The 122,798-nt window shown below is 38.3% G+C and overlaps 4 protein-coding genes across 5 annotated transcripts; 2 read left to right on the forward strand and 2 right to left on the reverse strand.

Moving 5' to 3' along the window:
* Positions 1–203: 203 nt before the first annotated feature.
* Positions 204–7,392, reverse strand: zc4h2 (zinc finger, C4H2 domain containing). The gene is made up of 5 exons (XM_007256404.4): positions 7,214–7,392; positions 4,546–4,717; positions 3,890–4,062; positions 2,732–2,894; positions 204–1,528 (listed from the first exon to the last, which is right to left on the reverse strand). The coding sequence occupies exons 1-5, from the start codon at positions 7,267–7,269 to the stop codon at positions 1,415–1,417; spliced, it is 678 nt and encodes a 225-aa protein (XP_007256466.1). The 5' UTR covers positions 7,270–7,392; the 3' UTR covers positions 204–1,414.
* A 1,900-nt stretch (positions 7,393–9,292) lies between these two features.
* Positions 9,293–37,424, forward strand: zc3h12b (zinc finger CCCH-type containing 12B). 2 transcript variants are annotated; one of them, XM_007256402.3, is made up of 6 exons: positions 9,293–9,992; positions 25,128–26,008; positions 27,792–27,931; positions 28,472–28,706; positions 28,896–29,017; positions 29,140–37,424. In XM_007256402.3, the coding sequence occupies exons 1-6, from the start codon at positions 9,813–9,815 to the stop codon at positions 30,618–30,620; spliced, it is 3,039 nt and encodes a 1,012-aa protein (XP_007256464.2). In that variant the 5' UTR covers positions 9,293–9,812; the 3' UTR covers positions 30,621–37,424. The 2 variants fall into 2 exon arrangements, with proteins under 2 accessions (XP_007256464.2, XP_007256465.2); XM_007256403.3 differs by having other exon boundaries at positions 28,896–29,002.
* A 2,412-nt stretch (positions 37,425–39,836) lies between these two features.
* On the reverse strand, positions 39,837–56,003 carry las1l (LAS1 like ribosome biogenesis factor). Its single transcript, XM_007256405.4, has 13 exons — positions 55,720–56,003; positions 54,591–54,716; positions 54,207–54,276; positions 52,786–52,867; positions 52,159–52,329; positions 50,921–50,967; positions 45,391–45,500; positions 44,987–45,072; positions 44,197–44,400; positions 43,030–43,153; positions 41,882–42,198; positions 40,141–40,291; positions 39,837–40,054 (listed from the first exon to the last, which is right to left on the reverse strand). Exons 1-13 carry the CDS (start codon positions 55,857–55,859, stop codon positions 39,964–39,966), a joined length of 1,719 nt encoding a protein of 572 aa, XP_007256467.2. The 5' UTR covers positions 55,860–56,003; the 3' UTR covers positions 39,837–39,963.
* A 2,436-nt stretch (positions 56,004–58,439) lies between these two features.
* On the forward strand, positions 58,440–105,131 carry msna (moesin a). The gene is made up of 14 exons (XM_049466826.1): positions 58,440–58,737; positions 75,338–75,421; positions 83,521–83,616; positions 85,744–85,866; positions 86,339–86,490; positions 86,608–86,691; positions 88,584–88,730; positions 89,452–89,548; positions 90,261–90,424; positions 91,563–91,693; positions 92,728–92,888; positions 93,954–94,046; positions 99,867–100,097; positions 101,851–105,131. The coding sequence occupies exons 1-14, from the start codon at positions 58,726–58,728 to the stop codon at positions 102,013–102,015; spliced, it is 1,740 nt and encodes a 579-aa protein (XP_049322783.1). The 5' UTR covers positions 58,440–58,725; the 3' UTR covers positions 102,016–105,131.
* The last annotated feature ends 17,667 nt before the right edge of the window (positions 105,132–122,798 follow it).

The following is a 122,798-nucleotide window of genomic DNA, read 5'->3' on the forward strand; positions in this document are numbered from 1 at the left end:
ATATGGAAATAGCCAAATAAATAATCCATTCCATTCTGTTAATTTAGATTTTGTGATTTAAAGGCTAGGCGTCGGACGAAATATGTAATATATTTTTCCATTAATGCAAGAAATTAAACCTTGTATAGACAAACTGTCCCAATTGCCCTTCATTTACCCTATTTAGAAATCAGACAGAAAAAAACCACAACTTGAGACAAGAAGATGTTTAGTGATCATTCTTGATTTAATAATAAAAAACATCCAGTCATATCGCACAAATAATAATAATACTTGACATACAGCTTACTGAATAAAAATACAGACAGTGCAGAATGTGCTGTATGTAGACCTTCTGCAATCCATCGAAGTTACTACAGGAACTGGACCTGTTCTAGAATTCACACTAGATCTGACTGTCTTCAACAAGCAGCTTTGGAACCATGTGTAGATTATCCCTGGAACTGAAAGTGTGTAAAGACTGGTTCTACAACCTGTTCCAGACCTGAATGCACTCTAGAAGCAGCTTTGAAACTGATGGCTTTCTAGCATACAAGGTGGAACTGGCTATGGAACGAAGTGCATTCTAGAACTGGTTCTGGAATCTGCTTTCTAGAACTGGCCACGGAACAATACATCCCAAAACCGGTTCTGGAGTCATCTAGATCTGCGTTCTAGAACTGGCTCTGTAACTGAGTGTATACCAAAACTAGTTCTGCACTCTGCAGAACTCTAGAATCAGCTCTGGAACTGCTGGCCTTTTAGCATTTGGTTTGAAGCTGGCTTTAGAATTGAATCTGTCCCAGAATTGATCCTACAACCTGCTCTGGATCTGAGCGCATTCTAGATTTGGCTTTGGAACTCAATCAAACCGCACTGAGGGGTACAAATGAACCAGAGTCCGTTTTAACCGGACCAAATAGTGTTGGTGTGAAAACGGCCTTAGGAACTGTGTCCTAGGCCCCAGCGTTCACCTTGGAAATGTGAGTGGGGGTTCCAGAACTTGATTCTACTTTATTCTATTTGAAAGTGTGTCGAAGAAACTTTTGAACTGTGTTTTTGAAATGACTGTGGAACTGCATTTTATTATAGAAACTGGCTTACTGTTTTTGGAAATGGAAATTCAGTTCATTATAATTTCTCTGGCACTATTCTGTTTCTATTCTAGACCACAAGACAAATGTAAACGTAATGGAAAGATACAGACGTCACAGCAATACAAAAATAAACCAATGCTAACATTTCTTATTAGTATACACCTGAAGTTTAGTACACAACATGTCGCCATGTAAAACAATTAAAATGAAGAACTTATTAAAAATGAAAAAGAGAACAGAGAGAACAAAGAGATTTTGGAAGCTAGGCTGTTCAGCACAGGAGAGTGTATGGAAGTACATGATGTGAGAGTGTGTGTGTGTGTTTCTGTCTGTGTGTGTTACTCGTCAGGTTTTCTCTTTGGTTTTTTGGGGTTGCGGGAGCGACTTTTGGCTTTGCAGAGTGGACAGATCGGGGCATTCCGGTGGATCTGCTGATGGCATGACAGACACGCCTGGATAGAAACAACCAAATAAACCATACATTTAAAGTCTGGACACAAACAAACAAACATGCAAGTACACAAACAAACCAACAAACCAGGCAACAAAATCAGCCCTGAACCAAGAGCCCTTAAAACATGCTTTGCCCAATTTATGTCTTAAAACATGCAATGTTGGTAGTGCTCCACAATTCACTAACAGAATGATAGTCACATTTAGCAACAAGCTAATACACAGTCAAGTCAGCTCCACTAATTGTCCCTCTTATTAGCACCACTGATCATATGAGCCTTTTGGAATTATTTAGTTACAGACCATTGTTAATCAGTAGTCCAAATACTAACACCACAGAGCAGCTATTATTTGGGTGGTGAATCATTCCTAACACAGCAGTGGCACTGACATTGTGGTACTGTGTTTGTGTGTGTGTGGTTGTTATTAGTGGATCAGCAACAGCAGTGCTGCTGGAGTTTTTAAACACTGTATTCACTCACTGTCCACGAAACAAGTATCTCCATTTTTGTAAATTTTTAGTTTACTACATAATTTAAACACAAAAAATGTCCCTTACACTGTGCCAACATTTTTTGATGAACATACTAATATAAATACTTAAAAATGACCTAAAATTAATAATAAATAAAACATTTTTATTCACTTCCACTGAAACTTTTTTCTCTCTTCTTTAAAGTTGCTATTTTGGAGGTACTTGTTTTTCATTGGACAGCGACAAAATGTGTTTATGTGTTTAAAAACAACAGCAGCACTGCTGTGTCTGACCCACTCGTACCAGCACATACACTAACACACTAAGAATGACCCGCCACCCAAAAATAAACTCCTCTGTGGTGGTCCTGTGGTGCCCTGGCCATAAAAGAACAGTAAAAAAGAGGACGACAGTCTGTAGTTATAGAACTACAAAGTGCTCCTATATTCAGTGGAGCTAAATAATTGATAAAGGCGGTAGAAATAATAATGAAATGTTTCATAAATGTTGTGCTTAATATATATATATATATATATATATATATATATATATATATATATATATATATATATATATATATATATATATAGTAAAAATGGATATTTCAGCAGGCTTGAGTGCGATGATATATATAGTATGGGTGGACAGTGTTTGGACAGTGCATGTAGATAAGGATATATAGTAGGTGTGTCCACGTGCGTGTGTGTGGGCATGCACATGTGTTTACCTTCATAGGTGGTGGCTGTTGTCTAAAAGTAGCTGGTTGTCTTGTGTCCTGTTTTCTTGCTGCTTGAAGCTGCTGGGCTGCGGCTGCTGCTGCTGCTAAGGATTCTGGGATTGGCGGTTCTTGAGGCTCAGTTTGCCATTCAGCCTTCTGCTTCTCAAAGTAACTGCAGACCCACAATATACATACAAATACAGGGTTATACTTAACAAATATTGGTCCCATTGACCTTATATATTTAAATATTTATTTATAATTTATGTAAATTAAGTCAGAGGTGTATATTTTGTTGATTGTTAATACATACATTGTACTTACTTACTCGTAATCATCAAAATTATGTACTAACATGTTAACTAACTACATATAAAATATACTAACATGTGGCTACAAATGCTACAAGTGGCTATATGTAATATATGATAAATTTATACATTACCGGTCCAAAGTTTTAGAACAGCCCCTATTTTTACCTGTCCAGTAGAAGTGCTGTATGGCCCAGACAAGTTGCTTTTTTATTTTCTATCTTAGAAATAACTATATTACTGCATTTCATCTGTCAGACCTCTAATTCTTCTATTCACTGCTGAAACTGAGACTTAGAACAGTGTTAAACTGAGCTAAAGGCACTGTTGCCATGTTGGTCAACTAAACATTTTTTCTCTACCAGTTTTCTCCAGTTTCCATTAGTCTTTTGAAGGTGTAGAAAACAGCAATCACTGCTCTATAGCATAATTTGTAATTTCTCTAAAGGAAAGACTTTTAGAGTTACCTGTGTTCATGTGTCTTTTTCTAGATATGATAAAAGTCTGAATGTGCTGCGTGTTGTGTAAATGCTGCTGTAACACAATAAGTTCAATACTGCTTTACTACACATATAGGAATGGTAAATTAGCATTTTTTAAATCAATTCCAAAGCTCAGTTTATCTCAATTGCTGTTTACCAGCTGTAAGCTGTTAACCGATGAATTGTTTGCTAAAAATCACCCCTCTTGTACATGGATTTTTTACCATTCCTGGTTATTGACATGTTCTGAAGAGCTTTAATGGCAAAATGAAGGGGGAAAAGGGTAAATCCTTTTGACCAGTAATGTATATAGTAGTAATAATGTAATAATGGCCCTTATTTTAAAATATATATCTATTATTTATGTTACTAACTCCAGGGACAATCTTTCCTCCTCTTGACTGAGGTCTGGCAGTCTGTGGAGACCAAGGGTCACTCTGAGGGCATCCACGTGATCCTTCAGTGGCTTATACTCATCATGCAGCCGGCGTGTGGACTCCAGCAGCTTATTCAGATCACTCTCAGACTGCTTTATAGTGTTCTCCATCTAACACACACACACGCACAGTGAGAAAGTTAACCCAAGCCACATATGTTTTGATTAGTTATCTTGTTCTCCTGCAGAGACAGACTATGCACATACTGAATATGCCAAGACAAACATGTATACCTACCAAGGTGTGTCTAGTGTATATATACTATACTGATATCAGCATGTAGTACAGTAGCTCCTTTGGGTGAATTTAAGTGTATATGTAATTCGGAGTTGTATATATTCTTGGAATTGCTGCAACAATCCTCTAGGCAAAAAACTTCATCTTAAATTAGCGTGTTTAACTTCTGCTTTATTTTGAGCTTATTATTATTTGTCTTTACTTAATTATTATTCACCCACTGTACCTTTTCTTACTTATATTGTTGTTATACTGTGTTGTGATTATTTTATGCACAAATTTGTACAAAGTCAGTATTGCTTGTATGCACGTCATTGTTAAAGTCATAGTGTGTTTCTGTGCTTGTGTGTACATACCACATTAATATCAGCGTGTATAAGGCGTAGTTCTTCCACATGGGCCATCTTCTCCTGCAGCAGTAGGTCCATTTCCTGTTTATATTCTCTCAAGTGTTTTTCCTCACCCTCCAAAGCCTGAAACTCAGTCCGCAGACGAGCCTTCAGCTTTTCCATTTGAACTGTCTTATTCCTAAATAACAAACAATAATCAAAACCTTCATCTGAACCATCTTATAAACTGTATAGCACAATGTAACAAAGATTTCTGATAAAATAAATATCTTTTTTGGTGTCTGTAATAGAGTACAGTAGTACCGCAGACCAACAACTGACAGTGAGAGACACTCAGACTAAAGTACTTTAAACACGGTGAAGGTAGTTTCACACACTGTCACTGTAAACAAAGCACTGAAATACATTCAGCTCATTGTTTGGACAAAGGTTGATCAACTACATTCTGTAGAGTGGAATAAAATCAAGTTGAGGTTATTGGGGCTAATATTTTCTGTTCTACTTTTTGATGTAAAATAAATCTGATAACTGCGTTCGACACAGCAGCTTTTATTTATTGATCAGATTTATGTGGATGATTTGTTTAGGCGGGAAAGCTTGTCTGCTGTAAACAATACAGAATTTTATTAAATTAATAGAGTTTACCAGATTAACTTTTACAGCTCAACCCTGCCTATGGGGGAATGTCACAATTGCACTGGCTCTGCTTTTGGTGTTTGAAAATTAGAATTTCAACAAATAAGACAAAAATATTATACTTGGTAATTTATTTATTGAGGAAAATGATCCAATATTACATATCTGTGAGTGAAAAAGGTATGAGGTATGCAACAAAATGTTTCTGGTAACTGCTGATTAGTCCTGCAGACCGGCGTGAAGGAAATTTAGCCCATTCTTCTGTACAAAACAGCTTAAACTCTAGATTGTTGGTGGGTTTCCTTACATTAACTGCTCACTTCAGGTCCATCCACAACATTTCGATTGGATTAAGGTTAGGACTTTGACTTGGCCATTTAAAAACATTAACCTTATTCTTCTTAAAAAAAGCCTTTGGTAGAATGGCTTCCGTGCTTAGGGTCGTTGTGTTGCTGCGTGACCCACATTTTCTTAAGATTCAATTTACGAACAGATGTTCTGGAGTTTGGAGTCCAAACTGTTTAGAGATGGTTTTGTAACCTTTCTAGCCTGATGAGCATCAATATTTTTTTTCTTTCTGAGGTCCTCAACTTCTTTGATCATGCCATGATGCACTTCCACAAACATGTGTTTGTTTTTAAGAGCAGATTTACATAGATTCCTGTTCCTAAATAAAACAGGGTGCCCACCTGCTATTCCTAGAGGTTCACATACTTTTCCATCTACAAATACGTAATATTGGATCATTTTCCTCAATAAATAATGGCAAAGTATCATATTTTAGTTTCATTTTTTAGTTAGGTTCTCTTAATCTACGTTTAGGACATCTGATGATGTTTTAGGTTATATATATACAGAAATATGGAAAATTCTAAACAATACACAATATTACACACATACACATTAAATACATACATAAAAACACACACAGCTCTGGAAAAACATAAGAGACCAAATTATTTTACCAAATTAAAAAACCTCTGGAATATAATCAATAGGAAGATGGATGATTACAAGCAAGCTGAACTGCTTGAATTTGTGCACCAGGAGTGGCATAAAGTTATCCAAAAGCAGTGTGTAAGACTGGTGGAGGAGAACATGCCAAGAAGAAATCTGTGATTAAAAAAACAGCGATATTCTACCAAATATTAATTTCTGAACTCTTAAAATTTACTCTCTAAAAACTCTTTATGAATATGAACTTGTTTTCTTTACCTTATTTGAGGTTTAAAGCTCGGCATCTTTTTCGTTAATTTGACCATTTTCATTTTCTGCAAATAAATGCTCTAAATGACAATATTTTTATTTTATTTGGAATTTGGGAGAAATGTTATCTGTATCTATCTATAGTTTATAGAATAGAACAACATTGTTGTTCTGTGTATTAGGAACATTTATTATTCCTAATAAATGTATAACCATCCTTCTCATTTATATATTTATATTTAGTAGGCATTGTTTTATGTTGCCCCACATTAGGAGGGTAAGGGATCAGGTGTAACTTTAGGACAACCGTTTTAGAAGAGCATCCTTCCTGACAGTTTATTTAATGCCACATTAACACGGTCACACCTGCAGTCCTTTCAACACTTAAACAGCTTCTGAAGTTATTTGAACATTTACCCATAGCGCAGTTAGCAAGATACGCTAGGTTAGCTAACGTTAATTAACGCTTTATAATTAGTTTACTAACCTAAGCTCGGTAACTAGCTAGCCATCTAACTAGACAGCTAAACACCCATAGTAAACAGTTCAGCTCGTTGGCTTTAGCTTAGCCTATTGTGGCTTGTGTAGGTTAGTTAAGGCTAGCTAAGAGAGTCGGGCAAACTAGCTAACATACACTTGTTTAAAAAAAACAGGAGTTTATTCACTAACACAACAGCCAGCCTAGGTTTATCTTTATCAGTCAGTGTGATTAGCTCGATTAGTGATAAAATCTCCAGATGTTGAGGAGGACAATAGCCTAGCGTTAGCTGCTGCCTCTCGCTCACTACACTCATCTGCTCCGCGCTGTTTGGTTTAAAATGAATCCGCTCACCTTATTTCTTTAATATTCTCCAGTTTACACATGATCTCCTGCTCGTCTGTCATCATGAGGCGTTATCGAGCTGCCCGGATTAATGAGGGAGAAGCACTGATTTCGGCTGCCAAGTCATAAGCGGCGCTAACCAGCTGTGCACAACGGTACCAGCTGCTAAACACAAGCTAAAGACTACACCTCCCATGAACCTTTGCGGGGTCCTTTAAAAGAGACAGTGGCCAGCAAAACAACAGAAATGGAGCGCCGGTATAGTAAAAAAAATCCAAAATTTTCAGCATCTCATTATAATAATAATAATAATAATAATAATAATAATAATAATAATAATAATAAAAAGATATAATAATAATTATAGATTATTATAATGAGATATAATGTCGCAAAAATTATATTTTATATTGTAATAATAACATACAGCCCTGAAAGAAAATAAGAGACAACTTAAAAGGATGAGTTTCTTTGATTTCTCCAAATTGAAAAGCTCTGGAATATAATCAAATGTGAGATGGATGATCACAAGCCATCAAAACAAACTGAACTGCTTAATTTTTTGAACCAGGAGTAGCATAAAAATATGCAAAAGCAGTGTGTAAGACTGGTGGAGAAGAACATTCAAATATGCATGAAAACTGTGATTATAAACCAGGGATATTCTACCAAATATTGATTTCTGAACTCTTAAAACTGTAGAATATGAACTTGTTTTCTTAGCATTATTTGAGGTCTGAACGCTATACATCTTTTTTTGTTACTTCAGCCATTTCTTATTTTCTGCAAATAAATGCTCTAAATAACTATATTTTTATTTGGAATTTGGGAGAAATGTTGTAAGTAGTTTAAAGAATAAAACAACAATTTTCATTTTACTCAAACATATACTTATAAATAGTAAAATCAGATAAACTGATTCAGAAACTGAAGATCTGTACATTATAAATGGTAACATAGTTACAACATAATATGTTGTTTTTATGATATCTCATAAAAGGTGACTTTCTCATAACTGCAAGGGCTTTATTTTATCATTACATCCGATAAACACAAGATACTTTCTCATAATTACGAAGTCTTTATTTCAAGATAGGGGTTGCAGGTGGGTTACCCACTATATTAACTGCACACCACTGATACACAGAAACAGCAAATGTAACTTTGTCACAATTTCCTGTGTTACTTAATTGTTGGAATGCACGTAAAATTGATCTTACTAGACATTCATTCTCTCAAACATTCAATTAGCTGAACGCATCTTTGATACAATTACCACTGAATCGAACCTTTGAATCACTGAATCGTGTGAGTAAAGTTGATCTGATTACATCCTAATTTAATTTAATTATAATCTGAAAAAATCCTCATTCAGCCAAAGACTGTACATCACTGAATCTAACCTTCAAATTACTGAATCATTTAAGTATATTTAGCAGAATGGCAGCATTGTTGTGAGGACAGCAATAAGTTGATCTGCCTAATCAATCCTCCTCCATAGAATCACTGAATCGAACTTTCGAATCACTGAATCGTTTAAGTAAACTTAGTAGAATGGCAGAATTGTTGTGAGAACAGCAGTACGGTGCCCAGACTAATCAGCCCTGCTCCATAGAATCATTTAATCGAAACTTTGAAGTACTGAATCGTTTAAGTATATCTAGCAGAATGTCAGAATTGTTGTGTGGACAGCAGTGAAGTTGACCAGACTAATCAATTCACCTCCAACCCACGACTGCGATTCTTTGAACTAAATATTTGATTTACTGAATTGAAAAATATGAACGAGGTGGTTCGGTAATCAAATCGATAGTATTTGTACATTTGTTCAGATCTGTCTAATTAAATCATCCTGTCTTTAACACTACTACTTTAACGACTCAAACAGATAATACTAGACTGTTGCTCTTGTTAATCATAATGGATCAAATTGGTGCATATTCACACAGACTTATTTAGATATGCACTTTTTTCTATTTTTACTCCTGCTTTTTAATCAGTTAGTGGTTTATATATTTGCTTTATGTTAATTTGTGATTTTTATTCTTGGTTTGCTCACGTGTTTTTGTGTGGTTGTTTTATTTGCCGTAGACCTTTTTTTACTGGGGCTAAAAAAATAAAATAAATAGCTAAATTGATTTTTGATTCATTTGAATCGGGCGCTTGGAAAGAATCGGTTCAGTGAACCGAGTCGATCTCTCCCTTTACTGTACGCCTGCCACCCGAGCGTGGCGACAGGGGGCGTCCGACTTGTTGCTGCTGCTGCTGGGCAGGCGGTGGGAGGCAGCCAGGCTGCTGCTGCTGGTGCTGGTGATGATGGTGATGATCCACTCGGTCGACAAGCTGAACCGGGATTCATCCAACCTCCGAGACCCTGAGCTCCACCTTTAAGTGAGCCGTCCCCCTCCCTCTCTTCTCTCTCTCTATCCCTCTCTCTCTCTCTCTCTCTCTCTATCCCTCTCTCTCTATCCTTCTCTCCCTCTCTCTCTCTCTATCCTTCTCTCTCTCTCTATCTCCCTCCCTCCCTCCTCACACCGTCCTTCCCCCCATGAAGCAGCAAGGCTGGAGAAGGTGGCCGTAATCGACCCCCCCTGACCCGCTATAATAAATGGTTTTGGAGCTGGCAGCGCCCGCCAGCGCAGGCCCGTCGCTGCAGCGCTGCATCCCGCACATCGAGCGCGTTTTCCGGGTGAAGGTGAGCTGCAGAGCCGCGGACCCCCACCAAGGAGCCTGCGGCGTGCTGGTCAACATCGACGATGGCACGGAGGAAGACTGCACCAAGGCGAAGGTAGGCAGGAGTGCGTGTGCGTGTCTGCGCGCGCGTGTGTGTGCGTGAGTGCGTGTGCATGTGTGTATGCACGCGCGTGTATGCATGCACGAGCGTGTCGGCGGCTGGCTATCGAGCCCATCTGAAGCTCGCGCCAGCTCGTGCAGCTTCTCGGCTGAAGTCTGACTCCCTCGCGCCGGGGTGCTGGCTAGCATTTAGCCACATTTCCAGCGCTTGCTCTTATTTATATACCATATAAAGCCGTATAAAACTTACAAACATGATCACCAGGGGCAGGGAAACGCACACGCGCGCGTCTGAGCTGCACTATGGTGGGGGTTAGCTAGCTAAAGTGATGCTCACGACTCGCCTTCCCCTCTCCCTGCTCACTCCAATGCACCTGACAACCTTTTTTCAAAGCTAGGCTGCTAGCTTTAGCTATGTTCCCTGCTTTCAGCACTTTGATAAGTAGCTAATATTTCTGCTGTGCTTCTCTCAGGCAACGGCGCCCACACGTTGGAGAGTGCACATTGCAGTGCACTCTCTCTCTCTCTCTCTCTCTCTCTCTCTTTCCCTCACACACACTCAAGGCACTGCATCAGGTGTTTTCTGTGCAGAGCAGCTCTTATCATTTGCTCCACTGTGCATGTGCAGCCTCCTCCATTCAGTGCATTTTTGGCACAAACATTAACCACTAGCCTGCCAGAATAGCAAAAACAGAGCTGTCGGCCACACAGAGGCTCTTGTAAAGGTAAATGAATGAAAAACGTGACAGGTCATGCTGCAAAGTCAAAGCAGGTTGATACAGGGTTAAGTGGGAGCTACAGAATCCCAATGCAGAAAACCACATGCTTTAGCATTCTGGCTGCACCTTGCATTAAGGATCATGGTTAAAGGGAGAGTCCAGGAATTAAAACAATGCAGATGTAGCTAGTTAGTGCAATTTGCAGAATATACTACTGTACTACTAGCTGGGACCTGTTTCTTGTTAGCTAACTAACCTAGCTGTGTAACTAAGTGTTCAAAATATGGTGTAGGACACAAAACCTTCCAGACACATTAAAAACTCATGTAAGAATCTAGAATTACCGCAGTTAAAAGTATAGTTTGGCATAGAATACGAAAAATCGAATTAACATGATTTGTCCCTTCCCCAGATCAGCCAAAACATGTTCAGTATCCTTCCTTAGTTTAAAACAGGACATGGTAGGATAGAGCTGCTAACAAACTCTGGAATTACGCTGTCAAATATCACATCTCTGTGAACACACAATCAGATTTGGTATTTATTGGCTATACAGCTCTGTGGAAAAACTATGTAAACAAAGAACCTTAGAGTACAACAGCATAGACAGACCTTATTTATTATCATTAAAAATAAACATCCACATTGTAGAACTAGAATGCCACGGCTTCTACCACACAGCTGAGCCTCAGTAGAAAACAGTTGACTGGACTACAGGTGCTTTCAAACCTACCTTGTGTGAAATCACCTAAATTTGCCTAAATTTCCTTCGGGATAAATAAAGTATCTATCTATCTATCTATCTATCTATCTATCTATCTATCTATCTATCTATCTATCTATCTATCTATCTATCTATCTATCTATCTATCTATCTATCTATCTATCTATCTATCTATCTATCTTGTTTGGCTTAAACTAAAACAGTGGTTGTAAAAGATGCAGCAAACCAAAGTCTGGACCAATTGTGGACCAAAATGTGGTTTAACTAAAACAATTTCTGTCCAGATCAACTGATCCTTGGTCTGGATCATCTAAATTATAGTCCAGTTCATCTGCAGTGTGGAATCACTTTTCTGAATGGTCTACATTCGGACCAGTTACAGGAAGTTGAGGCAGGCTGTCATCACCCATTCAGTAACAGAAGAGAACAAGAACTGGTGTTGTGTTGTGCCAAAATCTGACTCCCCATCATGTGCATGTGCATCACACAACAGTATGGGTACAACAGATTACACAGAGATAATGGGAGGCAGAATTCGGCACAACGCCTGGAAAGGCATCTCACAAAACAACATTCTACAAACCATTCGTTGTAAGGTGTACGCAGACAACCCACATAGATGATGACGACAAGAAATACAAAAGTTACTTAGTCAGCTTACTAAACTACAGTGTGAAAACAAATCTAACCAGACTAAATGTTTACAATGTAACAAACATATGAAACCTGGCTCAGATTCTGCTCCGGACTTTCAGGTGTGAGAACACCAATTTAAAAAAATCTATAGGCAAATGCAAGCTTTCTGCAAATCCTTTAAACGACTTACTTTAGCAGTTATATATTTTGGACAGTTTCACTAGTTTTCTAATGTTTCTAGTGCCTGTTTTTTTTGTCTGAAACTTTATAGCTATAGCTGTGTGGGGCTCTGATTTGCACTTGTATCCTGTGGCCAACAACTAACTGATAGCATTATCTGTGGTGTGTTGGGTCATACCACATTCTGTGCTGAGGTGAAAGGGGTTCTGATTACTCCGCCGTTGAGCTCTTTAAATAAGTATAGTATTGTGTTTATAGACTACAATAAGTCATACTGTGTTATAGTCCTGGACGATATGACTTTAGATCAATATCACAATTAAATGTATATTTTACAGAGTTTAGTTTTTTTTGGTACAAGCTGTTTAAGTTGCTGAGTTGGCTTAGTGTTGTTCACTTGACTACATGCAGAGTAGTATGCTTTTGAGGTGACAGTACATTGTACAGACAGTACAGTGGGGCAAAAAAGTATTTAGTCATCCAGTCAGTTCTCCTACTTCAACTTTAACTATGAGACAAAATGTGAACAAAATCCAGGAAAATTCACTGTAGGAATTTTAAACATTTATTTGTAAATTATGGTGGAAAATAAGTATTTGGTTACCCACAAATAAGCAAGATTTATGGTTCTCACAGACCTGTAAAAACGTCTTAAAGAAGCTCCTCTGTCCTGCTCTCGTTACCTGTATTAATGGCACCTGTTTGACCTTGCTATCTGTATAAGACACCTGTTCACAGCCTCAAACAGTCAGACTCCAAACTCAACCATGGCCAAGACCAAAGAGCTGTGGAAGGACACCAGGAAGAAAATTGTAGACCTGCACCAGGCTGGGAAGAGTAAATCCACAACAGGCAAGCATGTTGGTGTGAATAAATCTACTATTGGAGCAATTGTAAGAAAATAGAAGACATACATTGATAATCTCCTTTGATCTGGGGCCCCACGCAAGATCTCATCCCGTGGGGACAAAATGTTCATTCCTCCTTCAATCAGTGAGAGAATTGAGGATGGAACATGGCTGAGTTTTCCAGCATGACAATGATCCCAAACACAAGGAGTGGCACCATAAAAAGGATTTCAAAGTCCAGGAGTGGCCTAGCCAGTCTCCAGACCTTAACCCCAAAGAAAATTTGTGGATTGAATTGAAAGTCTGTGTCGTCCAGCGACAGTGCCAAAACATCACTGCTCTAAAGGAGATCTGCCTGGATAAATGGGCCAAACCTTGTGAAGACTTACAGGAAATGTTTGACCTCTGTTATTGCCAACAAAGGTTGTTACAAAGCATTGAGTTGAGCTTTAGTTATTGACAAAATACTTATTTTCTGGATTTATTTTCTTATTTGTCTCTCCTAGTTGAAGTGGACCTATGATGAAAATTACTCTTTCAACTTTCTAATTAGGAGAACTTGCACAATCAGTGGCTGACTAAATATGTTTTTTTTAGAGAATTTATATTAATAAATGAAAAACAGAGCTAACAAAGCTGTAAAAGACATACACGTCATCTAGAATGAATTTGGGAAAGTTCTGGAGCACAAATGGAGAGTGGCTGACATAACATAAATTAGCTGGGTGGTCTCTGTTTGTTGTTAGCCACATTAGCTTGAGCTTGTCCTGTAATAGAAGCCAGGGCTGTTTGCTAAACGAAGCTAGATTGTATCTCTAGCATTCCATTGCTAATGGCATTATTATTGACAGTGTACAATTACCTAAATCTTTAAAAAGATATTAGCCATAGCATTGGAATGTTATGTAAGAGAGGATTTGTGTGTGTGTGTGCCTTTATCTTTTGCTAACTATAGAAAAATGACCAGAACCACTGACTGTAACTCAGTGCAGAGAACCATAGGAAGAAACAGCCAATATTCTTTGCACATATGGATAGCTCTTACTTGGAGCCTCATCGTGGGCCTCAAATAGGCCTAGCTTTTGCTCTGCTGCTTCACGGCTAACTCACTCCACTTGTTGCTATGAGACGGGCCGGCATAAACGTGTGTGTGTGTGTTGCTCAAGTGCATGGTGGCCTTGCTGCTTCCCAGCCTGTGTTATGGAGGAGGTGAGGACAGAGAGCAGGAAAACAAGAGACGAGAGAAAGGGGTAGAAGCGAGAGAGAGAAATGAAAGAGTGGGGGAGGCTACTAGTGAAGGAGAGAGAGAGAGTGCTGCACTAAGTGTTCCACATTCGCTTCTGTAGAACTGGTCCATAAAGCTGTACTTTCCTCATAGCAGCATGACTCACAGCTGTTCATCAGCCATATTGTGAAACTTTCTGCTGATGGGTATAATATTGTGTAAATACGACCTTTATGGTGACAAACAGCAGCATGCTGGCTCACCAGTTTTACTTCCCACCAGGTTAATGTACGGTAGGTCTCAGAATTGGGTTTAACTAATGAGTAATAACTTTTATTCATGACTAAGAAGACTCATCTTCATTGTAAACATTCAGAAGAAGTTGAAGCATCATTCAGTTTCCAACACAGTGGAACAGTGGAGGAATTCTAATTTTAAAGGTGCAATTTCTCCAAAAGCATATAGTACTTGGCTTTTTTTTTTAAATACAGTAGGTCACTCCAGGTTGCATATACATGCCGTATGTGAAAATGTTTTTCAACCCATATTGCCTGTATTAACCAATACAATAAAATAAACAAAATTAATTAATCAGAAAAAGCCTCTGGACTGACATCAATCCGTTAATTAGGATTCTTTACCTCACCCCCTTGGCTTGTGATCGCCCACTGCAGAGGGAGCATCACAGTGCTGTAAGCCAAAATCTTGTCATTATTCCTGCCCACTCCTCCACAACCTAAACAGGAGCATCAGAGCATTTTTTTACCAAAAAATCTTCAACCTCTCTGGGCACCCATTCATACTAGAGACCACTGGAAAATTAACGAAGCAACAATGAAATTAGACCATTAAATAAAAGTCTTAAATGCAAAATCTGATTAGACCTGTGAAACACTCACAGGCGTGCATGTTATCCAGATGCAAAGTTCTAAATCATACTAAACATATTCCAAGACCAATTTAAGGATCCTTTAATTTTTGTTTTCAAATGAAATACAAGCGTTTTGATTAAACAATGGAGGGTTTATTCAAAGAGTACAACTTGTTGATTCAGAGTTCTAAATCACATTCTAGTTCAGCTTGGTTTTAGAAACAAAAATAAACCAATGTTTAAAATATTAACCCTAAATTAAATATGAGAATTCAAAATTTACTTTATGTCCAACAGAAGCGAAGTTTCAGAATTGTGTTATCAGAGGCATCCTGTGTGTATCTGACATAACGTTGATGTAATCATACAACACTCATGCAGACTTTGAAAGACTTTTGAGGACTTTTAGTCTTTCATCCTTTTCTTCACTCCATTATGACATGGTCTCTTTGTACAGTTGATTGTGTCCCACTCCTTGCCTTTCTCTTTCTCATTACAGAGGAGTTGGCTCAAACCTTTTACCCTAAGAACAATATCTGCTCTCTTTAACACAACACTACAGTTAATCTTAGTTATTAAGATCTTGTCAGTTACAGCTCGCTGCACACTCACTCACACACATACTCACTCACTCACACACACACACAAACACAGTGTACAAATGATCATGGAAATTGCATTTTATAGGCAGAAAAAATGAAAATAAAAGTGGTTCAAGTTATATGTGAGCCATGCTTACTCAACTAGACCAATAACCAGCCAGTATATTCTCTAATCGTAGCACCTAATACTTAACTGGATAGTATGAAGCTTGATTTAAAAAAAACTACCTAGCTATAATTTACTCTAATAAACCACCAGGCTTGGTAATATGCAGCTTGGTAAACACTTGACTAAGTTGCATGTAGCTTAAGCCCCTGTATATATAGCAGAAAGCTTAAGGAACACTTGATTATATAGCATTTAGCTTGTGTAGCATGTAGTTTGATAAACACTTGACTAAGTAGCATGTAGTTTGATAAACACTTGACTATGTAGCATGTAGTTTGATAAACACTTGTCTGTATAGCAGATAGCTTGAGGAACACTTTACTATATAGCATTCAGCTTGTGTAGCACATAGCTTTATAAACACTTGACTGTGTAGCATGTAGCTTGTGTAGCACATAGCTTTAAAAACACTTGACTATATAGCATGTAGCTTGTGCAGCATGTAGCTTGATAAACACTTGACTGTGTATAATGTAACTTGTACCATGTAACTTTATAAATGCTTGGCTTTTTAGCATGCACCTTGTGTAGCATGTAGCTTGATAAGCACTTGACTGTGTAGCATGTAGCTTGATAAAAACATGTATATGTTGCACGCAACATGATAATTATTTGTCTATTTAGCATGTGGCTTGATAAATACTTTACTATATAGCTAGCAGGTAGCTTGATACACAATTGACTATGTGGCATGTAGCTTGTGTAGCATGTAGCTTGATAAACACTTGACTATGTAGCATGTAGCTTAATAACCTCTAGACTAAATTGCAGGTAGCTTGATAAACCCTAGTCTATTTAGCACGTGGCTTGATAACGAAGGTTTCTGTTTACCTTGCAGTTAAACAATCAGATATCATCTATTCTTGTTAGCATTGCCCCAGGTTAGCAATACTATCAATGCCAGTTAACTACAAGGCACTAAGTAGCATGTCGCTTGATAAACACTTGACTACGTAGCATGTAGCTTAAACATTTGACTGTATAGCAGATAGCTTGAGGAACACTTGATTATATAGCAGGTAGCCTGTGTAGCATGTAGCTTAAGATTATGTAGCTTGTGTAGGACATAGCTTTAAAAACACTTGACTGTGTAGCATGTAGCTTGTGTAGCATGTACCTTGATAAACACTTGACTGTGTAGAATGTACCTTGATAAACATTTGACTGTGTAGAATGTAGCTTGATAAACACTTGACTGTGTAGAATGTAGCTTGATAAACACTTGACTATGTACGATGTAACTTTGTAAATGCTTGGGTATTTAGCATGTAACTTGTGTAGCATGTAGCTTGACAAACACTTGACTGTGTAGCATACAACTTAATAAACACTTGTCTATGTAGCATGTAGCATGTAGCTTGATAAATACTTTAGTATATGGCTAGCAGGTAGCTTGATAAACACCTGACTATGTAGCATGTAGTTTGTGTAGCATGTAGCTTGATAATCTCTATACTATATTGCAGGTAGCTTTATAAAACCTTGTCAACATATGGCTTGATAACCACGGTTTCTGCTTTCCATTTACCTTGGATGTCATACTGGAGTTTAATTTGCATACCTTAAATATAAGATATCATATATTGTTGTTAGCATTGCCCTAGGTTAGCATTGCTAGCAATCCCAGGTATCTACAATGCATTAAACAGTATTTTTATGCATCTAAACATCATGGGAACATGTCCATAGATAGACATTGGACAGTACTCTTAACTTGTTCTTAACTTGGGGTTGGCGAGGCTCTCCCCACTTTCAGAGTAGGAAATCCAACCTGTAAGAGAATTCCAGTTAAATGTCCTACTCAAAATCAGGAATTTCGTGCTTCACAGTTTAAATGGAATACACCATTAGTTGCATGTAGCTTGAACACTTAGCTATGTAGCATGTAACTTTATAAACATTTGACTATGTAGCAAGTTGCTTAATAAACAATTGAGTGTGTAGCATGTAGCTTGATAAACATTAGGCTATATCGCATGTGGCTTTATTTACATGTGGCTATTTGTAGCATTGTAGCATTATGTACCTTGATAAACACTTGTCTCTGTAGCATGTATCTTGATAACTCATGACTATGTAGCATGTAGCTAAGTATACACTTGGCTATGTAGGTTGTAAAACACTTTGACTTGATATCGTATAGTTTAATAAACATTTGACCGTGTAGCATGCAGCTTGGTAAACACTTGGCTATATAGCATGTAGCTTGATAAACACTTGGCTATATAGCATGTAGCTTGATAAACACTTAGCTATATAGCATGTAGCTTGATAAACACTTAGCTATATAGCATGTAGCTTGATAAACACTTGGCTATATAGCATGTAGCTTGATAAACACTTGGCTATATAGCATATAGCTTGATGAACACTTGGCTAGATGTTACATAGATTGATTAAAACCTGTCTAGTATGTAGCTTGATAAACACTTGGTTATATAGCATGTAGCTTGATAAACAATTGGCTTTATGTCACTTAGTTTGATAAACACCTGACTAGTATACAGCTTGATAAACACTTAGAAATATAGCATGTGGCTTGTTAAACACTTGGTTATATAGCATGTAACTTGATAAACACTTGCTATATAGCATGTAGCCTGATAAACACATGGCTATATAGCATGTAGCTTGATAAACACTTGACTATATAGCTTGTAGCCTAATAAACACTTGGTTATATAGCATGTAGCTTGATAAACACTTTCTATAAAGCATGTAGCTTGATAAACACTTGGCTAGATGTCACAGTTTATTAAACACCCGACTAGTATGTAGCTTGATAAACACTGGTCTGTGTAGCATTTAACTTGATAACACATGACTATGTAGCATGTAGCTTGTAAAACACTTGCCAATGTAGCAAGTAACTTGACAAACATTTGACTTGATATTGTATAGTTTTATAAACATTCAACTTGATATCATATAGTTTAATAAACATTTGACAATGAACCATATATCTTGATAAACACTTGGCTATATAGCATGTAGCTTGATAAACACTTGGCTATATAGCATGTAGCTTGATAAACACTTGGCTATATAGCATGTAGCTTGATAAACACTTGGCTATATAGCATGTAGCCTGATAACACTTGGCTATATAGCATGTAGCCTGATAAACACTTGGCTATATAGCATGTCGCTTGATAAACACTTGGCTAGATGTCACGTAGTTTAATAAACACCTGACTTGTTTGTAGCTCGATAAACACTTGACTGTGTATTATGGAGTTTAATAAACTACATAATATACTTGTATATATTTTATCTAAATGAACACTTGACGCTGTAGCCAGTAATTTGATTAGCTAGATGTTGTTGAGTATGATCAATGCAGATGATGCACTGTGTGCCAGTCAGAGTGTAACTGGTGAGATTCCAGTATCTATGTCCATCTCTGGGTACAGTCAGTATGGTGTAGATTTGTGGGCGGAGCGTCTGAGGCGGAGACTCATGTACTGCAGGCTGATGTGAGATCAGCGCTGCGACTGTGTATCGGCGGGAGTGTGTGTTGGTGCGGAGTGTGTATCAGCAGTTACTGAGTGTGTGTTAGTGCTGAGTGTGTGTGAGGGCCCTGGGGGACACAGAGCTGGAAACCCAGCGTCACGACTCAGAGCAGCAGTGTCACACACGCGCGCATCTGCAGAGAGAGAGGGAGAGAGAGCAAAAGAAAAGAACGGAGAGTGTAGAGAGAGATATAGAGAGGGGGGAAGAGATAAGGGAGAGAGAAAGAGAGTGAAAAGGAGATAACGAGAGAGAGAGAGTGCAAGAGAGAGCAAGAGAGGGAGTAAGGTAGAGTGGGTAAGAAAGACAGAGAGAAAGACAGGGAGGGAGAGAACGAAAGAGGTGGGGGAGAGAGTGTGAGATAGATGAGAGAAAGTGAGATTAAGGAAAAGCGAAGGAGAAGGAGAGAGACATGGGAGTGTGGGAGAAAGAGTAATAGAAGAGAGAGAAAAAGAGGGAGAGAGAGTACGTAAAAAGAAAGAAACAAGGAGGGAAGGAGTGGTGGGGATGATTCAGAGAAAGGGAGAGATAGAGAGACCTAGAGAGAGACAGAGATAGATAGAGAAAGCCCCAAATGTCGTAAGCTTGTAATTTCCAGTGATGTGTTATTTTGACTCTTTGCGTCTTGTGCAAGCACCACAGACACACACACACAAACATACACAGAGACAAATGTATGAACACACATGCACACACACACAGGCATGCACACAGACACAGATGATCTTCATGATGGCTGTGTTTACCTGTGCATGGCTCCATGTGATGTAAGCGTGTGTGTGTGTGTGTGTGTGTGTTCCAGGCTTGCCCAGAGAACATTGTGCAGTGTTTTGTGTTAGTCGTGACTGCTAAAAAGCAGTTAGCTGATGACAGGACTGCGTTGCTAGGCAACCGGTGTCATGAGCACGGAGAAGCCTCTCATAGCTGGATAGTGATATCGGCTTACACACATACACACACGCACACAAACGTGTGCAAGCACACACTTCAAACTACAGCCTACACTACAGCACCGTGCACACAAACAAGTGCAGCAAAATACGCAGATGCACACACACACACTCACATATATATATATATATATATATATATATATATATATATATATATATATATATATATATATATATATATATATATATATGCACACACCTGAGAAGTTCCTGTACATTAAACTGTGCGATTTTTTGGGGGGTTTAAATAATTAATTACGGTTACACCATTTATTAAAATTACGTTTTATTCTGGCTAGACAGAAAAACCACTTGAGTCGCATGTAGCTTAATCAATGCTGACTAGCTAGCATTTGTTCAGGAGGCATTTTCCTTAATAAACACTTGATTAGAGACTGTGTTGTTTGATAAACACTTTACTGGTTAATGTTCATCAACACAAGACTAGCATAACTCAATATAACTTGACTACGTAGCATAAACACTAACTTTGTTTATCTTCATAAACAGTAACCTAATTTATATATAGCATAATAAACACTTGCCTATCTAGCAAAAACATGTACCTAGTTTAGCTTGATAAACACTTGACTATGTAGCATAGACATACCTAGTTTAGCTTGATGAACATATGACTATGTAGCAATAACACTTACCTAGTTTAGCTTGATAAACACTTGACTATGTAGCATTAGCATGTACCTAGTTTAGCTTGATGAACACTTGACTATGTAGCAATAACACTTACCTAGTTTAGCTTGATAAACACTTGACTATGTAGCATAAACACTTACCTAGTTTAGCTTGATGAACACTTGACTATGTAGCAATAACACTTACCTAGTTTAGCTTGATAAACACTTGACTATGTAGCATAAACACTTACCTAGTTTAGCTTGATGAACACTTGACAATGTACCATTAGCATGTACCTAGTTTAGCTTGATAACACTTGACTATGTAGCATAGACACATACCTAGTTTAGCTTGATGAACACTTGACTGTGTAGCGTAGACACCAAGTTTATCTTGATAAACACTTACCTAGTTTAGCTTGATAACACTTGACTGTGTAGCATTAGCATGTACCTAGTTTAGCTTGATAAACACTTGACTATGTAGCATAGACACATACCTAGTTTAACTTGATAAACACTTGACTATGTAGCATAAACACCAAGTTTATCTTGATAAACACTTACCTAGTTTAGCTTGATAAACACTTGACTATGTAGCATAAACACCTACATAGTTTAACTTGATAAACACTTGACTATGTAGCTTAAACACCAAGTTTATCTTGATAAACACTTGATGAACACGTTTAATTTAATAAACATGTAAATAAGTCATTGACAGTCCATTGATAAACCTTTGAGCATAGCTGGATAAACACTTGAACAGGTAGTGTGTGGCTTTAAAAGCATTTAACTAGGTAGAGTGAAGGCTTACCTTTTCTAACTAATGAACATTTATTATGTGTTTCACTGCATATGTATCAGATGGTTAAATAAAATCGTAAATACAACTTAACACAATTTGGTTGCTTGTTTACATAAGAAATATCAAATGGAATGAATTTATATTAGTCAGCTAAGAGTTGGAATTTAAGTATGTTAAAAAAAATCACATCTTTTAAAATCATTTAGTGTAAATATGACTGTTCGATTGCAATTTACAAGTAGTACAAACCGTATTTCCCAGTTTTCAACACCACACACAGCTGGATAAACAAGTGACTAATATACACTTGACTAACTTTTGTTGATGAAAATTGAATATGTAGTGTTATCTTGACAAAAACACTTGACTAGGTAATAAACATGTGACTAAAGTGGCATAGTGTAGTTTACCCTAATGAACACTTAGCTTAGCAAAAATCTGTCTCTACATAGCTTACCTTACATAGCTTACTTGAGCAGAGCTTGTATCCTAGTATGACACATGACAGTTATGTTTAAAACCTAAATATGAATGCCTAGTGTTTTTAACCAGAATAATTATGCATTTTGCAAAAAAGTCTTGTGTACACTATGTAATTTGTTTTTGCGAAAATGGCTGTGCCTAGTGAATTTTCCGTTCAGCTCCTGTCAAGATTTTATAGGCATACTGAGCAAATACTTTCCCCATCCCTCACCATCAGTTTTTTACCAAATTTTCACTGGGTTGAGGGCCAATAGAGGACATGTAATCCTATGCATCAGATGACCAGGCAGTTTGACCACTTTAGTAAAATTGGTAATACTATTAGATCGGTCTTTTGGCTTTATGAACAATTATGGCAATTGTGGGCGTTGCCTAAGCAACTTTGCCCAAAAATTGCTTATTTGTTAGGGATTAAGCATTTGTCAAAATTCATATTTTGTTACAATAATTTAAAAAATAATGTATGCTGTATCTGGCTGTTATAATATTATGGTAATGTATGCTAGTATTTTGAGTTAGTTTGGTATCAATCACTTTTTTTTTACTTGAGATTTCGAGAATGATAACATTGTAAACAGTTGCTTAATGTAACATTAGGTATGTAATTATAATGTTGTTATGCATGTATGATAGTATTCTCCAACAGTCATTCAGTCATTTCAGTCATTCTTTTACCTCAAATGACTCCTCCTTAACTTCAGTTAAATATAACTGTTAGCCATATCCACTAACCTACAGCTAAGCCTTCAGGTTTTTGTTGGTTTAGCTTTTATTACGGCCTTGCTTCTTCTTTTGTTCCTGTCCCTGTTCTAGTACAGATATATAGAGTACCATGTAGCTCAGTAAAGCTATTTTTTGTGACAAACTAACTGAATACTGATGACAAAAACTTGTGTTGAAAAAATTAAGTCTTGGTTAGTTAGCTAGGTAATGTTAGCTAACAGGCTAAGGGCTAACACCACAGCACAGATTGTGTTTCAGTCACATGAAGCTTAAATCACACAAGTTTAGAAAATAAAGCTTCAACCCCCATCACACTAGTGGCATTACCTTTGATTTGAACAGAGGACACTGCTAAACATACAACTGTTGATGACCTGTGTTTTGTCCCATCTGTTTTCAGGGTGCCATGTCAAATTTGTCAGAGAGCGCCCCCATTCTGTGGCCATCCTAAATGTACATGAGTGCATGAGCTATTTTGACCTGTATTAGCTAGACACAGAGCAGAATTTTGTCTAGTAGTCGAGGCTCGGATGCTCCTGTATCTTCTGCCGGACGGCATCAGAGCGAAGTGTCCGTGTGAGGGATGGGTGGGGTCGTCCACAATGCAGGTGGCTTTGCGGATGCAGCGTGTGGTGTAGAAGTCAGTGATGGAGTGTAGGAAGGCTCCGATGATCTTCTTAGCTGTTCTCACTATCAGCTGTAGGGTCTTGCGGTCTAAAGTGTTGCAGTTCCCAAACCAGACGGTGATGCAGGTTTAGGATGCTTTTTACAGTCCCTCTGTAGAACATGGTGAGGATTGGAGGTAGAAGATGTGCTTTTCTCAGTCTCCGCAGGAAGTAAGTATGTAAAGACACGTGACCTGGCCAGAAAAATACTTCTTCTTTCTGTTTAGAAACAAAATAATACGGACTTTAACCACTTTTTGCCATTTTAACTGCAAATCTCAAAAATTATACATGTTAAATAATTTTAAAGTAACAATTCTGAAGTGAGTGAAGGTTTAAGGTACTTTATCCACCTCTAGCGCCTAACAGCACTTCATCCCTACGAAGTGAGAAAAGCTTCTGTATAATCTCCAGCCCCTGTTTCTGGTTTTCTTCTCTTGTCATTTTAGTTACACGTTTTACTTCCCCCCAGGTTATGGACTGCTTATTTGCTGCATTTGGTCAGGTCTATCTATCTATCGACCGACCGACCGACCGACCGACCGACCGACCGTCCGACCGTCCGTCAGTCAGTCTCTACCATCATCAATGCAAGATCTTGGTGAAAACTTTATGCAACATTGATTCAAATAAATCTTGTGACATTCCAAAAGCTTATTGAAACAATGCCACAGTGAACCCCTTGCCACAATCAAAGCTAAAGGCGGTCCAATGAAATATTAGAGTGTGTGACCTTTTGTTTTTGATGGCATCTTTTTTTTTGGCCAGGCAGTGTACAGCCTGTGTATGACAGCAACGGGGGCACCTTAGTAGAAGGACTGTCCACAAACCTTTGGACAACAGGTGAAAAGCAGTGGCATTAGTGTGAAAGCAGCGTAACAGATAGTCATTTAGTGATGTCATAAAGTACACCTTGTTTCCTGTTTTTTCCATTAAACGTTTCCATAAAAAGATGTTTTACTGTATTAGGGAATAATTGGAGTGTGCCAGTGAAAATCTTCCAGACTGTCCTGTTCAGGCAGTTACACACAAGAAGATGGGGTCACTCCCAGCATGCTGTGTTGCATTTGAGGAGAAATGCAGCCTTATTATTTCCCTGTGTGTGTGAGACGAGACTGTATGTGAGTGTGTGTGTGTGTGTGGGTGTTCACAAGGTGTGTTTGAACTTTTTTGTCCCCGTGATTTTTATCGCTCTTTGACACCCACGTTCAGAGAGAGAGAGAGAGAGAGAGAGAGCGGAGGGATAGAGAGAGATATATAGACAGAAAGACATAGTGAAACACTTACATATACACAGATTTTAAAACACAATTCTAGATTACACTGAATCTTAACTGAATTATTGATTTCTATCCTTTTCTCTGTCTCGCCCCCTGCAGGACTATATTGTGTCTCTGATATCGCCTGTCCAGCGGCACCGCGAGCGCCTGACCCTGTGGCTGCAGCGGCGCCTGCACTCCCTCCGTGCCGCCATTGAGTACGAGAGCTGTGCGGTGCTGCAGGTGAGAGACCATGCTCTGGAGCTGCAGGGCGGCCCCGCCCAGGTGACAGCTGCATGTGCCATGCTGCAGCGTCTCAAGATGGAGCACCGTGGACGGTGCCGTGACCCACAGCCTGCGCCCTCGCCCACAAGGCAAGGCTCGCCTGAGGAGGAAGAGGAGGAGGACGAAGGAGAGGAAGAGGGGAGCAGCTCAGAGAGTGAAGGGGAGGCGAGGTCACGGAGTGGGAGCTCGGGAGGCGGAGCTGCTGAAGCCGGAGGAGGTCGTAAACGGGAGCCGCTAATGGCTACGAAACCACACCGCCAACTTTGCCGATCACCATGTCTGGACCGTCCCAGTTTTAGCCAGAGCAGTACGCTACAGGAACTACGTGCAGAAGATGCACGCTCGGACTCCGCCCACAAAATGTTTCCTACCTCTGCAGGCCACGCCCCCTTCCAACAGACAAGCAGCGAGAGCAGAGACTACCAGACCAAAATGGACTTTGCGCTAAAGCTGGGTTACTCAGGGGAGCAGGTAGAGTCTGTCTTGAGCAAGTTAGGCCCCAGTGCTCTTATCAATGATGTCCTGGCCGAACTCGTCAGGCTTGGTAATAAGGGTGAACTGGAAGCCCAGGCACCGGTCAATTTGGCCAGTCTGGCCCCCCGAGGCCCCGGGGCCAAAGAAGCAGTCAGTCCAGAGGTCTCGCTTGAGGAGGAGACAACGGACACGTATGATAACCTACGACCCATCGTTATAGACGGATCCAATGTAGCCATGAGGTACGCTAAATTGTCATGCCATAATTTAGTATATAGTTTTTTTCTCATTTTTAAGCATTTCTGTTGGTTCATTCATCGTGAATATTTTTAGTATAAAGTAAAGAACAACCTTCAGTAAGATTCACCCAATGTCAAAAAGTCAAATATAGCAAAATTAGAGATAATGGGTATCTTGGAAACATTTTTTCTATAAATAGTTTTACTTTTAAAATAAAAACTGGTGGATTCTTACAAATAATCTAAATGTTTTAGAATAGTTTTTTTAATAAAGATTTCTGTTAACTAATTTCAAACATTTACACTATTTTGATAAATAATAGATTATTCCATTAGATTTACTGATGGTGCATTGTTGTAAAAAGATGCATAAATGAGCCCAAAATAAGAGTGTATGGCCAACTTTATCAGCCAACTGCTGATGCTGATTTTTTTATTAATATCCTTGGTGTGAGCCATATGCAACTCTGGTGCAATACTGCCCCCAGTCGGTTGGATGGGGATAGGCAAGTGGGATAAAAAGGAAATATTTTATTATGAAAATTCTGAACTACTTTAGAGAATTAGGAAACATAGGGAAGCATTTTATTTTACTACGCACAATATTGCTAGTAAAACCTGCTGTTCAAATTATCGGTAATCTCTAGTATCTGCGGTGTGTGTCAGTCCTAATCATACAGGACCACTCCACTGCAGTGCAGTTTTCCCTGCTCCCACCTGAGTCAGCTCATCAAGGGTTTAATAACTGTGTAACATGCTGTGCAGAGAGTGTTGGAGAAGGGAAAATATTAAACCACAGTACAGAGGTCCTCTGGGACCCCTCTAAAGGACACTTACACGTCACTGACCCTGCTCATTTTACGCAGGTATGAGTAAACACCCTGGAGCTTTCGCATCAACACCTCATACACCAGCTGCCTTTTAAATTATGCACTGTGACTTTCATGTACATTAGAACGTTCCTTCTTCTGTAAATTCTGCAGTTTGTATGGATCGAGACACAGCTGAGCATAGTTGAGATACTTTCCTGCTCTATTACAGCAGGTTCACCTCAGCAGTAAACTGGTAACTGTAAAAAAATTGTTTGGCTAGTGAAAAACCTCTTCTTTATTATCCCATTTTGAAATTAGCATCAAAACAGTCATTTAAATGAACTAAATCTATTGTGAAAATGACTATGCATGTAAAAATAGCAATATAATGATCTTTATTGTTATTGCAATAAGTCACAGCACAATATAACACACTTTTCTTTTATGACTGTATTTTGTTTATTTTAGATACTGTCAGTACCTCCAGAAAACCATGACCATGAGAAAAAAAGATTAAATAAAAATATTATTAGATTTAGATATAATATGTGTGACTTATCAATCAGCCCTGTTTGTCTTCTTTTAGAAATTTTTATGTGAGAAACGCTAGTTTCTCACTTAAAAAAAAAGTCCGAAACTTATGACTAGTTTCGGACTACACAGCAGTTTTTAAGTGGAGTTTTTTGTTCAGAAGAATATAAAATCTATGACTAGACCTAATCCTTCTGTACCCCAAAATGTTTTCTCAAAATGCTCATTATTTCTCCAGAAGCTAATTTAGACTAGATTCTTTTGACATTTATGGTTACAATAGCTTACAGTCAATTAACAATAATAAGTAAATAAGTTGTAAAAGAGCATCTTGATTGGGTTGTCGGGAAGGTGAACTGATGCATTGACACGTGCGTAGCAGCATGTGGGGGCGTGTGGACTTGTGCGTGTGTGAGTAACTTGGTATCCGTGATGCTTTGTAGCCATGGAAACAAAGAGGTTTTCTCGTGCCTGGGCATCCAGCTGGCGGTTGATTGGTTCCTGGAGAAGGGACACAAAGACATCACCGTGTTCGTACCGGCGTGGAGAAAAGAGCAGTCCAGACCAGATGCTCCCATAACAGGTTTGTGATGGTTTACTGGCACATTTTTTCCATGTTTATTGGGCAGGATAATAATTTAATAAAGTGCTCGTGTAATAAAGAAAGATTAAAGAGCTCCGAGTGGTCCAGCGGACTAAGGCACTGTCACTACGATCCAAGGATCTCTGGTTTAAATCCTGGATCATGCTGCATTTCTCCATCAGCAGCCAGAGTCTGAGAGAGCAAAACTGGGTGGGCACATGTCGCTTTCTCCTCACACCACTCCTGGTGTGATGCTGTCCAGCACAGGCATCTGTTAGCTAATGTACGTATTGACATGTTCCATGCAAAACTAGTAAAAGCAAAAGGAAATTTTATGAGAAAATTGAGGACATTTATTTTTGTTGTTCTTTTGTTGTGCCTAGTAGTCTACATTAATATTCTATTTGTTAGGAAAATCTTACTAAAGTAAAATTAAGTCAAATAATTTATTTGGGACCCCATCTAAATAAATGAAAAAAACTGCAGCTGTGATCTGCTGTTAAAAATAGACCTAATGTGGACTTGCACCTCTGTTTGCAGATCAGGAGATCCTGAGAAAGCTGGAGAAAGAGAAGATCCTGGTCTTCACCCCGTCTCGTCGTGTCCAGGGCCGGCGGGTCGTGTGCTACGATGACCGATTCATTGTCAAGCTGGCCTGTGATTCTGACGGCATTATCGTCTCCAACGACAACTATCGGGACCTGCAGAACGAGAAGCCGGAGTGGAAGAAGTTCATCGAGGAGAGGCTCCTCATGTACAGCTTTGTCAATGACAAGTAAGCTCACACCGTTGCTATGGTGACAGGGTTCTCTCTCCCTTGTTTTGTTTCTGCCTCTGCACACTTGCTCTCGCACTCTCCAGCCTAAAATAATGCGGTTTAAAGGCCTTTGACGTGCACAAGACGTAAATGCATCCAGGACTGTAGCATTACACGCAGTCTTTACACTGTTTTTTTTGTTTGTAGGTTTATGCCCCCTGATGACCCACTAGGGAGACATGGTCCAAGCCTGGAGAATTTCCTACGCAAGCGGCCGGTGGTACCTGAGCACAAGAAGCAACCGTGTCCTTACGGTCAGTACAGCAAAAGTAGGAAATGACGTTATATGTTACTCTACTCTTCAAATATACCCACAAAGTTTCATTCCTATATCCGACACCACTGCATTCAAGTATGCTTTGCTGTCCCCTTTGTTCTTGTTTCATCTCAGGTAAGAAGTGCACGTATGGTCACAAGTGTAAGTACTATCACCCGGAGAGAGCTGCTCAGCCAATGCGTTCTGTAGCAGATGAACTCAGAGCTTTCGCCAAACTCTCTGCTGTTAAGACCATGAGCGAGGGTGCTCTTGCCAAGTGTGGCACCTCTGGTGGCACTGCAAGAGGGGACACTTCAGAGGCCAAACGAGTGGCGCCAAAGCGGCAATCAGACCCGAGTATCCGCTCGGTAGCATGTGAACAGGAAGAGCGGCTTTGTCCAGCCCGGAAAGCAGAAGCAAATTCCGTCCCATCCTTAGTGACTGCTCTTAGCGTTCCCACCATGCCACCTACAAAAAGTCATGCGGCCGGTGCCTTGAATACCCGGTCCGCAAGTAGCCCTGTGCCGGGGTCACTTCACTTCACCCACAGCTCGCTAGAACACACCAGCAGTATCCAGTACCCTCCTATCCTTGTCACAAACAGCCAGGGAGCATCAGTGGCATACAGTGAACCTTTCCCCAAATACGATTCTGTGGTCAGTGACCACGGCTATTACTCGATGCTTAGTGATTTCTCCACCATGAGCTTGGGTAGCATGCAGGACAGCTTCTGTAGCCTGGAACAGCCTGATCCAGCAGGGGTAGGGGGAGGGTATCCCGGACGGGGCTCCAGCATGTGTCCAGAACCTGGGCGCAGTCATTCTTCTGATTCCTTCTCTTCCTACAGTGGAGAGATGTACTCCATGGAGGGCAGTATGGACGACAGCATGAAAGGCCCATCTGCACAATCCCAAGTGCAGTCATCCGCCCAGACTCGCTTGCAAGCATTTGCACACGGTTTCCACCACGAGGCTTTGACAAGGGTCCAAAGCTACGGCACAGATGAGCCCAAACCTGGACCGCGCAAGCAATCTTCAGCTCACCTTGTGCCCCATGCGCAGCATGCTGTTGTAGGAGCTCGCTCCAGCTGTCCTGGAGACTACCCCCCTCTTTCCCAGAACGTGCTGCCTTCGTCTGGCCCCACACAGCAAGGGAGATCCCTGGGAATGACCCGCATGGACAGCATCTCGGACTCCCGGCTATACGAAAGTAACCCGCTGAGGCAGCGCCGACCACCTTTGTGCCGGGAGCAGCACGCAAGCTGGGATCCACTGCCTTGTGGGAATGAGCCTTATGGGTATGGTGGTTACGGACTGGCGGGAGGACTCATGCCATGCTGTGAGCGTGTCATGGTGCGCAGTATGCCGGAGAAGATGGAGCAGATTTGGAGGTCTCCCTGGGATACCCCACCGGGCCCACCCCCAGGACCTCTCGGGCCGGCAGTTGAACCTCAAGAACGCCACCCGATCCCGGAACAACAGTACCAGACTTACCGAAACCTCTGCAATATCTTTCCAGCATACGTAGTCCACTCGGTCATGGAGAAGAATCCTCACATGACTGATCCCCAGCAACTAGCAGCAGTCATCGTAACAAGACTGCGGTCCTGTCATTGAATATGCGGGAAGAAGGGAATGGAAGGAAGAAGAAAAAGGACTGTTGTGAATACTTGAGCACGGCATTTCAGTCCTGGAAGTCAACAGCCAATCACTTGAAGATAATAGTCATATTTATTTCCACACCATCAAGGGTTTTTTGGTATTATTACCATGATTAGCATTATCAGTGCTACACCAGTTAGCATGTTCTGTTCAAGCCATACTTAATGATAGACATTTTACCCCAATAGAGATTCACCGGTACCATCTACTAAAGAGCAAGAAGCCTAATCAGGCTTTGATTAAAGAAGGTTTTAATGTTGTTTAAGCATTTTTTACATTTCTTTATGTTTGTACCATTTTTCTTTGCATATTGGCCTGCAGAAAATGCACTTATGCAGAAGGAATGCCAGTGGCAACATGTTTCAGCAAGTGAAAGTGAAGATCTGGGATCAGGTCCTCTTTACTAATATAGTAGTCTAATAGTAATACTAATTACTAGTATTAGACTGAAACCCTATGTGATGCTACCCTGCAAGTCCTTTTATGAAAGCCTGAAGTGATGATAGTGGTTCTACAATGAGTAGGCAAACTTTATCCACAAGGAGAGGAGTGAATTGAGTGAGATAACTCTGTATGGGGAATTAATTTTACACAGAATGAGTACAATTGTGTATTCACTTGCACCAGTGTAAATATTGTGACATTTAATTTGCCTTTTGTGTGAATAGGTGGAATTTCAGAATGGAGCGCAAACTCTCAAGTACCTCAAAGCATGAACATTGAACTTTTGAACTTTTATGGCCTTATCTCGGTGACCTCCCCACAGGTATTGATGTGATTGTTTTCGGGTGGTTGTGGAGGTCACAGTTTGTGTTTAGTATTTGCCAATGAGCACTAGCAGTATTTAGAGCAATTATGTTTTATCAATGCTACATGTTTGAGGCTACCCTCCGATGGGGGGTGGTATTTCGAGTAGAACACCACTGACCTGCCAAAATGTTGTGCTGTTGTCCCTCCTTACTCACAAAGCCATTTTTAAAAGAGTATTTGACGCTGCTTAACTAAGGCCAAAAAGATCATCATCAAAGTGTAAATGACTTAGAGATCTAGAAATATTAACGTTTCATGACAGCTAGCTACAGTAGCAGCTAGCAGGTTGAGTGCTACAACCATGTTAGCTGTGTTTATTTTGATGTGTCATGCTAACAGCAAGTATTGTGCAGTAACATTACTGATGCTAAAAGAAGAATTCCCCAAGTGGTTTTTGAGATGTTTACATGGTTTTAAAGCTACAGGCAGGTCATGCATTTTGGTAATGCATTCATTTGGAGCTGTTCTAGATGCAGCGTTTTTCCAAGGCTGTTCTAGTAAATTGGATGAAAATGTAAAATATGCTATACCAATGGCAAATGTTCATCCAGGAGATGATTTGGAATGCAATATTTTTACGAGCCTTTTTTCAGGAATTGAGTGGGGTAACATCTGCCAATTTACATGTAAATTTAGCATTTACAAAACATAGTCATTATAGCTTTAAACAGCTCTGAATCCATGCATGTGATGCTGAAGTGAGAGCGTGACACTTAACTGGCTTATTAGCCAATTAAGGCTCGTAATGACGTAATTGTAACTTAATTATAACTTAATGAAATGTGTGCGTTAAGTAAGGGCAGAGGGAAATGCGTCTCATCAGCAAAATGCTTCTGAAGAGCATCTATTTTCTGATTTGTGCTGGGAGACAACACCTCTGCCCTTCTTTGTATATTAGCACATCCTAGGAGAATCTTTGAATGTTGCAAACCCAGAGAAGTCTGGGTGGAAACTTTATCTCTCTTTTTTGGGTTCTTTTGTTTTGTTTTCATGAGCGCAGGTGGGGCCCTGAGGGGTTCTGTTACTGCTCGTGGGAAGGTGTGACACACTGCCTACCTGTTTCTCCCTGTGCGATACACACACACACGGAACACCAGGCTGTCGTTGGGTTGTTTCTTGCATTTGACTGACAGGTCGCTTGCTGCCCTTCCCCTTACGCCCTGTTTTTCCTTGCAGCTTTTAAACTCTCCAACATCTTTAACGCAAGACTGAGAGATTGTGGATTCAATTTCTATTGATTAATAAGAAGATACTCTGAAGCAGGCACTTCATGCCATTCCAAAACCTGACTGAGCTGTGCTTGGTTAGTTTGGATAATTAATGCTAGTTTGTAGCATAGATCAATACACTGACATGTCATGGGACAGGAGCTAGTATATGTGTGGGGCATTCTGCATTAAATGTGGAGGTGATTTCTGCCAGAATTGTCTGTTGTCTGTTGGCATGGACAGTTCTAGCCAGACGTCTAGCTGACCTCGCTCAAGCTCGAACAGTAATTTACGTCGCCTTGCCATGTTGCACACTGGCCTGTAAGATAAGATATAAGATAGCACCTTACAACTTATAACTATATAGGTGTAGGTGTTTCTAAACCATCCCTTAAGGCAACACTTCAACATCAGTTTACATACTGCTATCCCATGACTTTTGGCATGCCAGGTATGAAAAAGATATAATTTAATGTAAAATAAAATGTACACAGTTTACTCCCTTAGACTGAATGTTGGTAAACAGACAAAACAAGATAAGCATGCCAAGTTTGCTTTGATAGTTCGTACTAGGGCTATGAGGCTAATGTAGCTAGCACATGAAGCTAAAAAAAAAAGGACAGCAAAAATATAATATAGGGCTGCAACTAACAATGGTTTTGATAATATATCATTTTAAAAAATGTTGATTGTTTATTAGACCAAAAGAAAAAAAAATCTAAAGTTGATTTCCAGCATTTATTTAATAAATCAAACTGTTTTTGTACTAATGCTGTAATTGTATAAGGAACACAAACCTACTGTTATTAAAAATATTAGTGTTTGCAGTACAAGAATTAACCTGACAGTTATATAATTATTTAGTTAAATTATTATTGTTTATTGACACAATAACAGTGTATGTAATGTAAATATACAATTAGCTGTGATTCTCAAACATTTCCATATAACATCAGAAAATACTTAAAATGTATTATTTAAAAACTGTTTGAAATAATTTTCTTTTACTCTGAACGGAACTGCCTTCATATTAAGGTAAAATAAAAACTCGCTAAACGTGAGATATAAATTTACTACAAAATGAGATGTCTTGTTTAACTGTTCTAGTAGGCTCTGGGAACATAGACAATATAAATAATATAAATAATATAATTACAAAAACATATAGTAAAAACTACGGCTTGTTTTGGAAATAAAAGTCTAGCTTTCCCATTCAAGGTGGAACTTAAGGTGGAAGGAAATACTCGGTGGGGGGATGCTAAGACTAACTTGATAGCTAAATGTAAGTGAGATAAAAAATGTACTTAAGGTGAGACATCTTGTTTAACTACTGTTCCAGACTGTATGAACACTGAGTGAGGGAAACTGTTAATGCTAACATTAGCTTCACAAAAGCTACAGCTTGGTCGACTTGCCACATTCAAGGTGGAAGTGAAAACTCAGGGGAAATGCTAATGACTTGTTTGCTAAATGTGAGTGAGGGAAATTTGTTAAGAATGATTACTTTAACTATTTCAGGCTCTAGTAACACTGAGTGAGAGTAAAAACAGAACTAACCCATGTCTCCAAAATGGGGTAGCAACTGTACTTTTGTCTATAATAACAGACCAAAATAATCGGTTAATAAATTAGTAAATAAGTTGTAATAAATTAGTAATTAATATACTGTATTTTTTGCACTATAAGGCACACTGTCAATAAAATTTTCTGGTCTATTTTCATTCACAAGGCGCACCAGATTATAAAACATTATTTTTAAAGTCAAACAAGTGTTGGATGTTAATCTACACAAATATCTCTTTTAAAGTGCTCCTGTTTATTTACAATAAGCTTACATTTACAGATTTCCACTAAGGCTAGCCAGACAGAGCTACACTGAGGAACCCTGAGTGTTCCGGTAAGCCGGGGCGATATTAGCTAGCGGTTTGTCCCACATAGCTTGATTTAACATGGTAAACGGGAAGGCTACAGCCCCATAATACTGACCTTTGAACGTCGAAAGAGTTAACTAGCGCTTAGCACGGTTAGGGGGTAATGCTAAAGCTGCTCCAGCAGTGCTTCCTGGGGTTAGCAGCAGGCTCCAGTCCCATAATACTCACCTCTGAACGGCAAAACAGCTAGCTCTTAGCGCGGTTAGCAGCTAATGCTAATACTGCTCGAGTCTCAGTGGTGGAGAACTAAACTGTTGACCTAAACTATAACGCTACACTTTAGCGGAGTAACTTTACTGTTCCTTACAACCTGACTGGTAAAATTCATACATAAGGTGTGCCTTATAGTGTGAAAAATACGACAATAATTTCTAGGTATTTTACTTGTGTCTGATTCCACAAGCAGAAAAAAATAGATTTTTAGCTTTTTAGCTAAATAAATAATTACTTACACAAGTAACAGCATATGTTTTTTGCAATTTGAAGAGATTACTTAACAAGTTGGCATGGTTTGAGGTGGGTGTGGGATGATTTATTGAGTTATCATGCTAACACCATGATGTTAGTTAGTTACTTGGTAGCTGCATTAGCCTTGTAGCATTAGTGCAAAACTAAAAAAGCTCAGTTCAGACACCCAGCATGTCATTGCTGATCAAACATATTTGAGGTAAGAAGAAGAAAACTGTGTACATTTAGAAAAAATATAGGAAAAGTAATTTTTTCTCCTTCAATTTCCTTAGGGATCCTCCTAACTGCTTTGCCCCTGAAGCTAGTAGCGTAATAACAAAAGGAAAGTTGACTTTAAGAGATTTTAAGGTTGTAAATGAAGCTGAATGTCCAGCGCTAACCCTCTAAGAAACCTTTCATCTATATTACGCTCCCAGTTTCTGCCTCCCTCCACTCGCAGCAAGCTATCACGCCTCAAATGTCTAGAAACGACCTTTGCTTGTTGATACAAATTGTATCTATTTCTTGATTGTAAAAAAATTGAGCTGTACAGTATCATCTATATACATATATATAAATATATATAGTTATATAAAAAGCTTAGTTTTATTTAAAAGGATAAAAGAGACATTAATGCCATAATGTTAGTGACACTATGTGTCACTAGTGTAGCCCATACAGAAGGCTTCTTTCCTGCCGGGCAGACATCTATAGACAGGGATCTCTCTCCCTCTATCTTCTTCTCTTTCTCTCTCTCTGGTTCTGTCCATGCACCCTCACCTCATACCTGTACACACCTCTATGTTTGATATACTCAGTAAAGTAGGGGTGCATGATATATGAGCAAACAGTATTTTACTGATAATTGGGAAAAGTTCATTATTGTTATTTGTGCGGTTTTCTTATTGGTGTAATATTGGAATTACTGCCAATAATTATAGCTGGTAACTGGTCACTTAATTTGTGGCTGTTCCAAATCACTTTTTAGAATATAAATTCTAATCTAAATTCTAAATATCTAATCTAATAAAATTTCATTCTTTGTCATTACATATGCATGGGGAATCACCAATGTTTGATTTTCCAAATACACATTTAAAAGTGTAGCATTCCAAAACCCAGATGAATCACCTAATGCTAATTGATGCATCAAAGATTCAGAATCACAATCAGAATTTAGATTCATCCACAGCAAGGTGTTAATTATCTGTTATCATTATTGGTCTAGAAATTCCATATATTTTCTGCACCATTCAATGAGTGTAAATTCTCAGTAGAAATGGAAAATCACTCCAGCAGGAAGATTCTGCAGCATCCTGTGACTTCACCACTGCCCACGTCTCTCTCTCTCTCTCTCTCTCTCTCTCTCTCTCTCTCTCTTTCCCTCTCTCTATTCCTCTCTGCGTTTTACTCTCTCTCTGACGTATTGATCGGGGGTGACATACACACTTACACACAATCTGTGTGCTCCTGTCCAAATATATAAATATCTATATACATATATATATTTTTTTCCTTTGTAAATATTGAAAAACAAAAATTTAACCACTTAGATTTGCACAGTATTAGTGCTTTTTACAAACATGCACATAAACACACGCACACACAAATGATGTACCAGCTATCCTAAGCAGGATTACACACACACGCACACACACACCCTGCTGCTCACTTACAGACAAACACACACACACACACACACACACATATGGGTTGCCTTGACAACCATAGTTAGCTTGGGTTCTTATCTGTGTTAAGAATAAAATCAATTAATTACTATGGAAATTATGGACTTTGTGTATTCTAGTGTGGATTTATGGTGAACTCAGCTTTTTTCCCCCTTTTTATACTTTTTTTTTTTTTAGCACATACCGTCAGAGCATGGAGGCAAAGTTCTGAATTGTATGTAAAAACAGACAGACTGACCTCACAGGCTGGTCTAGAGTGTTGTATTGAGTTAACGCGCACACACACAAACACACACACAGACGCACACACCTGCCTTATATAGTTAACCTTCCGAGTGTGTGAACTAAAGACAGATATACAAATATACATAAAACTATGTACACACAGCAGAGCCTTTGCCAATTACACTACCAGTGTTTATACAATTATGAATAAGAGAAGGTTTCTTAATGCTGCACAGAATTTAATTTGGAACATAATGAGACAGTGGCATTTATCATAAAGTTAATATATTGATTATTTACAGAGTAATGTAAATCTATATCTAGAATTTTACATAATTTTTGTGGTAAAAAAAATCAAGGACAAAAAAAATATTTGGCATCTTGCAGTTCCCAGACAATTTATTTGGATCATCTTATCATTAAATTATTTGTAAACTAAAAGTAAAAAAATATATATATATATGTATCTCTAATGTACCAGCTAACACAAACACTCACACACAGTAGGCTAACGCATCCAGTCTCAGGAATTAACAGATTTATGAACAGAAACTTTCACGAAAGACAGTATCCTTGATGTTTGCTATAATGAAATGATAATTGCGCTTTTCAAAAAGTCCAATTTGTGAATTAGTGCAGATGACCTCTTACTTGTGTCCTCAAAATCAAGTCCAGCTGTTTTCTTTTCTTTTATCGTATTGTGATATTTTTTTTTTTTTAGATATTAATATTATTTTAAAATTAATTTTGCACTGTTTCAGGTTGGCTGAGTGATTTGAACACTTTGAAGTCTCGTGTTGTAACAATGACATACGGTAGTATGTTTTATTCTCCGTTGAATGAAACATTTGCTTTTTGAAATCTGTTTTAAAAATGACGAAACGTGAACCCCCCCCCCAAAAAAAGATGAACGAACTTTGTAACTCTTTGGGTCTGTAGACTCAAACAAAATGTAAGTCTCAATGACAAAATGTGTTTGTTTTCTTCAATAAAGCCAAACCCTATTGGTAAAAAATGTGATTTTCTTTCTTTTAGAAATAATAAAAAGTACATGTAAAAACATACCTGTACTTTTCTTTAATAGAAATGTACAGGTGAGTATCAATTAATGTTACTTATTTCAGTAACTCAATTGAAAAACTAAAACACAAATAGTACATAAATTTAGTTCACACTAAGTGATCTTTTTCAAGCGTTTTAGTTAATTATTATGGCTTCCGGATAACGAAAACCCAAAAGTCAGTATATCAGAATTGTCACAAAATTAGAATATTAAAAAAAATGCAAATGAGTCTGCAGGAAGATTGGAGAGAAACACAATCTAAGCTTCTTGAGGTGTAGTGAGACGTTTTCACAATTGGTGATGGTTTGGGGAGCCGTGTCATCTGCTAGTAATTTACATTTCACATTGAAGAGCTTAATGAAGATATGGATTTCATTTTCCAGCAGGACTAGGAACACTACCCACACTGCCAAAAGTACCAATTCCTGGTTTAATAACCACAGTGTCACTGTGCTTGACTGGCCAGCAAACTCACCTGACCTAAACCTCCACCACCTCCATGCCACACCACTCTGATGCAGGAATTCATGCAAAAGAAGTCTCAAACAAGTATTGGGTGCATATACTGTACGTACTTTTGTTAGTAAGCCAATGTTTCTGTGTTATTAAAATCATGTCGTACATAATATAGTAATTTTTTGAGAGACTGACTTTTGGGTTTTCATTGGATGTAACCCATAATTATCAACATTAATAGAAATAAACACATTACATTGATCACTCTGTGTGTAATGAGTCTATGCAATATGGGAGTTTTACTTTCAAAATTGAACTACAGAAGTAATAAGTAATTATACTTTATATATAGTATAATGATTATTTCTACATAGAAAATAATCATTTGGCCAGGGGTGACCAAACATCTGCACAAAATACATTAAAAAATCTGACTTTTTATTTTTGTCTTGTTTAAAATTTTATTTTAAAAAGAGATTTCCAATATTAATCTCTAATATAAATGCATACTGATTCTGAATCATTATTGTTCAAATTATATTTCTTCCAACATTATGAAGATAATTCCATGAGTCAAGTAAACTAAACAACATTTTAGTTTTGCTCCTAAAATTCTAATTACACAAGTTTAAGTTAATTGCAGTATCACATGTAGTGTAACTTAGGATTGAAGATACGTATTTATTACAACTTATGATCAGGTTATATGAAAAAGCCATATTACGTGTTGTGTTGGTAATATCACATTACAGTTAGAATAGAGGAGATACTGAAATATGTACAGGTATATACATTATGGAAACACCAGCTAAAACAGGACCCAATGCAATGCATCAAAAATATAAAATCATCTATTTTGTTTTTATTTGTTCACTTATGAAAAAGATTTTTTGGACAGTAACTTCATTTCACAGCTTATGAAAGGGTGTGGAAAATAGTTAAAAAAAAAAAAAAAAAAAAAAAAGATACAAACAAAAAAGGTATTCACAAAACAAAGAGTTGGACAATTAGTTTTCTTGGAAAGAAGAAGTGAACATTTCTTACATTATGTTTTTATTTATGGTTTAGCTAGGATTTGGAATAAACATATCTTAACCCTAACCCATTTAGGTGCAGGTGTTCCATTATTTTGGACTGTCCGTATGTCCCGACACTGATGTTGTTAAAAAGACTCTGCCCCTGATATGGTAACTTCATAGAAAAATGATTGAACAAATGTAACAGGGTTTTATTCCATGTAAATCTGGACCTGCTGTTTTGGCCCATTTTATCACTGAATGCTCACCAAGTAAAAGTGAGCTGGTGTTTTCTCATGATTGAAAAAATACAAATAAACCAAAAAATAAAGGTTGAGATAACAACAGTTTTATCAAATGCAAATACAAGTTCATCAAATACAAGTACAGAGTATACTTTTGCTTACAAAGGCATACATGTTTATTATTTTAGTGGCGGCGATGGCCGCGTGTGTTAGAAAAGTTTTAATCCAGCCTTGAGTTTGCTGATGTCATTGTGGGTCCACAGTGGCCCATCTGATCCACTTCTGGTCTGCAGCAGCCCACTGCAAGCAAACACACACATGTTACAGTGGTCCTCATTTAATCACATTAAATCCATCAAGCTCTTTCTTCTGTGCTCATCTCTCACCTTGTGTTGCCATGAGGAGGGGGAATCTGGTCCAGCTCCACCTGCTGGTCAAACACGGTCAGTGTGGTATACGTCTCCACCAGCAGACAGGAGGGGTCCTCTGACTGCCCCGAAACTTTCCCCAGTGGGTGCAGCTTCCAGGGTACCTTATCTGAAGGAAGACAAGAACATGTGGGTATATTCAAAATTTAGTCTGTATATTATGAACACATCTTTGTTTCTACACTTTCTGTCCATCTTATCAGCTCTACTGACCCTTTAGGAGCACTTTGTAGTTCTAGAACTACAGATGCATACTTTCTTATCTTCCTTTTACCTTGTTTTTTCTGGCCAAGACCCCACAGGACCACCAGAGAGAGATGTTTTTGTTTGGTGGGTAAGTCTCAGCCCTGCAGTGACACTGGTATGGTGGTGGTGTCTGAGGTGTTACTATGTGTTGTGCTGGTAAAAGTGAATCAGACACAGCAGTGCTGGTGGAGTTTTTAAACACTGTGTCTATGGTGTAGCTGCTCCACTTGGTTAAGGTAAAGTCAGAGACAGAAGCTCATCAGACACATTTTAAAACAATTGTACTATTTTCTAGACATAAAGTTTAAACTTTATTCAGTAAATGAGTAAAAAAAAGTTTTTCATCACATCAAACCACATAAGAATGTTTTATCTGTAACTGGATAGACCACACTGGGGCCAGAGCAAGAAAGTAATACAGGAAGAAGGTCCTGTGTTATGGGCTAGTGCAGATATCTGTGCGTCTGCTCATAGATGTTGTTAATATCTGGACATTGTATTAAACCCAGTTGCTGGAACAGTTTCTCTCAATCCTTACATTGTACAGTTCATAGTTGAGCCTTACCAAAAAACAAATCACTCCCAAGTTTGTTTGGAACTGAACCAAGACCACCTCTTTTAATGGGTTTTGGTGTGATTGCTTTAAACCAGAGTTCAATTTACCCAGACTAAAAAAGCGCAGGTAAAGGAAGCTCTAAATGTCATGGCCCTACGTGCATTCAGTTTTCAGGGGATTATTTCGTTTGAGCAAGTTTGTTGACCTTCCAAATGACCAAATTAGAAGACTGAAAGACCTGCTTGATCATATTTTTATTGAAACTGAAGTAAATCTAATCCTTTACTAGGGGTGTGAGCCTCGTATTCCCAACCATATATGTTCCCATGCCTTCATTGTTCAAAATGCAGAGCAACGTAGAATTGCGGACACATGTGGAGGCAACACATTGAGATTCTGTCATAGGTTGCCAGGTCTGTATAGAACCCTCAAGGGGGATGGCAGTTCAATACAAAACCCTCACTGGGGGGATTCTGACAATAGTTCTAAGGTCTAAAGAGACTATGTGAGATCATGTGAGAAAGAGGGTGTAAAAGTTCTTATAAATATAAAAAATACAAAAATACAATATTTGCAATCATTTATTCAGACTTTGAAATAAAATAAATGATATCTATATTGGTAAAATCTTGTACCGTTCTCATGGCCCCAATATCGCATCTACGTATCCACAATGAAGCACTTTGATCACTCAAATTTGGTTATTTTGAGTGATCAATTTGGTAAAGTTCAGTACTAGGTAATGCTAACAGCTGAGGTAACAATATTAGATATTATATAACATTACATAATATTAGTTACTGACATCACTGGATGCATACTGTAGGTCCAATATCATTGGAGATTGTTGTTGTTTTTTTGTATCATGTATTATTATTAAAGTTGTGGGTTCTGTACCTGTACACACACTCCATGGCGACCCACGTAATACCGCATTCCGTTCCTGGACAGTTTCAGCGCTCAAATTCTCCTGCAGGTCCAGACTGGGTGGAGCCTGTCCCGACCCAGGGGTGTGGTTTGGAGAGTGGGCATGTCTGTTCTGTGTGGAACCCTGCAGTCTCTCCTGAAGGCTCTCTAGTGTGTATACAGGATGGGAGGAGTCAATGTTGCTAGGTGAACAGTCTCCATGGTTAGTCTGAGTGTAGATGCTGCAGAGGCGTAGCAAATTGTGTTGCGTTGCTGGGGGGAGGGGCATCTCCATGTCATTTAAAATCCTGAGAGGACAAAAAAAAAAAGAGGCTGTTAAGAAGTTTCTAAAGAATAATGCATGTTTTCTAATCTACTCCATCTACTTTCAGTATAGTTCCACCTACTGCTGACACATTACTGCCAATAAAATAGGACTCGATAAACATGGATAAGATAAACATGATCCTATTGGCACCATGCCAAATGCCAGGCAATGGGCAAAAGGGGTATAAAGCCCCAGGCATTGAGCTGTGGAGCAGTGGAACTGTATACTTTGGAATGATGAAGATCCATCAAATACTTCTTGCACTAAGCTGGTGAGTTAGGGTTTAGATGGGTTGGTTATCATCATGATTTCACCAAATACTTTTGTCCTAATAGTGAATATGAACCCCATGGCATACGAGTCTTAAAAATATTCTTCTTACATTTAGTTGAATTATTTCTAACCCCTAATTTGACTGAAACAAGCAGTAAAACACTGTGGAAAGTATAGATCAAATTTTAGTGTAAGCAGAAGAGGAATTATTTCATGAGTTAATATTAATGCTGTATATGGAAACGAGAAGCATCCTTTTCATTTTTGTCTTTGTTTTTATCATCATTGACAAATAGTGACAGTAATGGCCTTTTGCCCCATGGAAAAGTGACGCAAATTATCAGAGTTCGGCCTGATAGTGGGTGCCATGTGGCTGAGATATTTCATGTGCAGGCCTTTAACATGCATTGAATGTTGCATGAATACTAGGTCCTGTCCCATAACATGTGGCATGTCATTGTAATAATATATAAGTCTCTATGGTGTGTGTGTGTGTGTGTGTGTGTGTATATATATGTGTGTGTGTGTGTATACTTACTGTTGGAGCAGGTACGGTGTTGCTGGACATGGTGCATTCAGACATGCAGTTATGAGATCTTGCCACTGGAACGAAATTCTACTAACAAAAATCCTCTCCTTCATGATCTTCACCCTTCTAATGACTTTAACACACACACACACACACACACACACATAGTCAATACATACATTAATGTTTTTTTTTTAAGTGAATACTTATTTTTTAAAAACCTGGCCAATTTAAAAGGACCATATAAATGATTAGCGCTTCTGCACAATAGAAAGTTACTGAATATTGTTGATTAATGAAGGTTCTAAATAGGTTAAAGAACCCACTTTCAAGTAAATACATTTTATGTATAGTTTAGCTTTGGAGAGTTAACAGTGCAAAAAAAGTCTCACTTTATATATATATATAAAAAAAAAAAAAAAAAAAAAAAAAAAAAAAAAAAAAAAAAAGGTAAGAAATATGAATGGGAATATTAGTAGACTTGTTTACACCTGGTCACTTAATGTGAATAATATCTGGATTGTATCCAATTAGTTTTAGCTGCATACATTTGCAAATGCGTTTAGTCAGACTGATATCTGATTGCAGTGTGGGACAGAATATGCTTATTCTCATGTTATGCGGTCTCAGTTGTTGAATGTGTCTTGAAGAGATGGCTGTATTTACACTGCTGTAATGTGGCTCATGTGCATCAGGAGATCACCTCCTGAAGTGGTTTGAGTGACTGGATTTGTATCTGTTTTTAATGTGTCTTTGGTGTGTTTACACTAAGTTTTATGTATTTTAGCTTTACCCAGATACAATCCTGATACTGAAAGTGACCAGATATAAACAGGGACAATAACACAATGAGCACAATGGCACAGTCCTAAAAATGATTTTAAACACTTTTAAAGGGTCTTTTAACGCGCAAACTTGTGGTTTTCTTGCATATACAATTTTTACTTTGGTTAAAACTATGGTTTAATTGTCCTGATGCTATTCAGAACCACTATCTTTACAAAATACCCTTTAAGTACCCTGTTTAAAAGTGTGTACATAATTCATTATTTAATACTTAATATCTACTGTAATTTGTACCTTTAAAGATAAGGGCAGAAGCAGCAGTAATTGTTCTAAATAGTAAAATTCACATTTTCCCTACTCACACACACACATATACAAACTATTGCTTACTTCTACTGTTGCAGTGCAGAATCTCTGAGATCCAGGCTGATATGTAATAAGCCCTGTGACTGGTCATCTCATTAGACAGCTCAGCGAATAGCTTCTCCAGGATCAGAGTGACAAACAAGGGTGAGTTAAGAACCTTCCACATCGGAAACCAGAAACGCAGAAACACTTGAGGCAAAGATGGAGTTAATGGGTCAAACAGATCCTCTGAGAATAAGGAAAAAAGGAGAGAGAATGAGCGAGAAACAGAGTGAGCTTTTATCTGAAATTTGTGAATAAACTATGTGCAAAATGGCGAAATGACAAATTAAGCTGTTTTTCTCAGCAATAACAGTATTTCTATTCACTACTATTAAAATAAGAATTTTATACAAGCATACACTATATGGGCATAAGCATTGGGACAGCTGTTCATTCTTCCAAAATCAAGGTACTTAAAATTAGTTGGGAGTGACTGTGTTCATTGTTTAGCTTTGGAGCATATTTTGGATTATATTTGGATTTGATTGAAATTAGCCACAACAGCGTTAGTGTAGTAGACTGTTCATCCATAACTCATCCCAAAAGCACCAGCATTATTCCACAGGACACTTTTCAGAGTCCCACTGCTATACAGCTCAGTACATTTGGATATTGGGATGGTTAGTATATTTCCTTACATTGCATTAAAAATTAAAGTAATTAAAGTTACAGAAGAAAAAATATGTTTATGATTTTATGATCCTTGGACAGCAAGAATCAAAATACAAAAACTAACAAAATACAGTGTGTGTGTGTGTGTGTATGTGTGTACCTGATGGATCGATGTCCAGTGACTCCAGCTGCTCTGCTGTTGGGATTAAAAATCCATCTTGCACTAAAGCATCCATCAGTATATCTCTGTAAAACACACAGACAGCATATCTTTATTTATTATATTTTTATGTCAAATCATTATTTTATGATTTTACACTAAGATCTCTGAATGTTACCTAATCAGCAGTTGTTACTAGTGTTGCTTGTTTATTGATATGACTGAGTTTTCTGAATGTAATTGATCAGGATGCTCACAGAGCTTAATAGGCACTTTTCTGATTGACTAGAGGGTTCACATGTTGAATAATGAAGTAAACAAAGGGATGTTTGAACTGTTTCTTTAAAAACATCAAATAGAGTGGCACAAGCTTTACACACACACACACATATACACGGACACACCTGGATTCAGAGCTGAAGTGTTTGATCTGAGCAAGGATCCAGCCGAGATCAGCACTTGCCTCTGGCCAAGGTCCGTGCTCTGCGCTGCGTCTCAGCAACTCTTCATACACCTACAATAACACACATTATTTCATTATTGAATCATTTTAATAACATGATTTCAGTTTTAAATAACACTGGAGGGTTGAGAACTCACTAAACACCTACAATAATACAAGCCAGTTTATTATTTCATCATTTTAGGAGTGTTCTTTAATTACTGATTGATTTATTGAAATAAAACATCTACCTAAACCTACTATAATGCATCCCTCCTCTTCTGGTGGAATGCCTAGTGGACTGTCTCTTATACATTATACTACACTATTATACTATACTAGACTGCGGTCTAGTATTACAATACTGAAATAAATTATTACAGTATTATAGATGAGAGAATAAAAGAAAGAAAAAACTAATTTAACCTTCTACTTTCATGAAAACTGAATTAAGCCGTTCCACCTTAAATGGCCCTGCAGTTACGCAGCACCCTTTATATTAGTTTGTGCCATTATATTGTATATACATACATCTTTAACAGCAACAACATAACAGCTGCAAGACGTCTGCCTCGCTACCACAGCGGCCTTTCTTAGCATCGCTAATGTGATATTAGTATTAGCAGTACGGTGGAGATTATCAGCAAGCGAACGGCACTTCTAGCATTGCCATTAGCATCAAAATTATGCTGGCTACCAGTCATGTTTATATTGACAAACCATGAATGGTAAGGATCGTAACCGGCGGCATCTGGCTAGAACTGTCCATGCAAACAGACAAGAGACTCTGGCAGAAATCTTATCAACATTCACTGCAGAAGGCCCTACACCCTACAGGTGAGTATAGTGTCTTTACAGTCTTCATCCTACACAGGACATGGCAAAAGTCATGGGACACAATACAAGTACCATGTTCTTTTGTCACATGGCATGTCAGTGTATAGTATAAAAGTACTATGATCATTTCGATCACAATTAGATTTAATGTGCTGTATATTAAAGTAAGAACAAGTTATTATTGGCCCAACATGCGCAAGAATGCACTCACACACACTCTCTCTCTCTCTCTATATCATGTAATGTTTTTAATCAGCTTTAATCTGAGTTACTCAGGTATTCAAGGTACATCAAAAGAGTTCAAAACACACTCACAAAAAACACACACTCCACCCCTCTTCCTCCTTTCCTGTGTCTGTTCTCTCTTCATTGCTCTACATCACTCTTTCCCCTCTTCCCCTCCATATTCCTCACTATGCCTTTCTCTCTCACCCTATCTCTCTTGTTTTCTCTCTATCCAGTGCACCTCTATTTCTTCCTGACGCTCATTCTCGGTGCTTGCTTGCTCTCTCCATCCCTCACTCATTCACCTTCTTCCCTCTCTCCATCCCTCTCTCATATTTATCTTCTTCCCTCTCTCATATTCATCTTTTTTCCTCTCTCTTCTCTCAATTGCTCTCTCATATTCATCTTCTTTCCTTTCTCTTCCCTCCATCCCTCTCTCATATTCATCTTCTTTCCTTTCTCTTCCCTCCATCCCTCTTTCATATTCATCTTCTTTCCTTTCTCTTCTCTCCATCCCTCTCATATTTCTCCCAACCCCCTTTCACAGTCCTCCTCTGCTCTCTTAGTTTCATCCCTCATCCCTTTCTCATACTCCTCTCTCTCTCTCTCCCCATCTCTCTCTCTCTCTTTCTCTGCCCTATGTGTGTTTCTCTCTCTGCCGCCTACACATTGAGCGTCATAGGGGGAAACACACTTATTGGCTGCGCATATCGCCCATGGCAACCGGAGTAAATGTACTTAAGGGGTTTCACTGGAGGGAGTGAGAAACTGAGGGAGGGGGCGAGAGACATAAAGAAAGACTTGGGCACTAGAATACATAGACAAAAGGAGGAGCATAAGGTGGGGTGTGTGTGTATTAAAAACACTGTCGTGATCAGTTTTAAGTTCATGTGGGACATCTTGACTGTTCTTTCATCACAAGACCTGACTCACGCTTTGCTCAAGGTCTCCAGTCTACTTCATTATCTAGAAGGACATCTAATACACGATCCAAACTTTCTAAAGAGACAGTTCAGCCCACAGACCACCGCCCACGCCCCATACGTAGTCAATCAGCCTAGTCAAGTTTGGTGAGTGACGTTCACTTCTTTAGTTTTGCACAGGAGCTAAGAGGCTAACATAGTTAACAAATAACAGAAAATAGCAAAAAAAACGTATGCTGTGCCTCACCAATTACCGCAGTGTTAACTAACCATGATGTTTTTGTTCTGCTCTGTACTTTAGTCTATGTTTATAGAAAACAATGAGTCATACAGTGACAGGAACCACATAATCACACCTTTTAGTGAATAATGAACAACTTCACACAGCCTGAGTGGGCCATGATTTACGCACAATGCTAAATGGTGCAGTACTTTTTAGCTTCATTAGCAGCGTAGGTTGGGGCCTAAAATGAAGAAGCAAACTTCATATCACTAAACACATCTTGGCTAACAGACTACATTTTACATTTTAGGAGTGGGAAACTGCCATTTTTATGGTACTTATACACTTAATGGAGAATTATGTGTGATATGAAATATGGAGTGTAGTAGGGGTGTAGTGAAACATGACAACGAGTACAAACTTTTGTAGAACAGCCCACCTTTTTACCTTAATGGTGTAAAAGTAGTGAGTTCTTCGCATGGGCAATGCAATGCCCCTATCGCTAGCATTGAAAGAGTTGGGAGCATTGGCTAAAAGCACTGTATTTTTTAAAAGCTTGAGGGAGAATGGAGGTGGGCTATTAAGCAAAGGTTTGTACTCTGTATCATGTTTCACTACACCCAAAGTCCATTTCACAACAGATCTACTACAAACATTCCAAAACATAAAGCTGATGCTTTATATGGAATTTTTTATTTTTTTTTTAAACCTATTCACTATTAACTACAGCACACACCAATCAGCCTTAACATTTTTAACTGACAGGTGAAAGGGAGGGAAGACAAAGGTTATCAATACATGGTAAAAAAAAAAAAAAAGACTGTTTTGGCCAGTATTTATTGTGCTACACACAAAGAAGTAGTGTGTAACACTTGTTAAACATGTGTGGTAACGCAACATGCCTGGAGCATGGAGTCGTAGAGGTTCCTAATGGAGTCCAGTGATAATCCATCACTGGATGCTTAAATATTCTCCAATAGTTCCTCCAATATTTCACATTTTCAATCAGGAATAGGTTTGGTAATGTTGCTAGCCATTGCATAGCATCTGTGTCTTTTGTTTCTTTTTCTAATTGTATTATTTTCTCCCCATTTTAGAAGGTCAATTATCCAACCCACTTACTAGGACTCCCCCCATCACTAGTAATGCCCCCACCACTAGGAGGCTGAAGACTAGCAAGTACACCTTCTCCAATTTACTGGAGTTAGCCACGCTTCTTTTAGAACGGACGCTGACATAGCATTACTGGGGATGCATTTCCACCGGCATGGCGCCAGTGCTGGTGCCAAGTTCCTGAACGGTTCTGTGCTTTTCCGCCACAAAATCACAGGTTCTCAGCCAGAAAAGTCGGTGCTGCTCTGGCCCCACAATCTTGCTGATCTGGAACCGCCATTTTCAGCTAAGACACCCACATTCACATACGTAGTGAGTAAGAGGTATCTCAAGAATCTTTAATATATCAGTATCAAATGCCTGTGCTGACCGCCATCATCTTGAGAGTAGCATGATGGCAAGCAGCATAACCTGGAATTTAAACCGGGATCAATCTTGGAGCATATTGACAGCACCTTAGTCTGTCGGATCACTCGAAGCCCTGCATAGCATCTGTGTCTGACAAGCTCTTGAGATGACAGTTGTATGTGGATGAGCATTGTCCGGTTTGAACAGTCCAACAGGGCATGTGTTCATCAAAGGTTATTAATGTTATTAACATAACGTTGGGCTGACAAAGTGCCTGCAACAAAGACCAAAGGTGGCATTGTATGAAGTTGCATTACACACCATGACACCAGGCATTCTAAATGTCTGCAATCAGCTCTGTTGGTTCTGTCCACACATTGGCCAGTTGTGCATAAGACCATCCTGCATTGTGTAGCCCTATGTTGTGACCCTTCTCAAACTCTTACAGCTGCTGCTGAACTGCCAGCAGGGCCATTCATAAGCACCTAACTTGCAACCCAAGGAGGCCTCATATCACAACTTACAGGACTTACAGGATATCTGGCCTTGTTGCCAGATATCAAAGAGCAACTTAAGAGAACTGATAGCATAATTACAGATCCAGCACAACAACATGGCTGACTACCTCTACTGTGCACTGTTTTTCTAACAGGGAGAGACTGAGGATGAGGCTCAGGTCTTTACACCATGCTTCTAGCAGCACATCTGCATGAACACACTGCCCTCCAGAGGACAAATGAGGAATTACACCGCTAGAACCAGGTTGACACCCAGTTCCAGAAACTATTTTACCAGAATGCTTTATTATATGACGCTTTACAGCCTGTCTATGGATGCTCGGATGACAGCTATGAGAAGTCATGTACTGGTGTCCAGCAGAATCATACTAACACTCCAAAAACGTTAGAATTGTCTTTTTCAAAATACTTTGTTGAGCTTTTAAAAATGTTGGTTTATACAGTATTACATGCCGCCAATTTTATTACATTTATTAATTCAAAGTAAAGTTCAAAGAGCTTACATTAGCCTTCTAGACAGCAAAGAGAATTATCTTTCAAAATACTTTTTGGTAATAGTTAATTGTTAAAAAATAGCTTATTTGAAGGTGTTTTCACACCTACCTTTCAGACTAAAAGACCACAAGAGGTGGTCTCAATCTGAATTATTTAAACCATGGCTCAGTTCATTTACAAACCAAAGTTTGTAACAAGCATACAAACCTTGGCTAGGACTCTTGTCTGGACTTTTAGGTGTTAAAACACTGTAAAACGTTTCTTTAAATTAAAAAATATATATATTTTGTCGTTTGTTCTTATTGGACATTCAGATTAATTGAAAAAATGTGTAGAGCTAAAGTGTTGTAGGCTGAATTGGAGAAGAAATATGAGTTGGTGTTCTTGACATCACAGAAAAAGTCAACACAAACATGGCGATTTAAAAAAAAAAAAAAAAATTTTAAACCTGCTCTTAGCCACCAGCTTAAAAATGAACACCTCTATGGAGTTTATGTTTCATAAATGTTATGACATAAATATTCCTCTCATTATATGTCTTTCTAGATATTGGTGGAAATACAAAGTTAATTATATACTGCAAATCCGAAGTGAATACAATTAAGTCATTTTACTGCAGTAGTCCACCTTAACGTTTTTGGAATTTAATACATACAAACTTCAAATATCAGACTGATCTAAACATCTCTTACAATTGTCAGCAAATCTTGATTATCTAGCAAAACTAATATCATAATAATAAACTCAAAAACTATATACAGAGTTACGTGTGTGTCTGTATTTATTACAGCATCAGTTTGTAATATTTACCTGGAACTGTTCTCGTTCATAAGAGATGAGCAGCTCTCTGGCCTTTTCTGTGCAGAAGCAAGAAACATTGTTAAAGCAACAGCTCAGCAAAAATGAGCAAAAATGCCATTTACCACATTCAGTCTAAATTATGAGGAAAATGTTGGAGCTATAAGGATATAATGGAGCTAACAGGTAACTCAAGTTATTTATTTACAGCTTTTGTTTGAGCACTTCATATGTTTTCCATGTGTTTTTCCATAGTCTCGATGTCTTTAATTTTACTCTTAAATAGTAAACAGCAACTAATTGTAGGTTTATAGTACATAAACACAGTCTTCATCCTGGGAAAACTATTCCAAATCTTTTCTCACAGAACCCACTCAGCTCTCCTCAAGTCCTTCTCAACAAGAACAGTCTGGGGGTAAAAACATTTCACTGATGTTAGAATCTGGCTGCTCTTTAATCAGCAGATTTTCTGGAAACTGTATTTCTGTGCAGTCTGACCTGAGAGGTAGGTACATAATGAGAGGAAACGGAAGAGACACAGTCTTTCATTCGTTTGTTTTGACAAGTCTTCATTCAACTCAAGCGGCAGTTATTCACCTGGGTTTGTTATGTACTGTTGCGTTTTTATTCAGTTAACAGTAATTATGTAAGTTGCTGGAATTCAATAAATCTTGTTATTTTATGATATTTAATCACATAAACTGAATAGGCATTAAGAAACTATTAATAATATTACATGTAATTACAGATATTGGTCATATGTGGTGCAAATGACAATCCCTGCATGGTTCTCTATTTTTTTTAAATATTTAATGTCTTGCATTTTGTTGCTTTATAATTGCAGCACTTTTGTTCTGCGTTTTATTACTGCAACACTACTAATAAATGTCAAGAATTTTAGATTACATTATTATTTTTGTCTTAAATTTTGTCTTAAGTTTTATGAACAGTTTGATGCATTATAGATTTAAATTATTAGAATTGTATAGAAAAATAAATAAATAATAATAATAATAATAATAATAATAATAATTACAACAATAATAACAAGTAATTATTGTTTCTATATTTAACATTTGTTGCCTAATTGGTGTCAAGTCTTTTTGTGATCATTAAAATACTTTTTATTAAAGAAAAAAAATCTTATTCTAAAAGTTATTCTTGTTATTTTTATTACTACTACTACTACTACTACTACTTTTAATAAGATATTACTTACATACATAATTATAAGAAGAACTCATACTTACTGTGTCCCTCTATCTCTCTCTGTCTCTTTGCTCTTTCTTCCTCATGCCTTCTGCTTCTCTCGCCTTCATCCTCTTCCTCATCAGACGAAGAGCTCCAGTCTTCTATCAGACCGCCGTTCAGTTGCCGGGACCAGTACTCTTGCCGGAGCCAATTTAACAAAAACTCACACCCTGTGTGTATACAGCATATTTAAAGAGGCTGTTTAACATTCAGTGTACTACAAGTTTAGACCACACCCACTTCTGGGTTAATGCTAACAGTACGTTAGCTCTAGAGTAAGAGAGTGTAAAATAAGTATTATTTTAATATTATACACCAATTTAGCTTCTTCTATGGCTGAACTATATGCAAATAAAGATGCGGTGTTGTTTGCTGGTAAATAAGGTTAAACAATAATGGAAATGTGGAATAGTCATTATTATCTTCAGGGTTATGTTTTTTTTTTTTTTACACAATATTACTATGATTGTACTACGATGTATATGAATGAATGAGTAAATAATCAATAGTAAATAAATAGTAATAATAATATGAAAAGCCATTAAAAGAAGCATTACATGGCACATCAAAGTGATCAAAGTACGATAGAACAACCAATGTACACAAAATGCTGTTCTGTGTCTCACCTTTCCGACACCATTTGAGTGAGGGCAGTTTGCGATGAGTCATGGCGTGCCTCAGGTTCACAATCCACTCTGGAATATTTAACTAAGAGAAACAGAGAAACACAAGACTTGACACTTGTCTGGCTGATACTGTAGTTTTACACTGCATATAGGAGGAAAAATAAGCTAATAACTCACCATCTAAATCAACACACACATTTATTATAGCAGTAACTAGGCTTGTGCCATATTGTATGCAATAACATTGTCAAGATTTTTTAAAATTGTAAGCAATATTATACTCTGAAATATCGAGCCATATCACCCATCCCTAATTATCACATAAGGGTGCTACTTTTTTGCTGTTTTTAGTAAAAGAAAAATTCACACTGTTCTCATTTCCTATTATATATCAATTATAGACAGATTTTATCTGTCCAGTATCAATAAATTTAACTTCAGTTCTGGATATATGGAGATATTTGGACTGCATTATTAGCATCATGACATTCTGGATCATTGACTTCAGTTAGTGGTGTGCCAGATCACATCGTATGCGATAATTATTTTTTATTTATTTTGTTGCAGTAGTGTATTCTTGTAATAATTTATTTAATTTATTTAATTAAGTGTTTCATCATATCGTCGAGAGTATTGTTATCACAAAAATACAATGAAATATCATGATATTATTTTAGGGCCATGTCGCCCACCCCTAGCAGTAACACAGTACTACTTTGCAAGCAGCCTGGCGGTGCATCCTGTCCTCATTTTAATAAAAATGAAACAAAACAAATAAAATAAATCTCGATAATTGCCAACTATACACATTTCCCACTGGATTTAAGTGTTTAATCATGCGTAAACAATGCTCTAAAGAAATATCCGGTAATTAACCAAAAACACAAAAAAATATTTTTTTGACAATTTAAATCCCAAATAAAGCTGGGTCTAGCTAAAACTGGGTGACATGGTACAAATATTGTAGTATATTATTAAAAGACATTTTTACAAATTAGATATCACAATATTATTACATAATGTAATTTTTAAAAACTGCTGGTTAAATAATCTCCCTTACTGATTACTGTGATTTTTACAACTTAACATTTTCAAACTGAATTTGACTAATAACATTGCTTTTAATGACATTTGCAGCAGAACAGTGCATTTTAAACATTATTGACATTACAAAATGCTCAGAAAAGAATATATCATGCATTATAATAAAATACAATAATGGTACATTGTCCAATTTTTGGTCTAGCCCTGCCTTAAGAATGTAAAACTGGACGGTCACTCCTTGCATTAACATTATAGCTGGGTAAAAAGCTAATCCAAGCTCTGAGCTCATCTGGTGCTTGTTGTTAGTCCAGGTAAGTAACTGCAGTGTGCCCTACTGTTCACATACTTAAAAACAGTGGTTTCACTTCAAAACTTACCTTGCTGGCTAGACGTCGAAGGGGTTTGGCTACTCTCCCTTGATGACGCTCCAGTATAAAATTGACAAACCTAAACATTCACACAAACATAAACAAAATCTTAAATTATCACGAGACTCATAGATCATCAGTTCTGAAATCAGCTGGCTGCAGTAACTGTTTCAGCTCTTCTGAAAAGGCAATACATTAGATCATTAGATATAAAAAAGAATACATTCAGCCATATCAATTAAAGAACAGAGAATCAATGAGGCCAGTTACTGATGATTGATTATTAGTTCTGGCACTCAAACTCATCCCAAAGATTTTAAATGAAGCTCAATCATTTCAAAGCGTACACACACACACACACACACACACACACACACACACACACACACACACCTTGTCAGTGCCATGCCGTACAGCAGAACCAGGTCATCACCCTCTAGTTTGCCAGTGCTATCCAGAACCTGACAGCGGACCAGGTCAGCAGTGCTCTCCACTGCCACGGGAGTACTGTTCCCAAACCTACAGCACAAAAACAATCACAGTCAGTTGTTTCAGAAAACCATGATCAACCTGATATAAAGGTGAATCATAGATCCTAAATCCCACCTACACTGCAGATTATCATGTTCTATTTTTTATTTTACCCTGTCACCAAACCTGGAATCATTCTCCTTAAACAACCTCTCACCTTTAATCCCCATCCTACCCATCCCGATCACTTGAACACCATCCCAGTTCTACCCATCCACCTCAATCACTATAGCAATCCTCCTCAGCCCTCCCTGCTCTGACCACATTCGTCTCACCCCCCTCTATCCCTACCCACTACTCTCACTCTCTATTTACTTTCTATCTGCTTCTTTCACACACTGTACATATCCTCCTTTCCCCTGTTGTCCTCAATCCTCATTCTACCTATGCCCCTCTTGCCCCCTTCCCACTCTATTTACCCATATAATAGCCACTCCTACCTCTGTATCCTTTCTCTTTGCCCACAAACCACTGTAAACTTTCTAACTGTTTTTCCTACCCTTCTTCAATCTATCCAAATGCTTTGTAATGTTCCCACCTATTGCTCTATCTTCTCTACCAATCCCTTTTCCAATATATCCCTGTCCTATTCACAGATCCGGCCCCCTCCACTGTTCCTACCTGCACCTTTTCCCCTCCTTCACCCAATCTTCAAACAATCTTTCTCTCCCAATTCTATTTACACATTTTATTACCTGTCCCTCCTGCAGCTTCCCATCCTACCCCTGTATCCTTTCTATTTGCCCCTAATACCACTCTATACTTTCTAACTGCTTTTCCTTCTTCTATTGGTCCAAACGCTTTGTGATGTTCCCATCACGCTTTGTGATGTTCCCTAACTTGCTCTCTAACCTCCCTAAATGCCCAACACCAATTAATAATTGCCCCTTCTACCCCTCAAGCCTTTTTAATACCCCCACCTTCTTCCCTCCAGCACCCTATCCTCTATTGCCTCTTCCCACTGTTCTCTCAGTCTATTCTGACCCCCTACCTGCCCCTCCAGGCGCTCAGTCTGTGCAGGGCGTGGGTCTGCAGCGCCGCCTGTCCGGAGTGCAGGTTCTCCAGCAGCTGCTCCCACTCCGCGCGGCTCATCCAGGCCACCACGTGCCGCAGCTTCTGCTTCGGCTTCATCCTCTCAGCGCCAGCGGGGCAACAGAACACTCAGACCGGGGCAGAAACAGCGACGAATCGCGGCAGAAGAATGGGACAGACCAGCAACCGGGGAAATAACAACACCTCCGGAGCTGCCGGCACGCCTGTGAGACGGTCCGCCGGAAATCGCTTCCCTGAACTATGGTTCCACTCGAGAGTCATTCAAGCGTGCGCGTGTTTGAGTCCTAAACACTGCCGCGGTTTTATTAGTTTTACTTATATAAGCGTTGACTGTTTGTAATCTTTGACTAGGGAGTTCTAGGAGTAACCCTTTCACGTAATATAAAACATATACGGCTATTTGGCTGTGTTTTATTAGCTGTTGGCATTTTAGCCAAATACAACAGAAGGCTAACTTCTTTTCGCCTCGTAAGCATTTGGGGCATGTATTTTAAGATAAAAGAAAAACAACTGGAGTTATAAAGTCTGTTATGTGCAGCTCTGGAAAAAAATAAGAGACCACTTAAAAAACATGAGTTTCTTTGATTTATAAAAACCTCCTAACCGCATATAATCAAGTGGAAGACAGATGCTCACAAGCCGTCAAACTAAGCTGACCTTGTATTTTTGCATCAGGAGTGGAATAAAGTCATCCAAAAGCAGTGTGTAATACTAGTGGAGGAGAACATGCCACTATGCATGAAAACTGTGATTAAAAACCAGGGTTATTCCACCAAACATTTAATATTTGGTGCATTATTTGAAGTCTGAAAGCTCTATATATTTTTTGTTATTTTAGCCATTTCTCATTTTCTACAAATAAATGCTATAAATTACAATATTTGTGTTTGGAATTTGGGAGAAATGTTCGTGGTTTATAGAATAAAACAACAATGTTCATTTTACTCAAACATATACCTATAAATAGCAAAACCAGAGAAACTTATTCAGAAACTGACTTGGTCTCTTAATTATTTTTTTTTCAAGAGCTGTATAAATACCGTACCAGTCAAAAGTTTGAACACAGCTTCTCATTCAATGTTTTTCTTTCTTTATTTATTTTATTTATTTATTTTCTACATTGTTGATTAAAAATAAAGACATCAGCACAATTAAGGGTCACTTATGGAATGATCTAAACCTGATCAACTGAGATGGTGATTTGAGATGATTTGGGATGTGCTAGATCTTCACTACATCTACTGTTCAGCACCTTCAGAAAACTCCTTCAAGACGCTGAGACAACTATTTAAGGTGACTATACCTCATAAAGCCACTGAGAAAATACCAACAGTGTGCAGATCTGTCCTCAATGCTAAAGGCTTTGACTATGGGGCTCTAGGAGTAAGTGTTTCAATTGAATGAAAAAGTTACACATTATATTAACATTTTGTACTATAGTACAATAATTATAGTCTTGTGTCTAAAACACAGGAAATGCTGACTTGATACCATTTTGCCCACACTGTCTCATTTAGAAGGCAGTGTAGAGGTGAAGTATAAGCTACTATAAGCTACGTCCTGATGTTGAGAGTGTGTGGACAGTTCACCGTTTAGCTGTGTTGTGATTAGCTGTTGGCATTTAATTCCATTACAATAGAAGGCTAGATGACTAAACACTGATTCAAGCATAAATGAGTTCCTTACTTTCTCAAAATCATGTTCAGGTAGACATAATTTCTTGCATTTTCATGCTTTCTTACATTTCAGGCATGGGGTTTCAGACACTACTGTTAGATAAAATTACTGCTGTATATAAAATTCATGTCTGGCCTAAATACGGCAATGTTTAATGCAGGAACAAGCTTATAGGCTAATTTTCATTCATCATTCATCAATTAGCAGGTTTCCTGTGCTAGCCTAATTAGATTTTCATTTCCACTAGTGAATCAATTCAATGATTATTTGAGCCCTACTTGCGAATAATATATCACATATCAACCATTCTCCCTTTTAGGAGAAATCAGTTTCTTTCTTTACTACTGTAAGTTATTTTATTTGAAACATTTAGAAGACTGATGTAGCCTCATCCTATCCTATCCTATCACCACCACTGTAAAAAAATAAGAGTTTGTAAGTTTCTCTACTTCAATCACTGTATTATTAGGCAGAGCATTTAGAAAGGTAGGTGGAGTTCCCCTTTGGCAGAATATAATAGTGAGACATGATTATTCCAGGTAATCCTTGAGTCACCACTGCCAGACACTGACTGTGCCTATGGCAGGCGGCAGACAGAGAGAGAGAGAGAGACAGAAAGAGATAGAAAGATAAATAAATAAATAGAGCGAGAGAGGGAGAGAGAGAGTCTTTCTTCTCATTCACTCTTTGTTTAGTCTCTAACTAATGTCCTCTTCTCTACTCTTCTTTCTTACTCTCTCCATCACTCTCCACCACATCTTCCTCTCCTCCTTTCTTGTTGAACTCGTCATCTTTATGTCTCTATTCCTCCTTTCTATCTCACTGTGTCTGTTCATCTTTTACCCTCCTCGCTATAGCTTCCTATATTATTTCTCTGTTGGAATTTCGGTGTTGGGGAGGATAAATGTGAATTACGTCATCCCCGGGATCTCCCTCCGCGCGCTGGAATTCTGGCGCCCCCACCGCTGGGTGTGGCTTTAACAATCAGATCCGTTACAGAGAGAGAGAGAACTAGCAGATAGAGAGGTTAACTAGCTACATCACATGGGAGAGAGATAGGTTGGATACCTCAATAAATAATCAGATAATAAAGGAACAAATCAGCGCAGGCTGGTTGATAAAAACACGAGATAGCTGAAGTGTGCGTGGTGAAGCCGGTTGGGGGGGCTGTACCCATTTTTTCCACTTCCTTTCGAGTTTTGGAGACTCTTAGTTTGAATCAGAGCAGCAACAGTTCGCCACATCGCTCAGCTCCTGAAACGACAAAATGCCTAAAACGGTGAGTATATATGACTTTAACTGGCTAAATCTGACTTTTCTCTTTGTTTTAACACAGGAGAGCGCTGGAAGTGTGTGTTTTAAGGTGAAACCGATTAAAATGAGGAGAAGAGGTTTTAGGGATGAGCTTTGGGACAAGTTGCTTCTTTTTTTGTTTGATAAAAACTCAGGACAGAGTTAATCTAGTGTTTTTAGGTGAAATAGGTCAGAACATGGGCAGTGAACAGCCGAGGATGTAACCTATGTGCTTTGGACAACAGTTGGCATTCTTTGGAGTTTTTTTTTTTTTTTTAATTTTCCGCCAACATGTTCCTCTCGCTGAATAGCTCGTCTATAGCAGGGCAGTGTGAAGCTCTATTTTTAGCAGAGGCTTTAATTAGTTAGTTAGTGAACAAATGAGGAGAGGAGCAACAGCAGTAGTCTCTCAGAGCCCGGGGTGGGAGAGGTGTTAACTTTTTGTTGTTGTTGTTCTGAGTGTAAACCAGTGGCTCATAGTTTATTATTTTTCCATAATGAATTAAAGTTTATTTTTTAGAAGGCCCGAGTTCATTCATCGATGCGTTTTTCTCTAGTGTTCCCTTTGTTCGCCTTTTAAACGAGCATTAACATTAAAATGGGCTTCCACGGCGCCGCATTAGCATCCGGATGTGTCTTTTGTTGTCGTGTTTTTTCCCCGCAGATGATGAACCGTTATTCGGTGTCAGACCTTAGCCCAGCTCGTTCCTGCTCTGTAAACGGGGGGCTGGCCTCGGTTCAGTCAGAGATAAGCGGGTAATACTATGTTTTGGGGGCGGCTCCTGCTAATTCTGTTACACGGGAAAGTCAGAAGCGCGTAAATCCGCACACTTTTTATTCAGTGTTTGATTAACGGAACTGAAGCGCTGCTGCTGCTGCTGGGCGACGTTGCGAGTTTCTCTCGCTGGTCGCTAGGGGGAGGGGCCGGAAGGAACTTTATGGCGCAATCGTCTTCTTTTTGTATTTTTTTCAATGCGCGTTTTGTTTTTGCACCCGTATTCCGGCGAGTCGCGGCTCGGATTGGCTGGCGCCTCGCGGCGTCGAGCATCCCATTCGTTCTACAGCGGCGCAAGCCCGCAGCGAGGGCGGAACCTGTCTCCTGGCAACGTGTTCTAGAACGGGCGAAGCGCTAGTGATGAGCGAACTCCCCGCCAATCAAAGTGCGGAAGGAGCTGGGCCTTCCGGAAAACGGGTGTGGAGAGTAAGAAATATCGCAATTTTCCGTTCAAAAGGCGTGGTGGCCCAAACTGAAATAGCAGAGCGGGACAGCGGGGCTCTGTAGGGTTTAGAAGATCGCTGGTTGGTGTTTTTCAGTGTCACAGATTCCACAAAAGTCACAGACTGTACACGCTGCTTTTGATAATGGATACAGAACAGATAGCTAGGCAATGTGCTTCAAAAGTTCATTATAAGAAAGTGATGGACTTCTATAGCATGGTGTTGACCATTTTTTGTTATTACAATTTAACTTTACTATTAATATTAATGCCAGTTGTAGACTGGATTTTCTCAGTTCTAATAGAAATTTTAGTTTTCTAACTACACATATTAATTATGTTTAGTATAGAACCATCTCGCATGTGTGTCCTTGTATATGAAGAGCCATTTCTAAAGGCACACACACACACACACACACACACATATATATATATATATATATATATATATATATATATATATATATATATATATATATATATATATATATACCCTCTCAGTGCATTAAATATATATATATATTTTACAAAAAATAAAAGTCATACCATAGAGGGTTAACCCGTTAATTTCCACGAGAACACATCTGGAGTTTATTACAGAGATATACAGAGAGTTTATTAAGTGTAAAGCTCAGTTTCGCAACCACGTCCTTAGTTCACTCCTTGTACAGTTAGTTATTCTTTGTGTCTTAACCCTTTCATATCTGAGTTATGTTATAGTGATTGATCAAAATATAGTGAAAATATCAAAATGGTATTTCCTGTCAGTAATGCACACAAAAAAATTCTAATAGTCTAATATAAAATCAATTAAAAAATGCAATTAATTAAAATAACATTTTTTGGTTTAGATCACATAGAATTTGTAAAATGTAGCACTTACTTTGCCATGTTGGCATGTCAGAGCTGCTGTTTTTTTCCAGTGCAGTAAGTGGGGCTAAGCTACTGTTTCAATGGCTTGAAAACCTTTTTATTGGCTAATTCATGGAAAAAAACAAAATACATTATGTCCATTTTAACGGATGCATGGTCTGAAAGGGTTAAATGTTAAAAACATTGCCTGTTCAGACAGGACTCTGAGGCAGGAAATAAGGCACCCAGTCATGTCAGAATTAAAGTTTAGCAATCTAGCCTTCTGTTTAATTAGGCTAAAATGCTAACTAATGACAACACAGCTTAGCACTCATATCTAGCAGTGTCAGAAAGTATTTTTTTATTTGATTTGAATACAGAGACGCTCTACACTAGCCTCCTCCTGGTGTGGGCAGCAAGGCATCAAGTCAGCATTTCTTCAGTGTTTCAGACACAACCATTGTTTATTTAGCTGCTCTACTTGCTTTTACACGATTAGCTAAAGTTAGCCTTTTGGTTTAGTCTGAATTAATCATATCAGCTAGAGGTAGCTTGCGCTGGCCTAAATTAAACCAGTTAGCTAGAGGAAGCTTGTAGAATAATCCTGTTGGCCTGTGTTAACCTGAATTAAACTATTATTCAAGTTTAGCTTGAGATATATTGTTAGCCAGAAAAGTTCATTAGTTAGCAGTCAGAATTTAATGCTGTGGTGGTCCTGTGGGCTTTCATTAGGCCATTAGCACTGCCTTAGCAAGTTAACTAAGGCTAGCATGCTAGATTAAAGTTTGATATCTCACAAAAATATTTATATGGTTCAGTCAAGTACCTCCCATGTCTGCCTTTTGATGTTCGCCCAGAAGTTCAGATGATTTATGGTTCGGATATGTAAGTTTCATCCAATATCAAATCCAGAAGATTAGGGCTCAACACTAACATAAGAAAGAGTACTTTGATAAATAATGATGGTGGAACCATTTTCTATTCTCTGACTACACATATAATTTCTATATTGTAAAGAACCATCTACACATGTTTGTTCTTGTATATGAAGAGCCATTTCTAAAGGCACATACCTTTTTTTTTAGCATTCAGCTGTTTTGTAAGATTTGGCTTGGCTCTCGAAATTCTCTTTACTAAGCGAACCCTTAAAGAACATTATTTTAAGTAAGTAGTCAGTTCCTTGCCTGCAAGGCGGTACTGAAGCCTCGCAGTCACAGTGTGCTGTGCTGGTGGTTGAAGTTTCCTGTCTCCATCTTGCTCCCCAGTGCACTGATGTAGAGATATGAGATTCTTAGATCTTGCGTCATTAGAGTGACACAGTTCATTGAATCGTGTGCAGATAGTCCTTCTGCTGCAGTTAGTTCATTAATATCAAATAAATGTGGTTCACATGACCTATGAGTTTGCCTGATCACAAATTTGAAGCACTTTTCAAAATGATTAAAACAAACAACTTAACAGCTGCATTCTTTCACTAAGATTATCTTTAAAGCTGTTGAGTTTACATGGATTTCTGTGGAAACGTGCACTCAAACTGTAATTACAGTCAGTGGCAGTGGACAAATAGCTATTTTATTGAACGCGAGGTAATGAAACTCAGAGATGTAAGTCCGGATGCGACTAAAATTACCGGGGAACCACAAAGTTTAGCGAAAAACAGTAGGTAATTCAGCCTGTAATTTTCTTAGAGGACGTCTGAGAAAAACACATACATGGTCGTTCTGGATGGGAATAAAATCACAGAAGACCACTCATAAAAGAGAAAATTACCCCAGGACCCCTTTAGAATCCCGTCCGGTTAGGGCTTAAGTGTCATTTTTTTCCACACGGGATCACAAATTCTTTACCGAAGCAATAGATAGTCTAAATGCGTATCAAAAAAACTAAAATGGGTACTGTAACCATACAAAAATATACACACAAACCTAACGTGTCAGTGAGGTTAAGTTGTAGAGAGAGTTATATTTCTACTGTAAATACAGTAAAGTTCGGTAAAGGTCTAGAATATGCTGCTGTTCTAGTTTAAACACAGCAGTAAGGTCATGTAAATTTGTGGAGTGTATAGTTCCATTCAAAAGTTACATTTGACCTAATAATTGAATGTTGTAATTTAAAATTGTAACATCAAAATGATTGTAATATATACTTTGGTAAGTGTTGCAGTCTTTCATTATGGTGAATATTAATAGCACGCTCTAAATGTAGATATTGTCATGTAAACTGAGGCGTTTGTTATATCTGAATATTAATAGCACACTCTAAATGTAGGTATTGTGGTATTAACTGAGGCGCGTGTTACAGTCATTAGGGTTGAATGGGATTAATTTGTACTATTAGTTCTATGAACTTGTCCAGCTGAGCAACAGTAGCTACGGAAGGACACATGGGGGTGGAGTCAGGAGAGAGGGACTAGTTGACATTCCCAGACTGGGATTTGTGTGTATGTGTGTGTAAGTTGAACTCCCTCTAAGAGTCTCTCACAGTGACTCAAGGTTTCTGTGCTTACATCACTTCCTGTTTTACCGTTTCCTGTTCTGGGCTGGCCGGGTTTGACGCCGCCACTTAGTAACCTTATTTGGAGTTTCACAGAGCAGCTTCACACACACACACAGACACACACATACACACACAGACATGCACAGTGCTGTAGTGAATACTGAATGCAGCCCCTCTTCCTGTAGGCACAGGCCCACTCTAGTAAACCACTCTTTTTCTGCATGCTCTCTCTCTGCCTACTCCTCCACTGCCTCTTTGCTCTCACATTCTCTCCTTCCTGCTTATTCTTTTCTTCCTGTTTTTTCTCTCTGTCTTTTTCCTGTAGTCTGTTCTCTCACTCTTGCTCATTTTGAGGCACTCGTTTGTCCCTGCTCTCTCAGAAGGCCTCAGTTTAATGCACTGAGAGGGTAAGCACTTAAACATACCTCAGTCTGTGGGCTGATCTGACCACGCTGACCAACTTGCTCCTGATGATCATTGGAGAATCTCAAGGAATCAGTCAATCCTACAGTTCTTCCATTTTCTTCTCACCATTTTTACCATTTTTTTCAACGGCTTTGACAATCGACACACCCTTTGATTTCACAATGGTCTTTTATTGAAACAGTATGTGAGAAACTTCACATTATCAGCTCTTTCACTTTCTCAGCTCTGAATACATACACAGTTCTAATTCAACACCATTTTATTGGAAGTACTTATGCTGTAGAGGTGTGCCAAAAAATCGATTCACATAAGAATCTTGATTCTCATTTACTACGATTCAGAATCGATTTAAAATGTCCCAAAATCGATTCTGAGGGGCGGGTTTTAGACTGATTTTGGGCTGGGTATTTTTGTTGGACCTGGCAACCCTGGGGATAGCGCTTGTCCCTTCAAACGGAGATCTTCCAGACACACACAGAGCGTAGGTGTTTGAGAATCACCGGTAAGATGGCAGAACAAGCATTATATTACCTTAGATTAACGTGTAGTTTTAATGTTTTATGGCAGAATGCTTCATAACAAGCATAAAAAAGATCGCTAGTAGTTAGTTTCAGTAACTGTTAGCTAGCTAACTAGCTAACTTTCCAGTTCCACCTTAAATAACGCTACAGGTGGCAGCGGGCTGCAGCATTTAAGGCGGAACGGAAAAATACAATAAGCTAATCAGAGCTAATTTCAGCTCCTCATCACAGAGGAATTAAGGAATGGACAATATGAATTAATTTCTCCACCTCCTGCTCCCTTTCTGAAGAAATACAACGACCTTAAATTAACTAGTTAATCAGCAGCTGCTCCTGAACTTTAGCGCTCCAGTGCTATCATCACATCAGCCCAGCAGCGTCACCTACACACCACCGCTAGTAGCCTGGTAATAAAGCAGTGTTATTTATTATTTATTTATTGTTCATTAACGTCATTGTGATATCCCAGTGATTCCTCTGTCACTGAGGACCCACATTCCTGCACATTTTATTGTTTTTGTAACACATTACCTGCTTCAGGACCAGTGTATATTTTGGAGGCTTTTTTCAATAAGATTCATAAGCCAGAAGCAGAAATTTTTATAAATCAAATCGTTTTGAATCAAAAATCGATTTTGAATCGAATCGTGGCCCCCAAAATCGGAATCGAATCGAATCGTGAGATAGTAAACGATTCCCACCCCTATTATGCTGTCCTTAGTGTTCCTCAAGAAGTTCCTACTTTCAACTTGAGTAAAACGTGATTTGTGTTTAAGTCATTTCAGTCATGGGAAAATTAAATGCCCTTTTTACTTACCGGTACTTCTCTTTTCTGTTGCCAATAAAAAAGTGCAAATATATTTGGCACTGCAACAAAGAAGAGATCAAAGTTTTAGTATTAGGTGATCACTGTTTTTATTCAAAAGTATAAGAATTATCAGTTTTTTTCTATTGTGTATCAGACAAAACCATTAAAAATATTTAAATGTTCCTATGTTGCTGCTAAATAAGTAAAATATGACAAGTTTAAAACACAGTTGTTGACACTGATTAAGAAAAAACTGATTTTCCAACTAGTAAATGCAATTTTGGCTATGTTTGCATCCTGATATTACCAGACTAGGTAACTATAATAAGATATTTGCCTCAGTGCAACACATATCTGATTTTTTCAGGGCTGTGTGGACATGTTCCCATGTCCAAAATCAGATTTGAGTTCAGTTTGACATGAATGCGAACTTGCAGATCAGATTTCATGCATCTGTTTGCCTGTATGCATGTCCTTAGATGCATGGTGGAAAAAACAGCTTTGATGACGATCAGTAGAAGGCAGATAAATGTATGTATTTAAAATATGTTTTTGTTGTTGGTGATAAAGTCGATTTGTGTAATCATCTCAGTGGACACGTACACAGCAAAATGTAAGAGTTTAATTTAACACTGTCCTAGATAACATATGGCCCCACAGTGTTAAAATAACTCTACCGCAAGAGTTAACATTTTAGAGTTAATTCAACACCGTATGGAATCATATATTAACCCTATGTAACCCTCATCAGTGTTTATATTTTGGAGTTAATTCAACACTGTATGGAATCATATATTAACCCTTTGTAACCCTCATCAGTGTTAATATTTTAGAGTTAATTCAACACTGTAGGGTTGTTAAACAGTGTAAAACAACAATTGTTGATTATATTGTTACATTTAAATTTTAAAGTTGGTTTGAATTCATTTTTGTGTATTTTCTGACTTTTACCCAAAAAACTATATACCAGAGTATCTATAAAACATTATAAAATGTGAGCTATACCACAGAATAAATTACCTTTTTATACTATCTAAGCTTTATTAAAAGCAGTGGTTCTCCCATAACACAATAACTCTTGGATGGAGACCCTTATCCACCATCCAACACAACACCAAGAGGGTGAATAACGCTCCATCAGGGGAACCACCACAACTAAGCTAAACTACACACACACACACACACACACACACACACACACTGCAGAATAAAGAGGCAGAGCCTGTTAGAGTTGAATTTTAACTCTGAATAATAACACCAACTCTGTGGATTGTTTATCACTGAGGTTTGTTAGAAAAACTCCCAGAGAGTTAAAACATGTTTACACTGTGATTTTAACACTGTGGATATTACTGTGTATGTGTGTTTTTCTGGGACAGATTTGATTGCATTACAGGCAGAGAAAGGTAATTTACATTTATGAATGTGAACAGTCAAGAGAGCCAAATCCGCTCCGAGCAAAAATTTGAAACTGATTAATGAGGCCTGTAATGTGAATGTAGTATTTGTGCTAGTGTTCATGTGTACTCAAAATATAATATTTCTAACATGACTTGAAGGCAGAGTAAGTACAGTTGTCTTCAGTTGGCACAGAGATGCAACTGAGCATAACAGATGGCATGACTTTATGTTGACTTGCATTACTTTTATATGCATACATCTGTGCATCCCAGTGAGTTAACCCTTGCAGGCAAAATAGACCAGCCAACACTCAAAAACTGGAAGTACCCAACAAACTGAAGAAATTCAAGTTTTTTTCATACAGTTTAAAGCAACTAGTCCAAGCAAGTTAATGTACAATACCGCTGAGGAAACGTACAGTAGTGTTCAGATTTATTTTTCTATTGACCTTTTTCTATATGACCTTTTTCAAATGCAGAGAGTCTTGTTTCCGGTTAGTAATGTTAAATCACTTCCTCTCTAAACATCTTAAGCAGAAGCAGTCTGGTGTTGTAATGCTATAACATTTGCGTTCCTAGGAGACAAATGGAGGAAGAAAACAGGAAAATGTGAACTCAGACACTTTATAGTATTGCATAGTCTATTAGTATACAAGAATTTTTTTCTCAATTTTCTCAAACGACTTAAAATAAGGTGTGACTGATTAAGGTTGTTGTTCCTAACATAAGCAAAGTAGGTTGGGAATTGCCAAGACATCAATTCTCAAAGGCTTTTTGCCCTGAAATTAGATACCTTTACTTGATAAGTTGCTATTTTTTTGTGTGGTTTGTACACTAAACGTCATGTCACGGGCTCACAAATGTCACATTTGTGACAAGACCTTTCACTAGGAGGAAACCGTGATGAGTCCGTCTGCTCTCCAAAAACAAGTTTTGTCAAAAAACACACATGAACTGATGCGATACCGTGGGCGAAAACCATATTTTCTCCCAAAATGGATGTCCTTAAGAAATCCATATACAGGCAGAAGGACTCTTTCTTTTAGCCATATTTATTGATGTTGTATAACTCCACCCTTGGCTTTATCCCCAGAGTCTTGTGCTGTAAAAAAATTATATTAAATATGCTATTTGATAAACCTCCAAGAGTTTTTGAATATCATCTTGACCATAATAGTTCCACTGAACTGCAATTTCTTAATAACATTTTGCAATGTCATCACAAGCTAAAAAGCATAGCTGTCTTCTTATGACCTCCCCCTCTCTTGTGGTCACCAGTTACTTTTATTTACAAATATATAGACAGTTGAAGAGGATCCCAGGACGGATGAAGATTCACAGGATTTATACAGCTTGTAGAAAATTAAGGGTTTAGTTAAAATAGTGGCCAATCCTTTGAGTAAAACAGTACAATAATCATGTAGAGACTGAGTGTGAAAATTTTGAGTTATTAGTCTGTTGCACTGGTCTGTGGATGGTTCCAGTAAAGCCCTGCTCCCACATTCTTGTCTGGATGTAAAGTAGGCCTACTTGTAAAACATTCCAGTCCTTTTTCCACCAGTCAGGGTCATCAGCACTCAGCACACACTTTACTAATCTACAGTAAAACCCAACAGAATGCCATTTCAGGGTGGCAGGTGCAGACACAGTTTGTGTTCTGGACACAGTGCTGGTTGTAGCTTTTTAAAAAAATGTAGTAAAGGGATAGGGGGGGGGGACTGCACAGTGTGTTGGGGGATTAACATACATGCTCACACACACTCAGACAGGGGCAGATTAACAGCCTTTAATAAAGCAGAGCTGTGGGCGGTTTGGGAGAAAGTTCTGGAGATTGCTGAACTGATCGCATCTCAATGGAGGAACACCATTACACTGTGCACCTGCTTTTGTTCGACAGATTGTGAGTCCAAACTTGTGTGTGTTTGTGTGTGCATGGGTTGGGAGTAAATATTTTGAGAGAATTCTGCTAATTCTGATAGGATATATTTGTAAAAGGTGAGAAAAGTAGGAAATAGTTGTTTTAATCTACATTGATTTTGTGTCATGCACTTGGGCAATATGATAATATTTTAGCATTACTGGAATAAATTGTGTTGTCAGTAGGACTTTAGGACTGTAGGACTGTAATTACGTTATTGACTTGTCATACAATTAATGGACATGACATGAAATAGTCTTTTGTCTGAATGATTGTACGTACATACATAACAATGAACAGTATATTAGCCAGTCATGCAATGACTAATGCTTCAATAACTGAGATGCCATACAAACAGTGTGGACTGCAAAGGGTCCAAATCCATGATTTAATTAAAATTTTGTTGTTTTTAAAAGGGTACAATTGATTTGTTATGCTATTATATTTACATTATATCATTGCCATTTAAATAGTCTCAAAATAACAATAATATCGTTCATCGCAGTAATTTCTGGGACAATATATCATCCACAAAAAATTATTTTTGTGACCGGCCTAGTTGTCAGGATAAGTAATGTGTGGTATAATTTTTTTAAATGTGTCATATTGTCTAAACATGTAACAGATGTATAAAGTGTACATCTTTACCTGAAGTAAAGTAACATAAACTGCACAAGATGGCTTCTGTACCATACAATGTTATTTTAAAACTGAAAGATTGCATACAAGTGAACACTGTACAGTTTTAAATCAATAATGTTAAACTCTCAGTCTGACAATTCCAAATCCTGGAGGGGAGCTGGTTAGCATTAGCTTAGTTAGCAGCACAATAATGTTCTGTTCTCCACAGAAAACAGTAGAATCTTTTTGACTGATACTTCACTCATAAACGTTTAGACGAGCTGAGAAAGACTACTGTTGGAATAACAGAAGCTGAAATTAAAGTTTTTTTTTCCATTACATGTTGGTACTCTAGCTCAAACGCTACGATGATTTTGATGCTATTTTGTTAGTGGGGTATTTTGTTGCCAAGATAAGTAATATACTGTTCTGAGTAAGTCTGTGTGGTATACAATTTGTGAAAATGTTATACCAACTCAAAATATCACAAATTTATATGGTATTACCTGGAGCAGAGAGTAGCATAAACTGCGCAACATGACTTCTGTACCATTCAGTGTTATTTAAAACTGAAATATCTTTACTTAGAAAATTTAGTTTCTTACAAGTTCACAGACTAAATAAACAATGTAAAGTTTTAAACCAATAATTTAATAAATGTTAAACCGCAGTCTGTCCATTACAAATGCTTAACTGCTGCTAATCCTGGAGGGAAGCTGGTTAGCATTAGCTTAGCTAGCAATACAAAACTGTTCTGTTCTCCACAGAAAACACTCCAGACTTTCTGACTAAAAATTCACTTATAAACATTTAAAAGAGCTGAGAAGGGCTCAGCCTAAGCTATTGCTGTACTGTTGGAATGACAAAATCTGAAATTAAAGGTTTTTTAAGCTAAGCTAGCCTTTGATTAGCCAGCTCGGCTAATTACAGGTCCCCCAAGTATCAGACAGCTCAGAGCAGCTGCTCATGAATACCTGACCAAAGTAATGACTATAAAAAGTTAGGCGACTGGTGTTGGAGTGACAGAAAGGTGTTTACAATCATAGCCAGCTGGCTAGCCTTAGATAAGCTAGTTAGCTAAGCTAGCTAACACCCCATCACAGACTGTGCTTCAGCTAACCGAGGCTCAAATCACACAGGTCTGCCAAGATAAGCTCTCATATCTGAGAGCACACTGTCGAGTGAACAGTGTAAGGAGCATTTGGACTGTTTGTGGCACATATATTGTAGGATTACTTGCTATCACTTTCACTGAGATTTACCACAGTGCTAAAAATGTGCTATGGTTTTGTTTTTTTTTCTTCTGTTTCCACAGCGTGACATCACTAATTAGTGAGCTCCTACGGTGCTCCAACACTGCAGCCATCTGAAATGCACATGAATGCATGAAATGTTTTGGCCATGTACAAAATTAACATCCTCATTTGGCATGCAGTGTGCAGTAGTTCTAAGTATTGTGTCAGTAATTTAGGAAGGCTAGAGTAGAGTTAAACATCTTTGGATTGACAAACAAAGCTAAACTATGATAAGGTAATTTGATGGAAATGTAAATCATTTTAAAATGCATTTTACTGTGAAAATATTTGACTTGCTGGACAAACTGGGTATCCATTTGAAAAATTAGCTTTGCCTCTTGCCCCTTAGACTGTGTTCTAAACTCAATGAAGGCAGTCTGAGACGTGCTTGTAGATGTAGATGTAGATGTGTAGTTAAGTCTGGCTCAACCTTTTGTCTCTAATACATAGACTGAAATGTGCACATTTGAAAACAGGGCGGACACTTCTGGCCTCATGTCTATTGAATAAAAATCATTTGTCATTTAGATTAACTAGAATATTAAGTGCTATGTCGTAAGGATTCTTTAATAATGCCAGTGGTTCTGTATAGAAATATGACCATTTGGAAGCTTAAACGTTTATTTGAAAACCTCTTGTAGATGTCCCTTCATGAGAAAAATAGTTTTATTAGGCACTAAGGAGCGTTCCTATATTCTGACTGTATAATCATATATAAATTTAGAACCATATTTATGTTGAATGTACTGTATCAGTGCAGTGTTTTTTGTACCGTACACAATCTGGCAACCATTGCTACAGAGGAGCGAATTAGTGGGCAGAGCTTGAATAGGTTAAATAGCTTGGATCTTGGATGTGTGAGGAGGTGGAGCTTCAGATTTATTTCTGATTGGATAAAAGACGTGTTTTCTTGATTATATGATAAGTGTGTGTGTAAAGCTGTGTGTGTTTGACCCATAGGATGGCTAACAGGAGACTGAATTGTGTGTGTGTGAAGGTGAAAGAAGGCAGTGTCAATGTCCTAAAAATAGCAGGAGAAACTTTGGTGGCCTCATAGTACTGACCACACCCGACACACATACACACACACCCTTCCTAGGCAGAAGTGTGTTCTGAGTTGCTGTTTCATGAACGCACAAACTATTTTTAACCAAAAAAGCACTTCTGACTACACCAATCCAGAAAGAGAGAGAGAGAGAGGAGATGACTGATGCTGCCTCCTTATAAGATGATTTTTCCTAAGCGGAAATGAAAGAGAGGAAATTGTAAAAGAAAAAGAAGATGGACAGAAAAAAAGAAAGAGATGTAAAGAGCTAGTGATGGCAGAGAGATCTAAAAAGAAAGAGGGAAGCGAGAGCCCGAAAGCCTAAAAAGAGGGATAGAGATGAAAGAGAGGGTACTGAACAAAGTGGAACAAAGACACATAATCCAAGAGAGATATGGGCCTAAATAGAGAGGGCGAGAGACAGAGTAAGAGAGAGAGAGAGAGAGGTAGAGAGAGAAAATGATAGACATATAGAGAGAGAGAGGTGGGCCTAAACATTGAGAGTGTTGAGAAAGTTCTTCTTGTTCTCTTGCTGTTCCAGTTCGCTGATGTAAGCCACTGAAATGACTCACACACACACATGCACTCACACAGGCCAAACTCACATGAGTCACTTCTCAGACTGGAGCCAGTCCAGTGCCCATTGGCCCACTACCAAGTGAAGCATCTTGAAACTAACACACACACACTTACACACATGGGTGAGATTGCCACACATTCTGGGCCACTTCAATTTAGTGTACAGTTATTTCACAGTCCTGTATAAAACTCCTAGTTCTGAACACTGTACTTTACAGTGTAAAATCAGCTTACAGATGCTGTGCTGACCAACATCACATCTGCCCACCCCTGCGAGAGCAAGGACATAGTTACTTAGGATCATAAAGGGCTAAAGCATAGTAGTGCCTTAGCCCACTGGTCCACTCAAAGCCCCCACTTGATTTATTTTATTCATAAAATCATTTTTTTTATCATTATTTTATTCCTACCTGACTACAGGACAGTATTGGGGATCCTTAAAGAGTCACTTAACTTGAATTATTCCATGTATTTTGGTATGCAGGCACATCACAATATGCAGATTAGTAAATTAATAATACCATCCAACCTTCTGGGACTCATTGCTATCAGAGGCACACTGCTGCTGCTGCGGCTCAGCCAATCAGCTCTCCCCCCTGCCCTGCCTCTAAACCCATACATCACCCAGTGCCCCTCCCAAACTACGCCTCCCAATTTATTTAGCTTTTTGAAATATGAGCTGAGGGTGGTGTCAGCAAAAATCAGGGGGTTTAGTTACCCTTTACCCTTTAGGTTTTTGACATGCTTGTTCACCTGTTGCCTAACTTTACCATTTGCCAGACCAGTTATGCATGGTGGATTTGATCAGCAATAATGGCTTGCATTAACAACCCATGGTTTTATCACCCAGTGACAACAATCTGTTTATGTCTGATCGGAAGAACTCAAACACCTGGACACTATGAACCATCATAATTAGAATATACAACATATAGAAAACACCTTACATGCAACATTTACAATGAACAGCCCACCCCCCCATTAGTTTTATACTACCTAATTTATTTCTGGGAGTCCAAACATATAAAACATTACTTTTATATCAGTCAGTAAAGTGTAATAAAAAAAAACCATGTAAATGTATATTATTCGATATTATAAATTAATAATTTCTGAACTTCAAACATTGGGTGTTTTGTATTGGTCAAGTTCTAATTAGTATTTAATTAACGTATGTATGTGTGTGCGTGTTTGGTCTATTTTCTGTAACCGTGAAACTCCCCTCATTCACTCTAAACAGCAGACACAGAGAAGAGGGGAGGGGGTGTTTTTTGAAGGGGGGGGGTGGCTTCTGTAATCAGGCTCACAGCTGGTAGATAAAGCAGGGCATTGTGGTCCGGCAGCACACGGGGGTGTGGGCCTCAGCTCAGCTATTTATTACCTTCCCTCGCTCTCTCTCTCTCTCTCACACACACAGTCAGAAGCTATTAACACACACTGCTCCACGCTGACAGCGCTGTGCAGAATGTGCTGAAGTTCAGTGTTACAGCTGTTTAGATGAGGAAGCGTAAAATCAGATGTGTCATTAAAACGCTTGTGCTATTTTTTAACCCTTTCAGACCTACTGCTTTTCCATACATCTTTACCGTAATGTGCTTTCTGGCAGCAGCAATATTATAATAATAGTATAACTACATTCCAGAATACTACACAATCTGAGATAATACAGCATACAGCACTCAATAAACACTTTTACACCCTCAAATTAAAAGTACTAGCCCACAGAGAACCTTAATAACTCTCTAGGACAAAGAACTCTCTCTAGTCCATGAGCGACCTCAAGAACCATGCTATACTCAAGAATAGGAGACAGCAGTCCAAAAACCACCTGACTAAGCACTTCTAAACATGAGAATTAAAGATTCAGGACTTAAAGATCCTTAATAATCATTTCTGAATTCTGAAATAGGAGATTTACATCTATGAAGATCCTAAAAACTCCTGAATTCTGGAATAGGACATATTAGGCCATGGAGATCATTGATGTACACTTATGAATTCTGAAAAAGGGATATTAGTCTTAAAAGATCCTAAATAAACACACTTGAATCCTGTAATAGGAGGTATATGTCTCTTAAGATCCTTAATAAACACCAATATCTATTAGAATTTGAGATATTAATCCATAAAGATTGTTATTAAAACACCCCTATACTGAAAAATAGGAGATATAAGTCTGCAAAGATTGTAAATAACACTCCTATACTGTACACACTTGAGATATTAGTCCTTAAAGGCCCCTAATAAACACAACTGAATTATGTAATAGGAGATATTCTCTTAATAAACACTCCTGAATTCTGGAATAGCAGATATAAGACCTTAAAGACTCTTAGTAAACACTCCTGAATTCTGGAATAGCAGATATAAGACCTTAAAGACTCTTAATAAACACTCCTGAATTCTGGAATAGCATATATTAGTTCTTAAAGTTTGTAAATAACACTCCTATACTGTAGAATGGGAGATATTAGTCCTTAAAGACCCTTAATAAACACTCCTAAATTCTGGAATAGGAGATACTAGTCCTTATGGACTCTTAATAAACACTCCTGAATTCTGGAATAGCAGGTATTAGACCTTAAAGACCCTTAATAAACACTGCTGTGCTTTAATTATAAAAGGGTACATTAATGACGTTAAGTTTAAGAGATTAAAATGTAATATTTCAGTGTCAGCCAAAGTTAAATGTAAGAGGTTACAATTATTATGTTATTAAATAAGTTAATACATGTATAAGTTAATATATATCATAACTCTGTATGCTTTTTTGACTAGTGATAAATAATCTCTCAGCTGAAAAGGGTGATGTCTGATTGGCTGTCCCTGGTTACCACAGGATGTGATCAGTGTTTTTTTTTATAGTGGAGTGACGAGCGACCCAAAGTTAAAAAGGGATACGCACAGAGAGAGAGAAAGAAAGGAAGATGGTGGTACCTCTTTCCAGTCTTCCTTTGCTCTGTTTCCTTTCATTGTTTTTATCTTACTCAGAATTCCAGAGTGTGATCAATCATGTTACACACACACACACACACACACACACACACACACAGATACACGTATGAATCATATCAGTATTTCACAATCAAGATGATAACTGAGGTATTTTTTTTCTGAACATGTTCAGTTAAAGTTGTTGATGGACTGGTGTATGTGTGTGTATGTGTGTGTGGTTTGGTGTGTTTATTCTGTGGTTAGGACATTTTACAGTGGCTCTTGTATGAACAGCTGGTGTTTGCTGATTGTTTTGTTCATTTTCTTTTATAGTTACTTTTTCATTTTTTGCTTGATCCTCTGTTTTTATTATTGTTTACATATTCTTTCTTTATTGTTTCATAAAGCATATGTTTGTTCTCATGCAGTTACACTTGATTTGCTCACTCACACGTTTGTTTCTGTCTGTTGCAGATCAGTGTACGCGTGACCACGATGGACGCAGAGTTGGAGTTTGCCATCCTGCCGAATACCACCGGCAAACAGCTCTTTGACCAGGTGCATATGTGTGTGTGTGTGTGTGTGTGTGTGTGTGTGCGCAAGAGGTAATTAATGCTGTTGAATGATAACTTTTTGTTTCTCTCTCGTGGACAAACAAGAATGCCTCTTGAATGACCCTGTAGTTATGTTAGCCCCATAGTTATTATGCAATTACATCCAAACAGGGTAAAAATAGGTCTGGAATATCAATGGGATACATTGATATACCAGAAGTACTCCTAATTTTACCCTAAATATTCTATGGATTCACAACCAAATGTAGCTCATAGTTATTTCAGAATTACCCCTCAATGCACTCCATAACCAATACAGAATTGTCCCCAAATTTACCCACATTGCTTCCCAAATTTACTGCATACTTGGTCTAGAATTACTCCCAAATTTAGTCCAGAATTACCCCTAAAATTATTGCATAGTTACTCTGGGTAGCTCCAAATTCAGCCCAGTCACAACAGAATTACCCCCAACCCTATCACACAGTTACTCCAGAATTACTCCTTAAATGTACCCCAGAGTAGCTTTAGAATTATGTCCAGATTTAGTGAATAGTTTAATAATTCCAACAGAATTACCCCCGAATTTACCCTCTCTTTACTAGAATAATTTACTGCAGAGTTACTTACCCTTACCAGAATTACCCTCCAATATAGCCCATAGTTACCTCAGATTAACCCCCAAAATTGATTGCATAGATAGTACAGAATTACTTTTACATTTACCCTGTAGTTGCTCACGAATTACCCCCAACTTCACCATAGTTACTCCAGAATTACCCCTAAAATGTTTGCATAGTTACTCTAGTTACCTCAGAATTTAGCCCAATGTTACTCACAAATGACCCCCAAATTTACAATAGTTACTTCAGAATTACCACCAAAATTATTGCGTAATTACTCCAGTGACTTCTGAATTTAGCCCAAAATTACCTCAGATTTACCCCAAAAATGTATTGCATAGTTAGTACAGAATTACTCTCAAATTTATCCTATAGTTACTTGCAATTTACCCCCAAATTTACGATAGTTACTCAAGAATTACCCCTAAAATTATTGCATAGTTACTCCAGTTACCTCAGAATTTAGCTCATAGTGACCACAAGATAACCCCCAGATCTTGAGCATAGATAATCTATAATTACTCCTCAGATTTACCCCACAGTACTCTACTCTATGTTAGAATTATGCCCAAAATCACACTGTAATAAGGCTGGAAACAGCTGTATATGTTAAGTGTGATGTGTAAGTGTTTAATGTCAGTCATTCAGTCCATCAGAACTGAAGCAGCTTTGACTGTGCTGCAGAGACTCAGCGCTGCGGAAACCCCCCGTAATTCTACCATTTCCTTCCACCATGACCATCTCACTCTGCCTGCTGCGTGCACTTTCACTCTCTCTCTCACTCACTTTCTCTCTAAATCTCTCTCTCTCTCTCTCTCTTTCTCACTCTCTCTTACTGGAAGAGAGCGTTCAGAAATGCTGAGGTAGAGTTGGGCGTGTGTTCATCATTCTCTGTAAACTACAAATTATTTGTTTAAAGGGAAGTCTCTCTCTTCTCTTTTTGTCTCTTTTGCTCATCTTTTCCCCTCCCTTCTTCCCACTTCCCCTTTTTTCTGGCTATCCTTTCCTTTCCTTGCCTGCCCCTCCCTCTCTCTCTCTCTCTCTCTCTCTCTTTCTCCTTCACTGAGGTCTTACTCATTCTATCCTTCGCCTCGTTGCAGTCGCTCACTCTTAAACACGATAATGACCTGCTTTGTTCAACACAACCTTTCATTAGACATGCGTGCACACACACACACACACACACACACACACTCAGACACACATACATACAGAGCGTTCATTCATTATGTAATCATTTTTGAAATGAGTTTCCAGAATGTTCTGAGCCACGTTCATACACTTCTTTATGACTGAATTCAGTGCTGCAATATTTCTCAACCAGTTTGACCACCGTCACACGTGCCAGACTTCACATTTCTACCCAGAAAAGAAGCCAAACAACCTTTGATGCCAACACATTTAGTCAAATGCTCTTAGCACATTCTAGAGTGCAACACTAATGACAAGTGGAAGAATGATCAATTTACTCCAGAAATACCCAAGAATTGAAGCAGTTACTCCCACAATAACCCTACAAGTTCCTCTAGAATTTTTTCAATAATTTCAACAGTTCTCTAAGAGTTACTTCCAGAATAACCTCACAATTACTCCCAGAATAATCTCAGAGTTACTCTCCGAATTAAACAATAATAGCACTAGAGTAGCAATAGAGTTAAGGTACTACCAGAATTACCCTAGTCACAAAAGACTTTCACCCAGAATATCCCCAAAGTTACTCTCAGTATTATCAAAGAATACACAGAATTACTCAGAATTACCCAACAATTGCACTACTTATTCCCAGAATAACCACAGTTGCTCCCATAAATACTCAAGTTTTTCTAGAGTTACTCCCAGTGTCACCACAGAATTTAAACCCAATTATCCAAGACTAACATTTTCCAGAATATCTAGCGCTGAATTATCCAAGAAATAATTGTTATCACAGAGTTACTTTCAGAATTACCTCAGAGTTACCACAGATACAGTGGTATGAAAAATTGGGCACATCTGATCATTTTCATGTTTTCCTTTAAAAATCATTGGTTGTTCGGATCAGCAATTTCAGTAAAATATATCATATAACAGATGAACACAGTGATATTTGAGGTGGGAAATGAAGTTTATAGGATTTACAGAAAGTGTGCAATATATATATATATTTTTAATTCGGCAGGTGAAGAAATCACATTTAATATTTAGTATAGTTTATTTTTTCTTTAGCCCCCCACCCCCCCCACACAGACACATACATTTAACCCTCATTTTCACAGATTAACCCCAGTGTTGCTCCAGAATTACCTTTCTCCAGTTTCACTTCCTTAAAAAATACCCAGTTGCCCTATAGTTTCTCTAGACTTATACTCAAATGAATCCACAGCTAGGCTAAAGGCCAGTTTATGCTTCTTTATTGAATATATACTGTAGCATACACATACCCTAGGCATTGCCTCGTACCCTTGCACATATTTATGTTTACCAAGTCCACAAGTAGATTAAAATGCTCTTTTGAGAACTGACTATTAAAGGCAAATTTATGCTTCTGCGTTGAACCTATGCCGTAGCCTATGCGCCGCCGCATACCATACACCATAGCCTACACCAGGGGTCAGCAATTGAAACATCTGGCCTGTGAGGTTGTTAAACTATATTGAAAAAAAAAAAAATAAAACAAAGTGCTTCTCTGGTGAGATTTTGTTTACATACCTCCTCTTTCTCTTGGTCGTGCTCGGCGTGACTTTCCCGTTCTCGTTTTTTCCACCCATTCTTGGGTTCCCTGTCTTTTTGTAAGGGCGTTTTTTTCCAGGCTGTGTCTCAATTCATTAGCCGGGGCAGTGGTAGTGTTTTGGCCTGCAACCCTGACAACACGGGTTTGATCCCGTGTGAGAAGCGGTGTTTTTATTTATTTATTTTTTCCTTTCTTCTTGGGTTTACCTGCTTTGAGATCAACTGTTCTGTAATTGGGTTTAATAACCCTCTGGGCTGGAGCACTTCATCCCATCACACTCCATTTTCCAAAACAGTTTCCAAGCCACGTAATAGCTTGGAAAATATCTGTCCCGCGGCCTACACCTTAGCTCGACGCACACCTCCCTGGCAAATGTAACTATGCGGTGCGCAATGTACTCGTGTTCCCACCCACACATTCATGAGCAATAAGCCAAAAACATACCTGAACACACTCCATTTCCAGATCACCACGCCCATCAGTGTAGATATATTTGCAAACTCCATCTTTATTTTAATGGCGTAGGTGCTGGGCGTGAAAATAGACTATTGACAAGGTGTGAGATAGCAGTGAGCATCATAACGTGCCTTGCGCAGAGTGTAAAACAGGGCTCTCACACTTGTATGGCTTCTGATGCTGTATGTTCATGTTATCTATAGTCATGTACTAAAGTAGACAGCTGCTGCTGCTGTTTAACTCTGCTGTATATTTAAAGAAAATGCACATTTAGTGTTTAGAAAGAAAATATGTAAGATTGGGAGATAGATGGAGAGAAACCGAGAGATAGAGATAGAGACATAGATAGAGAGAGAGAGAGATGTGGCAAAGTGATGATGAGAGTGATGCTGTTACCTGAACTCATATAAACACAGCTGTCTGTTGTCTCTTCCTCTCACTCTCTCACCTCCCGCTTTGGTCCTCTCTGTCACCTTTATTCTTTCATACTCTCCATCCCCCATCTCTCATCTCTCTTTCATCATCTCCCATTTACTCTCTCTCTCACTCTCTCTCACTCTCTCACCTTCACACTGCACACAGACATGCCCTCGTTCCTGCTGCCTCTCTGTCCTTCTGACCCCTTCTTTTTTTTTCTTATTCATTTTTTCCTTCATCTCGTTCTGCTTCACTCTTTGTCTTTTTTTTTATTTTATTTTTCCACACATTTGTGTTCTATTCTTACTGCCACTCTGGCTACGTCTGTTTTCACTCTGCCTCTCTCTTCCCCATTAACTCATATCCTTTTTCTTCTTTCTCTCTATTTTCTCTAACTCTCTGTTCTCTCATTTTTTTATTTTCTCTTTCTCATGCTTTTTCTTTTACTTCTTATCGTTCTCTTCTTCTTCTTCTTCTTCTCATTTACTTTCTTCTTTCTCTTTCTTAATCTCCTTTTTTCTCTTTCTCTTATTTGTTCTCTATCTCTTTTTCTTTTATCTCTTTTTCTTCTCTAATTTCTTTTCGGTCTCTCTCATTCTCTTTCTCTTACTCGCATCTCTCCTATCTTTCTCTTCTTGCTCACTCTCCTTATCATTCTATTTCTTTTCTCTCTTCACTCGCATTATATTTTCTCTGATCTCTTGTGCATTGTTCCCTCTTTTATTCTCTTATTCTTTTCTCTCGTATTATTTTTCTTTTCTCTTATTTTCTCTGTCTTCTCTTTTTCTCTTCTCTTTGTTTTCTTTCTCTCATTATCTTTTTTCTCTTCTCTCTCTTCTGTCTCTCCTCCCTCTCTCTTTTCTTTTTCTCTCTTTTCTCCTCCTCTCACTCTCCCTTTTACTTTCTCTCTGTCCCGCTCCGATTGCAGACACAACACTGTTGGACTGTGTAAACACTTCTGTCATGATTTGGCTCCAAAAGCCACTTACGGACAGGACCTCACATTTTCCACACACACACACACACACACACACACACACACACACACACACACACACACACACACACACACACACACACAGACTGATAAAAGCTAAAATTCCTGTGAAATAGCATTGATTCTCTGGACACGGTTTCTCTCTGATACGGTATCCCATACTGATACCCTGCTCTTAACTAAACACACATACGTGCACACACACAGACACACACACTCACACAGACATGCACACTGATATCCCCTGTAACCGTTACACAGTGAAGCGATCAGTGTGTGTTCTGTTTTGAGTCACTGTTTCCTGTCTGATTGAAGGGAGGGGTCTCTCTCTCACACACACACTTTCTGTATCTCTCTCTGTTCTGAATAGTGTGTGACCTTTTTGACCCCACATTTTTCTGCAGTTTTGAATGATGAATCGTGTAAAATTGATTTTGCTGATTGATGAGTGATTAATGAGGGTTTTATTGGGTGGGGGTGGGGTTGTATCTATTTTTGGCCTGGGCTGTTGCTATGGAACAATCAGTAAACCAGCCAGTGGGCTGTACACTCACTACCCAACAACTACCCAACACTGCAAAAATAACCTAGCATAATGACTCAGCAGACTCAAGAATCAAGAATGAAACTGTGCTCTTACTGTGCCTGTAGGTCACTGTCCTGATTAGCTGCCACTTTAAATACAGTTGGGGCTTAAACACTGTTCATAGCTTCATAATGAATGGGTGGAGCTAAACTGCTGTAGGCTGAATGGGTGAAGTTGAGCTCCCATAGACTAAATGGGTGGAGCTAAACTGCTCGAAGCAAGATCTTTTGGGCCTGAACTTTAAGCCAATTAAGTCAAAATCAATTAAGTTTTCATTGATTGATTGATTGATGGATGGTGGAGGAAGTGAACAGTACATTTTAAATCTTTAAACATTATAATCTCGTTTTATTCTTATTCTTATTGTTAAAAAAGTGGGGTAAATTAGATACAGGTCTATAAAACCGTAAGTAGTTTGAATCGCTGCTTTTTTTCTTGCAGCTCTAAAAAAATCCTTTACAATGTCCCCATGTTTTCCACAATTTGTGATGTCCTCCTCTATAAGCACGGTTAACTTTTCAACTTTACAGCTTTAGAACAGTTTAGAAAGTTAACCCTGTGTAAACAAGTGAAACTGTGAAGCAGTAGTGGTGTAATCTGAACAGATAAACTGTGGAAAAGGTTCAAACTGTAGTGGAATTCCAGTGTTGTGAAATGAGGTGATAAGTGTTTTGCATTCTTTGACACACGGAGAGCGAAGACTGTTTTTCCTTCAGATACCTTTTACAATCTTAGAATGATTCCTTTTGTAAAAGTAGATCCTAAACCATGCATAGCAGATAGTGAAACATTTGTATTAGATTTTAAATCATTTTGATTATATGCTGAATCATTGGAAGTATATGCTGAATCATTCATATTCTCAAAGGAAATCAAGGGAGCAGAGTCTGAAGAAAGAGTGCAGAGAAACACAGTCCAAGCTGCTTGAGGTCTATTGTGAAGTTTTCACAATCGGTAATGTTTTGGAGACATGTCATCTGCTGGTGTTGGTCCACTGTGTTTTATCAAGTCCAAAGTCAGAGCAGTGTTTTCCAGAAAATATTACAGCACTTGGTGCTTCCCTCTGCTGAGAACGTTTAAAGAGATGCAGATTTCATTTTCCAGCAGGACTAGGCACACTGACCACACTGCCAAAAGTGCCAATTGGCCCTTTTTAATAATCAAATTTTCTGAGACATTGATTTTTGTGTTTTTATTAGCTGTAGGTCATAATCATCAACAATAAAATAAATAAACACTTATAATAGATCACTCTGTGTGTAAAACATCTATATAATATATGAGTTTCACATTTTTAACTGATGTATTAAAATAAAGTGACTTTTGAATGATATTCTAATAGGCCTGTCACAATAATTGCAATATCGATTTATCGTACAATAAATGAACATGACCTCAATAATTTTTGATAATCCTGATATCGTCTATTGTGTTAATTTGTATGTTTGTTCAATAACTGCGACTCAATAACACACACAGTGTGGACTAAAGTAGGCAAAGAAATAAGTATATAATTTCCTAACTAATTATTATGAATGAATGATTCAATTTTTGCTTTCTTTATAAAGTGTATAATTGTTTTTATACAATTTAGTCATCATTATGTCAGTGGCATTTAATAGTCTTAAAATTACAAAAATATCGAGTATCGCAATAATTTCTGTGACAATATATCGTCCACAAAAAAATCTTATCGTGACAGGCATATATTTTAATTTTTTGAGATGCACTAGTATAGTAGGTACTAAACCATTGTTTGCTAATATTAAATGATTTATACTATACTTATACTGACTCATTCATAAATCATGGTAGGTACTGAATAAATGATGAATATATATTCAATCGATCTAAAGCTCAATTAATATTGTTTAAAAGTAACCCTGCATGTTAAACAGCAAGAGAAAAGCTATACTCGTTTGAATCCTGTGTTTGAAGCTGTCATATCTGTAGTTTTGAAAGTGGAGGAAGTCTGCTAGGCTGGTGTGTGTTAAACTGACCTGTGGTCAGATTTGAAATGCTCTCTCCTAGTCTGCGTTTGGCAGGTCAGCAGATCCTCTCATTCGGAAATTCCTGCAATTACACTTGCATCCCCTCTGGCTATCACACACACACACACACACACACACACATAGAGAACATTTACTGCTGTCTGTGTGTATGCGTGCATGTGAGAGTGCATGTGTAATGGTTGGATTATTCAATTATTTAAAATGTATTCTATTATAATAATAACTGTGTGTGTCATTAAAGCGTACACTGTTCTGAATCTATGTCTTACTGTTTCTGTGTGTGTGTGTGTGTGTGTTTGTAGGTGGTGAAGACTATTGGTCTGAGGGAGGTCTGGTTCTTCGGCCTGCAGTACCAGGACACCAAGGGCTTTCCGACCTGGCTCAAACTGAACAAGAAGGTGAGACAGTGTGTTCTGATGAGTTAGCCACGAGCTAACACACTATTCCCAACAATTCAGTCTGGTACACTACACTGTTCCACCCCTGGGTTCCAAACATTCTCTTCTACTGTCTTGGACTAGAGATGATGGGAAAACAGCTGCATCATGGAACTGTAATCTGGTACTAAGACCTGGTACTAAGAGAGAGCAGATGGTTCTGGCTCTAATATGGTTCAGTAAAAGAACTTAGAGCAATGGCAACTGTTCAAAACTGGCTCCAGTTATAACAGGCACATTTCACATTAGTTGTGGCATTTTCAGTCTGAGTAATATGTGGCTTAAAATGTTTCTACAGTATTTTTTAGGTGTGGAACCAAAACTGACCCAGTGATCACACTACAGTGAAGGGCGCTTTCACACCACACTTTTCTTAGATTTTTGGACCAATTATAGGAAGCTGAAACTATCAAGTCTCCCTCAAGGCTGGAAATCAGTACAAAAAATTCAATACCAATATGATACCTTGAATTTGACACTGATACTCAAACAACACTTTTTTGAAACCTTTTTCTCAATTGTAACTAATCAATAAAAAAGAGCTTATTATTCGCATTAAAACATATTTATTGAACACCTGAAATGAATAATTTTATTCTAATGCTGTCACCACAAGCGGCTCCATCTTTTTGGAACTTGGTTGTTTTTACCTCACGTTTAAATGTTTATGTGCATTTCATCTAAAAAGTATCAAAAATAGGCGGCAATTTTTTTTTTACACTATTATGTACTCTGTAGTACCAAGACATTTCGGTGGGTGCCTTTTTGTTGGTATCGAATTTCGATCCCCAGCCCTAATCATCACCCATTAAAACAAAAAAAGATGAAAAAAGACAGATTTTATGCCAAAATCCAACTCTTCTATGTGTTTTAAGCAGTAAAATGTTTGCAGATGCTTTCGTTTGTGACTCCTGTATCTGCTGTAACTGTAGATTAACCCTTACTTATAAACAGAAATAAAAGAAATCTTAAGGTTACCTGTTAATGCTCATTCTGCCGCTTGACACACGTGCCTGTGGAGGGAGAGAATTCGATAAAACAACTCTAAAGGCAACTCTGACCTGATAACATTCCACACACCAATTAGTACAATTTATTAAGAGACACAGTCAGAGACACAGGTGAGGAAAATAGAGCATAGCCAAGTCCTTTAGTTTGTTCACTAAACTGCAGTGAAAAATTAGACTAACAAAACTAACCGTACGAAAAAACTTATACAATGTAACAAACACTTACACTTTAGATCATAATCTGGTCTTTGATACTTTTAGGTGTGAAAATGCCCTAAAATATAGATTATTTTGTTCCTTATTGTGGCCTCTATCTGACCTCAGTCTGAACAGATCACACTGCTGAACTGACCCACATTCATTAAAAACACCACTTTGTTCAATACATACACAATGCTGTCTTCTGTCTCCTACGATAATTACACTCTTTTTAGAGGACCCCTGCTATGTACACTCGTTAAACAAACGACAGGCAGTTTATTAATAAGAGAAAAAGCTGTTTAATCACGTTTTAATTGTGGAAGACTATCAAACAGAGAACAGGTGCTCTGTTTTTTCTTTACCTGCCCAAATTCACATAACTGGGATACATACTGGATAAAGAGCGTCATGATGGATCGTTGACTTCTGTTACAATCTGATGAAAATCTTAGCTAGAGGTTTGCCATATCATATTGTATGCAATAACATTGCCAAATAAAATGTAATATTTATTTTGTTGCAGGGGTGTATTGTTGAAATAAAAAAATATATATATATGAAAAAATAGATATTGTATATTGAGATGTGTCTGCGTACCAAAGTACACGGACACATCATCCTCGCCTATAGCACAGTTGCACCTGAGAGGAAATTACCACAATAAGAGCGTTTTTTTTAAATTTGGGAAATGTTTGTAAAATTTTAAGCAGGGCTGGTAGGTTTCACTTCAAAGGAACACATTTCATCTATTAATGAAATTAGGGTTTAGTGCCTCTTTAAGAGTTAATTGATACATTTTACTGACCCTTTTCGTAATCACATAATGAATTATGAACATATTGTCAAGTTTCACATATTTATTCTTTCTGTTTGTTAGGTGACAGCGCAGGACGTGCGCAAGGAGAGTCCTCTGCTGTTTAAGTTCAGAGGGAAGTTCTTCCCTGAAGATGTTTCTGAAGAGCTCATCCAGGAGGCCACACAGAGACTCTTCTTCCTGCAGGTGTGTGTGCATATATGTGTCTGTCTGTGTCAGTGTATGTTAGTAACTAAGAAATTTAGATAACGATCCTATATACTGTAGTGATATACAGTATTTTAGAAGTGAGCACTAGATTTAAGGTGTGTATAAGGCTCTGCACCTCCTGGTGGTAAAAATCAGGACTACACTGCCAGGTCCAAAGTGCTGCCTGGATCACTGCTGTTCCGGAGAGTTTGGAAATATAGGTAGTAGTGTAGTATAATATTATATGCATTATAGTATAGTATTATATGCATTAAATACATGATCTGAGATTTGTATCAGTCTTAAAACACTGATTGGTTCATGGTTGCGTTGTATCTAACGCTTGAATAGCAATTTTTTTATTTGGTGATTATTAAGGAATGTGTTAAGGGATCAAGTTGCTTGGTTTGTGTGTTTATGTGTGGGTAACACTTTATTCTGTGTGTGTGTGTGTGTGTGTGTGTTTTAGGTGAAAGAGGGAATCCTGAACGATGATATTTACTGTCCTCCTGAAACTGCAGTGTTATTGGCTTCTTACGCAGTTCAGGCCAAATACGCTGATTACAACAAAGACGCTCACACACCTGGATACCTGTCCAACGACAAACTGCTGCCTCAGAGGTCAGCATATGATGATCACAATCTGTAGAAATATACAAAACGCAATGTTCAACACTAGTATTTTGTCTATATGGTGCAGCTCTCAGGTTTGTGTGTAACACGTTGTTGTGTTTGCAGGGTTCTGGAGCAGCATAAGCTAAATAAGGAACAGTGGGAAGAGAGGATTCAAGTGTGGCACGAGGAGCATAAGGGCATGCTCAGGTGTGAACACACACAGACACACACACACAAACATGTACATACCACTGTACTTCATATTCAGTATCAGCAGTGGAAAAAGTACAAATAATGTACATTAGGGCTGGACATTAAGGCCAAAATTTAAGATGTACTCTCACTAGGCAATCCGTGCCATGCCCTGGTCCACTTAAAAAAAGGTACGCATGCAGTGTAAGTGAACTAATTCAGCACCCCCGCCAGGAAAAGCACCTCCTCTCGGGAGTGCGCGCTATGGCTCTATGTTTATAACCGTGAGTGAGATAACTCTGACTTTTGGAGCAGATTTGTAAGTAAGTTAAAGCAGATTATCACAACTTTTATTAAGAAGACTATGTGTGCTTTTAAAATCGGGGGTGCTGAATTCGGCACAACACCGGCAAGCCCACCGAGCAGTGAGTAATGACGTAAGCGTGCTCGTGTACGGATTGTTTAAGCGCATTGTAAGTGCAGGCCAGCAGGGGGGAGTGGGGAGGGGGCACAAGCAAGCTCCAGCATGATTCAACTAAGCCATGCTTACTGTGAGCACATCCTAATATCTTAATAATGTTTCTAACTTCTTTTGATACTATTTTATTCACATTATTAATATGAACAGTATATAGCCCACAGAAAAACTACCAACAATGCCTACAACTAAGATGTGTACCGACAAATCTCTAAAAAGGAATTTGCCAATTGAATCTGCTCTATTTAAGCTGTGAAGATACCAAAATGTGTTGGGATCCAGTCATCCAACATCCTTTAGGAGTTTCCCAAACTCCTAGGGTACAACTCCTGTTCAACACTACAGTTGAGAAGTGTATTCACGCTTTGAGCCACTATTGAAGGATACACTTAACATTTCTGGACAAGCTGCAGGTGAAAGAATCATGTGGACTGAGGCAGTAGAGTAATATTACAGAATTTAACACACTGTCATTGTGCAGTTCTTGCGACAGCCTGGAGTAGCAATGCCACGTAATGTTGGTTTAATAGAACTTGATCAAAATCACAGATATCTAATCTTTGGCTCTGTTACAGAGAGATTGTAGCTTTAAATCCTTGGTGTTTCTATCTGTGGCTGGAAACGCAGATGCTGTCTGTGGCTGGGAACTACGGTACCCAGACAGCACAATTGTCTTCATGTTATCTCTGGGTGGATAAGATGGCCCTTTCTTTACCCCATTTTGCGCCATGATGCTAGCCATGGCAAGTGTCTGCTAGCCGGCAGTGTAAACCACAGAAAAAAGACAGGAACAAAGTGCGATTTAATAAATAGAAAAAATTAAATTCATTTAGAATGAAAGACTAAGGTGTGATCACAGAAATGTGAAGAATACAAATGTACTTAATCACAATGAAATAGATACAGATAGATAGCATTTATATACAGCTAAAAAAAAATAGAAACCACTTAAAAATTATGAGTTTCTTTAATTTTACCAAATTGAAAACCTCTGGAATATAATCAAGAGGAAGATGGATGATCACCAAGCTGAACTGCTTGCTTTTTTTGCAGCAGGAGTGACATAAAGTTATCCAAAAGCAGTGTGTAAGACTGGTGGAGGAGAACATACCAAGATGCATGAAACTGTGATTAAAAAACATGGTTATTCCACCAAATATTGATTTCTGATCTCTGAAAACTTTATGAATATGAACTTATGAATATGTTTTCTTTGCATTATTTGAGGTTTGAAAGTTCAGCATCTTTTTTGTAGTCCGTAGTTTATAGAATAAAACAACAATGCTCATTTTACTCAAACATATATCTATAAATACTGATTCAAAAAGTGGTCTCCAGAGCTGTATTAATGTATACAGACTAATAAATGACAGGACATTCATCCTGTGAAACAATGTAATACTTATGTGTGCATATGTATGTGTTTCAGAGAGGACTCTATGATGGAGTATCTAAAGATCGCTCAGGATCTGGAGATGTACGGCGTGAACTACTTCAGCATCAAGAATAAGAAAGGCACAGAGCTGTGGCTGGGTGTGGACGCCCTGGGCCTCAACATCTACGAGCAGAATGACAAGTATTCACACCTTCCTCCCTCATTTAACACCTTCATAGAGCTTCATATGCTCCTCTCTGTGCTGCTCTTTAACACCACTAATGGGGGAGGGCACCCCTGCTTAGTTCAGCTGCACCAGCACGCCCAATTCAGCTCATCAACTTATCACAGATCAGACGATGTGTTACAGCTGGGAAAACACTCACTTCTCCTGGAGCTCAGTTTATAATTGCGCTTATCTCTGATTTTTACATTGTCTTATTTTTTAAAGGGCACATATCATAGAAAATTGTCTTTCTCTATTTTAAATATAGGAGCATGAAGCTGTACATAAACAGACTGTTTATTTATCCTGTTTATAGCATCTCTAAAAAAACCTCTTGAATTACATTTTACAGTATATTTTACATTTCCTCCTATTCAGCCTACCGCAGTTTAGCCCCACCTACTCATCCTGCAGTTTACTGGAGGATTTCGGTTAATAAATAAATGTTTATATATAATAAAAGCTCAATATATGCAAATTAAAATCAGCATATAAACAGATTTTTTAACACACATGCACCAATAAACAGATTGAAATCTACAAATATGTAAACAATGGAATGTACAGATATTTATTTTGACTGTTTACAATATTTGTTCACTATTTAAAATATTACAGTATTTATAATTTTTGAGTTATTGATAAACATTTTAATGTAACATGTGTCTGAACTGATTTCTTCTGTGCTGTTTACAGGATGACACCGAAGATCGGCTTCCCCTGGAGCGAGATCAGAAACATCTCCTTCAATGACAAGAAGTTTGTCATCAAGCCCATCGATAAGAAAGCACCGGTGTGTAAGCTTGCCTGTGTGTGGGGTGTGTCAGTGCGAGTGTGTGTCTTACCCTGAAAAAATCGGTCAGCAGGACCTGGCCAGCAAGAAACAAGCGTACGAACTGCAGACTGCAGAAGAAGATAACTCATCAAATCATTTTATATGTTTTTTTTTTTTTTTATGGTTAAAGGATTCCTCTACATTAGAAAAAAAAGATCGACAAGGTTTCTATTATTAACCATAAATTTTGGTTCTGTATAGTACTAAAGAGTTCCAACCATATTTTTGAACTATATACATAGAAGCTCTTTTTTTTATAAAGAATAAATACAGTATATATTCTTTCGATTTAAAAAGGAAACTGTAGTAAAATGAATTTAACCGTCTGAGTGCTTAATTTGGTCATTGGCTGGTTAAAAGAGTCTTCAGATACACACTTCTTGTAGATTTAGAAAACAAAATTCTACATAGATCCAGTCAGGGTTCTTAAATGAAAGCAAGCTTTACTGTATAAAACCAAAACAACTTAAAGAAACATCCAGCTAAGTGTGTACCAAAAAAATAGCTGACCACAGTTCAATGCTATGTGGAAGTATTTTTTAATCTACAGAAGGTGTCTATGTAAGCATGTTTTAAGGGTGTAATGTTGCTTAATTAAGCCACTGCTATGGTGTGGGTACTTTCAATACTTTGGTTACACCTTGTGCATGTGTGTGTTTATATATCGCAGGACTTTGTGTTCTACGCTCCTCGTCTGCGCATTAATAAGCGTATTCTGGCTCTGTGTATGGGGAACCATGAGCTGTACATGCGCCGCAGAAAACCTGACACCATCGAGGTGCAGCAGATGAAGGCCCAGGCCAAGGAGGAGAAGAACCACAAGAAGATGGAGAGGTGAGGGATATGTCTATTAAACCTACAGCATTTAAGCTCTGCCTATACAAACTACAGCAGTTATACAAGCTCCACCTAATCAGTCTACTGCATTTTAGCCCTGCCTATTCAGTCTACAGCAGATTATCCCCTCCCAATAAGCTTTCAGTGATTAGCACCTCCTACTCAGGCTTCCAGAACTTTACCAGAAATGGCCTCTTTAATTTTAGCGGATAAAAGAAGTTGGAAAGTGATACTGAATAAGCTGATGTGGTGCTCAGTGTGTAGCCTTGATTATCCTGGATTTAGTCGTATTTAAATCAAAACAAAAGCTAAACAATCTCAGTATAATTATTTATAGCCAAACATCCTAATCCACAGCTCACGCAGCTGTGTGTCGGCACGGAGTAATGTTCTGTAGCAGCGAGTGCGGGTCACTGTGTGTATAATAGTCTGATAAATGGGTTGTTGTATGTTTATATTTGCTATTGTTTCACTGCTGGATGCTTCACAATGCCTGGAAGAACACGCATCCTTTCATACTCATATATCTGTCTGTCTGTGTGTCCCCACACACCACACACACACATACACACATACACACACATACACACAACTGCCCTAAAATACACATATACACAAATATGTATACAGCTCTGGACAAAATGTGAAAAAAAAGTGAAAAAATAAGAGACAGTTTCTGAATCAGTTTCTCTGATTTTGCTATTCATTGGTATATGTATATAGGTAAATATTCTCGTTTAGAGCATTTATTTGCAGAAAATGAGAAATGGCTGAAATAACAAAAAAAAAAGAAAAGAAAACAAGTTCAAGTTTTAAGAGTTCAGAAATCAATATTTGGTGGAATAACCTAGATGCATATAACCACAGCTTATATGCACAGAGGCATGTTCTCCTCCACCAGTCTTACACACTGCTTTTGGATAACTTTAATCCACTCCTGGTGCAAAAAATTCAAGCAGTTCAGCTTGGTTTGATGGCTTGTGATCGTCCATCTTCCTCTTGAGGTTTTCAATTTGGTAAAATCAAAGAAACTCATCATTTTTAAGTGGTCTTTAAGTGGAGCTGTTTATAAATACTATGTAGCTGTATATATTTCAGTGTGCTTAAGTACATTTCTATTCTTCACACTCCGCAGGGCAATGCTGGAGAACGAGAAGAAGAAGAGAGAGCAGGCAGAGAAGGAGAAGGAGAAGATCGAGAAGGAGAAGGAGGAGCTGATGGAGAAATTAAGGCAGATTGAGGAGCAGACCAGGAAAGCACAGCAAGGTCTGTAGCCTCCCTCCTCTCTTTATTCCCATTGTGTTTATTTGGGGTGGGAATCACTGTAGGCCCCACAATACAGTATATATGCACAATACATCAGAAACGATACATATAATATTGCAATATTATACAAATATTAAACATATTTTCTAAGTGTACTCTATATATGTTATTTCATTTGTAAACAATAAACAAAAAAGGAATATGGCTAAAGCTGATTACTGAGCAAAAATTAAAACCTACATTTCAGAAATAACACACAATTTTGCTACTTCATTTAGCTTGGAATAAAGAGTTTACTTAAGTTCAAATCCCTTTTTAGGTGTTTAATAAAACTAATAATAAAAAATGACACTTTTCCACTCAGCATTTGAATTGTATTATATGGTTAACAGATTCAATTCAGTTTTAAATTTAAATGAATCACTAAACCTAATATATATCATATACAACCTGGTTCAACATTTAATTTACACAACATAATAATTTAAATGTAACTTTACAATGTAAACACTTAAACTAATTGCCACTCATTTTTAAGGAAACTCATTTTAAGGTAAAGTCAATAGTAAGTGCTTACAGTGTATTGTGCTTTTTTTTTTTTAAAGATTTAATACATTTTACTGCATATTATCCTGAAAACTGTTTGATCTAATGATGTTTAGAATTTCAAACAGTGATCCTCGGCTGGAGAACAACCATGCTTTTGTATTATTTAAATAATATTATCATATTTCCCCTTATCTTTATTGTTTTTACGTTCATATACATTTTAGATTAAAGGTATTTTCCATGTACAAACTGCACAGGTGTAACTGCTTTCAATTGTATTTAAGTTTAAAAATGATCTAAAGATGTGGACACTAACAACTGGACATTAAGGACCATGTTTAACCTTTAAGGATAGAAATTGTCTGAATGTTTATAACCTGGGAAGCTACATAGCCTCCTTACCAAACCTGTATTAGCCTTTTTCTTCATGTTTTGGATGTTTATGATTTTATTTAATAACTGAATTGTGTAACTTTGTGTTGCAGAGCTGGAGGAGCAGACTCGCAGGGCTCTGGAGTTGGAGCAGGAGAGGAAGAAAGCAAACGAGGAGGCAGATAGACTGGAGAAAGAGCGACGTATGGCAGAGGAAGCCAAACTGGCCCTGCTGCAGCAGTCCGAGAACCAGATGAAGAACCAGGAACACCTGGTAGGTTCCTGCATCAACATTGGCATTTAATAAATGTGTATTGCAAAAGTGTAATCTCAGAAGAGGCAAGTCAAATAACTCCTCAGAGACGTGATATTATTATAGGCTACTTCTTCTCAACTTCTTTGGTCGATCTTGGGGAGGCCTGTTCTTAGTGGAACCCATTCTGGAAAACTGCTGCTTGATCTTGGCCACCGTGCTGTATCGCAGTTTTAGCCAACTTCTTATAGCCTAGGCCATCTTTGTGTTTTTCACATCCTCAGATAGTTCTTTGCCATGAAGTGCCATGTTGAATATTCAGTGGTCAGTATGAGAAAATTATACCTAAAACACCTAATTTAACAGACCTGCTCCCCATTCACTCTTGAAAATTTGTTCCACTAATGAGTCACATGACACAGAGAGGGAAAATGTCTAATTGGGCACAACTTGGCCATTTTTTTCATATAGGGGTGTACTCATTTTTGTTGCCAGCAGTTTAGACAATAATGGCTGTGTGTTGAGTTATTTTGAGAGCACAGCAAATTTACAATTATACAAGCTGTACACTGACTACTTTACATTGCATATAAAAGTGTCATGTTTATCTTCAGTGTTGTCCCTTAAAAAGGTATAATAAAGGTATTCACTTTTGTGAGATATTTTATGTTTCAAGCATATAGCTGCTACATAGCCACTCCCCTCTTAGTCATTTATAATGAGAATTCTTATTCTGTGAATAATATTTGAAATCATAGAGTAAAGCACTTAGTCACTAAGTGCTACCAGCTACCAGATTCTTGAAATCCGCTACAACCACAGGAACCCATCTTTAAAAATCGCTACGTCAACCATAACCCATCCTTACTGTTCGCTATGGTGATCGCACCACGCCCTTGACAGTCGTAGAAGTGTGTAAGCAACACCCTTCGCGTTGCCGCAGCAACGGCATAACATAACACTCTGGTTTTCCATGGCAACTTTACAGAGCTAGAAACCACACAGTGACTCCGCTTTCCGTCTTTGGAAAATATGCCCCACTAATGGTAAGTCTCCCTGTGTGTGTGTGTGTGTGTGTGTGTTTAGGCGACGGAGCTGGCAGAACTGACCTCTAAGATATCTCTGCTGGAGGATGCCAAGAAGAAGAAGGAGGATGAGGCAGCGGAGTGGCAACAGAAGGTGAGGAAAAAAAAACATTTAATTTCTCTGCGTGACCAAAAGCTTTCAGACACCAGCATTTCTAATGAGGTAAAGAGTAATAATAGGTAGTTTGTTCGCCCTTTCACTGCAGTAAAAGTATCTGCACTTTTGGAAAGGCTTTAAATTAGACCTGTAACAATAACTATATTTTCTGTTGCCCCAGAAATAATTGCAGTAAATACTGTATTTTTGGCACTATGGGGCGCACTGAATTACAAGGCACACAATAAAAAAACGTCTATTTTCTGGTCTATTTTTATACATAAGGGGCACTGGATTATAAGGCTTTTTTATACGACTCTAGTAAGGCACAGGGGTGTCGACATGTGTGTGTGTGTGTGTTAAGTAAACCAAGGTGTAATTCCTTAAAAAAAAATCAGATGAGTCAGACAAATCAAACAGGCATTGGATGTTAATCTACGCAGATTTCTCTCCTAAAAAAAACAGTTCATTTGGGTGAGTAAAGCGCTTCCGTTTAGTTACAGTATAGATTTCCAGATTTCCACTTAAGCTGGAGCATTAGCACTAGAGGCTAACCGCTAGCAGTAATTCCGGGCTACAGTAGCCTGCTAGTAGTATAACGATAATAGTCACCTCTGAACGGCCCAAGAAGTAGCGCTGTGGTTAGCGGCTAATGCTAATGCTGCTCAAGCAGTGCTAGCCGGGGTTAAAAGCAGGCTAAAGACCTATAATACTCACCTCTGAACAACCAAAGAGCTAGCACTGCGGTTAGTGGCTAATACTTATGATGCTCCAGCAGTGTTAGCTGGGGTTAGCAGCAGGCTACAGGCCGATTATACTTACCTCTAGACGGCCAACGAGCGAGTGCTTAGCGCACTTAGCGGCTAATGTTAATACTACTCCAGTCTCTGTGGTGGAGAACTAAACTGAAATTCCTGTATAACCCTGTACTTTAGCGAGTGGATTTACTGCTCCTTACAATCTGGCTGATAAAATTCATACATAAAACACACTGGACTATAAAACACTGGCAATTTTTGGGAGAATTATAGGATTTTAAGTGCACCTTACAAGCCCCAAAATACGGTAATATTATGGGCATTTTATAACCATATTATGGCACTACTAAAAAACTCAATAAAATAATGCAAGTGTTTTCTAATGAACTATTTTTTAATAATAAGGATATTCATTGGGATTAGATATAAAGTATTTAAATCTCCTTGAACAATATCAAAATACAAACTTGATAACAAGTTTGCCAAGTAAATACAGAAGGTAATATCAAGGTCAGCAAAAATGATTGAGGTCATGTTTATATATTGTACAGTAAGTCGTTAATGTAATTATTGTGACAGGCCTACATTACACTAGCTGTTGGAACATTGCTGTGAGGAGGATTTGATGGCAGTCAGCCACATTTTTGAGTATCAGTAAGGTCAGGTGGTAACGTTGGATGAGTAGTGTAAACTAGTACCAGAAAACTAAATAAACTAAATGAAAGCCAGATCCTCTCCTTCTCTCTTTACTCTCTCTTTCTCTCTCTCTCTCTCTCTCTCTCTGTCTCTCTGTATTTCACTCCCAATTTCCACTCCTAATATCCCTTCCTCTCTTCGCCCACTTATTCTTTTTCATCTCTCTCTCTCGCTCTCTTTTCTCTCTCTCTGTATAAATGTGCAGTAGCCTTGGCCTTTCATTCAACCTCCTCCCTTTTACTTTTCTATTTTTTCCTTTTCTTTTTTGCCCGTTTGTTTGGAAGGGCGTACTCCCTCCCTCGTTCCACTGGGGATATCCTGCAGCATAGCCAGTCAGAAAGCAGCCACACACACACACACACCCTGCTCTTGATGCTCAGTGTTTGAGGCTGATACCCAGTTCAGTTTGAATAGAGCTCCATTCAGCCTCCTTCACATAATAGCAGGATTCGACTCCTGTTTAGTACAGATATGATCCTGCGAGGACAAGCAGGAATTCCAGCATCCCAGGAGCAGCACCAGCACATAGACAATCTGTCTACCATTAAAAGTAGAACCATTTCAGTACAGGACTGAAAATCAAGAGGTTAATGTGTAATTAAAAACTGGCTTTAAAATAGACCAAATCATTTCATATCAGCTTTGGGTGCCAATCTCATCTAAAGTTATTTACTAATCTAAAGTTTTCACTTAACTGATCACATATATTTATTGCAGTGCTAAAATATCTTTATGAATAATTAAAGTGTGTGAAGAAAAGTAAGGTAGAAGTTGGATCTTTAGGCATGTTTCTGTTGCCAACATGGATTTGATTTTTTTTTTTCAACTATATTTATCTTTATGGCAGGTGTGTAAAAACCACAGACTATAGATATATACTATACTATAGTATATATCTAATACTATAGATTTTATAGATTTTTTTATAGAATTTTTATAGAATACTATAGATTTTAACCCTCTGTGGCTGCCGAACACACCAGTGTGTAAAATGTGATGTTTCTTGATGTTTTTTTTTTATATCTTTGAGAAAATTCAGTGTAGTTAAGAAGCTCTTTTGCCTCATGCATTGTCTAACTGGTTGGTTAGTTTGTCTGTCATCTGCCTCATATTTGTAATTGGTAAATTCGTGTTTGCATCTGTGTTTTGTGTGAAACTGATCAATGGACAGATGGAAATCATTAAACATTAGGGGAGTAAGAAATTATTGTTATATAGAAGTAATGTGATATTAAGCTTTGAAACATTGTATGTGGTTTATTTAGTGGCCAGTAGATAGCAGTGTTGTACTTTGTTATTAGATCCCACTCTTCTAAATGCACACAAAGTTTTTATACTATTTTTTACCAAAAAATTTATTAAAACAATTGCTATTACTCTGAAACTTTTTTATGTGCTGCATCGTTACTCATTACAATTATAAAAATGTTAGGAATCATTCCCAACCCACATTATAACTAAAGCCAGAGCAGTAGATTCTCTCTAAAAACTCTCTCTAAAATGATTCCTACTGTATTTCTGAGAAGACCTTGGGCTGAAAATAGGCTTTTAATGAACATATAGGGTGTTGGCGAAATAATATACAGATTTGTCCTTATTTTGCCATCAACATACCATATACAACTAGGATGCAAGACGTGTCTAATATTCACTGTTGATGAATCTACTTAATACATATCATCACGATTCTGGTTCCAGAATGTGCTTATGCACATTTATTTAGTTTAAGAATCTTTACATTAAAATACCCAACATCGATTTGAATATTTGACTCTATTTGACAATAGAAAATCACTAAAGATTTTATCATTACATCTAATTAAAGCAGTTACACATATTAGAAAGTAATATTAAATGTATTAATATAACCTAAATTAATTCCTTTCAAATTTAAAATATAGACAAGTGAAAAAAGACTGAAATAATTTCTGGAAACTTGTTCATTAGAGCAGCGGTTCTGAACTGGTGGATCAGGACCCAAAAGTGGGTCGCAGACACGTTCTGGGCGGGTCGCAGACAGCTTAAAAAATAAATATATTTGAAAAAATAATAATTAGTGCTCATTCGATTTTGTTCTTGTCTTTTATGTTGGGGAAAAAAGAGACAAAGAGAGAGTTTCTCACTTATATACTCTAAATGAAGATTTATCTAATTTTGTGGCCTTATTTATTTTGTGCAGTTTTGATATTTAATTTTACTGTAGTAACTTTTATACATAGTTGTCATGTTCCTCCTCAGTTTCTTAAAAAGGGGTTTTCAACTGAGACCAGTTGAGAACCCCTGCATTATAGTGCACACTTGGTGTTTAATTCTACTGTTGTCCTCTAGAGGGCGGTGTGTGCATGCAGTTCCATTTGCAAAGCAGAAAATGATTCAAATGACTCACTGGCTATTTTAAAGCATGTGGGCTGGATGTGAAAATATAACATTAATTTTCAGGTTTTATTTTCTTCTCATGTATTATTAATATACTTTACAGCAATATTTCTGCGAAAAATCTAATTGAGTTCCAGCATCCGTTCTCCAAGTATATTCAGTGTAGCCAGATAGGATATACAGCTCTGGAAAAAACTAAGAAACCACTTTAGTTTCTGAGTCAGTTGATTTTGCTATTTATAGGTACATGTTTAAGTAAAATTAACATCGTTGTTTTATTCTATAAACTACTTACGACATGTCTCCCAAACTCATTGTGATTTAGAGCATTTATTTGCAGAAAATGAGAAATGGCTGAAATAACAAAAAAGATGCAGAGCTTTCAGACCTCAAATAATGCAAAAAAATGTTCATATTCATAAAGGTTTAAGAGTTCAGAAATCAACATTGGAGGATGGTGGAATGACCCTGTTTTTTAATCACAGTTTTCTTTTTTTTATTATTATGTTTTTATTGTCATACAGAATCATACATGTCATTATGGGACATTTAAATCTTTTTGTGTGTATGTATGCAGACACACACATCAAATACAAACAGTGGTCATACATTTCTGTAAGTCCCCATACTTAAAACTTTTTTTTTGTACCCCCCTTTCCACCCTCAAACAACAGAAAGAACAAGAAGAAGATAAGAAAATAGTGCCCACGATATCAAAACTATATACATACAGGGGGTGTTAATCACAGTTTTCATGCATTTTTGCATGTTCTCCTCCACCAGTCTTGCACACTGCTTTTGGGGAATAATATGCCACTCCTGGTGCAAATATTCAAGCTGTTCAGTTTGGTTTGATGGCTTGTGATCATCCATCTTCCTCTTGATTATATTCCAGAAGTTTTCAATTTGGTTAAATGAAAGAAACTCATAATTTTAAAGTGGTCTTTTATTTATTTCCAAAGCTCTATTTGCTTATTTCTTATTTTTACAGTGGATCTCTGAAGCTATTGTGGCTTGTAATTGAAACTTTTACCCAACCAAAGCTGTTAAAAGTATTTAGATTCTAGAAGTAGTTACTAGAAGTATAGATATTAGGGTTTAAAACACTGTACAAGTTAAAGTATTAACTCAAGCTTTTTACTGAAGTAAAAGTATAAAAGTACTGGTTTCAAAACTACTTAAAATATAAAAGTAAGAGTAATGTAAGAAGAAAAAAATGCCATTAAGACATTTTGCTATTGTTCGCCACCCCTGCCTTCCCAAAACTCATTTTTCTAAATGACTACAATGTTATATTCAACCACAATAGATAGGAGAGATTTATCTGGATAGGTTTTTTTTGAAGGATAAGAAGCCAGAATAAAAAAGACAAGCTGAAATGAAATAGGAATAACGAGACTATTTTTAAAATGTAGAAAGTAGGAGGTTCAGATAATTGTGTGAAAATGTGAGAAGTAGACGTAAAAAGTTGTCTGAAAAATAATTACTCCAGTAAAGTATAGATAAACAAAAATTCTACTTAAGTAAGATGATTAAGTATATGTACTTCCTTACTTGACATCTCTGTACCTCACCCAGTGGCATGGTGCAAACAGCATGACTGAATTATTACATATCTGCTTAAACTGTGTGAAGATTAATTCTGTTAATCTTTATTATTTTTATGATAACTTAGGACTCATGATGATTTTATGATTTTTGATTAAGTTAATAAGGTTTTGTCCTTCCCTTGGAAACAGTTCTATTATGCATGAAAGTGATGATGTATTAGTGTAGAAATTTTAATTTAATAAATATATATATTTTCAGTGCCTTTATTAATGTGGACCCTGGAAAAACACTTATTTTCAAGGTGTAACAGTTTTATATATATCAATTTAAAAGTTAAGTGGAACAGACAACAGTTATTTTTAGATATTTAGTATTTCAGTCACTTTTGTGTTTTGTGTGTAACTCTTGACTATAATAATCTTTGTGTTCTCTTTAGGCCACCATGGTGCAGGAGGATCTGGAGCGCACTAAGGAGGAGCTGAAGAATAAGGTGGTTGCAGCTCACGTTCAGGAGCCGGTTCACGGAGAGAGTGATCACGACGAGAGTGACGAGAGCTGCGCAGAGTCCAGCGCTGAACTGACCGCCGCCGCAGCCTATAAAGACCGCAGTGAGGAGGAGAGGATGACCGAGGCTGAGAAGAACGAACGAGTGCAGAAACACCTGCTGGTGAGGGAGAAACACATACACAACATACTGCACAAAAAATAGACACACACAATATACTCTCTTTCTCTTCAAATCTATATCTCACTTTTACTCTCTAACTCTATTTTCACTTTCCTCCTCTCTATCTCTCACTATGTTCTCTCTTTTTCATCCTCTGTACCTGTCCTCTATTCTCTCTCTTTCTCTCGGTCACTCTATTTTCTCTCTTCCTTTCTGTCATGCTGTTACCTCTCTCTTCCTCGCTATCTCTCTCTCTCTATTATCTCTTCTTTCTACCTGTCACTCTATTCTCGCTCTTTCTCTTCCTCTCTCTTTCTATTCCCTCTCTCTTCCTTTCTATTCCCTCTCTTTATTATTTCTTCCTCTCTATCTGTCACTCTATTCTCTCTCTTCCTTTCTGTCATGCTGTTACCTCTCTCTTCCTCGCTATCTCTCTCTCTCTATTATCTCTTCTTTCTACCTGTCACTCTATTCTCGCTCTTTCTCTTCCTCTTTCTTTCTATTCCCTCTCTCTTCCTTTCTATTCCCTCTCTTTATTATTTCTTCCTCTCTATCTGTCACTCTATTCTCTCTCTTAATTTTTATCTCTCTCTCATTTTTTCATTTTCCCCCTTTGTCATACTATTCTCTTTTTCTCTCTATCTCACTGTTTTCTCTCTCTTCCTCTCTATCAAACTGTTTTCTCTCCTGCTTTCAACTTGTCATACTATTCTCTCTCTTCCTTTCTATCTGTCACTCTATTACCTCTCTCTTTCTCTCTATTTCCTTTTTTATCTCACTCCATTTTTTTCTTTTTCCCCCTTTGTCATACTGTTCTCTCTCTCTTCCTCTCTATCACACTGTTTTCTTTGTTCCTCTCTACCTGTCACTCTATTCTCTCTCTTTACTTTCTGTCATGCTGTTACCTCTCTCTTCCTCGCTATCTCTCTCTCTATTATCTCTTCCTTTCTACCTGTCACTCTATTCTCGCTCTTCCTCTCTCTTTCTATTCCCTCTCTCTTCCTTTCTATCTCTTTTTATTATTTCTTCTTATCTGTCACTCTATTCTCTCTCTTAATTTGTATCTCTCTCTTTTTTTTTACATTTCCCCCCTTTGTCATACTATTCTCTTTTTCTCTCTATCACACTGTTTTCTCTCTCTTCCTCTCTATTACACTGTTTTCTCTCTTCCTTTCAACCTGTCATATTATTCTCTCTCTTCCTTTTTTATCTCTCACTTCATTTTTTCTTTTTCCCCCTTTGTCATACTATTCTCTCTCTCTTGCTCTCTATCACACTGTTTTCTTTCTTCCTCTCTACCTGTCACTCTATTCCCTCTCTTCCTTTCTATCTGGCCCTCTATTACCTCTCTCCTTCTCTCTATTTGTCTCTCTGTTCTCTCTTCCTCTTTACCTGTTGCTCTATTCTCTCCTCCTCTCTATCTATCACTCTCCCTCTTCCTCTCTATTTCTCTCTCTATTCTTTCTTTCTCTTTACTTGTCACTCTATTCTCTCATCCTTCCTGTCACTCTATTCTTTCTCTTCCTTTTTCTCTCAATCCATTTTGTCTATTTTCCCTCACTCTATTCTCTCTCTCTCTCTCTTCCTCTTCATCACACTCTGTTTACTCTCTTGCTCTCTATCTGTCACTCTATTCTCTCTCTTCCTTTCTATCTGTAACTCTGTTCTCTCTTGCTTCCTTTCTATCTCTCTCTCTATTCTCTCTTTCCTTCTGTTTCTCTGATTCTATTCTCTTTCTCTCATCCTCTCTCAGGCTCTAAGTTCAGAGCTGGCTAACGCTCGGGACGAGACGAAGAAGACCCAGAATGACATCATCCACGCAGAGAATGTGCGGGCGGGACGTGATAAGTACAAAACTCTGCGGCAGATCCGCTCCGGGAACACCAAACAGCGCATCGACGAGTTCGAGTGCATGTAAAACCAGAAAAAAATCTAAATAAAAAAGGGCCAGCAGGGGGCACCACAACCTGCCTCTCACCACCAGCCACCACACACCTGCACACAAAACTACAGTACCCACAATCCACTGCTTCAGCAGCAGCAACTGCCAAGGAGAATCTAGAGATTTCAGTGAAAAGATAATAAAACCCTGTTGCAGCTGAATTAGTAATTACAACTCTTTTTTTTTTTGCAATTTTTAGAGAATCAAGGATCTGTATAATTTTCCTAAATTGCTAGGTGTTACAGTCACACATACCAATGAGGTTCATACTGGATTATCCTCTTAAACTCCACAGTACAACCAGTGGTTCATAGCATTTTTGTGCTGCAAATAGTTATTGATTAGTAATCGTAAAAGTGTGATAAAAATCACAGAGTATAAGCGGCTAACATCACACTGCAGTTACTGAGATTCATACTGGATTAAAACCACAATTCAGAAATTACTCTACACAGAATCTGCTGATTTAAAACATTAAAATAATTCCAGTTATTTCTCTGTCAACTCAATTGTGTTACTGCACATTCTACAGATTCATAATGGATAGACCAAAAAAATCACATTACTGTCAGTGTATGAATTACACACACTGCTGCTTCATACTGGATTACTGTAAAATTGTTACACAATTATTTTTGTAAAATTGTAAAAAACTCTATACATTGTGGAATCATACTGTGTTAAAATTGATCCACAATTTGTACTTTCAGATATTTTTAGCAGATTCTTACGGGATCAAAATCAACCTAGACAAATCTAATTCAGCTCCAACAGAGTATAAACAGACACAGTGCTGTTCACATTTGAAGATAATAGAGGCTACTGTATCTTTATAAGGGAGATTTTTGTTTTGTAATTTTTCTTTTTTTACCATAATGTAGCTTTCTTTTATATGCATATAAATATATCTCTATGTATTTTTGAAACTGTATGAACGGTTTTAAGATTAGCTTGGAGTTGGAGTTGTGTAGCTACACTGATTGAGTTTAAACTGTAGTTCAGAGAAAGAAAAGCTGGGTCTTGAGTTATGCAAATGAATGTTGATTAAAATAATTAATATTCTAACCACATTATATAAGGTGTCCAAACTGTAGATGAAAAAGCAACAACAGTGCCGTTATAAAGACTAAGTGCCATTACTGTCACTTTTTGATGTCAGTGTTGATACATATATACACGCATGGTGACTTTGCTTTTTCCATGCAGTGCCAATATGAAGGAGTGTGATTGAATGAAGGAGAAATTTTGCCCTTTCTTGTCTTTTCAAGGTCCAGCGCTGTGCGGCATAATGTTTGCTTTTTAGTTAATCTGTACAATACAGGCTAAACATATGGAAGAAGCAGCTTCTAATAAATACAATTGTGCCAAAAAATAAATTAGGACTGTAACAACACATGTTTTCAGGAGTAATCTAGGACTGCCTGATATAGTAAAAATTATATATTGGGAGATTTAAAGCATTTTTTATAATAACTTTTTTTTTGTTTTACCAGTGATGGTCTTAATATGAATGTTTCGAAAATGCTTTTGGGAAATTGGGCTTATTTCTTAGTGAGTTGAGGAGCTGAGTCAGATGTGTTAGATTGGAGAGAACCCTGCACAGCGTTGTGACCCTTTCAGGACTGTGGTTTTACACCAAAATACCAATTACCAATACTGTATGTGGGCCAATATTAAACAGAGTAATCAGGAAAATTAAATCAGGAAAATTAACGTCTATACTGGTGGTCAAAAGTTTGGGGACATCTTTCCTTCCTTTAAATATATAGATCAACTAGTTTTCTTTAACTCACTACTGTTAAAAGCACAAATGGGTTTAATGATTCCATTTGACATGATTTTTCTTTCTTTTTGAAGTTTCTAAATGCGTTCCATTTTTGTTTTGGGCTGCCAAGTTACAATACTATACTTGTATATTCAGTCTACAGCAGTTTTGTCCCACCCAATAAAAAGCATAGTTAAGTTAAATTAAGTTTAAGCCTGGACTACTGTTTTAATTAGGTACAAATTAGACAATAGTTCTTACTCAAAGAACCCTTAAAACTCTTTAAAAAAGCATGGCTCTTTAAAGTACCAAAATTGGTTCTTCTTTGTTGGTACTGCTCAAAGACTTAAGACAATATGGATGGACCAATAATGTAGGACCAACAATGAGTGACCAATAGCAGAACCCGTTTTTGTGCTACAAACAAGCACTTTTTAAAAAGAACCATATCCAGTTCTCCATTATAGAGAAGAAATATTTGAGGTGTCCTGGCCATGCTGATCGTTATTTTAAAGGCTTATTTTAAAGGTTGTTTCCCCAAACATTTGACTGTGATTCAATAATTCGGTTGCGCCCCATGTTCTTTGAGTGTGTCTGTATGTGTGTTTATGTGTGTGTGTTCATGTTCCCTGCTGATGCTTGGCGATCTCCCACACTTGCGCAGGTCTGTGGACACTCCCTGCGTGTGTGCCCACGATATAAATCGAAAATCGGAATAACGGATAAAATATCAAACTGTAATTTTGTTTTTGATCTTAGTTTTTATCTTATTCTAATGTTAAGCTTTTTTATTATAAAGAAATGCTGGAGGCATTGTGTTTTTGTTCTTCCTGGCCTCTGGAAACTGTTTGCAGTATTATTTGAAAGAAGTCTGTATTAGAAAATCACACTTAAAAGCGGCCTTTTCCTCTGCTGAATTGTTCTGTTTGTAGATTTTAGTCGGTTCAGAGCAGAACATTTGCCACGTACATGAGCTATTCTGAAATAGCGAGTTTACCCTGTACCTTTAGGAGTGTTTCTAATGCCTTTGCCGTTCACCTGTGTGACGCAGCGCGACGCTGTGTAAAAGCAATATGATATTTTTCCTGATTCAGTTCTGTAGCTCTTGGATAATCATAACCGATTGTATTTTTCACATGTAAAGGATTTAAATCTGGAATCAGTTTAGTACTCTCAGTATATCTGGGTGAGACGGAGTCATCCGGAGTTTCAGTTCACCACTCCGCACATACCATGTGCCTTCTCTTTAGCCAATCAAGAACAAGGATAGCTGCTTTACAATGTTGTTCATTTAAACGGTCAATAAAACATATTAAAAATGAAAGAACAGCCTTTTGCTTGTTTTCTCTGAGCTTTCAGTCTCTGGAATGTAAAGTCCACAGGTGTCAAGTAATAAAGTACAGATACTTTTTTATCTTCTTTAAGTAGAAGTGTTGGTTATGAATAATTTACTGAAGTCATTATTACATTTTCACACAGTCACACAGACTTTCTAATCCTTACATTTAAAAAAATAGCTTTGTTTCTCCTATTTCATTTCAGCTGGTTTTGAGTCTGGCTTCTCATTGTTAAAAAAAAAAAACCCTATCCAGATAAATCTCTCCATCCAGCTATCTAACATAACTTTAGCGCTGAGCTAGCTCACATACTAACTTTACCAGGGAGAGAACTAAGGTTAGCAGAGAGCTGGCTAGCATTATTGGTGAGCTAGCTAACATAATAACTTAAGCACTGAGCTAGCTAACGTACTAACATTAGCGGTGAGTTATCTAACATTATGGAGGAGAGAACTAAGGTTAACGAAGAGCTAGCTAGCATTAATGGCGAGCTAGCTAACATACTAACGCTAGCAGCAAGCTAGCATACATAATAACTTTAGCAACGAGTTAGCTTACGGTACCGGGTAGAAAACAAGGTTAACAAAGAGTAAGCTATCATTATCGGCGAGCTAGCTAACATACTAATGTTAGTGGCGAGCTAGCTAACCTAACATACTAACTTTAGCGGTGAGTTAGCTAACATTACCGGGTAGAGAAATATGGTTAGCGGAGCGCTAAGTAACACTAGCGGCAAGCTAGCTAACCTACTAACGCTAGTGGCGAGCCAGCTAACTTTAGCGGTGAGGCAGCTAACTGGAAGCCAAAATAAGTCTAGAATAAGAATATCATAGTCTATTTTTATTTTTTTTACAAACAGTCTGTTTTCCAGCTGAAAAATACAGTACAAGCTGCACAGGTATAGGATATTAACATTCAGTGAGGTGGCTTATCCTCAGTGTTAGGATGTACATTCATTTTATTTATTTTTTATCATCTCATTAATCAAGCAGAAATCCCTGTAAAAAAAACAAAGGATTATTTTACTTTAAACTTACGCATTTATGTTATCCTCTCTGTGATTCTATAAGGACACCATTATGGCCAATCATCATCCTCCTTCCACTCCATATCTTTAAGTGTCTTTCTATCTTTAACGTGTACACCCCTTTGAATGACTGTAATTAGGCGCTCTAAATGTTCTTTGACTGAACTCTTCCCAGTTTGACAGCTGTAATTAGCATCTCTCCTGCTTATTACTGAATCCTTATACACACTATAATGGAGCTAACGCAAATAGTGACCGGAAGGCAATGCCATGGATGTGTTTGCGAGTGAGTGTGTGTGTGTGGCCTCCAGAAAAACAGGCTGAAGTGTATGGTCATGGCCTTCTAATCATAACTGCCCAGTTCATGGCCCTTCAATTTAAATGACCATGGCTCTTCTTTTATCGAACGAAGAACTGACCTAGTTATTTGAAGAGTTTTAAAATAGAGCAATTAGGAATTATCAATAGAACAAGAATAGAATAATTAGCATGAAATTGGCCTGATAATAAGCCATCACCTATCTCACATCAATTTCTCCATATGAATCAGCCAGTGCTATATGAAAAACATGGAACTGACTTGTCTCATACTTGCAATGAATTTGTTATATTTCTTGACCAGCTGAATTAAAACATATCATATGTACTGTACAGTCAGCTGCAACAACAGCCACTAGTGTTTGGTTTTTGCTTTGCAACCATTCAATAAACTCACAGAATAATATGTGCCTTTAACTTCATGTAAACCCAAACTTCATGCTGCAACTTGTGCTATAACACTTTTCTGCGGTGGATGTTAAACAATTTTGAACACAACTGTAAATATAGATACATAGATAAGCAGACAGACAGAGGGAAATAGATACATAGGCAGGCAGGCACTTTATTGTTCCCAAAGCTAATTTTTCTCTAAAATCTGGGGTATTACTTAAAATTCTCTCAGGATGCTGTTTTGTTTCATGTATGTTTGATCACTAATTTGTGTGTAAAAGTTACTGCATAATCTGATTGTTATTAGTAGTCACTTAAAAAGCATACTCCAATTTCTTAGATCAGAGTATTCTTAGATAAAGAGTATCTGGGGAACGAGGCTTATACAAAAAAAGAACATCTTGTCTTCTGTGAAACATGGTGGTGGATCAGTCAGGCTCTGGGACTGTTTCACTTCTTTAGGTACAGGGAATCGCCACCGTGTAGGAGGTACCATGAATTTAGTTAACTAGCATTAAATGTTGAAAGGAAATGTCATGCATGGGAGATGTTTCAACTTCCAACAGGACAACAACCGCAAGCATACCTTCAATTCTACCATGGCTTGGATGCAGAAAAAGCGCTGGAAGATTCTGGTTAGACTGTGTTAGACAGTGTATTTTCAGGCCTTGCGCTCGCGCTGTCAAAATAGCGTTGGAGTTTAATAATAAATCCATGGTGATGGGTGTGGTGGTCTTCTTAATATCTAGCGTGTTGCTATTTTGGTGGAGGAAAACACAGGTGCGCCACTGACTGAAATAAACCTAGACAACAGTCAATGGTCAGAGTCCATTCCTTTAGATGTGCATGCGTACACCCCCCCTTGTTAAACATACACACACAGACATGCTGCAGAGCGCAAACCCTCATGTTACAGCCCATCTAGGGTTAGGCTGCAACATAAAAAGTGTCTTCCCCTCCCCAACCTTCCCAAACCTTTAACCCACCAGATCAAAAACAGACACACAAATACTAGCCTCAGGTGTTGCATTTTGAGATAACGAAAGCAAAAGACTTCAGGGATGGTCTAAGCCAAAAATAATACAAAAACATTTTCTCCCCAAACTAACTTACTTAAGAAAACAAAAAAAAAAGAAAACCCAATAACAAAACCTAACTCCCTAACAAATAAACATAGAAAAAAACCCAAAAGAAATATACTACACCCCCTACAGCTTCCAAGCAAGAAGGTTTAAACAGTTTACATACCACTGCAGAGAACACAGTTAAGTATTACAAAAGTTTAGAAGCACGTGGAGAGCAGGCCACATTACTCCACTGCATGGTCTGGCTGGTAAGGAAAAAGAAGGAGGAGCCCAGAGGTAGTCAGCCATCTTGGTTATATCCCATCCTTCAACTCCAATCCAACCAATCAGAACAGAGTTAAGTTCAGCTCAGCCTGTAGACTATTACCGTATTTTTCGGACTATAAGGCGCACCGTATTATAAGACGCACTATCAAAGAACGCCTATTTTCTGCTATTTTTCCATACATAGGGCGCATCGCATTATAAGGCGCGTTAAGTGACACTAGAAAGGGTGCCTATATCAAAGTGAACAGGGGTGGCGCCATGTTTCCCTTCCCCCACCGGGGGTGGTCTCTTGCCGGTGGAGCGTCTCAGTATTCAAATCTAGCTCTTTCAAAGTCAAACGAGTGCTGGATATTAATCTACACAGATTCCTCTCCTGAAAACTGTTTATTTGGGTGAGTAACGTGCTTCAGTTTATTTACAGTAAGCTTAGATTTCCAGATGTCCACTAAGGCTTGCTGCACCAGCGTTAGCATAGCTATCCGCTAGCACGCTAGCTAGTCACCTAAACTAGTAAAGTTAACCCAAACTTAAACGACAGCGTTACACTGAGTAATCCTGCGTGTTCTGGTAAGACAGTGAGATATTAGCTAGCGATTCGTCCCCCGTAGCTTGTTTTAACACGGTAAACAAGCAGATTACAGGCTGATAAAACTCACCTCTGAGAGAGTTAGCGCTTAGCATCTAGCTAATGCTAGCCAGGCAAAGCAGCACAGACTTACAGGCTGATAACTCACCTCTGAACGGTGAACGCATAGCGATTAGCATCTAACTCTAATAATACTGCTCCAGCAGTATTAAAAGTGCTAAATTTAGAAAATACTGATCTCTGAACAGTGAAAAAGCTAGCTAGCTAAGCGGTTAGCATCTAGCTAATGCTATTGCTGCTCCAGCCTCGGAGCGGCACGGCTCTGCACGGAGTGTGTGTTTACTGCTCCTTACACCTGACGGGTAAAATTTAGATAATACTGATCTCTGAACAGTGAATAAGCTAGCTAGCTTAGCGGTTAGCATCTAGCTAATGCTATTGCTGCTCCAGCCTCGGAGCTGCACGGCTCTGGACTCTGTATAGCACTGAAACTCTCTATAACGCTGCACGGAGTGTGTGTTTACTGCTCCTTACAACCAGACGAGTAAAATCCATACAAAAGGCGCACCGTATTATAAGACGCACTGTCAATTTTTGTGAAAATTAAAAGTTTTTAAGTGCGCCTTATAGTCCGAAAAATACGGTAGATAGTAGGAATCGAGGGAGCTCAGAAGGTATGAGTAAACAAGAGAGAGAGAGAAAGAGAGAGAGCACATGAATAAACACACTCTGCACATAACACCTCACAACAAAAATCATACTCAACAAAAATCATCAATAAAATAACATTGTTAACCCCTAAGTTCCCTCAAATTAAACTCACAAAGCACCTCGCTGTTAAGATATGAACGTGCCAAAGTCAGAGCACACCTGCCTTTTAAAGGGAATGACAACTGGCACACTCATTGGTTTATTTAATGTTACGCCCAAAACACACCCATGATTAATTAGTAGTACACGCCTTTTTAACACTTCGAGCTGCGCAAGGCATATTTTTTAAGCACTCACGACAACAAAGACATATCGACACATCCTAAATCCACTTGCACAATCCGCAAATCACCGCTGCGCTATAAATGGCTAAAATAGGGCCCTAAGGGTTAAACAACCTTTTAGCTTATAAGTTGACCTGCCTACAATCCTCTTGTCACTGGTCGAGCAATCCTGTTGATTTATTGTTCACACTCCTCTCTCCTATGTTTTGTCTGTCAGCTTCCTGTCATTCTGCTTAGTCATCTCCGAGGACACGCCATTGAACTCTCACATTGTAGCCATTCATTAAAACATGCTCGCTTTTTACCACCATCTTCACCATCTTAAACCTCCTCGCTCCTAGACTTGAATGACTGTGTAATTACCCCTATTGGGTGTAGCTGCCTGCCATTTTCACAGGGAAAGGTGTAATTACTGAAGGTCTCTGAGCATATCTGTGTTTGTTATGACTCAGATTGGTCACATGCGCTCAATGCCCAGCATACCCCAGATGCAATACATATAAATAATAAATAAATGGACAACAGATGGGAGAAGAAATGCAAACCTTTATTTAACCACAAATTACTCAGTAGCAGCAGAACTCCAGCAATGCTCGGCTCTGGGACTGCGTACTCATTAACGGAGATCATGCATCAGATTAATTCCATTCATTACATCTTCTGACGCACCATAAATCACCAGCACAACAAAATAGAATATAGAAGTTCAGTGATTATGAATTATGTATATTTTATATGTTGCAAAATTGCTCGGTCAATCTTACTACATGAAACTAAATGAATACAAATACTTAACAGCCATTTTTTATATATTCTTTTTTTATTCAACTGAATCTTTATTACACTTACATTTAAAGTACTGTAGTAGTAACCTTGATCAATATTTCCTGATGAGAGGCTGAATCATATTGGAGGACAAAGCTCAGAGGCATGCAAACACTGGCAATAATGTGAGTCAACCCATTACTGCATTACTCAAATCTCTTTTGTAGCTCATGTTCTTTGGCCAAAAGCATTCTTTATATTGGCTCTCATTCATTAGCCAAAAGGTTAAAGTCTTTTTGAGAGCTGAGCTTTTTAGCTAAAGGTGTGAAAAGTGTTCACATTCATTACTTAAGTAAAAGTATAAATACTAGGGTTAAAAATACTTCTGTAGAAGCTGAAGTATCAACTCCTGCTTTTTACTCAAAAGTGTAAAAATACCGCTTTCAAAACTACTTGAAGTATAAAAGGAGCCTATAGTGCACTAAACCCCATCCCAAATGTGCCCATTGAACATAAATGCATTTTAGTACAATTTTGGGAGATCTGTCATTTAAATATTTAACTGGTACTATAAATAGGTTAGGTTCCTAAAAAGCTAAATCTTATATATTATGCATTTTGGTGAAACTAGTTGTTTAAAATGTGCTATGGAAATATATAAGTTATTAGTTATTTCTTACTTTTTTACCAATATAACAAATCAATCAGAAATTCAAACACACTTTTAGTGTGCTTAGTATTCTCCAAACAGCAAATAGGACTATGCCAGGTGAAAACCACTCACCCAGCGGTTCACCTTGAAAAGCTTCCAGCCACAAAAGCCTTCATGAATGCAAATGAAGCCATGATGCATGAGCAGTGAACTTGAACCACCTCAACTTTCATCTTTTTTTTTTTTTTTTTTTTTTACCTCTGAGCTCAGAATCAATTATGAAGGAAATGTTTCAGCAATTTGTTTTATTTTAGCCAAATCAATTTTTAAACGGATGAGAAGCGTGTAGATGTGTCCCGGCTCTGACATGCTTTGATGAATAGTCTTGATTAAAGCTTTGATAAACAGCTTTTGGATGACGAGAGTCAGAAACTGGCTTAAGCTGGTGTGCTGTAGGACATGCTATCAGATAAAATATTTTTAAAGAGGTTACATTAAAATACAGCTCCCAGCTACAGCTGTACGACAAGATAAACACTCCGCTGCTCTCTCAGACGGGGAATCGTTTAGAGAGGAATGTTTCACCATTGAGTTGGATATTTCTAGGTCAGATCTGATGGAAATGAACACAATCAAAAACAGATCTTTCCGTCTCTGTAACTACTTTCTTTCTTAGAAAGCAGTTATCATACAACATCAAATCAGAAGAGGATGAGACAATGTGGGTGAATGTGAAAGAACAAACAAACAAATGAACAAACGCAATATTTCTTACATTTACTTCATTCATTTTACCAAAGGAAAGCAAGAAAAATAAAGACCACAATTTCATTTTCTTTTCTTTTTTTTAAGTTCGATAGATATCAGTTAAAGTGTTTGTTGGTTTGACAGTTCAATATATGGAAATATATGGGTACATGCATGTGTACTGTTTATGTCGTAATCCATTGATAAACATGAAAAACATCTGTAAAACATAATCTATATGTTAACTACAAACACAAAAAAATCACACTAAAATAACCATTAATAGCAATGGCACAGTAAAAAACTCAACCAGCATTATGCAACATGTGTCTGACTTCTGGTCTCCCTCTACATTTGGGAAGTAGAATTCACACTTTGGGCCACCCCTCAAGAAGGACATGTTTACATGCATTTCTGGACAAGCTGAGAGACACAGAACCATCACTGACAGTGAAACAAACTTGTGAACTGAGGCAGTTGAGTAATATTACAGGAAATGAAATGATTATGACTTGGGTTGTCTTGCAATTTGTTGTCACTTCTTCAGAGTTACACTAAAGTACAACTACCGGTGTGCCGAACCCAAAGTAGTAATGATAAAGAGCAATATTTTCCATAGTAAGTGAAGCATCACAATGATGTTGAAGCTGTTATTAAGACGTAAAATTATTACGTCTAAAATTGCTTTAAGTCTGAATTTACTCATAACTGGAGGGAACCTGTACAGGCAGTGGGTTGCACCAGATATACATAGCATATACATATGCAAATGTGTGCCTAACATGTTTACTAAGCCCTTGGTGGCACTAGTTAGTTTCAAACAAAAATAGATTAAAAATACTCTAATACATTGGGATGGTAAGGGTTTGAGGTTAGATTAGTGTTGGGTTTTTTTTTGTGAGTTTATCTGTGTGACCAGAATGTGCTTCAGTGTCACAGGACGACACACCACAGATGTCCAGGAAATGGCTTTCTGTCTTACAATGTGTGTCACTATGACAAAGACAGACAAAGAGAGTGAGAGAGAGAGAGGAAGAGAGAGAAAGAGAGAGAGAGAGAGACAGAGAGGAAGAGAGAGAAAGAGAGAGAGAGAGAGAGAGAGAGAGAGAAAGAGAGAGAGAGAGAGGAAGAGAGAGAAAGAGAGTGAGAGAGAGAGAGAGAGAGAGGGGGCAGAGAGAGAAAGCAACAGCACACAGGGCAGAATTAGGTAATTATCTATTAATTACAAACATGCAAAAGAAAACGCTTTGCACCTTGGCCTATCAATGTTAAAGACCACAGGAACCTTAAGAAGTGTTTCCTTCCTAATTAGGTCAGTCCTGCTCCTGCTGGCGACTCTATTTACAAAGCAAGGCAACCCAGTTCTGAGAAATCTTGGTGAGGAAAACCAGCAGAGCCTGATTATAACAAGCCTGGCCTTTCTGCTGTTCACATTCTGATAAAAAGAAAAAATGGGCAAGTCTACTTTTACTGAACTACTTATGTCATTGGCAGCATATAATTGCTAAATTACACTTCAACAATAGGGATGTTCTTTATTATATATATAAAAAAATATGTGACATAAATGTGCCTATTATGTTTCATGTGCCATTTTACAGTGGTACTTTAAAGTGTGTGAAGCCTTTAAAATGTTCTATATTTCTTATATTTAGTTATAGGTAAAACATCATCAGTTTTTTTAGGTCATATTTAGTTCATATCATCAGTCCTAAATATAGATAAAGAGAACCCAGTTAAACAATTTATTAATTCATCTTCAAGTTCAGAACTGTACTCTAATGATAACCAGAACGAGAGTAAAAATACAATGTCAGCTCTCAAGGACAGTACAATTCCTGTTTTGATTCGCAGCATCTGTTTCAGGGTTCTCGTTATAATAATAATTATTGTTTTTATTTTCAAGGATTCAAGAATTCAAGGAGATTTTATTGTCATTCGCATCTTATGTGGTACATGAGGTGGAACGAAATTGTGATCTCACGATCCAGTTTACACCCAGGAGCTGTTATTAAATAGATATATAGATAAAAGTACAATAAAGGAATACAATAAAAATAGAATATACAAAATAGTTAAAGATAAATACCCCAAATGAAATAAATAGAAAGAGTAGACAGGTTGCAACAACAAGTCCAGAGTGCAAATGTGCTATAGCAGCATGAAATGAATTAGAGCAGTAGAAAATAGAGTGTCTCAGTGCGGGTAAAGTGACCGTGTTTGTGCAGTAATTGTCCTTGTGTGTCAGTGCAGTGTGTTGTTAAGTGGAGTTTAAGAGTCTTACAGCTTCCGGAATGAAGCTGTTTCTCAGTCTGGTTGTTTTGCACTTGATGCTCCGCAGCCTCCGTCCTGAGGGAAGCGGGACAAAAAGTGCATGTGCTGGGTGGGTGGGATCCTTCCTGATGCAGGTGGCCCTCTTCCTGCATCTGGAGGTGTAGATGTCCATGGTGCTGGGGAAGCTGACTCCAACAATCCTCTGTGCAGCCTTCACCACCCTCTGCAGAGCTTTCCTGTCTGCAGCAGAGCAGCTTCCATGCCACACGTTGATGCTGGAGCACACGACGCTCTCCACCACACATCTGTAGAAGGAGGTGAGGACTGCGCTCCCTAGTCCAGCTCGTCTCAGCCTCCTGAGGAAGTAGAGCCGCTGATGTGCCTTCCTGACCAGAGTGGAGGTGTTGTTGCTCCAGGTGAGGTTGCTGCTCAGGTGCACCCCTAAGTACCTGTAGCTGTCGACCACTTCCACCGCAGATCCTCCAATGTGCAGGGGAGGTGGGCATGCTGGCCTCTTCTGAAGTCCACAATCATCTCCTTCGTCTTTTTTACATTGATGCAGAGGTTGTTCTCTCTGCACCAACCCTACAGGTGTTCCACCTCCTGCCTGTAGCTGGACTCATCTCTGTTTGTGATGCATCCAACCACTGCTGTGTCGTCTGCAAACTTCACAATATGACAGCCTGGATGGAGAGGTGAGCAGTCATATGTGAGCAGTGTGAACAGGAGGGGGCTCAGCACACAGCCCTGAGGGGAGCCAGTGCTGAGGATTATAGTGGGGGAGGAGATGTTGTGAATTCTCACAGACTGCGGCCTGTTGGTCAGGAAGTCTAGGACCCAGTTGCACAGCGAAGAGCTCAGTCCTAGTGAGGAGAGTTTATTTATCAGGGTCTGTGGAATCATGGTGTTGAAAGCGGATGTGAAGTCCACAAAGAGCATACGGACATAGGAATCCTTCTGCTCCAGGTGGGTGAGGGCAGTGTGGACCACGGAGGAGATGGCATCCTCTGTGGATCAACAAATAGTGCCGCAATCTGCCCCTGTGAACAAATAGTGCCGCAATCTCCCTGTCAACAAATAGCACTGCAATCTGTCTGCAACACACCAGCAATACACCAGCTTCTCAATCCATTATTATTAGCTATTTTCCAGCCAATGAGATTCTTAAAACATTAATATTCTTAATTGAGATTGAGATTCCTAAAATATTGTGATAGATGCATATTTAACAATTGAAATCATTTTGTAAATCTTTTTTTTAACAACTGACAACTTTTTACTTAGTTTTTACCATCAATTACAGTACACCCTGTTGTTAGGGCAGCTACAGGGCACATGACATTTACAGAATTACCACCCTGCATTGCTGGGTGTTTGTTGAGGGGCTGGTGTGTTGAGATGCTGGTGTATTGCTGGTGTGTTGCAGACAGATTGCAGTGCTATTTGTTGACAGGGAGATTGTGGCACTATTTGTTCACAGGGGCAGATTGCGGCACTATTTGTTGACGGGGTGGATCGCGACACTATTTGTTGACGGGGGAGATCAAGGCACTATTTGTTGACGGGGGAGATTGTGGCACTATTTGTTGACGGGGGAGATTGTGGCACTATTTGTTGACGGGGGAGATTGTGGCACTATTTGTTGACGGGGGAGATTGTGGCACTATTTGTTGACGGGGGAGATCAAGGCACTATTTGTTGACGGGGGAGATCGTGGCACTATTTGTTGACGGGGGAGATTGTGGCACTATTTGTTGACGGGGGAGATTGTGGCACTATTTGTTGACGGGGGAGATTGTGGCACTATTTGTTGACGAGGTAGATCGCAGCGCTATTTGTTGACTGGGGCGGATTGTGGCATCAAATGTTGATGGGGAGATTGCAGCACTATTTGTTGACGGGGGTGGATCACGGCACTATTTATTGACAGGGGAGATCGTGGCACTATTTGTTGATGGGGGAGATCACAGCGCTATTTGTTGACGGGGCTGATTGCGGCACTATTTGTTGACCGGGTTGAATGCGGCACTATTTGTTGACAGGTGCAGATCGTGTCACTATTTGTTGACGGGGGAGATCGTGGCACTAGTTGTTGACGGGGGAGATCGTGGCACTAGTTGTTGACGGGGGAGATCGCAGCGCTATTTGTTGATGGGACGGATTGCGACACTATTTGTTGACAGGGGGCGGATCACGGCACTATTTGTTGACTGGGGAGATCACAGCGCTATTTGGTGACAGGTGTGGATCGTGGCACTATTTGTTGACGGGGAGATCGTGGCACTATTTCTTGACGGGGGGATTGTGGCACTATTTGTTGACGGGGGAGATCGTGGCACTATTTGTTGACGGGGGAGATCGGGGTGCTATTTGTTGAGGGGGCGGATTGTGGCACTATTTGTTGATGGGGGAGATCACAGCGCTATTTGTTGAGGGGGTGGATTGAGGCACTATTTGGTGACAGGGGTGGATTGCGGCACTATTTGGAGACAGGGCCGGATTGCGGCACTATTTGGAGACAGGGCCAGATTGCGGCACTCTTTGGTGACGGGTAGACTGCGGCACTATTTTTTGACGGGGGAGACTGCAGCACTATTTGTTGACAGACTATTTGCCGGACTGCGGCCAGTCTGTTAATTAGTGTGAATTGCGGCACTATTTGTTAAAGGGTAAGGGAGAGATTGCAAATCTATTTGTTGATGGGGAGGTGAGATTGCAGCGGCTATTTGTTGACGGAATGGATCACAGCACTATTTGTTGGAGGGGGAGATCGCGGCGCTATTTATTGATGGGTGAGGGAGATTGCAGAGCATATTTTTTGGGGGGTTAAATGTGGTGGGTTGGGTTGGGGATTGCGGAATTTTCTGAGATATTGTTTATGATTCATTGCCATCACAGAGCCCCATATTAAAATGCGAGGCACTCCCGTGCCTGCTGAGATCGATAGGACCCCTGCATTATTCCACTAATGGGGCAACCTTAGGAAACATTCTCACAGGTTTCTGCACTCTATACAGCACAGCATCACATTTATTCCACTAAGGGGGGACTTCTCCATTAGAGAGGCACCTAACCTGCCACTTCATCGTGCTTTCTCACCTGTAGGTGAACCCATACAGCACCACATTCTACCTCATTTAATGTATTGGAAATGCACTTTTTGTAACACTGTCTCGTAAAGGTGGCAGAGAATGCACTTCATAATACACCTTATTCTCCTATGTCCTCTTTGTTAGAATATTCGGTTTGTTTACATTAAATGGTAACTGATTGTGTCAGATTAACAGTAAATGTCTGAAGGAGCTACGGCTGTGGACACTTATCATAAAGTGGCTAGCTGTGCTAACACAGCATACCAAACACTTTATTTAACCTTATTTACAGCATAGCTAACCAGCTTTCACACACAGTTAACAGTGCTGTGCTGGGTTAGCTTACTAGTTAGCTAGTCAGCTAACTTAAATCCACTACCTTCCAGAGAAGAGGAGCAGCGTCTGTGGTTGAATGAGCCACAGTGTTCCATCCAAAACCATCCAAGTGTTCATATGTCTGCTGTTACCATTCTGTAAAGGGAAACTCGGTTTTGAAGCGGTCGGTTCGGGTGCTGTAAGGCTGTAGGGGAAGACCACTCTACAGCCCCACTAAGTTTCATCACTTCTGCAAACACGTGACGACTAAAGCGGCACACTAATGTAAATACAAATTTACCTTTCAACCCCTTTTTACTTCTGCGTCAAACCTATGTCATAGCCTGACGCACACACATCCCAATAAGTGTAAATACACGTTGAGTGACGCAGACAGCAGCAGAAGTATAAAGGAGGACAGCTGCGTAGGGCACTCGTGCAGACTACGCTGTATGCAACGCGTTGACTCAACACGGATGCATAAGCCAGTCTTTCACTCCCAGGTAATGCTGCATGCTGTGAACAGTTTTTCACAAAGGTTCTCTATGACAGATTGTAGAGTCCTGTTCAGTCAAGGACAGCAAAGGCCTTTAAACTGTGAGAATATGTTGATTTGTTGTTGATGTAAATTGTTTATGAAACATAAAGAGGATTAATAACATTGTAAAGCCTAGCAAAAGCTTGGTTATTAGACAAACAAAAGGGTGATTAGAAAATATGAGGAAATAACCCGTAAGAATTCTGTTGGCAAGAAAACATACAAACCATAAAAGACAGCTGATGTGAAAGAAATTCAATATAAAACAGGATAAAAAGGATAAATAACATGTTAAAGCATAGCAAACACATTTAAATGTGAAATGTGATCATCATGTGTTTGTATGACATGGCAAATATAGAATTAAGATTATGCAAATTGTTAATTGTGAAATTGTAACTGAAAACTGTATAAATAAAATGTTAAATGAATATGCTGAATGCATAATTTTTTTTTTTACTTAATGCCTACAAAGCACTATAAGCTATAAATAATTGGCCCCTCTGACATCACCACTGGCCCTAGACTGGCCCGCTCCAGTTGAAGTGGTCCAGAATCACCACTAGGTTTATCCTCTATATAATGGTAAGGGCATATGTTAAATTTAGTTAAGTGGAACTCCTCCATAAGCCAATATTGTATTGTATTGTGTTCAAAACACTGCTATTCAAGCAAAAAATGTCCTCTTCTTTTAATTGATGTGACCTTGTTTAACTAACTGAGTATATAACGTATTCTCTATGTTTATTATCACTGTGATTATAATCCATATCAATGGTCCTCTGCTACACTGGACTTTCTAACACAAAGAAAGCAAACATGGCCTCCTCCTTTTAATAATGCATGATGAGCTGGATAACTGTCAGGACTGGACAGAAGTCAGACACATGCAGATTAAAAAAAGGAGAGAGGCTTTATTTACAAGACTAGGATAAATGCAAAAACAGGTACATACCAAAGAATGCAAGGCTGGACAACTTAGCAAATAAGGTCTAAGTTGTTCAAAGTCAAAAATAAAGTAGCAAAGGTCATACATGAAAACTTACAAGAGCGACAGGAATGCTAGTAATGCTATGTGGCTAGTCAAAACTTGGCAAGGAACTGAACAAAGGAGAGGGTATAAATAGACAGATTAGCAGGTGAAAACAATCAATTAGTCAGGTGACTGTGAGGGTCATGTGATGATGATCAGGAGTGATATTCTGGGAAATGGAGTCCGGATCAGCTTGGAAGACAGAGGGAAGCGTGACAATAACACCTTTTTTCATTTTAAAAACAGAAGTGCATCATTATATAGCAGGGTTTCCGCCACGTTCATTTCAGTGCGGCGGTCCGCCACGCCTTCGTTCTTCCCCGCCACCCTTCGTGAAAATTCGGAGCCCGGCGTTTTTCCCGCGCTTGATCAGCGTTGCCCCGCCCTCTCTCGTTTCTGACACTGGAATTTGATCATCTCGACAGGACACCGGCTGTCAAACTGGACAACTGAATCCGAGGTATGTGGCGCTGAAATGATGTTTTTTTTATATTTGTGAACAAGTTGTTGAACATTGTTCAAGGGTTATATCGGTAATATGTTGTAGACGTAGCCTACACAACACGGCTGGTTTCGCATGTTGCATCTATTTCGGGAGGCTACAGGTGAGGGCTTCTCTAGCCGTAATTCCTAAACGCACAGCTGTGTTCCAGTCCTGCACATGTAGCAGGGTGGCCGCGGGTCCTTAAAAAGTCTTAAATGGTATTAAATTTCATTTTTGTCAAATAAGGCCTTGAAAAGTCTTATTTTGTCTTAAAATTTCAACCAAAATGTCTTAAATTTGCCGGAGCTAAATTTAGGGGGGAATAATTCCGTCAGCCATGTGTTGAACTTCGGGGGTGGAAATCGGTAGTTAGTCATGCAGTGCCAACATAACGCGCGCGCGAGAGAGAGAGTGTGAGTATAGGACACAGCAAGAGAGAGAGACTGAAACATAACGCGAGAGAGAGAGAGAGAGCGAGAGCGCGCCTGTAAATAGCGAGAGAGAGAGACTGAAACATAATGCGAGAGAGAGAGAGAGAGAGAGAGAGAGAGAGACTGAAACATAATGCGCGCGCGCGAGAGAGAGATGAATTAAACAGTGATTAAACAGCTTCAACTTACGCAGGTGTCCACTCAGGCTCACTCACCTGGTGGAGTGAAAATCACGCTATGTTTCTGTTTCTGGAGCTGTCATAAAGCAAGGATGTAGGGCCCTAGAATAGAGGCACCCTAGAACAGCTCTGTGATGCATTTGTTTTCACGGTCCAGTAAACATTTTATTGTAATTAAATTAAAGATTAAAGATATTGATATGTATAATTTAACATTTTGTGTTGCACACTTTTACGTTTACCGTATCTGAAAAAAGAACAATAAGGATTTATTTTAAAGAAACCTACTTTTTGCAACTTTTTGTTTTAAGTGGGCATTTTTCAGTGACAGTTGGAAATAAAGAAAATAACTGGAAACATGTGTAATTGTGTTATATCGTGATATCATTAACGTGATATAAATTATCGGTTCCCAACCGGGGGGTCCTGCCACCGCACCTTCAAGGAAATCCTGGGGGAAACCCTGTATAGGTGCTTATTAAGACAGATTAACACATTTTCTTGATATGGAGGAACATCATCTTCCTTTATTGAAAGAATTGGCCCACTAGGAGGCACGTGATCACATATTCCCACTAGAAGGGCAGCCAATCCATTTGTGCCACTATAGAGGGTACTTTAGGATATGAAGGCACTAGGGCACGGTTGCCCCCTGCCCCCTTTTGAGTCCATCAGTCATTGCCATGCTGTTTTTTTTAGTAGGGTGGAACTTCCTTCTGGACAGTAATGCTAACAGCTTTTTTCTAGAAAGTGATTTAACTTAAATGTCATGATCAATGAATGAAAGCTAGTAGCTGCTAATTAGCCCGATGTTACACTGCCTATATCTATTTATTGTTACCAAAATATACTTTGTTCGAAAGAGCCTGTACTGAATGTCCATTCATTACAGTACATAGACGTCAATGGGGGAAAGTGGATGATTCATTTCTGGCCTTCTGCTAAAGGGCTAGTGGCAGGTAATGTCAACATCAACCTGCTTCCTGCTTCCAACATTGTAGAGCAGCCCTCTTCCCCATTATTATGATTATTTTTTTAAACAACTCGTAGCAGAACACACAGAGTGCGTATCATTTGTAAAGAAATACAATTTAATATAAAACTATAAATAAATATTAATGTGTAGGGTTATTTTTAGATTACTTCAGCAGCAATCTTTGTGTGACAGCAAGGTCAGTGCCTATCAAATTGCAGTTGCCATGACAATGGCTTCTTGGATTGTGGAGATGGCACTGAAGCCTGTAATGTATTAAACTGTAGGAACTATGGCTGTGACTGAAATGGCTCCCTACTCCCTCATTAGCGTTGCGCTATATAGGGAAAGACTATTTAGTTCACTTAATAACGGTAAAAAAGAAGTTAGTTTGGACACTACCTCATTATAAACATGCATTCTGGCCGCTTAAACATGAACACCCGAATGGCTAAAAATGTTAAAACTCCATAAACACACAAGCTGAGCTCTGAATTAGTTAGTGAAGTTAGTGAAGCTCTCAGTTGATCATGTAGTAATCTCTGACTGTTATGTTTATGCAGTTTAAAAACATAAACCTCACTTTAATGAACTAAATAAAAAAACATGTGAAATTTACATCGTACGCCGGCATGCAATGTTAACAGATTGCGTGGTTTCAGGCTAAATGTTGAGTTGGTGTCTGAAATGGACTGATGGAAATGCTGCACTTGTGACGGGTGAACAAAATTAGCAAGTATTAAGACTTTGAAAAGATAGATATCTAAGATAGATATCTAACCTTGCAGAGACAGAGCTAGTCCTGCTGATAATATTTCTTTCTTTCCTTGCTTGCTAGTTTATTTTGATGTACTTATTAAATAATTTTAAATGTATTTTTTGTAATAAGTAATATTTAAGATATTTTTAAGATGTTAGAATAAACCCTGTAATAACATTGTTATGCTGAATATCAGCTGTTTTGTTTTTTAGGCTGATTTGTTTTTTTTATGTTTAATATAAATCATAATGCATTGTGGGAGTGCCCTCAAAATCACGTTCCAATTCCACTTCGGACACACAGAGAAAATTGGCCAACATACTTAATAGTGCCCTAAATAGTAAATAGGGAGCCATTTTGGTCACCACAAATTGGTGTGTATGTGGATTAGGGTTGCCACCTGTCCCGGTTTTCCCAGGATTGTGCTTCTTTTTAAATATTTGGTCCTGGAAGAAAAATCTCATTTAATGTCCCAGTTTTCACTAGGTTCACCATTGCGCCTCATTGGTGCTGTGGGATCATGTGACTTCACTATCCAATCGGTACAGGAGGCTCCTACAGATAGTGAATCAAATATTAAGGAGGGAGAACACATGAGATTCGACATCACCACATTTAAAACAACTCTATAGAAATTTACTGTGTATAATTTTAAGAGATAGAAGTGAAGATAAGAAAACACACATAAGCCTAAAACACACATTATAGTCCCCTTCTTACCTAGTTTTCCATCTGATGTGCTC

The sequence above is a fragment of the Astyanax mexicanus genome, chromosome 1, assembly GCF_023375975.1.
Source record: "Astyanax mexicanus isolate ESR-SI-001 chromosome 1, AstMex3_surface, whole genome shotgun sequence".
Taxonomy (NCBI): Eukaryota; Metazoa; Chordata; class Actinopteri; order Characiformes; family Acestrorhamphidae; genus Astyanax; species Astyanax mexicanus.

Coding starts and splice junctions, on each gene's coding strand:
- zc4h2 (XM_007256404.4), bottom strand. CDS start 7,269: ATGATGACAGACGAGCAGGAGATCATGTGTAAACTGGAGAATATTAAA. Junction 2,895..3,889: donor GAGGAAAGATTGTCCCTGGA/GTTAGTAACATA, acceptor GTGGGTCTGCAG/TTACTTTGAGAAGCAGAAGG. Junction 1,529..2,731: donor AACAGCCACCACCTATGAAG/GTAAACACATGT, acceptor GTTTCTATCCAG/GCGTGTCTGTCATGCCATCA.
- zc3h12b (XM_007256402.3), top strand. CDS start 9,813: ATGGTTTTGGAGCTGGCAGCGCCCGCCAGCGCAGGCCCGTCGCTGCAG. Junction 26,009..27,791: donor GGATCCAATGTAGCCATGAG/GTACGCTAAATT, acceptor GATGCTTTGTAG/CCATGGAAACAAAGAGGTTT. Junction 28,707..28,895: donor TACAGCTTTGTCAATGACAA/GTAAGCTCACAC, acceptor TTTTGTTTGTAG/GTTTATGCCCCCTGATGACC.
- las1l (XM_007256405.4), bottom strand. CDS start 55,859: ATGAAGCCGAAGCAGAAGCTGCGGCACGTGGTGGCCTGGATGAGCCGC. Junction 54,717..55,719: donor CTGAGCGCCTGGAGGGGCAG/GTAGGGGGTCAG, acceptor TTTGTGCTGTAG/GTTTGGGAACAGTACTCCCG. Junction 45,501..50,920: donor ATGAACGAGAACAGTTCCAG/GTAAATATTACA, acceptor GTGTTATTGTAG/GTGTATGAAGAGTTGCTGAG.
- msna (XM_049466826.1), top strand. Junction 86,692..88,583: donor GAGCATAAGGGCATGCTCAG/GTGTGAACACAC, acceptor TATGTGTTTCAG/AGAGGACTCTATGATGGAGT. Junction 88,731..89,451: donor ATCTACGAGCAGAATGACAA/GTATTCACACCT, acceptor TGCTGTTTACAG/GATGACACCGAAGATCGGCT.